This window comes from Desmodus rotundus, chromosome 10 (genome assembly GCF_022682495.2).
Source record: "Desmodus rotundus isolate HL8 chromosome 10, HLdesRot8A.1, whole genome shotgun sequence".
NCBI classification, from domain to species: Eukaryota; Metazoa; Chordata; class Mammalia; order Chiroptera; family Phyllostomidae; genus Desmodus; species Desmodus rotundus.
In genome coordinates, this window is record NC_071396.1 from 38,845,271 (window position 1) to 38,976,109 (window position 130,839).

The 130,839-nt window shown below is 46.2% G+C and overlaps 2 protein-coding genes and 1 non-coding gene across 5 annotated transcripts; all 3 read right to left on the reverse strand.

Moving 5' to 3' along the window:
- Positions 1–34,222: 34,222 nt before the first annotated feature.
- Positions 34,223–76,156, reverse strand: MAML1 (mastermind like transcriptional coactivator 1). Its single transcript, XM_053912719.2, has 5 exons — positions 75,548–76,156; positions 42,810–44,231; positions 40,578–40,817; positions 39,155–39,251; positions 34,223–37,624 (listed from the first exon to the last, which is right to left on the reverse strand). Exons 1-5 carry the CDS (start codon positions 75,860–75,862, stop codon positions 36,645–36,647), a joined length of 3,054 nt encoding a protein of 1,017 aa, XP_053768694.1. The 5' UTR covers positions 75,863–76,156; the 3' UTR covers positions 34,223–36,644.
- A 2,267-nt stretch (positions 76,157–78,423) lies between these two features.
- On the reverse strand, positions 78,424–110,713 carry CANX (calnexin). Of its 3 annotated transcripts, none has more exons than XM_024551218.3 (15): positions 110,563–110,713; positions 95,990–96,166; positions 95,627–95,700; positions 95,128–95,186; positions 94,528–94,669; positions 93,438–93,519; positions 92,083–92,275; positions 90,207–90,396; positions 87,347–87,460; positions 86,888–87,044; positions 84,876–85,091; positions 84,082–84,201; positions 83,118–83,244; positions 82,861–82,940; positions 78,424–80,740 (listed from the first exon to the last, which is right to left on the reverse strand). In XM_024551218.3, the coding sequence occupies exons 2-15, from the start codon at positions 96,161–96,163 to the stop codon at positions 80,687–80,689; spliced, it is 1,782 nt and encodes a 593-aa protein (XP_024406986.1). In that variant the 5' UTR covers positions 96,164–96,166; positions 110,563–110,713; the 3' UTR covers positions 78,424–80,686. The 3 variants fall into 3 exon arrangements, with proteins under 3 accessions (XP_024406986.1, XP_045044203.1, XP_045044202.1); XM_045188268.3 differs by having other exon boundaries at positions 110,509–110,688; XM_045188267.3 differs by lacking the exon at positions 110,563–110,713 and adding an exon at positions 97,630–97,653.
- Positions 88,661–88,779, reverse strand: LOC112296422 (small nucleolar RNA SNORA17). Its single transcript, XR_002973887.2, has one exon. It is a non-coding gene; the product is annotated as a small nucleolar RNA SNORA17 (small nucleolar RNA).
- Positions 110,714–130,839: the final 20,126 nt, after the last annotated feature.

The window sequence follows — 130,839 nt, forward strand, 5'->3', positions numbered from 1 at the left end:
GGGTTGCAACAGTGGGAGAAACTCCCAGCCTCACAGGAGAGTTTGTTGGAGAGACCCATAGGGTCCTAGAATGTACACAAACCCACCCACCTGGGAATCAGCACCAGAAGGACCCAGTTTGCTTGTGGGTAGTGGAGGAAGTTACTGAAAGCCATCAGAGAGCAGAGCAAGCGGCACTGTTCCCTCTAGGCCCCCTCCCCCATGTACAGCACCACAACGCAATGAACTGGGTTGCCCCACCCTGGTGAATACCTAAGGCTCTGCCCCTTACTATGTATGTAACAGGCACCCTGAGACCAAGAAAAAAAATGGCCCAAAGAACTAATAAAAGCTCCAGAAAAACATACAACTCAACAACAAAGAGATAGCCAACCTATCAGATGCACAGTTCCAAAACTGCTAATCAGGATGCTCACAGAATTGGTTGAATATGGTCACAAAATAGAGGAAACAGTGAAGGCTATGCAAAGTAAATTAAAGGAAAATGCACAGGGAACCAACAGTGACGGGAAGGAAACAGGAACTCAAATCAACAGTTTGGAGCAGAAGGAAGAAATAAAGATTCAACCAGAACAGAATGAAGAAACAAGAATTCAGAACAATGAGGAGAGGCTTAGGAACCTACAGGACAACTTTAAATGCTCAAACATCTGAACCATAATGGGGCCAGAAGGAGAAGAGGAAGAGCAAGAAATTGAAAAATTATTTGAACAAATAATGAAGGAGAACTTTCCCAATCTGGCAAAGGAAATAGACTTCCAGGAAGTCCAGGAAGCTCAGAGAGTCCCAAAGAAGCTGGATCCAAGGAGGAACACACTACGGGACATCATAATTACATCACCCATGATTAAAGATGAGGAGAAAATCTTAAAAGCAGCTGATTTCTCAAAAGAAACCTTACAGGCAAGAAGGGGCTGGAAGGAAGTATTCCAAGTCATGAAAGGCAAGAACCTACATCCAAGATTGTTCTATCCAGAAAAGCTTCATTTAGAATGGAAGGGCAGATAAAGTGCTTCCCATACAAGGTCAAGTTCACGGAGTTCATCATCACCAAGCCCTTATTATATGAAATGTTAAAGGGACTTATATAAGAAAAAGATAAAAAACTATGAACAGTAAAACAACAACAAACTCACAACAATCAACAACCAAACATTAAAAAAAAAATAAGCAAACAACTAGAACAGGAACAGAATCATAGAAATGGAAATCACATGGAGAATTATCAGCAGGGAGTGGGAGGGGGAGAGAGGGGGAAAAGGTAGAAGAAATAAGAAGTATAAATGGTAGGTAGAAAATAGACAGGGGGAGGTTAAGAACAGTATGGGAAATGGAGAAGCCAAAGAACTTATATGTATGACCCATGGACTAGAACTGAGGAGCAGGGGGTAAGGAGGGGGGGAGGGGGGTGCAGGGTAGAGGGGAATAAAGGGGGGAAATTGGAATAAAGGGGGCAATAGCATAATCAATAAAATATTTTAAAAGGAAATTAAAAAAATAAAATCATTGGACTAGAAAAATCACCTTTGGCAATCTCCAAAATAATTAATCCAGGCAAGGACACCATCACTGAATGCTTAAACTACTGTTAGGAAGTTTGAGAAATAACAGGATATTTCCATGGTCTTCAAATAACTCTCTGCAAGACACTTGCCAATAATAAAAGGAAGGAAAAATGGTATCTTCCTGGAGGAGAAAGCTGGCAGATACCTGGGGGTTTTTTTCATATTTTGAATTTTTTTTATTGCTGTTCAACTACAGTTGTCCCCATTTCCCCCCACACCACCCATCCCCAACTCCCACCCTGGAACCTACCCCCCTTCGGCTTTGTCCATGTGCCTTTCATACATAGTCCTTGCTGACCCTTCCCCTTTTCCCCCTGTTATCCCCTCCCCACTCCCCTCTGGGTATTGTCAGTTTGTTCTTTATCTCCATGTCTTTGGTTATATTTTGCTTGCTTGTTTGTTTTGTTGATTAGTTTAAACTTATAAGTGAGATCATCTGGCATTTGTCTTTCACCACCTGGCATATTTCAATTAGCATAATGCTCTCCAGTTCCATCCATGCTGTTGTGAGGGGTAGGAGCTCCTTTCTTTCTGCTGCGTAGTATTCCATCAGTTTTTGGTCCACTCATTTACTCATGGGCACTAGATGGCTTCCAAAACTTGGCTATTGTAAATTGTGCTGCTATGAACATTGGGGTACATAGTTTCTCTTGGATTGGTGTTTCAGGATTCTTAGGGTATAATCCCAGCAGTGGAATTGCTGGCTCAAAAGGCAGTTCCATTTTTAGTTTTCTAAGGAAATTCCATACTGTTTTCCACAGTGGCTGCACCAGTCTGCATTCCCACCAACAGTGCACTAGGGTTCCCTTTTCTCCTCATCCTCTCCAACACTTGTTTGTTGATTTGTTTATGATGGCCACTCTGACCAGTGTGAAGTGGTATGTCATTGTGGTTGTAATTTGCATCTCTCTGCTGGCTAGTGATGCTGAGCATCTTGTCATATGTCTCTGGGCCCTCTGTATGTCCTCCTTGGTGAAGGGTCTGTTCAGGTCCTTTGCCCTTTTTTTAATTGGGTTGTTTGTCTTCCTGGTCTGGAGCCACTGGAGTTCTTTATATATTTTGGAGATCTACCCATGTCTGAGGTATCATTTGCAAATATATTTTCCTATATGGTTGGTTCCCTTTTCATTTTGCTGATGTTTTCTTTAGCTCTGCTGAAACTTTTTATTTTGATGAAGTCCCATTTGTTTACCCTTTCTTTTCTGTCCCTTGCTCTAGGGGACATATTGGTGAAAATATTGCTGTGTGGAATATCTGAGATTCCCCTGCCTATATTCTCCTCTGGGACTTCTATGATGTCATGACTTATATTTAAGTCTTTTATTTATCTTGAGTTTATTTTTGTATATGGTGTAAGTTGGTGGTCGAGTTTCATTTTTTTGCATGTAGCTGTCCAGATCTTCCAACACCATTTCTTGAAGAGATTATTTTTACTCCATTTTATGCTTCTGCCCCCTTTGTTGAATATTAATTGACCATAGAGACTTGGATTCATTTCTGGGCTCTCTATTCTGTTCCATTGACCTATGTGTCTGCTCTTATGCCAGTAGCAGACTGTTTTGATTACCATGGCTTTGTATTATAGTTTTATATCAGGAATTTGATCCCTCCTACTTTGTTCTTCTTTCTCAAAATTGTTGAGGTTTTCAGGGTCATTTGTGGTTCCATATAAATTTTTGAAATGTAAGCCCTAGCTAGTGTGGGTCAGTGGATTGAGTGCCAGCCTGTGAACCAAAGGGTCGCAAGTTCGATTCCCATTCAGGGCACATGCCTGGGTTGTGGGCCAGGTCCCTGGTAGGAGGCTTGCAAGAAGCAACCACACATTGATGTTTCTTTCCCTATCTTTCTCTCTCCCTTCCCCTTTCTCTAACAATAAATAAAATCTTTTTTAAAAAAAAGAAAAAAATTTTTTGAAATGTTCTACATCTGTGAATTATGTAATTGGTATTTAAATAGGGATTGTGTTGAATCTATAAATTGCTTTGGATAGTATGAACATTTTGATGATGTTAATTATTCCAATCCATGAACACGGTATATGTTTCTATTTATTTGTGTTCCTTAATTTCTTTCCTCAGTGTTCTGTAGTTTCTTTTACCTCCTTGGTTAGGTTTATTCCTAGATTCTTTATTTTCTTATTGCTATAGCAGATGAGGTTTTTTATTGATTTCTGTTTCTGATATTTTGTTGTTGGTGTCCGAAAATGCCTTTGATTTATAAATATTGGCTTTGTATCCTGATGTTTTGCCAAATCCACTTATTAGGTTGAACAGGTTCTTGGTGGAGTCTATAGGGTTTTCTATGTACATTATCATGTCATCTGCAAACAATGACAGTTTTGCTTCCTGCTTTCCAATTTGGATGCCTTTTATTTCTTTTTCTTGTCTGATTGCTATGCCTAGGACTTCCAATACTATGTTGAATAGGAGTAGTGAGAGAGAGCATCCTTGTCTTGTTCCTGATCTTAGTGGGAAAGCTTTTAGTTTTTTCCCATTATGTATGATGTTGGCTGTAGGATTCTTGTATATGGCCTTTATTATGTTGAGGAATGTTCCCTCTACTCCCACTTTGCAGAGTGTTTTCATCATAAATGGGTGCTGTACCTTATCAAATGCTTTTTCTGCATTTATTGATAAGATCATGTGGTTTTTGTCTTTCGGTTTGTTTTTGTGATTTATTATGTTTATTGATTTGTAAATATTGTACCATCCTTGCATCCCTGGGATGAATACCACTTGATCATGGTGTATGATCTATTTAATGTATTGCTGGACACAGTTTGCTAATATTTTGTTGAAGATTTTAGCATCTATATTCATCAGCAATATTGGCCTGTAGTTTTCTTTCTTTCTTGTGTCTATTTTTGGTTTGGGGATGAGGATGATGCTGGCTTTATAAAGAGTTTGGGAGTCTTCCCACTTGTTGGATTTTTTGGAATAGTCTGTGAAGGATAGGGGTGAGCTCTTACTGAAACATTTTGTAAAATGCTCCTGTGAAACCGTCCAGTCCAGGGTTTTTCTGTGCTGGGAATTTTTTGATTACTGCTTCAATGTCACCAGCTGTTATCAATCTGTTCAGGCTTTCTGCTTCTTCTTTATTCAGTTTTGGAAGATTATATTTTTCTATAAATTTGTCCATTTCTCCCAGGTTTTCAAATTTCTTGGCATATAGTTGTTCGTAGTAATTTCTTACACTCCTTTGTGTTTCTGTGGTATCAGTTGTAATCTCTCCTATTTCATTTCTAATTCTGTTCATTGGGTCCTCTCTCTTTTTTTCTTGATGAGTCTGCTTAAAGGCTTGTCAATTTTGTTTATCTTTTCAAAGAGCCAGCTCTGGTTATCGATCCTTTGAATTGTTCTTTTAGTCTCAATGTTGTTTAATTCTGCTCTGATCTTGGTTATTTCCTTCCTTTACAAGCTCTGGGCTTTGTTGTTCCTCCAGTCCTTGTAGGCATAGAGTTAGGTTGTTTATTTGAAATGTTTCTATCTGTTTTATGTAGGCCTGTATCACTATGAACTCCCCTCTCAGGACTGCCTTCTCTGTGTCCCATAAGTTTTGGATTGTTGTGTGTTGATATTTATTTGTTTCCAGAATTTTTTAAAATTTCTTCCCTCATCTCATTATTAACCCATTTATTGTTTAATAGCATGCTATTCACTCTTCATGAATTTGAGTGTTTGAGTTTTTCCCTTGAGGTTGGTTTCTAGTTTCAAGCCCTTGTGGTCTGAGAAAATGCTTGATATGATTTCAATTTTCTTGAATTTGTTGAGGCTTGTTTTGTGTCCTATCATGTGGCCTATCTTTAAAAATACCCCATGTGTATTTGAAAAGAATGTGTATTTTGCTTCTTTTGGATGAAAGTTTCTGTATATATTATTTAAGTCCATTTGATCTAGGGGATTGTTTGGTGAACTATTACAGAAATTTTGTTTGGAAGATACATCCATTTTTGGCAGTGGGGTGTTAAAATCCCCTACTATAAGTGCATTGCTCTTTATCTCTTTCTTGAAGTCCTCCAAGATTTTTCTTTCTTTTTTTTCCACCCTTGTCCCCTTAAGCCTTCGTCCCTCTGTCTGGCTCACCCCACATGTCAGGTTCCCAGGCTGGCCACAGTACTGACCTCCCCCACACCCACCACCCATGGCAAGAGGCGCTTAGGGCTTCTCAGATCCATCCCCCTCAACCCCCACCTCAGCCAATTCCCAGAAAAACCCTGGGTTTCCACTCCACCTGAGCCTGTCCCGCCTTCCCTGCTCTCACCCTACTGCTCCAAGACTTGGGCTGGCAGCTGAGCAACCACCTGCATCTCTCTGTCTGTGTGGACTGGTCATTTCAAAGGGTGATGCAGAGAGAGCCTGGGAGGCAGCCAGGGCTCCTGAAGTTTCACAGTTCTTGAGCCCTAACTCTCCCAGCAGACCCCTGACAAGCTCCTTCACTGACAGCGGCCTGTCTCCACACTGGCTGCAGCAAGTCATGACAGGATCTGCCCTGGTTATTATTGATGGGGTCTTATCCATTGCCATTTTACTTCCTTCATACTTGTGTCCCTCTCTCTCTTGCTCTTTTTCTTCCTCTTCTTAAAGCAGTCCTTTTAGCATATATTGCAGTGCTGGTTTGGCAGAGGTGTATTCTTTGACTCTATTTGGTCTGGCAAAGTCCTTATTTCACTGTCCATTTTAATTGAGAGCCTTGCTGGGTAGAGAGTCTTGCTTGGTTGCAGGCCTTTGCTTTTCATCACTTGGGATATTTCTTGCCATTCCCTTCTGGCTTGTGGTGTTTCTGTTGAGAAATCTGCTAGCTTTATCAGAGCTCCCTTGTACATTACTTCCTGTTTCTCCCTTGCTGCCTTTAGGATTCTCTCTTGTCTTTGAATTTTGCCTTTTTAATTATGATGTGTCTTGGCGTGGGCTTCTTTGGGTTCCTCTTCATTGGGACTCTCTGTGCTTCCTGGACTTGTGTGACTTTTTTCTCATCAAATTAGGGAAGTTTTCCGTCATTACTTTTTCAAGCTGGTTTTTGTATCTCTTGCTCCTCTTCTTCTCCTTCTGGTATCCCTATTATATGGATATTATTACATTTCATGTTGTCCTGCAGTTCCCTTAACTCCTGTTCATTCTTTTTTAGTCTTTTTTTCCTTTTCTTGCTCTATCTGGGAGGTTTTTTCTACCTTGTCTTCCAGTTCGCTGATCCGATCCTCTGCTTCATCAAGCCTAGTTCTACTGTGTTCTTCAGTTCAGAAATTGTATTCTTCATTTCCTCTTGGCCCTTGTTGAGTTTCTATTTCCTTTTTTATGCTGATATAGCTTGCAGTGAGTTCATTGTAGTTTCCCTCTACTTTCTGGTAATTCTCTGTGAGCTCATTGAGCTTCCTTGTAACCATTGCTTTGAACTCAATATCTGATAGTTGACTTGCCTCTATTTCATTTAGCACTCTTTCTGAGCATTCCTCCTTTCCTTTTGATTAGGGAGTTGTTTCCTTGTCATACAAGTATTTGTGAGACTCTTCTTGTTTGCTTCTGCTTCTTAAATTGATCTGTTCTGACTCCCTGAGTTTGTGGTGTGAACTTCTGTGGTAGGAGACTGTGAGATTCAGTGGTGCAGTCTCCTCGATCTCCTGAACTTGATGCTCTTAGGACACTCTTTATGCCGGGTATGTTGGCTCTCTGGATGTAACTGAGTTTTGATTATTGTTGGGTCAGTCTTTGGTGGGTCCTTCCCTCAAGCTGGTTGACTGAGGGTCACTCTGCCCTCAACGTCTTATATGCTGTTGTGCAGGTACTGCCAAAACAAAACCACAAAACCCAGGAAACAAACCCACATCTGCAAAAATAACTCTGCCCCCTTGCAATCCCACTATCAACAGCAAATGAACCAGTATTAATAAGGACATAAAGAGATTAAGAATAGTATAAGAAAGGAGAGAAATAAACTATAGTATAAAATCTAGAGACTTAATATGCACATATTTGACGGACAAGAAATGAACGTTAAAAAGCTATGCAGGAAAGAAAATATCACAAATCATGGAGAAGACCACATTGGATTTCGTCTTGGTAGCCTCTAGTATTTGCCACTGTTTTTTCTTTCTGGATCTGCCTCTGGTGATGTCAGATGTTGACCCCGTCTGACTTAGGCAGCCTGCTCTGAAACTACTAGGGATCTGCTGTCTGTGGCTGACTCCTTCTGTTGTTAATCTAGTCACTCTGCACTCAGCAGTCAGGCTTCAGCACCACAGAGCTGGGGCAGAGTCCCTCCTGGGGTCAGGGCCATTGTTTCCCCTCAGGCTACTGCCACTCGGAATGGAGTGGTCTGCCTGAGCAAGATGGCTGCTGCTGTATGGGGGATGACTCAGCACCAGGATCCCAGTGACCACCCTCTCAGCTCTCTCCCCAAAGCCTCTGTCCCCAGTCCCTTCTCAGGCGTGTCCAGCCCACCCCTCCCTGCCCCTGCTGGAGCCCAGGGTAAGTGGCTGCAAGTGAAAATGTATGCACTGGCCCTTTAAACAGCTGTTTGCATCTCCAGCTGTCCATCTCTGGCAGAGAGCAACCCTGCCACTTTTCACCACTGGTTGTTATCTGTGTATTTTGGGGGCTCTGGTGCTCTTGGCTGGGGAAAGCAGCTCAGAGTTTAGACCCCACACTTCTCAGGGAGATCCAACTGGTTGTTTAATTGTCCCTCTGGCACTGCCACCTGTGGGCGCCCAGCCAGCTTTCTTGAGTCTCCACCACACTCCTTACCAGTCAGTTAGTGCTGACGATGCTTCTTCTGTCTGTCCGAAGTTGTAAGTCTTCCCTCTCACTATTGTTCAGTTTGTTCTGGGTGATTTCTCCACAACTTAGTTGTGATTCCAGATTGCTCCTGTTGTTAGTGTGGCTTCCACACACTCCTCCACCATCGTGCACCTCTCCTCATGCCCCTTAATTAAGTGATCAAAGCTGGTCCTGAGTGTATTTTGCAATAAAAGACACCAATGGGACAATTGAAGACTGAAAAGGCCAATTTGATCATAGTATTGATCAATATTAATTTTTATCATTGTACTGAGGTGAGGTTAGAGAATGTCCCTGATTTTAGGAAATACACACAGAATGAAGAATGGAGGGGTAAGGGGGCATAATGGCTACAACTTATTCTCCAATGTTTCAGGGGGAAAAAGAGGCAGAGAAAGAGAGGACAGAGCAGATGTGGCCAAGGCGACAAAAGCAGTGGACAGGGAAGAGGAGGGTGCACAGGGGTTCCCCACGCTGTTTGTCCAGCTTTCCTGCAGTCATCACGTCAGCATAACAATTTTTAAGGTTTGAAAAACCATTTGGGGCTTTTTGTTTTGTTTGTTTTTCTTCGGTTGGCTTTTGTTTGACATTTAAACACATTGTATTCTGACACATGATGGGTTCATTGTTCAGGAACACCAGCCTCTAATGCTCTGCTTTCATCCCCCATCAAGTAGGGCTTGGGGAGACCCCCCCCAACAACCTGAGGTCTTTCTTTAGCAGGTCCCTTTGGCACAATGTCCCCCGATCTAGCTGCTTTCCATTTCGTTGAAGCAGGAAATTTAATGTAAATCCTGACTCTGGTGTTGTCATGGAAACCTGCTTTAATACATTACAGGGAGGAGAATGGAGAAGGGAGGACTACAGGTTTCATTTGTGAATAACAGTGCAAAAATCCAACGTCCAGAATTTACAACACAATCAGGCGGAGGATTAAAAGAACACTACACGACCGCCAGGATCAAGTGGAACTCAGACCAGGAGTGCAAAAATGGCTCTGTCCTAGGAAGTGTAGTCACCAGGGCACAGGCGCGAGGACAGTGGCTCGTGCTGGGCAGGTCCCCGCTACTACCCATGGATTGGGTGAGTTCTGTGGCCATTCAGAAATGAAGCCATAAGACTCTACATTGTGGGGTTTTTGTCTTATAATTTCAGAATAGGGAATATTTCTTGAATCAAGACACAAATCCCAAATCTAAAAATAAAACCTTCGGCTATGTAAACATTAAGATTACATGAAAAGAAGAAATCATGCATGAAGCTGAAAGTCATTTTTAAAGTGAGAAAAATATGCGACTCAAATGACAGATAAAGGCATACATTCCATTATAATGCATAATATGTAATACATAACATTAATTTTTCCAGTGAGAAAAATAATCAAACTCTTGTTTTCCAAAAATTTTAAAGGCGGTGCCTATAAATAGGCAGCTCTCAGAAACAGACCACTGAAAACAGAAAAAGAAAAGAAATACAACGGTATTTAAACATAGAAAAGACCATTTAGCCTTCCCGTGTCACTGAGTTTGTCAACACTCAGAAAAACAGGCAACATAATACAGAGGTTTGTGAGAAAACAGACACTCTCAAAATCACTGGTATGAACAGTTCCAACTCCAGTGGTAATTTGGCGATGACTTTCAACTCCTAAATTGCGCTGACCCCCTTCCCCACTGGTCTCACTTCTGGCAATTATTCAAAAGAATATCCAGCTTAGCCAGACCACTGAGGCTCGGTTGGCTGGGCACCATCCTGCAACGTGGAAGGTCGCTGGTTGGACTGCCGTCCGGGCGCAGGCCTAGGCTGCGGTTTCAGTCAGGGTGTGCACGAGAGGCACCGATCGATGTTTCAGCAACACCTGCACATTCTCCTGAAAAACTACCTAATCAGCTCAAACAGTTTAAATTTTCCTTGTTATTTCTCTCTTTTCTTTCTTCTCTGATACCACTCACATATGATTTGCATCACATTCTTATATTGATGTGAAATATTCTCTAATATTCTTCATGAGTCTTATTTTTCCCCTTTTTGAAACTTTGAGGCCATAGAGCCAGGATGTGAAATTGGCACAAGAAAATGGGCATTTGAACTAGTGAAAACAGTAGGATCGCGGTTACCCGGGCGCAGGGGAAGGCATAGAGCTGCGGAGATGTTGTTGGTCGCACCTTCCAACTGGTAGGTAAGTTCTGGAGACCTAATGCGCAGCGCTGTGATTATAGTCAGTGATACTAAGTTACCTCTTCCAAGCTGCTCAGAGACCACACCTTACCTGTTCTCAACACACACACACACACACACACACACAGAAATGATAAACACGTTACACGATAGAGGTGTGTGCATCAGACCCACACACTGTACATCTTAAACATACAGTGTTTTGTCCCTTACATCACAATATTTTTAAAGATTTTATTTATTCATTTTTAGCAAGAGGGGAAGGCGGGGGGAGAAAGAGAGGGAGAGAAACATCCATGTGTGGCTGCCTCTTAAGTGCCCCCTACTGGGGACCTGGCCCACAACCCAGGCACGTGCCCTGACTGGGAGTCGAATGAGCGAGCCTTTGGCTTGTGGGCCGGCACTCAATCCACTGAGCCACACCAGCCAGGGCTTATCACACTATTTTTAAAAGGAATAAAAAAAGCAAATAGACCTCTTATACTTCAGAGGTCTATGTCCGTCCAGCCACACAGGGATGTATCACGACGCCGCCAGGGGCTCTGTAATTCCTGAAATCTCCCTTTCTGACCCTGATTCAAATACTCTGGGTTATTGGTTTTGTTTGGCTGTTTGTATCGTGGTGAAATACACAGACAGAGAATTTACCACTCTGCCCATTCTGAAGTGTAGGATTCAGTGGCACCGAGCGCACGGCGTTGTGCAGCTATTGCCACGGTCTAGTTCCAAAATTTTTCATCGCTCCACATGGAAACTCCGTCTTCATGAAGCAGTCGCTCTCATTCCCTCTCCACTCAGCCCCTGGCAACTGCTGATGTCCTGTCTGTCTCTCTGGATTTGCCGATTCCAGATGTTCCCTGTAAGTGGAATCCTACAGTATGTGACCCTTTGTGGCTGGCTACTTTCCCTCCATAGCATAATATTTTCACGTTGCAGCCGTGTTTTGTAAGTGCATTGGTACCTCACTCTTTCTCAGGGCTGAATGACGTTCCAGCGTCCACTGGGTCGCGGGTCCTCAGAGCCGCCCCTCACCCCCAGGCTGTGCCCGGCCCGAGTGGTCCCAGGCCTGCGGTGTGGTCCAGGTGCAGCCCTGGGCAGCTGGGTGATGGGCTGCTCCTGGCTCCTGACGCTGCCGAGGCGCCGTTAAAACTGAGGTTTCATCCCAGTAAGTCTCAGAGAGTTTGAATGGCAACGAAACTCGTGGAGTGCAATGCTTTGATGATGGGGAAGCTTCCATTTAGAAGTGTTATTTGTACCTGAATAGGACAAAACATGTTAAGGACATATCACCGACTTGGGGGAAGACGAAACTCCTGCCTGCTTTCCTCCCGCACAAGCCCAGCGCAGTTTTCGAGAAAGGTGCAAGATGTGAGGAAACCATGTAAAAATATTCCTACTTCTCAAAAGCATCTGTTCTCATAGTTGCAATGTACAGGACCCTTTCCCACTGGCTGAGAGCGACAGACACTTGAATCTAGGTAGAAAAGTATTATGTAAAAATTTATAATTAAAGAAACGTTTCTAACATTTAAAAAATGGGAAAATACTCAGTAATATACCATGACCTTCTAAGAAAATCAGTTAAATCTACGTGTACTAAGATGAGGAAATCTCCGTGGTGTATCTTATTATACAAAATTAATAATAAATGAAGAGCAATGTAAATAGAACACTACCGTTTCTGTTTTAAAAGAGGTGGACCAGCACAAATTCATATACACTCACTCACAGATGTTTCCACATTTACAAAATATCTCCCAAAGAATAAACAGGAAGCTGGCAATCCCTCTTGTCTGTCTGGATTGTTTAACCCTGCGTGTAAATTTTCTTTTTAAAAATCAGCATCAGACACCATCACCTCTCAGAATAACAACAGCACATGTACAAAGTGAAATAAAGTAAAACACAGCGGAAATATTTTAACAGCAATGCTCTGACTCATTTTTAAAAAACTACAGTACTTTAGAGGGTAGCATAACATAGGGCTTCAATAAATAAATAGACCTTATTTCTGGGTAAAAAACCAGATATTATATAGGGAGGCCATTCTCTCCTCTACCCCCAAAATAATTTACAAATCCAATTCAAATCAAAATCTATGTCTAAAAGAATGTAGGAAAATTATTCTGAAATTCATGTGCAGGAAGGCCCCTCAGGCTCCAACCTGCGAACGCCTGGGCCCAGCCACCCCGCATCAGTGGGCTGTTCTGTGCACCCGGGGTGTTGAGAGGCGTCCCTGGCCTCAATGCCAGCAGACAACCACAAATGTCTCAAGACATCACCAAGAGGGACCTGAGAGGCAAAAGCCTGGCTGGGAACCACTGCTCCAAAAAGAACAGTTAAATCAGCATTTAGAAAAATTCTGGAAAAGAAACGTAATTGGGAAGAAAATAACATTCTCAGGTATAAAACATTTAAATCTTATAAAGTTAAAATAAATGTAAATAGGTACCAGGATAGGCAGTTGAATCAATATGTGTGAATGAGTCAACTAGAAATATACCCTAGTTTTTAGTAATTTATGTTTTAAGTATATGGATATTTTGTTGAATTTATTGGAGTGACACTTGTTAATAATTCTATAGGTTTCAGGTATGCAATTCTATAATATTGTATTGTGCGTTCACACCCAGAGACAAGTCTCCTTCCCTCACCATTTTTCCTCCCTTAACCCCCTTCTGCCTCCCCCACCCCCCCACTCTCTCTCTCTGGTAATCACCGTACTGTTGTCTGTGTCTATGAGTTGTGTTCGGTGGTTTTTTTTTGCTTAATCCCTTCACCTTCTTCACCCAGCACAACCACCCTCTGCCCTGACAGCTGTCAGTCTATTCTCTGTATCTGTGAGTCTGTTTCTATAATGTCTTAGGTTTTGTTCATTAGATTCCACACACCAGTGAAATATTACAGTAAAATCTTTCCGTGACTGGCTAGTTTCACTTGCATAATAATCTCCAGGTCCGTCCACGCTGTCACAAAAAGTAAGAATTTCTTCTTTTTCATAGCCACGTAGTATTTCATTGTGTGAATGTACCACTGCTTTTTTCTTTTTTAAGATTTTATTTATTTATTTTTAGAGAGAGGGGAAGGGAGGGAGAAAGATATAGACAAGAAGAAATGACAATGTGAGAGAGAAACATCGATTAGCTGCCTTTCCTGTGGACCCCGACCAGAGATCAAACACGCAACCCAGGCATGTGCCCTGACCAGGAATTGAACCAGCAACCATTTGCTCCTCAGGGCAGGGCCCAACCAGCTGAGCCGCACTGGTCAGAATTACACCACTGCTTTTTACCCACTCATCGCTCAGGCTGCTTCCACATCTTGTCTATTACAAATAATGCTGCAGTGAACGTAGGAATACATATATTATTTCAAATCACTGTTTAGGGTTTCTTTGGATATATTCCCAAGAGTGGAATCACTGGGTCAGAAGGCAGATCCATTTTTAATTTTTTGAGGTAACTCCATACTGCTTTCCACAGTGGCTGCACCAGTCTGCATTCCCACCAACAGTGCACTAGGGTTCCCCTTTCTCCACATCCTCGCCAGCACTTGCTGTTTGTTGATTGATTGATGACGGCCATTCTAACAGATGCGAGGTGATGTCTCATTGTTTAATTTTCATTTCTCCGATGATTAGTGACATTGAGCATCTTTTCATATGTCTACTGTACATCTGTATGTCCCCTTTAGAGAAATGTCTATTCAGGTTTTAATTTGATTGTTTTTGGTGGTGAGTTTTATAAGTTCATTTTGGATATTAACCCTTTATCAGATGTATCATTGGCAAATATGTTCACCCATTCAGTGGGCTGTCTTTTCATTTTCTTTTAAGGTTTTATTTAGTTATTTTTAGAGAGGGGAAGGGAGGGAGAAAGAAAGGGAGAGAAACATCGATGTGCAAGAGATACCTCGGTTGGTTGCCTCTTGCCTCTCACACACCTCCCAACCGGGGGCCTGGCCCACAACCCAGGCATGTGCCCTGACTGGGAACTGAACCAGTGACCTTTCAGTTCACAGGCCAGCACTCAATCCACTGAGCCACACCAGCCACGGCTGTCTTTTCATTTTCAAAGTGAGTTGATTTCCTTTGCTGTGCTAAAAATTTTAGTTTGATGTAGTCCCATTTATTTATTTTTTTTCTTTTGTTTCCCTTGCTTAAGGAGATGCATCAGGAAAATGTTGCTACCACAACTGTACTGGGTTTTAATGCCTATGTTTTCTTCTAGGATTTTTATGGTTTCGAATCTATAATAACATTTAAATCTGTAATCCATTGTGAGTTAATTTTGTGTAAGGTGTAAGAAGGTGGTCTAATTTCATTTTTTGCACGTCTGTCCAATTTTCCAAACACCATTTATTGAACAGACTATCTTTACCCCATTTTACATTCTTGCCTGCTTTATCACATATTAATTGATCATATACGTATGGGTTTATTTCAGGGGTCTCTATTCTATTCCATTGATCTATGTGTCTGTTTTGATGCCAGCACCAGGCTGTTTTGGTGACAACGGCCTTGCAGCATAGATTGATGTAAGGTCGCATGATTCCTCCGACTGTGTTCTCCACTCTCAAGATCGTCATTGCTATTTGGGGTCTTTTGTGTTTCCATATCAACTCAGGGAATATTTGTTCTTGGGCTGTGAAACACGCCATTGGTATCTTGCTAGAAATTGTGTTAGAGCTATAGGTCGCTTTGGGTAGTGTGGACATTTTAATGCTGTTAATTCTTCCTATCCATGAACACGGTATTGCTTCCACTTATTTATATCTTCTTCCATTTCTTTCTTCAGTGTCTCATAATTTTCCAAGCATGGGCCTTTTACATTCTTGGTTAAATTTATTCCTAGTTATTTCATTTTTAGTTCAATTGTAAATGGGATTGTTATCTTAATTTCCTTTCAAATAGTTTATTATTGGTGTATAAAAATTCAACTGATTTCTAGATATTAATTTTGTATACTGCTACTTTGCTAAATACATTTATCAGTTCTAGCAAGGGTTTTTTTGTGGAATTTTTAGGATTCTCTATATACAGTATCATGTCATCTGTAAATAATGACAGTTTTATTTCTTCCTTTCCAATTTGGATGCCTTTTATTTCTTCTTCCTGTCTGGTTGCTGAGGCAGGACTATGTTGAAGAAGAGAGAGGAAAGTGGACGTCCCTGTCTTGTTCTCACTCTTTAGGGAAACGCTTATAACTCAGTAGGGAAACTCCCTACTAAGTATGATGTTGGCTGTGACCTTCATTACATTGGGGTATGTTCCTTCTATTTCCACTTCATGAGAGATTGGGTGCTGGGTTTTATCAAATGATATTTCTTCACCTATTGATAAGATCATGTGTTTTTTTCCAGTTTGATTATGTAGTGTATCACATTTATTGATTTGAGGATATTGTACCAAAATTGCATCTCTGGTATAAATCCCGTTTATCATGGTGTAGGATCTTTTCAATGTATTGCTGGATCTGGTTTGCTAATATTTTGCTGAAAACCTTAGCATCTGCATTCATCAGGGCTGTTGGCCTATAATATTTTTTCTTTGCAGTGTCTTTATTTGGTTTTGAAGTTAGTATAATGCTGGCCTCATAAAATAATCCTGGGGGTCTTCTCTCCTCTTGAATTTTTTGGAATAGTTTGAGAAGCATAGGTGTTAGTTTTTTGAATGTTTGGTAAAATTCACCTGTGAAGCCATCCAGCCCAGGCTTTTTCTTTGTTGGGAGTTTTTTTTTTTATTACTGCTTCAGTTTCACTAGGTGTACCCTGTCTATTCAGATTCTCTGGTTCTTCCTGATTCGGTTTTGGCAGGTGGTATATGTCGAAATGTATCCGTGTCATCCAGACTGTCCAATTTGTTCGCATATAGTTGCCATTTGTAACATTTTCTTACAACTCTCTGTATTTCTTTGGTGTCCGTTGTTACTTCTCCACTTTCATTTCTGTTTTTATTTATTTGGGTCTCCTATCTTTTTTTCTCGTACTTTTTTTTTCTAGATTATCTTTCATTCATTTCTGCTCTGGTCTTTTTTATGTCCTTTTTTCAACTCACTATGGTCTTTGTTTGTTGTTCTTTTTCTACTCCCTTTTTTAAGTGTAAATTTAGACCATTTATTTGAGACTTTTCTTGTTCCCTGAGGCAGGCTGTACTGCTATGAATTACCCTCATAGGATTGCTTTCCTTGTGTCCCTTAGATTTTGGGTTGTTGTGTTCTCATTTTTATTTGTTTCAAGGTATTTTTCATTTCTTCCTTCATCTCATTGTTCACCCGTTCATTGTTTGTACCATGTTATTTAGCCTCCATGTCTTCGTGTGTTTTTCAGGGTTTTTTTTCCTTGTAATTGATTTCCAGTCTCATAACATTGTGGCCAGAGAAGATGCTTGATATGATTTCAGTCTTCTTCAATTTATCGAGATTTGTTTTGTGTCCCAGCATGTGGTCTGTCCTGGCAAACATCCCAGGTGCACTTTGGGGTGAAACGCTGTGAAGACAGCAGTTAAACCCATTTGACCTAGTGTGTCATTTAAGGCCTCTGTCTCCTAATTGGTTTTCTTTCTGGAAGGTCTGTCCATTGATGTCAATTGGCGTTAAAATCCCCTACTGTCTGTATTACCTTCAATCTCTCCCTTTATGTCCATAAAGACCTGTCTTACATATTCGGGTGCCCCTGTGTTGGGTGCAGAAATGTTTACGAGGGTTAATCCTCTTGTTGGATTGCTCCTCTATCATTGTGTAGTGTCCTTCTTTGTCTTTTATGATAGGTTTTGTTTTAAAGTCCATTTTTTCAGATATAAGTATTGCTACCTCAGCTCTTTTTTTCATTTACATTTGCATGAAATATCTTTTTCTATCTCTTTACTTTTAGTCCGTGCGTACCTTCTGTTCTGAGGTGGGTCTCTTGCAGGCAGCATACACGTGGGTCTTGTTTTCTTATCAGTTTAGCTACTTTATATGTCTTTTGATTGGAGTATTTAAGCCATTTACATTTAAAGCAATTATTGATAGGTGTGTGTTTATTGACATTTTATTCTATTAACTATGTTCCTTTATTTCTTTTCCTCCTTCTCCTTCTTCCTCTTCCTCTTCCTCTTCTTCTTCTTCAAGAAGACCTTATAGCAATTCTTGTTAAAAAAAAAAAGAAAAAAGAAAGAAAAGCTAAGGTCCTTTAGTTTTTTTCTCGTCTGGAAGCTCTTTATATGTCCTTCAATTCTAAATGATAGCCTAAATTCTAACGTAGTCTCAGTTCTAGGTCCTCGGTTTTCATCACTTTGAATAGTCCCTGCTGTCAGAAACACACGAGAGATGGGGGTGGGAGGAGCTGGGTGATCTGATCCAAATGCCCTTATTTGGAGCTGCACTACAAGCGAGCTGAGCCCGAGCAGACTGCAGCAGCTGAGGGAGGCAAGAATGGGGATTTTAAAAGAAAAAGCACATGGTCGCAGGGGAACAAAATAGGGGTTAGTTTCTTGTTCTTCTGGACTGTTGCCCCTCAGAGTTTCAGGGTGTGAGTCAGGTCCATGGGTTAGGTAAAGGGCCGAGCTGCTCCCAGGTGCAGGAAGGTCAGTCTGAGCGCTGGCCATTGTGGCTGGTGCCAGGTGTCTATTATACAAGGTGGGAGTTTTGATGAAGCTGCGAGCTATCAAGCGAGTCGGGACAACTGAGCCAGGAGCAGTCGGGTGGGTCAGAAACCTGGCCTGACCCTTTCACATGCGAATACCTCTGGCCTGAATGTTTCTGTTGAAAAATCAATGACAGTCTTATGGGAGCTCTTTTGTAGGTAACTGGCTTTCTCTTGCTGCTTTTTAGATTTTCTCTTTGCCTGTGACTAACTCTACACAACCTGTTTGGAGTTACAAGGTGATCTACAGTTTGTGGCTGCCTCTGCTGGGCCTAGGAGTACATAGGGAGGACCAAGCGGCACACCAAGGGTGGCTTTTACCTGCACCATGCCCTGGGGCAGATCAGCAAAAGTCCCAATGCACCCTCAGGTCCGCCTCTGCTGCCTCTGCTGTCTCTGCCTGCCAGCTGCCTGTAACACTCAGTCACTGGCTGTAGTCGAGCTGTCTAAGGTAGGTTCTCAGTGGGTCACCAGGGAGGGCCGGGAGGTGTTCACCAGACTCCAACAGGTTCAAACGTGGTGCCAGTGCTGCATCTGAGGCCACTCAGCCAATGTCCCAGGGTACACCAAGTCTAGCTGCCACCTGCTGGGTGCTTGCACACCTTTGTGGTGGGGCCGGGTCTCAGGGAGTCATCAGGGTGAGACCTGCAGAACTTATCACACCCAAACAGACCAAGATTTGGCCCTGTGATGGGAGGTCTCCCAGCCGGCTGGGCAAGAAAAAAAATGACTCCGTACTAGAGCCACACAACTCAGTCTGTCCCAGAGTCTGTCTGAGCTCAGCAGGGGGCAGTCCAGAGGACAGGGCTAGTAACCTCCCACGAGTAGGAGGTGTCAGTCAGGCTTGGGGAAGGTGGGAACAGTGACCCCCCACCCCAGAGCCATATAACTCCAGCTGTCCCAGATCCTGCCCAGACCTCAGCAGGGCGGAGCCACCAGGAGTTGGGAAGGTGGAGCCAGTGTATCCCCCATGCAGGGGATGCACTGTCATTCAAGTTCACAAGAAAGTGGGGGGAGTGTCCCCATCCCTAAGCCACACAGGTTAGTCACTGACATCCCCTGAGTCTGCCCAGACATCCACACCCTGGCCCAGGCGGCTGACTCCTCAGCAGGGGTGGATTACAGGGAGCCCAGAGAATGAGGCTACTGCATCCCCCAGGCTGATGCTGCATGGAGGGGAGTGCCCCACCCAAGAAAGATGGCATCTGTGGTGCGGGGGAGGGCTCAGCCCAGGGATCCTGGTGGCTGCCCCTTCACCTCCCTCCACAGAGCCACAGACCTCCATCTCTCCTCAGGAGACTCTACTCCACTCCACCAGAGTCCAGGGTAAGTGGCTGCAAATCAAATTTTGTGCATTGGCCCTTTAAGAAGGTCTGTCTCCAGCAGATTCCCATCTCTCCCTTGTGGAAAGAATCCCCAATGATTTTCACAGCCAGGTATTTGGTGGGCACCTCTTCCCAGCTCTGGTGCTCTGGCTTGGGAAGCCCCGCCTGGAGTTGAGACCCCATGCTTCTCAGGGGGAACCTTTGCGGCTGAAATATCCCTCCGGAATCTCCGCTGCCACCCCTGAGAGGGGACCCAGCCCTCTTCTCATCTCCGCCCGTCCCGCCTGTCCTGATGTGGCTTCTTCCGTAGATCCCTGGTTACAAGACTTCTCGTCAGCCAGTCTCCAGTTGGTCTTTCAGGTGGTTGCTCTGTATTTTCATTGTAATTCCAGTTTGGTCCTGGGAGGCGGTGAGTATAACATCCACCTGCTCCACCACCCTCTTGGATCTAGTAATTCATTTTTTAAAAGTACCTTCCAGTAATTTAGAATGAGAAAATTTTTTCTCTAACACTATCATTCAACAAAAAGGGGTGAGATAATTGCCTGATAATTTGGGAGGGAAATCCAGAGTCTTTAATAAATAGATTTAAAAACTAGATCTCAAAGAATATTTAACCATAACTTGTTAAAAATGTTTGCTGAGTTGAAAATTAATAATTGTTCTATTCTTCCAGAACAACCTAGGAGGAGATCGAATGGAGTAAGAACCAATCTTTCGAGACAGCACTTGTCGTCATGTCACCAAAGAAATAGTTACAGTGTCACGAGTTCACTGCATGAAAAGAAAAGTATCTGCATATCCAGAAAGGAAGAACCCAGATAGAAACACAAGCCAGAGAACGGGAAAATACATTCAACAAGCACGATAAAGAAATTCGCATCTATGTTACATGAGGTGTGTCTGTGAGCTGATAAGAAGGGAGAACGTGACCACCACGTGGTGTGAAGGGACTGTGTCCAAGAGAAAAAAATTGCCAAGGGGCCAAGTGTTCAGTTTCACTCTCGACCCAAGACATTATGGGTGGGCGCCATAATTTACCTGATGTGTTTGTCAGTTTTTTTAAAAAGGAAACAAAAACACAGAGAGATTACCATATGATCCAGCCATTCCACTGTTAGGTATATACTTTCCCCCCCAAAACTGAAGGCAGGTGTTTTTATACCCCTGCTCACAGCAGCCGAAAAGTAGAAACAGCTTGCATGTCCACGGGCAGGTGATGCACAGACACGGTGTGGCCCGTCTACACCCTGAAATATCATTCAACTTCTAAAAGAAAGGAAATTCTGACACCTGCTATGATATAAATGGACCCTGAAGATACTATGCTTGGTGAAATAGGCCAGACGCAAAAGGGCAAGTATTGTATTATCCCACTTCTTTCAAGTATCTGCAATAGTCAGATTCATGGGGAGAGTGCATATTAGAAGATACAAAGTTACCAGGGGCTGGAGGGGGGGTAATGGGAAGCTTTTTAACTGTAGAGGATTTCGGTTCAGAATAAAAAAGAATTCTGGGAATCTGCTAAGAAAGTAGAACAGGAGCATCTCACCACACACGCGCGCACACACACACACAATGTGTGAGTTAGTGGGTGCGTTAACTACCCTGATTGCGGTTATGCCACAAAGTAGATGTAGGTCAAATCACCACTTCAAACACACACTGCAATTTCACTCGTCAATTACACTTCAATAAACACAAAGAGAAGTTCCAGAGAGGGAGGGTGGTGATGGTCGCACAATGTCGCGATTGTATTTAATGCTGCTAAACGTACTTAAAAACGGTTTAAATGGCAGGTCACACACACACGTACACACACACACGCATCCCCATTATTTTTTAAAAAGTAACAAACAGTGGAGGAGGAAACTTCAACACACATGACTCAGGGACGGAAGCTGGTCTGAAAGGCTACGTACTCTATGATTCCAACTGTATGCCATTCGGAAAAAGGCAAAACTATGAAAGTGAAGGATTGGTGGTTTCCCAGGATGGGGGGGTGGGGGCTCCATAGGCGGAGCACAGGGGGCTCTCATGGTTGTGAGTCTGTTCTGTGTGATACAGCAATGGTAAACTCACATCTTTACACATTTGTCAAAACTCCAAGAAGACACAACACCAAGAGAGAACCCTCCTGTAAACAATGGGCTTCAGTTAATGATGTTGATGATGTTGGTTCGTCAGTTGTAACATACTAACACAAGACGTTAGTAATAAAGGAAATCGAGGGGAAAGAGAAAAGAAGGTATATGGGAACTCTGTATTTTCCGCTCAACTTTTCAGTAAACCTGAAACTGCCTTAAAGAAACAATTTTAGGCCCTGGCCAGTGTGACTCAGTGGATTGAGCGCCGGCCTGCAAACCAAAGGGTCGCTGGTTTGATTCCCAGTCAGGGCACGCGCCTGTGTCCTGGGCCAGGTCTGTAGTTGAGGGGGTGCATGAGAGGCAACTACACACTGATGTTTCTCTCTGTTTTTCCTTCCCTTTCCTTCTCTCTAAAAATAAATAAATAAATAATCTTTTTAAGAAATCATTTTAGGACTTTTTAAATTTTAAAGTAATTTTTAAAAACAAGAAATAGAAGAATGTCTTGGACCCCTTAGCAAGCACATCATCGGGATGCCATGAAAACACACTGGGAGGGGCAGGGACCCCTGTGCTCTTTCCCAAGTGTTTCCGAGAGTCGGGCCCCAGCCGGCTCTGACCTTGAAGTACATGCCCCCTCATACTAGTTGCCTGACCCAGACATTCCCCACTGACTCCGAGACCTACTCCCAACTCCTGGCTGCCTTGTAGCCTCTCTAACGTAAGGTTACTCTGTCTTCTCCGGTCCCCAGTCCCAAGGTCGCCATTCCGATCGTTCATTTAACAAATATTTACTGAACATTTCCTCGGAGCCAGGTTGGGTGTGTCCATTTTCTATTGCTACTGTAACAAATTAACTTAAAACAACACATTTCTTATATTCCGTTCAGTTCAGGAGATCCAAAGTTAAAAATTGTCTTGCTAAGTGAAAATCAAGGTGTTGGCAGGGCTACATTCCTTCTGGACGCTCCAGGGAAAAAAAATCCCTCGCCAGCCCTTTCCAGCTTCTGGAGAGGAATGCAACACCTGCCTTCCTTCGCCTGTGGGTCCTTCCTCTGTCTCCACAGCTGGCAGCACCAGGCTGAGTCCTCCTCCCAGTGCCGTCCCTCTGCTTCCCTCTTTCTCCTGCCTCTTCCACATTTGAGGAGCTTGTGCAGGCACCAAACTCATCCAGATAATCCCAGGTAATCTCCCCATCTCAAGGTCAGCCGACTGGCAACCTGAACTCCCCTTCCCTCTGTAACCTAACGTGAGGGGCAATTATTCCACCCACCGCACTGGTGCATGTGACCTTAAGTAAAGCAAAGAAGATCTCCACCCCGTTTGGCAGACGCAGTGGAGAAAACAAGCACTAAACGCGGACAGGGGAGAGAAGCAGTAATAAAGTCATAATTGCAGATAGCAGCAAGAGCTGTAAGCAAAATGAAAAGCAGAATGCGGTAAGACATTACAAATATTACCCACTAGATGGCCGAGGAAGAGCCCTGCGGCATGCCACAGGGGACCGCCTAGTGGTGCGGCCACCTGCCGGGGAGGAGGCAACCCAGGTGTCCTCTTGTCCCTGCTTTCACATTAATGCCACCACCACCACCAGTTTGGAAAAAGAAAACACCAAGACTCATAAAAGTATATCACCTCTGAAAGTTCCTAACCACCGGGGCACCTGCGCTTCCTCCTGTGGGCTCAATCCCTGTAAGTCTCTGGGCCGCAGAAGGCCTGAAAAAGGCTCCAGCTGGCTGAGACACATCAGACACTGCCACCTGGCTTTTGTGCGGGATCTCTCGGCCGCAGGTACATTGTTTCCCCAATTCCTCTGCAGTTGTCTCTTGGTTCCTCCCCAGGCCGGGTTCGTGACCCCTCCCAATTCTCCTCACCTCCCACATGATCCCAGGTCCACCTCACATACCCCCAGCTGGCGACCTCCTCTGCACTCCTGAAAGGAAAAGAAGTCACAGGGCCCAGGGCCCTGCCCTCGCAGCAACCTGTACCAAACCTCCATCCATACCCATCCACCTCGCCTTCCTTCCTCCCCCGGGGTTCTTTGTTCCCGTCTGGGGCCAGCCCTTCCCAGACAACAGTCCCACCCCGCCCTCATGGCATCATGGGCTCATTTTAACTCAGTTATCTCACTAACGGCCCAATCTCCAAATACCGCCGCACTCTGAGGTACTAAGGGTTAGGGCTACAACATATGAATCTGGGGGGGGGGGGGACACAGTTCAGCTGTAACACATCTCTGTGAAAAGGGGGAGTCCATTCTCTTTCCTCTTAAAAGCAACAGAAGCAGCTGCTTGCCCATTCGCTTTGCCTTACCCGCGGATGTCCCTGTGCCTTTGCCATTCAAACGTCCAGGCTGCAGAGAGTCTGATGGAGTGAGGGTGAGATTTTAAATAGGTAGTCAGAGAAGCCACCTCCGATGAGGGGACATTAAAGCAGAGGCCTGAAGGAGTCGAGGATGAAATCACGTGGGCACCTGGGAGAAGACTGGCCCCAGGACTGTACCCGGCGTGCTGACAGAACAGCAAAGAAGTCCACGGGCTGGACCTTGAAAACTGGAGCATCACAATCAGCACCAGTAATAAAACAATAATTTCCCACCATCCCCACCAGGTTGTCAACAGCCAGTGAAACCCCTAGAACTCAGCATCAGCCTCACCCTTTGCCAAGGAAACCTGAGCTTGAAGCCCAAGGGGTGGGTCCGTCTGAAACCTCCACCCACGTGCTCAGACCAGACCAGAAGGCCAGTTTTGAAGTCACATGCTCCGCCTGCCCGTCAGGCGAGGCCAAAGCAGTCAGGAAATGATAAGCTGGCTCCCTTCTGAGCAGTTCCCACACCCGGCGTGCCCTGACCAGAAAGCCCCTTCTCTCTCCTTGGCTGAGAAGTGTGAATGTGCTCCACGGCGGAGAAAAAATACATAGATAAAATGATCGTAAGAGGGGAGTTTGTTACACTAGTGCACGGTTTCTGTTGACATTAAGGGCTGGGTGATTTTTTACACAGAGGCCATCCTCTGCGGTGGAGGGTGTTATTCACAGACGCCAGCAGCACCACCCCAGAGTGGCAGCCAACAGTGTCCCCAGATATCGCCGATGTCCCTGGGAAGCCCCACGTTAGAACAACGCTGGCTGCTGTAGCAGATAAACCCCACTGTTTCAATTCTCTTGTGCTCACTTATGTGACCGCCTCTTCCTAGACCTCGGTTTCTACATTTGTAAAGCGGAGGGAGGTTCCCAGCTGATGAATGAGGATGCAAGGATGCCACAGAACAAAGGCCCGTTTTAGTAAATAAAGTTTTATTGGCACACAGCTATGTCCATTCGTTCAGGTATCGCCTGTGGCCACTTTTCCAATACAACAGCAGAGCTGAGTAGTTGATCCGTAAAAGCCTAAAAGTGTACTCTTCGGCCCTTTACAAAAAAGGGCGCCAAATCTTGCTGTGGAATATTACACCATCCTTCAGCGCAGCATGCTAAGTCCTGCTTTCCAAGTAACAACATGGAAAGAGAAATGTGATGTAGTACTAGAAAGGAAGTTGCAGAAAGGTACTCATGGTCCAGTACCATTTGGGGAAGATTTATGGCTGTTATTTATTTGTTTATTTATTTAGAGTATACCAGGTCTGTCCAGAAGGTATCCAGCCACGTAAAATGAAAAAGAGACATGTGCTGAAGAAGAGACAAGAGGCACGGTACATAGAATGCAGCGGCCTTGGGCCTCACGCGGGTCTCCCATCGCCGGCAGCTGCCGGTGCCTCCGGTCAAGCTACAAAAGAGGCCCCGGGTGCTCACCCAGAACTGCGAAAGCACACGTCCGCACAGAGATTTGCACATCCGTGTTCAGAGCTCTGTTTATAGTCACCCCCAACTGGAGGGACACGCAGGGAACAAATTGTAGCCACCTGCAGGACGGGTGTCCCTTCACAGGAAAAGGAAACCGAACAAGGTGTGGACACAAGAGACCTCCCGGCCCAATCTTACCGTCATCAGGCTGAGTGACCACTACATGCTCAGACCAAAAAGAAAAAAAAAAATTCATATACAGCTAGATTCCATTTATACAGAACCCTGGGAAGTGCAAATTAGTCTGTAGTGACGGAAAACACGCCGGTGGTGTACCTTTTTTTCCACCATGGGTGGTGGGAGGAGAGAGATGGGAGGGAAGGAAAGTTGCAGGAGTAAGAGGCAGCGGGAAACTTGGGTTAGGGTTACGGTTAGGCTGCTGTCTTACTTTATCTTGTGATAAAGTTCCACAGGTGTACAAAGGTGTCAGAACTAATCCAACTTTTACTGTAAAAATGTGCAGTTTATTCTATACTGGGGATGCCTCCACAAGCCACTAACAATACGAGCAACAGAGTCCCATGTGGTCTAAAGTAATTCTACGCCTCAGCTTCCCAACCTGCACCACCCAGCTTCCGCTGCTGCCCCCTACCGTCCATTCTCAGCACTGCTGCCCAGGGGCTTTGCTTTATTCTAAATACGTTAGACTCCGTGCGATGCCTCTCCCGGACTCCCTGTGGCCCCCGGGAGGTGGCCCTGCTGCTGACCTCCCACCACGTTCTCTCCGGGTCCCTATGTCCCAGCCAAATCTAGTCTTTCAGCACCAGCCGTCAGCTCCAGAAAAAAGCTCTGTTCACTAAATCGTATTTTATAAGTCATTATGTTGTATAGTAAAGATACTGATTCTATTATAAATACAATAAATAAATATATTATTACGAATGCCATTCATTTGTCCATTCAAGTGCACCATATCAGGGGTCATTTCTAGAATACAGCTGGTCTTTCATCCCTCTGTGGCTGCTGTCTCAACCAGACAGAGCTTCTCCATCTAGGAAACTCGTATTCATCCATCAAAACCCAGCTTCCAGTTTACTTCCCCTGACTCTCCTCCCTCCTGCATTTCATGAAAGAAACACCTTCCTCCACTGTACTTCTACGACCACTACTGTGGAAATACAAGAACTTCGGAAGCATTCAAGTCAAGAAGTGGGGGAGAAAGGAAGCAAACTGCGGAAGGAGCTCGTCGTGGGTGACAGAGTAGCTCCTTGTGCATTAGAGCAGAAAAGAAAGGGACTCCGACACTGAACGGCCACATCTCTAGCCAGTTTGTTAAGAAACAAAGAAAGGAAGCACATGTGATTATCCAAAACCAGAAATAAAAAAAGTCTATAAACACAGGTAAAGATAGGGGTTTTTAAATAAGAAAAATAAGATATGCAACTCTGTGCTGAATTTTTTGATAATCTAGGTGAAACTGAGCTTTCTATAAATATATACTTTACCAATATTAACTCAAGAAAGAACAGAACACCTGAATGGATAAATAAACAATGACAGAAAAAACCAAGGACATTATCCAAAATAACCTCTCCCGAAAAGGTCAATCCCAAATGGTTATGCCATCGTTCAGCTTTCTGAAGTTCAAGTAACAGGTGAAGATTTTCAAAAGAGATGGAAAATGTCCCAATCAGTCTATAAATATTGCAACCCTGATATGAAACCTGACAACCTAGAAACAAAGTTTAAGACCAAGTTCAAAAAATAGAGAAAAAGAAATAAATAAAACCTGAATTCACAGACTTTTGTCAATAATTCTGAAAATCAAAAAGTTCCGCAAGCTGAATTTTTGGGGTAAGTTTGGCACCAAAACTAAGTTGATAACTAATTGATCCAAAGTGATGTGAGCCTCTTTACAGTATTTATGACAAAGAGTGTGAATATTCAAGCATTTTTGCTGCTAAAACAAAGTGTTCTACCACAGCCACTGCGTGGTGATTGACAGGGAAACATGGCTACCATGTAACAGCTGAGGAAAGAGTCCGTCGCCAGCGTGAGAATGCCGGCGTCCTGTGGGTGAGCAGGCGGATGCTCTGACAGTCCCAGCAGCACAAGGCAAAACGAAAAGGCAAAGAGGTGTCCAGAGCAAAGGAGGTTAAATCATCTTTATTTGCGGATGATACTTTATTTAACCTAGAAAGATCTAACTGAAAAACTATGACGGTTCATAGGGATTTGGGACAGTAATGGGATGCGAGATGAATGCACAAATATTAGTAATTTTGCTACAGACCAACAATTACCAGAAAATATACCCAAGGAAGTGACTCACTTTATAATATCAACCCAAACTATGTATAACATAAAGATAAAATGGATAATAACTATAATAACTTAATATGAGTGAAATCATAAAATTGGTAAGGGGTATATAAAAATGAAACATAAATATTCCTGGATGGGAAGAATATTATGAAGATATCACCATATTACAGATAACAAAAAAGGTAGATTTAGAGAAAAGAAGAGAAAATCCTTAAACAGACTCAAATATAGATAGTTATTTGGTATTTATAAGTGAGGACCCTCAAATCTAAATGCAAAAAAGCTACTTATTCAATAAATGGATCTGGGACAACTGAGGAACCATTTGGAAAAACATTAAGTTTTGACCTTCACTTCAACTCTCAAAACCAAGTAAATTTCAGATGGGTAAAAAGTTAAAAGTAAAAAAACTCCAATAGCACACCACTGGAGGAAAATAAAGATGAATATTTACCAAAAGTCTCAATAATTTTTTATTTTTTTAAAGATTTTGTTTTTATTTATCTTTAGAGAGAGGGGAAGAGAGAGAGAGAAACATCAACGTGTGGTTGCCTCTTGTACACCCCCTACTGGGGACTTGGCCCACAGCCCAGGTGTGTGCCCTGACTTGGCATTGAACCCACGACCCTTTGGTGCACAGGCCAGCACCCAAACCACTGGGCCACACCAGCCAGGGATTCTTTAAAAGACTGATAAATTCTACTACATAAAAATTTTAAACATGTGGGGCCAAAACACTTTTTCTTCATTTTTTCTTCAATAGTTGACATATTCGATAACCAAAACACATTTTTTAAAAGTTAAACAAGAAAAGAAAAACTAAAAAAGAATATTTGAAACATTTGTCAAGAATACTTTATATATAAGAAATCTTAGGAATCAATAAGAAAAAGATGAGACACACCCACATGACCAAGAGACATGAAGAATGCACAGCTTTGTTGGCATCAAAACTCTGCACAGAGTTAGACCAGACTTCCGGCCAAGATGGAGGTGCAGGTAGACACACAGTGCCTCCTCGCACAACCAAAAGAAGGACAACAACACATTTAAAAACAAAAAATGGGGTGGGGTGGAGGGATGGGGAGAGAAAAGGCATACAACTGTAATTGAATAACAATAAAAATTAAAATTAAAAAAAACCCCAGAACTTCCAGAAAATCAAACTGCATGAAAATCTGACAACCAAGGAGATAAAGAAGAAACACTCACCCAGACGGCAGGAGGGGTGGAGATGGGCAGCCAGGTGGAGAGGACTCACAGCAAGGTGGTGGCTGGTAGAGAAGGTGGTCACAGACTCAGGTGCGGATAAACCAGGGGGAACAACTGAGGAGCAAGACAGACCCACAACCCAGGGCTCCAGTGTGGGGAAATAAAGCCTCAAACCTCTGACTGAAAACACCTGTGGGGGTTGAGGCAGCGGGAGAAACTCCCAGACTCACAGGGGAGTCCGTTGGAGAGATCCACAGGGTCCTAGGCCCACTTAGCTTGTGGGTCGCGGGGGAATGTGACTGAAAACCCGCGGAGAGTGGAGTAAGCACCATTGTTCCCTCTCAGACCCTCCCCCAGTATAGCGTCACAGCGCAGTGACGTGTTGCCCCGCCCCAGTGAACACCTGAGACTCCGCCCCTTACTACGTAACAGGTGTGCTGAGACAAAAAAAATGGCCCAAATGAAAGAAAGAACAGATCAAAGCTCCAGAAAAAATACAACTAAGCGACAAAGAGCTAGCCAACCTATCAGATGCACAGTTGAAAACACTGTTTATCAGGAAGCTCACAGAATTGGTTGATTTTGGTTGCAAATTAGATGAAAAAATGAAGGCTACACTAAGTGAAACAAAGGAAAATGTACAGGGAACCAATAGTGATGGGAAGGACACTGGAAATCAAATCAACACTGTGGACTAGAAGGAAGAAAGAAAGATCCAACCAGAAAAGAATGAAGAAACAAGAATTCGGAAAAATGAGGAGAGACTTAGGAACCTCCAGGACAACTTTAAACATTTCAACATCTGAATCATAGGGGTGCCAGAAGGAGAAGAGGAAGAGCAAGAAATTGAAAGCTTATTTGAACAAGTAATGAATGAGAACTTCCCCAATCTGGCAAAGGAAATAGACTTCCAGGAAGTCCAGGAAGCTCAGACAGTCCCAAAGAATTTGGACCCAAGGAAGCACACTCCAAGGCACACCATAATTACAGTAGCCAAGATTGAAGATGAGGAGAGAATCTTAAAACCAGCCAGAGAAAAGGGGACAGTTACCTACAGAGGAGTTCCCTTTGGACTATCATCTTATTTCTCAAAAAAGACCTTACAGACAAGAAGGGGCTGGCAAGAAGTATTCCAAGTCATGAAAGGCAAGGATCTACATCCAAGATGACTCTATCCAGCAAAGCTATCATTTAGTATGGAAGGGCAGATAAAGTGCTTCCCAGATAAGGTCAAGTTCAAGGAGTTCATCGTCACCAAGCCCTTGTTACATGAAATGTTGAAGGGACTTACCTAAGAAAAAGAAGATCAAAAATATGAACAGTAAAATGACAACAAACTCACAACTATCAACAACAAAACCTAAAAAAACAAGGACAAAAACAAAAATGAACTAAGCAAACAACTAAAAGAAGAGATTCACAGAAATGGAGATCACATGGTAGGTTATCAGCGGGGAGGAGGGGAGAGAGGGGTAAAAGGTACAGGGAATAAGAAGCATAAATGGTAGATACAAAACAGACAGGGGGAGGATAAGATTAGTGTGGGAAATGGAGAAGCCAAAGAACTTAATACATACGACCCATGGACATGAACTAAGGTGGGGGAATGATGATGGGAGGGGGTGTGCAGGGTGGAAGGGAATAAAGGGGAGAAAAATGGTACAACTGTAATAGCATAATCAATAAAATATATTTTTCCAATACTGTGCGTGTTAAAATTGAGCGCAATATTAACGTGTCAGCTTGGCATAAAATAATAGTCGTCCCCCCTCCCTTATCTGTGGTGTCACTTTCCAAAGTTTTAGTTACCAGTGGTCAACTGTGGTCCACAAACATTTAAGGAAAAGTCCAGAAATAAACAAATCATAAATTTTAAATAGCACACCATTCTGATCAGCGTGCTGAAATCTCTCGCCACCCCACTCAGTCCCTTCTGAGACGTGACTCACCCCTTCACCCAGCGTCTCCACGGTGGACACGCTCCCTGCTCAGTGGTCACTTAAGAGCCTGTCTGGGTCAGCCGATCAGCTGTCAGGGTATCTCAGTGGTTGTGCTCAAGTGACCCTTATTTTACTGCATGAGAACAGTGAAGCCAGAGAGAACCTGCAAGTGCTTCCCTGAAATGTACATGTAAAAAGATACATAGTACCACATATGTGGGGCTCAGTGCTATGCTGGGCTTCCAGCAGTGCCTGGGGGGCTGGGAGGGACTGCTGAGGAAAAGGGCGGTCTGCTCCACCCAGTGCTGGTGAGGAGGTGGGGGCGCACACCCGCCTTTTCTGAGCTCAGACACCTCACCTAGAAAATGAAAATCCCTCCCAGGGAGGGAGTGTAGATTCAGGGGCACCTGACAGGCCATGTGTGCTTAGCAGCACATGTCAGTGTCATGATCACTGCCACGTTCAAGTTCAGTCTCCCCAGGGCAGACTCACTGGTCTATACCTTGCTCCTGCAGCGGGCACGCTGTAGGCTCTCAACAAGTGTTTGCTGGATAAATGAACCTGTGAAGGAATGGGGTGGCAAGCCTGAGGATTCCTCCCTCTCTCCTTCTCTGGAGACTCTTTCAAATGCTTAATAATATTAATACAGAACGTGTGGGGCCACATGCACCAGACAACACTTTCAGCACTTCAGCAGGTTTGCTCGGACCTAAGAATCATTGTCATACCCATTTGTTAGGCCAGAAAAAGGAGGCCGAGAGGTGACAAAGGAGTCGTCCACATGGGGATAGGCAGTCAAGTTTGGGTTCAGTGAGAAGATTCCAGACAGGCCCCTGATCACAAAGTGTCCCTTCCAGCTGGGGACAGAGACAGAGAACTAGCCCAGTCACAATGCATAAGCTCAAAATGTGTCACAAATGTGACAGCTCTGGCTGGTGTGGCTCAGGGGATTGAGTGCCGGTCTGCGAACCAAAGGGTCACGGGTTCGATTCCCAGTCAGGGCACATGCCTGGGTTGCAGGCCAGGTCCCCAGTTGGGAGCCCACAAGAGGCAACCACAAAACGATGTTTCTCTCCCTCTTACTCCCTCCCTTCCCCTCTGTCTAAAAATAAAATAAAATCTTTAAAAATAAAAAGAGACAGGTCAAGGGATTTAGGGGATTTTACTAGCCAAATTTCTTTTCTGTTGGCTTGCAATATGAGAAGCCCAAGAAAATCATCATTCCAAGTTGCTATGTTCCAAACCTTCACAAATGCTTAACATAAGTGTATTGTATCTCCCCGAGCGAAGTACTCGACCAAGCCCCTGTGGCCAGAGGCCGCCACGCTTGCTTTCTGCAGCCAGAGTGCCACTCCGCCTCGCAAAACCCGCCTCGCAGCCATGCAAGCGTGGCTTCTCAGAATTGCAATTGCTGGGGTGGGACAGATGGCATGGACTTTTTAAGTTTAACTTTATTGATTATGCTATTACAGTTGTCCCATTTTTTCTCCTCTTTATCCCCCTCCACCCTGCAAACCCCCTCCCACCCCCATTCCCTCCCTCAGTTCATGTCCGTGGGTCATACAGATAAGCTCTTTGGCTTCTCCATTAACTCCCCCCATTGATTTTCTACCTACCATTTTTGTTTATTCCCTGTACTTCCCCCCCATTCTCCTACCTTCCCCCACCCCCTCCCCACTGATAACCCTCCATGTGATCTCCGTTTCTGTGATTCTGTTCCTGTTCCAGTTGTTTGCTTAGTTTGTGTTTTTTAGGTTCAGTTGTTGATAGTTGTGTTTGTTGTCATTTTACTGTTCATAGTTTTGATCTTCTTTTTCTTAGATAAATCCCTTGAACATTTCATGTAATAAGGGCTTGGTGATGATGAACTCCTTTAACTTGACTTTATCTGGGAAGCACTTTATCTGCCCTTCCATTCTAAATGATAGCTTTGCTGGATAATCTAGATTATAGGTCCTTGTCTTTCACGATGTTGAATACTCCTTTCCAGCCCCTTCTTGCCAGTAAGGTCTCTTTTGAGAAATCCGCTGACAGTCTTACGGGAACTCCTTTGTAGGCAACTGTCTCCTTGTCGCTTGCTGCTTTTAAGATTCTCTCCTTACCTTTAATCTTGGGTAACGTAATTATGATGTGCCTTGGTGTGTTCCTCCTTGGGTCCAGCTTCTTTGGGACTCTCGGAGCCTCCTGGACTTCCTGGAAGTCTATTTGCTTTGCCAGTCTGGGAAAGTTCTCCTTCATTATTTCCGTATCTTGTTGTTCCTCTTCAGGCTGAGACGGGCTGAACTCTAGGCCTCTTGCGCCAGCCAGCCAGCCAGGCTGTGAATGCCACGGGGAAGCACTTTAAAGAAATTTGAAGTGCTACTCCATTGACCAGAGAGAGTAAGAAAGTGAAACACTTATTGTTCATATGGAGAAACTTTTAGTCATCTTCAAATAATGTTTACTGATTTTACAGAGCGAGGAAAAGCGGGGGGAGGGTGAGTGACAGGGAGAAATACGGATTTGTTGTTTCACGTACTTATACATTCATGGTTGACTCCTGTCTGTGCCCTGACGGGGGAGGGAACCCGCAACCTTGGTGTATCGGGAAGACGCTCCAACCAACTGATCTACCCAGCCCGGGCAGCTTTAGGGCTCTGGACAGAAGTTCAAACCAGCCACCACGTCCCCCTAAGCCCAAGCCCAAGCCCAACCCAGAGAAAAGCCCTGACTCTTCAGTTCTGTGAAGACTGGGAGGTAAGGACGCTGAAGGAGGGTTGGAAGCAGCAGGGTTTGAGAGGGTGACTCCAGTGCTTTTGGAAAAAAGTTCTACTCTGAGTAAGTTGCTATCAAACAGCATCGCAGGCTACGGAGACGCTGTTCACGAGAGGAAGAGGCACTCCGTGCGGCAGACTTCACCGTTGTCCCATTTTAAGGACTTGCCACCTTGATCCACCAGCATCGAGGCAAAGCCACCACCAGCAAGAACATGCTGAAGCTCAGACGAGTAACACTTTTTAGCAATCTAGTAGTTAAAATTTCCTTGTGCAGTGAACTGAGGCATGCACATAGTTTTGGACATGATGTGACGGTGTTCTGTGAGACTACAGCGTACACGTAACTTCTGCGCACACCGGGAGACCAAAAGCGCCTCGCTGTATGAAGGCACCGCGCTGTGAACCTGCGGTACCTAGAGGGTGGGGCTGCGAAACATTGACCTTCTCTGGTCCAACTTCCCTCACATTGGACCTGGGGACATGCCCAAGCCCCAGAGAGGGAGCCTGATGGCCCTGAGTGGTATCAGCTCCATTCTCCTGTCACCCCCAGTGACAAACCTCAGAGGAACATCAGCGACCAGACCAAGCAGCCACAGCCCATGCCCGCCCCACGCACGCCCCGCAGCCCGGCCTTGTGAAGTCAATCCATGGGCAGCCTCTGTCCTAGCAAATACTTTTATTGTTCACAACGACGACACAGGAAAGCCAGGGTTTCTTTTTGGTGTATACCAGAGTTAAGGGAAGAAGAATAAGGGGATTAATAGGGCTTTTATGTGCTTTGATGACAATAAAAAGTTAACAATACCAACTGTTTGCCATAAAACTTATCATAGCTCCCCAAAACACATATATAAAGGGTAATAGTTTTAAAATCTATAAAAGTAAAAAATATACAGTCAGAAGCTCTATCGCTTATTCCATCTTTAATATAAAACTGTAAACATTTATTTACACGAAGCAAATGTGTATAACAAAAGTCCCAGCACCCTTTTGAGTCACGGCTCCTGGCAGATGGGGGCAGGGGGCGGTTACACGGAAGTGGTGCCCCTTCCTCCCAGACTACCCAAACACCAGGTTCATAAATAAAGCCACGGGCAGCTCCCTGGGGGGCCCCAAGCATCACATTTTATTGCTCTGACACTACAGCAGGCAAGGAGCCTGTTGTGTGTCTAGGTGGCCCAGGACTAGGGGGACTAAGGCAGGGGCAGCCTCCATAGGAGGGAGGCAGAGTGCCCTGGGGACAGAGGTGAGCAACAGCCAGAGAGAGACCAGAGAGGAACGAGGGCCCATCACTAGCGGTCTGCCCGCCCTTTTTTGGTAGAAAACCTGCTGAAGTCACCCTCCTCCCCTCCACACTGCGGAGCGCACTCAGAGAGTGGTATCACAGGCTCGATGCCTTACTCCCTGTTTAGAGAGCTAAATCCAGCATCCGGAAAGGCAGGGAAGGTGGGTCAGGGGAAATGGCTCTAAGAGAAGAGGGGTGAGGGCTGAGCCCCCACGAAGGCACTGCAGGTGCAGAGCATCACCAACGTCCAGCCCTCCATCCCTGCGCCCCAGCCGCTCAGGCTGCTCGCGGGAATCCTTTCCTCGGCTCGGTTCTTTCCATGGGACACTCTGTGAATTCACTGTGGCTGTCTCCTGAGACCGCGCTCACCAGGGACCCTTTCCCCCCTACTCTGTGGGAGAGGGGCTCACCCTGTGCTCACCAGTCCGCTTTCCTTTGCAGCGAACGCTCGGTGTATCTTCCTCTTCCACAAACAGCCCACAGGTAAATACTTTGTTTTGTGGACTCCTGCAGTCGAGTCCATTAATTCATAGACCTTAAAATAGAAGTCCACTTGGATCTTTAAAAAGGACGTATTAGTGTTATAAAGCCATTCTCTTTAAAAAGTGCAAGTCATCTGACACGGGAGGGGCAGCAGGAAAAACAAAGTAGAACTCCTCCCTCTGGCCTGGGTTCGGGGGCTCCTTCTCCTTCCCCAAAGCTTTCCTTTCGGGGAGGGGTCCCTCCTCCCTACAATGGAGGTCTCCCTAAGGAATTGTAATGATTCTTTCCCCCCGCCAATCTAGTAAATCATTGTCTCAAAGAGGTTTTCCAGTTGGGCTGCAGAGAGAAAAATGGGGGGGCAGAAAAAAGGGGATTGGAAGGGAAGATGGGGTGAAGAAATGACCTCTGTGCACAACCATCTGATGCTCACCTTCTCACACACTGAATACACACAGTCAGACAACCAACTGCAGAGGGTGGGGACTGACAACAAAAGGGGACCCAGGAATCCCAAATACTCCATTTCAGCATTTAGCTTGGGGGCAGCCTGGGGTCCTGCTACCAGCATGGGGAGGAGGGCTTCTTCCACCAGGGTCCTCAGAAACGCCCACCTGGAGGAAGAGCATTCTGGAGGGAGGGCAGCGGGGCAGACCGCACCGTCACCAGCTCTGCTGCCTCACGGTGCCTTTCTCCCACGTGCATCGCCACAGCCTGCACTGATGGAAAGGCTCTTCCAGTGATGCTCCCCTTCTCCTTAAGGCTGACGGAGCCCGAATACAAGAGGCCCTTAAAGGAAGCCCTAGGTTTCCAATGCCACGTAATCGGCTCAAACCACCACCTATCCTGCTTTAAAACCTTTTAAAAATGTTATCTTTTCTATGCTACAAATTGCAAATAGTTCTGCTATATGGAGTCTCAACACAAACTTCCCCCACAACGAGGCGAGCGGAGGAATCTTGGACGAAGCCAACACGATGGCACAGGCTTTCAGAGGCCTGCCACTGCCACTGCGGGGCCACTGCTTTATCTGGTGGCTTTTGGTCATTTGGACAGAAAACCATCTGTGGAACCCTGTCCTGCTGTCCCCACACCAGGTGATGCCAGCAGATGGTCTGGGGCCAGCCCAGCAGACTACAACGCTGGGGTGGAGCAGGAGGCTCTGCAGATTCCAGCCAGGTGGGACCTCTGCCCCGGGCTCTGCTCTACCCACCCAGCACCCGCGCTGTGGGCTTTTGGTCCAAATAGTTGCTTGTTGTTGAATATGAGAACAAACATACAGGATGTAAGAACACTGAAAACACCAGAAATCCTGCCACTACTGAGGCCCCAAAAGGTCATCCAGATCGTTCATCCACTCCTCCGAAGTCCTGTTCTTCAGCAAGGAGTCGATCAGGTCGGCATCCCCTGCCATGCTGGCCAGCCCACTGCCCCCTGGCTGCCCACTGTAGGCAAAGGACAGCTCCTGGCCTGAAGTCCGCACAGGGTAGGCCTGGGCACAGTGCAGCCCTGCCCGGCCACCCATGGGTGGGGCAGGGCTCTGGCTGAAGGCTCCCAGTTCAGGCCCACCAGGGCTCAGGCCCGGCAAGCCCTGTTGCGGGGCTCCCTGGGGAGGCGCCGGGGCGGGGGCGCTGGTCCTCTGCTGTGCACTCACAGGAGGCAACATGGGCCCGGCTGAAGCCGCCGAGCTCATGGGGGCCATGGGCCTACTGGGCACCGCCTGGGGGAACTGTGGGCTGGACATCTTCAGGCGGGCCTGCTGCATGTGGAAGCTGGAGGCTGCAGTGAAAGGGCTGACGGTGGTGCTCCCAGGGGCCTGGCTGCTCAGGTTCGGCATTCCCTGGTGTTGCCAGGAGGGATTCTGGCCTCCCATGGCTGCTGACACCCTTGGGACCTGTGGCTTAGCTAAACCAGAGTTCAGGGTCCCCTTATTGTGCTGTTGGGAGAGGCCAGAGCTCCCCAGAGAGTTCTGTCCATAGGCAGCTGAGACTGAGGTGTTCTGGCCCATGCTGGTCTGCCGAGGAATGTGGGCATGTCCATTGGTGGCCTGTGATGGGGGCTGGGTGACTATCTGGGTGATGCTGGCGGCCATGCCATAGAGGCTGCCCTGTGGCATGCTCTGGGAGCCAGTGAACTGAACCACGCTACGGTCCTGCTGGCCTGAGTTTGAGGAGAGAGAGGAAACGGCAGTGTGTCCGGGACCCATTGGCATCATATTCCCGGCCTGAGGGAATCCTCGAGGACAGCTGGAGTTAGATGGACCCAAGGTGCTCATTCCAGGCACGGCAGCGGAAGACCCTAGAAGACAGAGAAGATTCTGTCAATCACGCTGGGATTTCTTGGCTACCTCTGTGGAGACTCCTCCCACAGCCAAGGCGCAAATGCCATCCTATGGGCATGAACAGCAGAATCAGAACACCAGGCACCTCACAGCCAGTGAGACATCAAAGAAGAGAGTCCTGGGGCCCAGGGGCATCTGAGATTAAGACAGAGTCAGAGGGATGGGCAAAGCCCGAGGAGAGGGTAGCCAGTGGCCTTGGCTTGTTCGCCTTCCGAGGCCCACCTATCTCTGCCCTGTGCAGGCCCAACACGGGGCACTGGGCTCCACGGAGCCCACTCAGGGCCCACCTCTGGGAGGCATGGCTGCCATGTGCTATGGCACAGGCTGGGCAGCAGGCTGCGGGAGCACAGGGGACGGAGGCTTGGTGCCTGGGAGGGCTCCGGGAAGCTTCAGGGAAAGCTGACGAACCCACTGGGATTTGAAAGGGAAGAAGCCGAGCACCTGCTCTGTGCAGGGAAGACACTGAGGAATGGGACCGAGAGGCTCCGCTCAGGGAAGCCGCGGTCGGGGGCTCTGCCTGAAGCGATGGCTACGGCGAGAAAGCACTGACTGAGGTGAGTTTCCGCGGCAAGACAGCCACTGTCCAGGGGCCTCAGCTGTGCACTCTGTCCCTCCTCTCACGCGCCCCACTGGCATCTAACTAATGACTGGGCGGAGGGAAACACAGAGCCTCTCTCACTCCCACAGAGAGCCCACAGCAATGACAGATATCACGAAGGCAGCAAAGACGGCTGAGACCCAGGCTTCTGAGATGCCCACCGAGTTTGGCTCCTCGGTCCTGGTCAGCATGTGCATAGACTCCACCTGGTCTCCTCCAGAATGTACAGCTGTGGTCAGTTTCTCCCGGACACTCTACAGTGAGAGTCACTGCCCAAGGAAAGGACAGGCTCCGAAGACCCTCCAAGAAGAGACCACATTTTCCTGCACCTGCCCATCGGTATCTCTCGGCATTTCTGGAGTGACAGTTTGAGTAATGGCAGCCAGATTCCCTCGCATGTCTGACACGTGACATCTGAGACCCCTCAGAGTGCCTCCTGCCCTTTCCTGGCCAACTGTCCATGGCTGATGCAGCCCCCTGTGACATTTGAAAGTGAGCAGACAGGAAGAAAAACAAAGAAGCAAAAGCCACACAAGTGCATTAAGTCTCTCCTTATCTGGAAACTGGGAGAGGTCACTTTGCTGAAGCAAAGAACTTTCTTAAGAATTACAGAAGCCATTTCCTGCTCACAAGACCGTACAGCCAGGGACCTGGCCAAAGTACTTAGCTAAAGAGGTCTGCCTCTCCCACCCTCTTCTCCTGACCCAGTGCATGACTAGGACGCAGGCCCCTCAGGCAGACTGAGGTTTCTACAAGGAAGAAGACCCACGGAGTGCCAGGCTGAAGCAGACGGCAGGCACAGAGCACGTGCGGAGCAGCCTGCCTGCTGGGTGCAAGGCCCGCCGCCCCCCGCGCCCCCCACCCCGCCCCCATGGCAGACGCCACTCACCTGGGAACTGTCCGACCTGCTGTGGGAAGGTGTTCTGTGTCGGGTCTTGGTACTGGGGTGGTGGGCGGGTCAGATGGCGCTGAAACTGTTGCTTCTCCTAAACATGCCAAGAACAGAGCAAAAAAAGGCCCACGTAAAACAAACAGTGTTAGAGCTGAGGAAAGAAAACTGTCCAAGCTTGTTACTCACAGATGGACTCCCGTGGACATAATGCCCATAGTCTCTTTTTGGGGATTTTCAATAAATACTATGAAGCAGAAGGATGAGTTGGAGCTAAGGAGCAGCAGTTAAAAAGAGAAAAGCGGCACATCAGCTTTAGGAAATGGAGGGCAGGTCAGGAAGGTGCAAACCAAAGCCACAGCGGCGTGCCGCATGGAACGCACTAGGACGGCTGGGAGAAGGAAGCCAGGCGGGCCTTCACACACTGCTGCGGGCACGTAAAACGCTGCAGCTGGTCTGTAAAACAGCCCAGCAGTTCTTCATAAGGTTAAACATAGGAGTTACCATTTCACCCAGCAATTCCAACCCTAGATATACCTTCAGAGAATTAAAAAGCTATGTCCACAAAAAGTTCAGGAAACAGCCTACCTATCAACAGATTAGTGGACAATTAAAATATGACGTGTTCATACGACAGAACATTATCAGCCATAAAAAGGGGGCAGTACTGCTACATGCTACAACATGGTCGAACCTTTAATCCACAAGAAACGTGCACTGAAAGTGGACGGGCGGGTGCCTAGGCCTGGGAAGATGGGGGAAGTAACTCCTCCTGGGTCCAGGGCTCCCTTTTAGGCGTCACTTTAAATGGGTGAAACAACTCAAATGCCACGTGCAAAGCTGTCATTTAAAACCAGCAGAACTGAGGCAGTAAGGCGGGTTTTAAAGTCATCCTCGATCGACCCGAACTGCTGGATGGCTAGTTCTTCTCTCATGTCTTAAGGATGTAACTTAAAACCTGAGAACTCTTGTAAACTCGGCCCCTGCACACTGTACCTGCTGACCAAGTGGGTGAACAGCAGCACCTGGTGGGGCTTGTTGGCCCTGACCCTCCACACCGCAGGCCCCATGGCCAGCCTGTCCAGACTCTGCATCTGCAACCACGCTGGGCCCCGTGTGCACCGACGCACAGGGGGCTTGGACACGGAGAAACGTCCCTAACAAGTACGGTTTCGGCCACAGATTCTGCCTTCGTTAATCCCCGCTAAGTTACGTAAAGCTGCTTCCCACACAGGCCACCACCGTGAGAAATGTCACACTCCCAGAGAGGGATTTAAAGCGGCAGAGCACTCTAATACCCACAATGAGCGCAATGAGTGCAGTCACCTTGCGCCCTATGGAGCACGTGGCCCTGCAGGGACCTGGAGGCACATGGTGTGGGGGGCGGGGGGGGGGGGCGGCATGCTCCCACCTTTCTCTTTACCTGCTCTGCCAGAAGGTGCTGCTGCCTTTGCAAGAACTGCTGTTGCTGCAAATGCTTTTGCTGCTGCTCCCTCTGTTTCTGCTGATCCAAAAGCAACTGATGCTGCTTCATGACAGCTGCCTGCTGCTGGCCGCTGAGATAGGGGGCACTGCTGTGAGTGCTGGCCACGGACACGGTGGGCGGCTGGGTCCCCATGCTGGATGCCTGGGCTGGCACAGGGACATTGGGAGGGTTCGGCTCCTGTCAACACAGATAAGGGGTCTGGAGTCAGGTGGGACTGGAGAAGTCTGTAAACCCGTAAGCCCTGACCAGAGCACACGAGCTCCACCTAGTGAGAGCCTGGCTCCCTGCAGAGGACTCCAGTGCAGCCACCATCCAGGGCCAGGCGGGGACACCAAGGGAATGAGCACTTGTCCATCCAGGTGCAGCAATGAACAGCCACAAGCAGCACACTAGCTCTGCTTCCTGCGACTTGCCAGTGGCAAGGGTGTGATTTTACACTTAAGTTCACATATTTGCACCCAACAGCTTCTGTAGGCAACTGTAGCTTATATAACCTTGCTCACTGGAATCACCCAGGGGGCTCTGGGTGGTGGAGACACACCACATTCGAGTGGGCAAGCCTTGGGCCCCTGGTGGCGGGTCCCTGAACCTCCTGCAATCGCTGTGTGCACAGCATCTTCCTGGGGAGACTGCTTGGCTTCTGTCAGATGCTCGTGCCCACATTTTCTATTAATACACGGACCAAAGTGAGAGTCACGTCAAAGGTTACCACGGTGCTATTCCAACACCATTACGTACATTTAAAGGGAAAGCGGGAAAATTTAACTCCAAACAGGAAAAAGGCAAAAGTTCGACTTCTTGAGCTCCTTTCCAGTCCTTATTCATTAGTGTATTTATTTACAAGAGTCTAATCTTAGAGTAGATGGGTCCCGATGTCATCCCTCACCCCAGTCAGCAGCAGCTCATGGGCTACAGAGCACATTGTGAGGTGCAAAGTGCTACTGAGACGGCCGTCGTCACTGGGCCACTCTTACGTTGGCGTTCAGTGGCCGTGCAGCAGTTTCATGGCTGACATAAGCAGAAGTCTCAACATTTACACACGCAGGCTCGCTCCCGCTGCGAGATGCTTCAACTGCTTCCAGTCTGGGGCTGTGAGCTACAACCATGCAATGAATTATCTTGTGCATACCCTTCTCTTTTGAGGGCATTATTTCTTGCAGGGGTATAAGGTGTCAATGCTTATGAATATTTTTACGGCTTATGAAAAACACTTAATGCCAACATTACTTTCCAAAAACACTGTGCCCATTTATACACTCTCCTCACTACGAGTGTGTCACCTTCTTCATGCTGTTACCAGCTATAAATACACAAGGGTATTCACTGAAGGCTCACTTACAGTAGTAAAGAGCAGGAGGCAAGTTTCGGGGGATCAAAAAAGAAAAAAATCCAGGACACACCATGGAGTGAGCAAAGCGAGTGTGCTGCACCCCTCCTCTGAGGAAGCTGGAGACACTCTGCTGCCGCCCAAGGCCCAGCCATCGGAGATCACCCAGGGAGGAGGCATCTTACAACGCAGTTGAGCAAAGCAGTGATGTAAATCACGACAGTGACAGCACCGGCCCGTGAGCCACGTGGCCCTGCCAGGCCTATCCCTTATGACTGAAGAACCACAATGCTCAGATGCGTTGGAAGCAGCACTCACCTAAAAGGTTATAAGCTTACTAAAGCTTACTAGAACTTAAGGGATATTTTTTAATGATTTCTGAGAGGAAGAGGGGGCGAGGAAGAGAGAGACATTGATTTGTTGTTCCACTTGCTTGTGCATTCACTGGTCAATTCTTCTACGTGCCCTGACCAAAGATGGAACCCACAAACTTGGCGTATTGGAAAGATGCTGAAATCAACTGAGCTACCCGGCCAGTGCCTAAAACTGAGAGAGATCTGAAAGGTGGTTTAAAAAAAAAAAAAGCAAAACTTTTAAAAAGTACAGTAAATCTGATCTTTACCTGCAAAATCCAGCCACAAATTACTTAAGTTGTGTGGCATGAACAAGATACAAGAAGTACAGGTGAATCCTCATAAGTGTGTATAAGTTAAAACCAAAGGAATTTTACCCTATTTTTGTCTAAGACTCAACCCAGGTTTGCTCCATCAATTTTCTCTCCCAAGGAATCAAAGAACAACCACAGCTGCTCCCTCCCTTTGCTTCCCAACCACGTGGCTCACCTGGCCAGGTGGAACCAGCGACGGGAAGGGCATGTTTCCTGGCTTTGGTTTCATCAGGAACAAGGAATTCTGCTCGTTGCTCAGGTGAGGCAGCTGCTGCGGAAGGTAAGTCATCAGGGCTGTCTTGCTCTGGCCAGCCCCAGGGCCACTCTGCCCACAGTCTGCTTTGTAATGAGAAAGGGGCTTGGTGTTGCCATAGTCCAGCACAGACCCTTGGTTAGTCACGGTGTTCTGGCTCAAGTTACTTGGCGGTGCCTGGTGACTCAGCAGGTTTACATGGCTGGGCTGGAGGTAGGGGCCTCCAGGATGAGGGGAGCTCTTATTCACACTGGGCATCATGAGTAGTTTGGAGTTGGTGAAGTCTTGCTTGTAGCCGGGAGGGCTAGCAGGCTTCTCCATGGTATAAGGAACATTTAAGGGGCTGTGGGACGGGCCTGTCTGTTGCCAGGTGGACATCTGGCCTGGAGCTGGTGCTTGAGCAGCCTGCTGTGAATTCTGGAGCATCTGCTGGCGCTTCTGCTTGGCAGCGATCTGCTGGAGCTGGTGGGCAGAGGACAGCTTTGAGGCCCCTCCCGGGCCCTGGCTTGGCAACACCACACTGGAGATGGCTCTTTGTGCATTCTGGGCCTGGGCAGATGCCGGCATCAGATTGGGACTGGGGCTGTCTGCCCCGGGCTGACCAGAGGTGTGGAACAGAGGCTGAGAGCCTCCTAGGCTGGGTGAATCTGTGCTCACAGGCCCAGATGAAGGCCCCATTCTGTAGGATGAAGGTCCTACAGAATCAGCCCTCACTTGTGGAGAGCTTGACTGTTCTTGTTCCAAGGCTGCTGGAGAGAATTCTGTCTTAATATTAATGTCCTGTGCCAAGGGAGGCTGTGTGGCAGAACCAGAAGACTCTGGGTCCTTCTTCTCCTCGAAGTCCTCAGTAAACAGATCCTTCATGTCTTCATCGGGCACTGACCTGTTCAGCTCCTCGATGAGCTCCTTCCACTCCTGCTCGTTAAGGTTGAGGTCAGGCATGAGGTTGCTTTGGGATATGGAGCCTCCGGCCCCTGCGATCATGCAAGGCAGGTCATCGACAGGCTCCTGCTTCAGCTCTTTACTCAGGCTCAGAGGAAATGACTCGCTGGGGTTGCTGCCTCCATTCAGGTGGAGGCTTGAGTCTGCCAGACACTTCTTGCTCATGGAGTCCAGCCCCAGGGCATGCTTCCCGCTGGCTTGCAGGGCCTCTGCACCAGGCTCATCAGGCTGACTGAGGGGGGAGGCTGGAGGCAGGCCATTGGAAGAGACACCTACTCCCATGGGGACCTCCCGGCGGGTCTTCTTATGCCCAGAAAAGAGGTCTCCATAGCCGTTTTGCTGGTCACCATTCTGTGGGGAGGTGGTACTATCAAGACTCCTCTTCACGGTGTCATGGAGATGCTGAAAAACACGGAGAAGAGTGACTTGTGTGCACAGCATCTCGTAAGAGGCCCCTTGGCTTCTCGTGGTGACTTAAACCAGGGGCCTGCGACCCTGCGGTGCTCTCCTGACAATTCTGCCTCCTTAGTCCACACCCCCCACTCTGGGAACACTCCCACTTCCCCTCCAGAGTGGCCTCTCCGCCCCCCAACCCCCGCAGGTCCTGTGGCCTTGCCTGAGTCAGGACCACAGGCTCAGCCGTGGGAAAGCAACCCAGTTACAGTCGACGGGTCAGTCCTGGACTTTTGTAGGACACAAGCCTGTTCTGTCATTCAGTTAAGGGTGTGCCCAAGAGCAAAGCCAAGGAGAAGCAGACAGACAACACATACACATTCTGAGGCATCTTGTGAGTCCTGGATCTAGTTGTCAGAGACCAGCTACTCCTCTGCCCCCACCCACCTTTTTACCTTGTCGAGTTTCAGCCAGTTTAACTAGGGTTGCTGCAGCTTTCAGCTGAAAGAGCCCTGGCAATACAGGTTCTTTCTCTCCCGCTTTTGTCCCACTCTCCTGCCAACTGTGAGCATCTTCTAATCACCTGCGCGCTGTCACCAACCTTCCCTAACCCCTCTTCCCATCTGGACCATCGGTCCACACCGTGAGAGCTGTCTGCAGTGATACGCTTGCTTCCCCTTGTCAACCAGATTTGTTCAACAGCCCTTACGTAGAGTGTGCTCTGTGCCAGGGACAAGTGCTGTGGACTATTAACACGAATAGGGTGCTCCCCTCTCTTCATGGGCTCCCAGTTGCCTAGGATATGTGACACACAGGGACATGGCTACAGAGTAAGACAAATGGCTTGTGCAAGCAGTCAGCACCCTGAGAATGCAGGGGCAGGAGTTTCAGGAAGTGGGGTGAGGAGGAGAGAAGGTAATGTCTTCCTACTGTTTCCCCAGCCTCGTTTTCAACCTTCAGGACAGGAGTCCCCCAATAACAGAGATGCCCACACTCAGCTTCTGACCCTGGCTGCTCCTTTCCCGTGTTTACTCTTGTAATGTGTCAGCAGTTAAGACAGGCGTGACAGAGCAAGGATGATGGGCCAGGTACAGAAGGTCACCAAGGTGGAAAACCCCAGGTACCTAGCAGGAGGCAGAACTGGAAAACCCAGGACCTGGCCCCTAGGGTGACCTTTTCCCCTGGCATGTCTCTGGTCATGCTGGCAGTAGGACACCCTCAGTGGAGGAACAAGGAACAGATGAGTGGCCTCATGTGACTCCCACGCGGGCCCTGGCACAACCACTCCCTTAAGCACTAACCCTTAGGGATAACTTCTAAGCCTCAGCTGTGGTCCAGCTCCTGGCTGACATCAGACACAGTGAGGCCATGGCAGACATCAGGACCAGCTGCATTGACCCAGGACCCCCTGCCCTGGCACTGACCGGTCAGTGGGGACCACAATCCTGAAAGGACACACCTGGACACTGATGACTATTCCACTGACATCCTCTCCTGCCCCCCCCAACCCCCACTCTCAGAAGCCCTTAGGATTAAGGAGGACACAGTATTTCTTTAAATCAGTATCTGGGAACCTAAGTTAGCTCAGAAAAACTTAGGAATGTTTGATAAATGAAACTGCAGGGAAGAGGTGTAAGAAACACACAACCCTAGGACCCAACTCAAGAACATTCATTTTACTTTGTTTTTGTAGGTTCCTCTGCTCTCTGCTGCCACCTGGGGGCGAGAGGGGAAAAGAAACCATGCTCCTAAAATGAGCCCTTCATATAAGAGACAGGAAAGTCATACCCACGTAATCTGTCAGAAGGAAATCAAAATGAGTTGCTAGTTTTTCTTGGATTTTTATTCTTTCTACTATATTCTTGTTGGAAAATCATTTGTCCCTCAGTGTCAGGCCTGGGCTGTCTATAAACTTGCTCAGTTGTCCATTTTCCTATGGAGGAAGACAGACACCTAAAAGGTCAAGGGACTGGATGAGTCAGCTGATTGTCCCCGATTAGAAACAGAATCCTTCTATGCCCTAACACTTACAAAAGTTACCACTCCCTCTTTCAATATCCACATGTGAACAGATGCAGACAAGTTCCAAAGTAACAACTTATTTCTGTAATACCAATTGTGTAGCCAAAGGAAACGTCAAACCGGAATGGCGTAGGGGGTAGGGGCAGTGTGCCACGTGGTGGTCGCGGCAGATTTTTAAGGCTTGGGCACTTGCAGGAGTGCCTGATATGCGCAGCACTGTAGAAAGGAGCGACGTGAGTAAACCAAAACCTAGTCTCCAGGAATTCACAAGAGATGGGAACCTGGCCTAAACAGGTAACGTAAGAACACACCCAAGCTGCCCTGTATAAATGCACAAGCTTGCTGTCAGCATAATGTGCTTCTGGGCACTAGGCTCAGAGGCTCCTGTCTTAACTGCCAAGTGGCCCCGCGGCGCACAGGGTTCCAGGAGGGTTGAGTTCTGGGGTCACACGACCTGGTGCTTGCTTCCTTCACGAGGGGTTTTGCTGAGGAACACTGCATGCAGGCCTGCTGCTAAGCTGGAGGCCCCCCATGCTCACCCACTCAAGTCTTGCACCAATGCACCCTGTAGGCCTGACTCCCACCCTAGCCTGTGCCATCCACCACCTTCTCTTCTAGAAGAGGGGCCCCAGAATGTCAATGCTGCTCCCAGTCAAGCCAGAGTTACCACACTGTCTGGACACCACATCAGCATCCTGACACCCTGCTTGACCCGCTAGGCTTACGTGACAGCCCCTCCACATCCTCCCCCTTCCACTATCTACCACTGAAATTCTGGTGAGCTTTGTGGCCAAACTCCCCCAAATGACAACACTTACACTCTCCCACTCTGAGTTAACAAACAGAGGCAGCTGGTTACCACAGGGGCTCTCTCATCCATGCTCCGTGCCTGTGGTCAGCAACCTGGGGCACCAGCCAGTGCTTCCTGCCCCTTCACCCTTGGTATTCATTCCCCTCCTCCCCCTTCTTCTGTCACCCTCCTGTCAGCCCAACATGTCCCCCTACCCCCAGAGCCAGCAGGTCGGTCCGCCAGAAGGTGGCTTCCACCCTCGGGAACCGACTGGATGCTGAATGTGGGAGTAAAAGAAAGGGAGGGCTCCGGAGGACTGCTTTCTCTGAGGCCAGCAATGATCTTCATGCTGCTAAACGCAGTCCGCATTTTCAGTCCTTCCTTCCCTCTCTCCGTTCACCGTCTGCCACTTGATAACTCGCCGTGTCTTTAAAGCCCTCATCTTTCTTCCCCACATTCTCTTTCTCTTCCACTTTCCTGGTTGCTTCTTCTCAGTCCCCTTTAAGGTAGGTCTCCAATCCAAATAAGGATCAGAGTCCTCTCCTCTCTGCCCTCTGCACGCACTCCCCGTGACCTCATCCAGTCTAACTCCTGCGCCTGAACAGAACACCCAGAATAACCCCGCTGCCCGCCCCCCCACGGGCCCTCCCCCACAGGCCCTCCCCGTTGTGCTCGGTGCTTGAGTCACGCCAGCCTTCCTTCCTTCCTTCAGGTCCTTGAAGGTGCTAGGCTCATTCTGCCTCGAGGCCTTTCCACTTACTCTTCTCTTTGCCCAGAACACTCTTCCCCCTTATCTTCCCAGGGTGGCTCGACTCTTCAAAGTCGTTCTCCCATTACCTACTCCTCCCCTACAGTCACTCTCTACCCTATCTTCTTGTTAATTCCCCCCCGCTGGAGGCACTCATTTGAATATGTACAGCTTCCCCCATTACCATGAAAAGCAGGGACCCCAGTGCCTAGAACAGTGCCCAGCACTCTGGAAATGTTTGTGAATGAATGTGCTGTCTTTAACCTACCCATGTCTGAGAGCTCCAGACTCCTGCCTGTCCAACTAGGGGCTCTACTAGGGGCACAGATACTGAGACTAGATCCATCCAAACCTGAGGCAATGCCTCCCCAGCTCTGTTTGCCTGTCCTCTGCTCCTGCCTCAGAGAACACGCTGTCTAACCACCCAGGCACACACACCAGAAAACAGGGAGCCACTTTCGCCCTCCTCCTCCTCCAGCCCCTGCACCCAGCCAGCACCCTATTCCGACTGAGTGCACCTCCTCGGCATTTCTTGAATCCACAAGCTTTTCTCCTTTCACTAGCACCAACCGTCTGGCCTGAATGATTCTAACTGTGTCTAAAGCCAGCCTCGTCACAGCCCCGCCCTCGTCTATGTTCTGCCCTGTGGTCAGGGTGCCCCTGCAGAAGGGCAGATCTGACCCCGTCACTCTTTTCCCAACCACTCCTCCAGGGCACATCGCCAATGTCCTTCTGGCCTGGCAGGAGCGTGACTCCCCACCAACTCTCCAACCACGCCCATGCTGCACACCACGGAGTGGCTCACTGGGCCCCTCCCAAGTACAGGCTGGAGTACATAAAATCCTAACTTTTGAAGGTGGCAGTGGTTAAGTATGGGCAATTTCAGCCGAATATCACGCTGGCTCTTCCTTCCCCCGGAGCTCTCCTGGCACCCTGCACACACACGCGGGCTCCCCAGGAACCCAGTGCTGGGAAGGCCCTCAGTAACGTGCATCCACTCTTGCGTAACATTCAAGGTTTCAATGATTTGAGAAAAATCCTGGAAACCCAAGTCAAAGAGCAACTTTGATTAAGGCACAGATTTGAGCCAGTGTGACAGGGACAAGCCATGACTTCCCAGTGTGCCTTGCAGAGCAACCTGGCACCTGTACTTCCTGCTCCCTGTCGTGTTTCACAATCGTGGTCCACCCTCACAGGCCCTGAGGGACGGGTGCCGCTGCTCCTGTCGCACAGCAGATGGGAGGAAGGCAGGGCTCCAAGAGGCCGCCCAAGCACCGAGCACTCAAGAGGCCCTGGGAGGGACCTGCCGCTGATGCCCACAGCCCTGCCCTCCCCTGGACAGATGGAGGTGAGGCTCCGACGACTCCCACTTCCACCTGGGAGGCTGGAAGAGGAGTCTGGCATGAGACATAAGCTGCAGGGAGTAAGTGAGAGTTTTAAACTCTTAAGAAAAAAATCACCTCCCCTAGGTCAAGCACAAAGAGCCCCCATAAAGGTGACCATATCAGGAAAACGGACTACACTGTGAGAAAACCCCCATAACAACGCCGCATGCCACAAATGTTTCTTTGTAAGATATTTAAAGAAAAAGATACCTTTGCCCTCACCGGTGTGGCTCAGTTGGTTGGGTATTGTCCCACAAACCAAAAGGTTATACCAGTTCGATTCCCAGTCAGGGCACGTGCCTGGGTTGAAGGTTTGGGCATGTGAGGGGCAACTGATCAACACTTCTCAGATCGACGTTTCTCTCCCTCTTCCTCCCTCCCTCCCTCCCCGTCTCTGTAAATAAAAAAAATCTTTATTAAAAAAGAAAAGAAAGAGATAAAGAGTCCCAATTTTAAGACATTATTTACCTTAACAGTCTGGCGTCTCGTGGATTTAGGAGCACAGAGGCACTTCAGAGATCTGTAAGCACCACGCCCTGCCAGTGACTCGCCTCAGGGACACAGGGACACAATGAAAACCGCAGATTCTGCGAACTGCATTTTCTAGAAAACTTCAGTTCGGTGTCTAGACACCTTATCATTACCTCTTAAAACGTTCTGATTTTAAAGAATTACAGATCCACGGGAAGCTGCAAAGCGAGTGCAGAGACCTGGTCCCCTCACCCCCACCTGGGAAGACCGTAGGTGTCACAGCAGCATGTGACGTCACCTTTCTGGATAGAAGGCCTGGTTGTGTGTTTTACACAATGTAGTCTCTTCCTGTGTGACTGTAAAGCAGAAGGGAAAAACTTACGTTTTATACTGATGAACAAAACTGTTAAACAGATTGCTTCTTTGCTATAGAAAAACCAATTGGGAATCCACGCGAGGTTCGAGAGGTTGTGGACACAGAGGGACACAAAGGAGGCTACCAATAATCCCGAGGCGGCGGCCTGGGACACACCCTGCCCAGGATCTGCTCTCTGGGCCTGCAAGACGCGATCCTGGGCCAGACGATCCAAAGCTCCACTGAGTTTTCAGTGCTGTAACACCGTCCTGCTCACATGGATGACTGCCCTACACAGGGAGACGCCGTCAGGGGTTCACACAGTACTCATCACCCAGGCCCTACTATGTGCCCGACACTGCCCTGCGGAGACGGTGCACAACACAACAGTGAATTACGCTGTGCTCGGGGTTTTGACTGTGCTCTACGCTGGGGAGTAGGCACTGGGGGTAAAAAGATCAATGAGACAATTCTGCTCCCAGGATGTGATGAAGTGGGATGTGACGAAGAAGCTATGAAGGCAGAATATGATTGGAAGCAAGAGAAGACATGCACCAGGACCGGGCACTGAAGGAGCAGAGAAGTCATTCGGAAGGGGGAGGACATTCCAGATGGAGAGGCAAAGGCAAGGGCACACAAAAGAGACCTGAGTGGGAGTGGACGGAGGGAGGCCAGCAGAAAAAAAGATGAATGTTTCTGAAGAGCAAAGGGCACCACAGGGGGTGTGGACAGAGACCAAGGATGGGAGAGGGCTGTGATTTAATGGAAAATTTCAAAAAAACACACAAAACTAGAGAGAACAGTATACTGAACCCTCATGACTATCATCCAATTTATTTTTTTTTAATTAAAAACAATTTTTTAAGCTTACTGACTTTGGTGAGGGGGAGGAGAGAGAGAGAGCGTGCACCATCTGCCTGCTGCCCCCCTTGTTTACGCACCCATTCATCGGTCCCTCTTGCACGCGCCCTGGCCTGGGGTTGGACCTGCAACCTTGGTTTACTGGACGAGGCTCTGACCAACTGAGCCACCTGGCCAGGGCCTGCCCATTATTCAATTTGAACAACCATTAGTATTTCACCATTTTGTCTCGTTTCCACCTTCTAAGCCCCCTGACCCCAAAACTGTATTATTTAAAAATCAAATCCTAGCCCTGGCCAGCATGGCTCAGTTGGTTGAAGCGTATTCCCATACACCACAAGACTGTGGGTTCGATTCCGGATCAGGGCACAAACCTGGGTTGCAGGTTTGATCCCTAGTCCAAGCATGTACAGGAGGCAACCAATCAAGGTTTCTCTCACACTGATGTTTCCCTCTCTCCCTTCCTCTCTCTAAAAGCAATGAAAAAATGTCCTTGGGTGAGGATATAAATACATACATATGTACATACATACAAATCCTATGCATATCATTTCATCTGCAAATATTTTAGTAAGCCGGCAGAGAGGGGAGCAAGCGGTACTGTTTCCTCTCAGACCCTCCCCCACATACAGCGCCACAACACAGTGACATGGGTTGCCCCGCCCTGATGAACACCTAAGGCTCCAGCCCTTACTATGTAAGAGACACACTGAGACAAAAATACACAGTGGCCCAAATGAAAGAACTGCTCAAAGGTCCAGAAAAAATACAACTAAGCAACAAAGAGCTAGCCAACCTATCAGATACACAGTTCAAAACACTGCTAATCAGGATGCTCACAGAATTGGCTGAATATGGTCGCAAATTAGAGGAAAAAGTGAAGGCTATGCTAAGTAAAATAAAGGAAAATGTACAGGGAACCAACACTGACGGGGAAGGAAACAGGAACTCAAATCAATGGTTTGGACCAGAAGGAAGAAATAAACATTCAACCAGAACAGAATGAAGAAACAAGAATTCAAAACAATGAGGAGAGGCTTAGGAACCTCCAGGACATCTTTGTTCCAACATCCGAAAAATAGGAGTGCCAGAAGGAGAAGAGGAAGAGCAAGAAATGGGAAACTTACTTGAACAAATAATGAAGAACTTCCCCAATCCGTCAAAGGAAATAGACTTCCAGGAAGTCCAGGAAGCTCCGAGAGTCCCAAAGAAGCTGGACCCAAGGAGGAACATACCAAGGCACATCATAATTACATTACCCAAGATTAAAGATAAGAAGAGAATCTTAAAAGCGGCAAGCGACAAGGAGACAGTTGCCTACAAAGGAGTTCCCATAAGACTGTCAGCGGACTTCTCAAAAGAGACCTTGCAGGCCAGAAGGGGCTGGAAAGAAGTATTCCAAGTCATGAAAAGGCAAGGACCTACATCCAAGATGACTCTATCCAGCAAAGCTTTCATTTAGAATGGGAGGGCAGATAAAGTGCTTCCCAGATAAGGTCAAGTTAAAGTTCATCATCACCAAGCACTTATTATATGAAACATTAAAGGGATTTATCTAAGAAAAAGAAGATAAAAAAATATGAACAGTAAAATGACAACAAACTCACAGCTATTAACAACCAAACCTAAAACAAAACAAAAACAAAAACAAACTAAGCAAATAACTGGAACAGGAACAGATTCACAGAAATGGGGATCACATGGAGGGGTATCACATTACCCGGGTTTGCTGGTCACTCCGACTAGTTTTTGCCTTCCAGGTTCGGCTTTTGTAGCAGACTGCAATGTACTGAGAGAAGCCAATTACTAATCACAAGGAGAAAACTGACCACGAGGAGGAGTGCCCATGTGGGAGTACGTGCCCGTGGGCAGAGAGGGGCCCTGGATGCCGTGTGAGGGAGCTTCACTGTCGCAAGGCTCTGTGAAACGTGGGCTCCTGGTGGGAGTCGGAGGCGTCCACTGTGTGTGCAGGTTTATGTGCCCACAGATCTGCCCCAGGCAAACCCAAGTACAGTCTGGAGCCTGCAGATATGTGAAAACTGAGGAGTCACTTTAATCTTTTCCAAAATAAAATCAGGAAAAACATGCTACACTTAGGAAAATAGAAGTTGGAAATCTGAAGTGATCTTGGCCTTTCGCCAGATGTCTTCATGTGCAGACAACTGACCAGGGGTCAGGAGTAAACACAACTGGTTGAGTAGGTAAGGTTAGCTTTGGGGTTTTCTGTCCCCAGCCATGATGGCTCTACCACTGAGACTTTGTCCCCAGCGCAAATTAACTGTCACTTCAGTAACACTCCTCTCAGGGACACGTGAATTCTGGGGGCGTATTTCTAAATGAAAGACTTAAGTCTCTTTAAGATTCAAAGGAATGGTGACACTGCAAGCTTCTTAACAGGTAGGATGGGAGATGTTTCAAAGCAAAATAAAGCTAAACACGAACCTTCACTGTGTCACTTGATAACACAACTCCCTCCTCCACTCCCTGGCCCCATTTTAGGTGAGAAAAAAGCAAGTAAGGGACCAAAGACTTGGAGTTAAAAATCATGGTAAGAGCCCTGGCTGGGAGGCCAAGTTGGCCAGAGTGCTGTCCCGCACACCAGAAGGTCATGGGTTTGATTCCTGGTCAGGGCACGGGCCTAGACTGTGGACTCAATGCCTGGTTAGGGTGTGGACGGGAGGCAACTGCTCAATGTTTCTGTCTCTGCCCCCTCCCCCCTCCCTCCTGCTCTAAGATCCATAAACATATCCTCGGGTAAGGATTATTTTAAAAATCACAATTATTGTATCCAGGATCTTAGGAGTTTTTTCCCTTTTACTAGCCCCCAAAGTGCTGGCTATTACAGAAGACGTCCTGCTTTGTCTCAATCGATTGTTTTGCAATGCACAACGGGACAGGAGGGGGAGGAACGAGGGGTCAGGTCTTCGCTCACTCCCGAGCTCTGGTCAACAGGTTAGCATCACTCCACTCCTCCTTCACACAGTGATGGAAGTCCTGCAGCCAATCTGGATGTGTGTGTGTGTGTGTGCAGCAGCTAAATTACATAGAGAGAGCGCGCACACATGCGCAAAGCCTACACAAATGGGATGGGGCTAATGCTCAGCAAACATTCATTACGAGAGGACAAGACTTTCCCTTCCCCAAGCTACAGAGAAACGGATGCAGAGCATGAGAGTCACAGAACACGCTCAGGTACACTGGCTAAGCATATATTTTCCCTTAAAGTCTTTCTTCTTTCTGATCCCCCAGACTTCTGTTGCCTTTTTTGGGTTTTTTTTTTGAGAGAGAGAGAAATGGAAGGGCTCTGAGATAGAGGAATCAGGTAGAAAAAGGCAAGAGAAGTAAAATTTCCAGGTACACGGTGGGTACCTAGGAAGAAATACCTGTTGAAGGAACGACAGAGAGGGAGAGGAGAAGAGGTCATGAACTCCACTGTACGTTCCTTGAGGCAGAAACCAAGGGATACTTTTCTTTCCCCAAATCCAAGTACTGTGTACAGGGTTTGTGCACTTAGAACACAAGCGCTCTGGTTAACTGCTAAGTAAAAGAAGAACAAGCGGGGAAGGGAAGGGCCTGAGGGGCTTGAACTATGACTTGGCCTTGGGTCCCTCCAGGGGAGCATGACCCCAGTGCTTGGTCCCCTCCAAAGGAGTGTGCACTGGAGACAGCTGTATTCTGAACCTCAGTCTAAAAATAAAAGCCTGCCCTTCTTATTCCTCAAAAAAAAAAAAAAAAAAAAAAGTGTGTGTGGGAGACACTGATGTCAGCCAGAGAGGGTCAAAGGGAAAGGGCACTTAAAGAGCAGCAGAAAACCACCTGTGGGTCAGCCCAGCTCCCCACGAAAGCCTCTGCGACCGCCGTTCCCTGAGTTCAGCCAGCCGTCCACACGTGGGCAGGAAGAGCGCGTGCACTACCACTACTGAAGCCTACAGCCAGCCCCTTCCCGGTCAGGGCACACTCAGACTCCGCTGAGAGGCTCTGCACAGGAGGGCGCCTTCCCTCCCACAGCAGGCCCTCACCTGGCTCCCTGAGCCCAGCCCCCCCAGCCTTTCCAAGTCCTAGTTCATTCCCTCACCACCTCTTCCTCCACTTTGCACTCACCTCCTCCTTCCCTTGTTCTCTCCTCTGCTCAGCACCGACAAGTGCTCAGCACCTCCCACCTTTTTTCACCTCCCTCCTCCTCTACCTGACGTTCTGCACAGTGTTAACAGCACAGTCAGAGGGGGTCTGAATCCTGGTTCTGTGCTCACGGATCGATTACTAACCATCTTGAGAAGCTCTGGTTCCTCATCTAAAAAAGCGGGGGCGGGGGAGTAGAGCCACTTCCTGGGTGGCTGGGAGGCACCTCTAAAACATTCTTGCTGGTAGGGAATCCTCTCCCTTCGCCTCGGAGCTTCATCAAAGACGGGCCTCTACGGCGTCGCACTTACCAGGGTGACTTCCTGGTTCTTAAGTCCAAGGGACACATATCAAACTCTATCTACTGAGTTGGCCAAAAAGTCCATTTAGTTTTTTTCTGTAAAACAAACAACGCACTTTTCAGTTTCACCAATAACTTGATTGATTTGGATATTTTGAGCATGTTGGCTGTCTCCCACTATTGGCTTCTAGTGGGGAGAGAGGCCAGGGCTGTTGCTGAATATCTCCCAACTCATCGGACAGCCCCGAAGCAAAGACTTATTTGGCCAAAATGTCAATAGTGCCAAGAAACTTCGCAAACTGCTTTTGACATGTTTGATCAGTGACAACACCTTCTCCATACACTGCACAATTTTCTGTGTGTTTCAGTTGCTTTTACCTTTCTTGAAATAATAAAGCATAATATGCCAAAAATGTTGCTTATTCTCTTCCATTGTCAGTATTAAAATGGCTGCACAAGAAAATAACCAATTTTGATAATTTTTTTTAAAATGCACGCCAAGGCCCTGGCTGGTGTGGCTCAGTGGATTGAATGCCAGCCTGTGAACCAAAGGGTCACTGGTTGGATTCCCAGTCGGGGCACATGCCTGGGTTGCAGGCCGGGTCCCCAGTGAGGAGTGCATGAGAGGCAGCCACACACTGATGTTTCTCTCCCTCACTTGCTTTCTTCCTCCCTTCCCCTCTCTCTAAAAATAAATAAACAAAATAAAATGGATGCTGGTATGACAGCTGTCACAATACACTCCAACAAAATTGTTTCAAATGAAGTTAAAGACAACTCAGCACCACTAGAGCCACTGTACGGAAGCTAAATGGATTTTTGGCCAGCCCAGTGTTGGCCCTTCCGAGGCGCTGGGCTCCAATGACCACCCCTCCCTGCTCTGAACAGTGTCTCCTTCCTCGAGGCCAACTCCACTGCCCTCTGGACCTGCTGCCCCTTCTCATGCCTGCGCCTTCCCCCTGCTCACTGCTGTCCATACTCAGGCCGGAGACACAGCCTGACGACCAGCACCGAGCAGGCCCCGGAACGAACTCGCACTGTGTGAGCACTTGGCAGACGGTCTTCTTTGTGCCCAGCCCGTTCTCCTGGGTCCTAGACTCGAGTACAGGACTGTGAGCTGGGGCTCTCCACGTGGCTGCCAAACAGGGTGGCCTCCGACCTGGGCTCTTTGCCGCCTTCCTTTCTCTCACGCTCTCTGACTGGGTGCACGGCTCAACCCTCGTCCTCTCAGGCGACTGGACACTGAGTTCTGCTGACTCTGCCTTCTACCTCCCCCTCCAAGCCACGTCCTGTTCAACTCCTCCTCATTTACTTATTTACTTTTACCAAGATGACTGAGACAACTTCATGCTGATCTGCTTCTTTCCTCTGTTCTAACCCACCAGTTAGGGTGTCATCAGTGTGACCTCTGTGAAACACGTGTCTGAACCATTTACGGTCCCTTCTTACTCCTCCGTCACTTAGTGGTGAAGTTCGACTTCCTCAACCGGGCACACAGGGGCCTGTTTGATCTGATCCCAACCAACTTCTCTGCTTAATACCCTCGTACTCCCTTAAGGCCCCGAACTTAAGCTGAACTCCTTTCAGACCCGCAAATATACCTCTAGCCTGGCACCTTGTACTAGTCCTTCAAGATTCAGCTCAAACATCAACTCCTCTGTCACATTCCCCCTGAGCACTTAACCCACACCTAGTCAGGCTTCTTCCTGCACCCCAAGTGCTCTAACAAAGCGTGGCATGTAGCACTCACGCCTCACACTCATGGTGAAGCACTGGAGTCACACCCTAAACACTCCGGACCTGTTCCTCTGCATTCCCCCTCCACAGAGGACAACTGCCTCACCGTTTTCACCCCCAGTGCCAGGGCCTATGCTCAGCTGGCTGCAGGCACCCAGAGACCAGTTCCAGAATGAACCCTCCCACCTTCCTCATCGCTCCCTTCCCAGCCACCCTGAAGTGCTCCAGCCTCGCGGATACCTGTCCCTCAGTTTCACAGGCTCGCTCCGTGCAGGGCGAGGGAGGCAGGCCTCGTTCACTTCCTCTCCAGGACTGCCCACCCGGTTAGTGCTGCGCTACTGTCCCCGATTTCAAGATCAACACACCGAGGCTGCAAGAAGCTAAACAACTTGGAAAAGTGAGCATGAACCAGGATTTGAACACAGGTCTATTTCTCTCAAAGTCATTTCTCAAAGCCCAACTTTTGGGACTCCTTCAAAAGTGCCACCTTGTCACCTCAAAATTTCCTAGTGTATTTACTTTTCTTTCTCTCCTCTTGGACAGGGAAGCATCTGTCTTTGTCTCTGCAAAGATTAATTCCCTTCAGCTTCACCTTCCTACTCCCTGTGGACCTGCCTCATCTAAGACTTCAAATCCTTCCCCTCCCTACCTCAAAAATAACTGATCCATTTTGTCCCAGAGCAGTGGTTCTTAAAGTATGGCCCCAGACCAGGAGTACCAGCATCACCCAGGAACCTACTAGAAATGCACATTCTCAGGCAGTACCACAGCCCACTGAGTCAGGAACTTGCAGTGGGCCCAGGAAACAGTTTTAACAAGTAGTCACACTGAAAATAAACAAGTGAAGCCACTTTTAATAATATATTTTACTTAACCTGACATTATCATTTCAAATGTAACTGATATTAAAAATAGAGGTATTTTATGCACATTCTTTCCTGGTACTAAGTTTTCAAAGTCCAACGTGTAGTTAACACCTTTGAGACATTTCCATTTGCATCAGGCACAGTTCAAGTGCTCACAGCCCCTGCAGGTGGTGGCTACTACACTGGGCCACACAGCTCTAGAACCTGCCTCGGACTCAAGTTTCCAGGACAGCGCCCTGCACGGCCGCCTGGCGCTGTCAGCAGGCTCCTCCTCAGAGCCTGACCTCTTGCGTCAGAGACACTGAGCAGCAGAGTGCCAGGCAGGCCCCTCTGCGCTGGGCCTTCCTCCCCTGCAGTACTCGGCCCAGCTCCTCCCTTCTCTCTCCCTCGTCCTCCCCACACTCTCTTCCAGTGTGTTCAAGAAGACTTCGCCGTGAGCCCACTGAGCCCGCCTGCCCCTGTCGGGCCCTGGGTCATAGCAGGGAATAAAACAAACCCCTCGCTCCCCCAGAGCCCACATTTTAGTTGGGTTTTGCCCCTGAGAACATGAGTAGTTTGCAGACTTATGAGTTTAAACACAGTGCTCAGGAAAGGCTTCACGGAGAGAAAACAGTGTGAGCCACGGACGTGAGAGTATGCTGTGCCAGCGCCTGGGGCACAGCGTCTGGGCAGAGGGGAGAGCAGTGCAGAGGCAAGTGGGACTGTGCCTGGGGGTGGGGGAGGCTGGGGAGCACGAAGAGACGGTGCCAGAGGGGTGGGAGTGCTCACGTGCACAGGACCTGGGGGCCCTGGGGGATGGCGATGGGGAATCTCTGATGGGGTCAGCACGGAGGAACAAGAGCACTCTGGCACCTGGTGAGAGCAGGCTGCGGGAGAGCGAGGGCGGGCAGGGAGACGGCCAGGAGGCAATGACCCAGGTGGGAGAGAACGATGCCTGAGGCCAGAGGAGCAGTGGCACTGGGGGTACAAAAGGCAGCCCGTTCTGGGTGTGCGCTGGAGTCGGGGCTGCCAAGATCTGCTGATGGGGTCTGGCCCAAGGGTGTCGAGAGAAGAACGTCCCTGGCAGGCTGCTGTGTGGGTAGAGGGCAGTGGGTGATGGCAGGTGGCCGCAGAGAGGCCACGTGGAAGGGCTGTGTGTGGGCTAAGGACGGAAGTGGGCAGAGAGATGCAGTGCCCACTTGAATTCCCAATTCCCAAAGGGGAGTCTGCCACTGGCTCTCTGTGCCACTCTCTGGTGAGCCACCCTCTGGTGCGCCACAGGTAACAGCACGGCGTCCCCACCTGTCTCTGGCAGCTCCTAGGGCAGGGTCACATGCTCCCTCACCCCTATCTCCTCAGCACCACAGTGAGACTTGACTCATGACCACTGCTCAGTAAATGGGCACCTCAACAGCCTGCCTTTCGGTGGGGACTGGCCAGTGTGCCAGACAAGAACACGCCACGGTTGACCACGTCTCCCGGCAAAGGCTCACGCCTAACTAATTAACAGAGGTAATCAAGATATCAAAACCAACAACAAAATAAGCATTTAAAAAGAAATCTCCTAAACCAGTAAGAGTTCCCATTTGTTAGGCACCTATTCTGTGCTAGGCAGAGCAAGTCTGCAAAGCAGGTGCAATCGTCATCTCACTGGGAGGGAAACTGAAGCTTGGTGAGAGCCCAGAGAAGAGTAGTTACTAGCTGAGAAGCAATGTTGGGGAGAGGGAGGGAGGGAGGGGGAGAGAGGGGGGGAGAGAGGGAGGGAGGGAGAGAGAGAGAGAGAGAGAGAGAAGTGAACACAGGAGAGACAGATGCTCACATCATAACAACCCTTGAAGAAGAGTAGAGGACGGGGTGGGGCATGAGCTGCAAACACCCACCTGCAGTCTCATGGCCCCCAGGGGTGACCAGCCACCTGCCACACGGAAGGCTGATACAGTACACAGAAATATGTACATTCTTAACTCTCCACTTAATAATTTATACAGGCTGCATGCATGTGCTCAAACTGTACTACGAAACCCAACTTCTGATACAGATTCCAAGTTTTCTCTAATAAAAACATTTAGGATGGAAGTGTAAACATTTTATACTCTCTCGACATGAAATGGACGATTTGCAAGGGAAACCGCCAATGGATCGGTGCGACACCAGCCGTGCACCTCAGGCAAAGCCCCAAAAGACTGCGGCTCAAGACCTCTGCAGACTTGGAACTAAGGTGGCTCCACATCTTGTGTCTCCCATAAAAAGTCACCAACAAGGCCCTGGCTGGTGTAGCTCAGCAGACTGAGTGCCAGCCTAAGAACCAAAGGGTTGGCAGCTGGATTCCCAGTCAGGGCACAGGCCTGAGTTGTGAACCAGGTCCCCAGTAGGGGGCGTGTGAGAGGCAACCACACACTGATGTTTCTCTCCCTCACTTCTCCCTCCCTTCCCCTCTCTCTAAATATAAATAAGTAAAATTTAAAAAGAAAAAGCCCAACGAGGCCCATGTGGCTAAATGTAATTTCCCAGCAACACCTATCCTACAGGGACACCCCTGATCCAGCTCAGGAAGTGGAATTTCAAAAACCAGAAACTCTCGACTCATCCCTAACTCCTCCTACTCCCCAAACTCCCTATCAATCACCAAATCCTGTTCATTTTACCCTCTCATAGCTCTGGAATCTGGCCTTCTCCTCTGTTCCCACACTGCCACTTTCTAGCTCCTCCTAATCACTTCTTGCTGAGCCCAATAAAATAGCATTTTAACTGGTCCCTCTGCTGCCAATCCCCTCTACCACCTGTGCTCACCCTCAACCCACCCCCGCACCGTCGCAGAGATTACCGAAGGCACAAATGTGCACGTTTCACCGGTATTTAAATCCTTCAGCTGGCTCTCCAGAGTACCCAAAAAGAATCAGGCGCGGGCTCCTCGCCATGGTGTGTGCAAAGATTGTGTGTGCATCAACCCCGCTGGGACCTGGGAGGGGGGTGTGAGGGTGCTTCTGGATGAAATGCACATTAGGATTGGCAGACTGGTGTGAGTGGGCCTCATCTAGTCAGAGGGGGCCTGAACAGAACAAAAGACTGGTAAGAGGAATAAACCCCTCCTGCCGCAGTCTCTTCCTGCCCTCAGAACCAAACTGAAACGTCAGCTGTGCTTGGGTCTCCACGGCTCCAATCCATCAGTGTCTCTCTACACAGCCGTCTTCTAATGGTTTTGTTTCTTTGGAGAACCCTGACCAATACAGCATGCAAGGCTTTCCTGATTTAACATGTGTACGTCTCTAGGCTCAATCCACACCTTTCAAATTATAATTTTCCTTTGCAATTAAAATTTTTTTGTTGTACTGACTGGTGTGGCTCAGTGGGTTGGGCATCGTCCTGCGAGCCGAAAGGACACCAATTTGCTCCCAGTCAGGGCACACGAGCAGAAAGTGATGGATGGTGTTTCTCTCCTCCTTCCTCCCCTCCTACCCCCTCCCTCTCTCTATAAATGAATACATAAAATCTTGAGACTTTCTGTTGTGAGGCCTCATGTACATATGCATGCACGTGTAAGAGCGCAAATAGTAGTGACACAATGAATGCCGTGCACGGCTGCTCAAGAGGAGAAACGACACCGCCAGCACTCAGAGCTCTGCTGCTCAGCGTGGGCCTGGGGCCAGAACTGGCATCACCGGGAGGTTACAAGTGCCAGCTGCAGCCTCCCCTGCCTCTGCTTTAGAACCTGCACTTCAACAAGCTCTCCAGGAGACTCGCACACACTCACGCCAAGAGGCTCTCCTTAGAAGCCCCTGCACCCACTCTCTTCACTCCACCTCACGTAACTCATGTCATGATTTTGTGTTGTTTTTCTTTATTTTCTTTGGTGTTTTTCTTTATTTGTGTCTCAGGGACAACAAAGAAAAACAACTAACCGTCATGGAATCTGTCCCACACAAGAATCTGCCAGTCTTGAAGGCAGAAGGCAGCCCTGTGCCCCCCATATGGAGGCTCCAGGGGGTGGTGAGTGGAACAGTCTGGGGGCGTGGTCTCACCTCCACTTCTCTGGGAGGTGACGAGGTCGCAAGGTCACTGGTGAGTCCTGGGAAACAGGGCTCTCCCCCTCGGGCACCTGGGGCACCTGGCGGGACTGGGGTGTGGACCAGGTGCTGGACGTGCAGTGGTGGGGTGGTCAGAGGACGGGGGCTGTTCTGTGTTCCCCACTCCTGAGCCCGTGAGGCCCACGCCCCGCTCTCAGGGAGGCTGAGGACCACTGTGAGCGTCCTCACGAGGATCCAGGCCAGGTTCTCCGGGACATCTGTCCTCGGGCTAAGAAGATGGCCCGATGGGAGTGGGGGTCTTGGTGACAGTGTCTTTGGGGTGACAGTGCAGGGCTGTCATCCTGGGATCCCCATGCACCATCTGCCAAGGGATCCTTTGTCATCTAACGTGGCGTCTCCTGCTTCTTGTCTCTCATGTCTTATTCTTTCTTGATTCGTTCTTTCGATTTTGGTGGGGTACTTCTTGCAATAGCTCCCTGAGAAAGGGTGTGTGGCAGTTAAGATTTTTTAAATCTTTAATCTCAAAAACTGTAACTCATTCTTGTATACTCTACCTAGGTATAGAATTACAAATTTGTAATCATTTTCCACCACCTTCTTATTACTTCCTGTGTTGCTTCTGTGAAGTCCAAAGAAACTCTGATTCTTGATACGTGACCTAGTACACTCCCTACCCTGGAAGCCTGCAAAATCTTTTAAACCCAATGTCCAGGAATCGTATGACCAGCGTGGCACAACGTGCCCTTTTAATCTGGCAAGCTCATGCCCTTCGGTTCTCAAATTACTTTTTTAGTCATTTTCTCCATGTTTTCTCTCTTCCTGTAATCTCTATCATTCAGATGTTGGATCTCCTACACTGGTCCTCTAATTTTCTTTTCTATTTTTCATCTGTTTTGTATTTTTTTTCTTTACTTTTTGGGAAAACTACTTTTAGTGTTGGGAAAACTGTCAATGGTTATATTTCATATGTAGAGTTCACACATACATTTTGTATTTTAAAAATATTTCCAAGAATTTGCTTTCTGAATTTAAAAAAAGTGTTTGTTTCATATATACAACATATCCTCTTATCTCTATCATTAACACCTAACTGGCTGAAGCAAGTCCTAAGTCCAAGCCCCAAATCAGGGGAGGGACAAGTGTATACTCTGCCTGCTCTGAAGCTGCGGCAAGGGTGTGGTTTGCAATATGGCCTAGAGAGGGCAGAACTGAGAGCTAACATTTAACCTAACCCCACACAACTAAGGGATATAACATTCCCATCAATAATACAGATTCATTTTAGCAGTGATAAAAGTCAGGGGAGAGGTCAAACAGGAAAGAGGCAAGGAGATGTATGGTTTAAAGATGCTCCATGTAGCCCTGGCTGGTGTGGCTCAGGGGATTGAGTGCCAGCCTGTGAACCAAACGGTCAATTCCCAGTCAGGGCACGTGCCTGGGCTGTGGGCCAGGTTCCCAGTGGGGGGCATATGAGAGGCAACCACACTTTGATCTCTCTCTCTTTCTCCCTCCCGTCCCCTCTCTCTAAATAAAATCTTAAAAAAACAAAAGTGCTCCATGTAATCCTGATATATATATATATACACATATATATATATGCGTGTGTGTGTATATGTGTGTGTGTGTGTATGTATATGCCCTTCTGCCACAGACAGTGTCTTTGAGTGAAAATAATACGTTAACCAGCAGTTTGTTTCTAAAAAACTTCTAATTGTTATAAAGGTCTCCATGCAAGATCTCATCTACAGAAGCTAAACGTCACAGCTGAAAGATAAAAAGCTTTGGTGCTGGACTCTGATTTGAGTTCTGGCCTCACCACTGCGATGTCAACTGTGGCAAGTTAACCTGTGAGTCTTAGTCTCCTTACATGTAAAATCAGACATAATCATATCTGTTACATAATAGGACTGTGAGGACTAAATGACACTTTATTTAAAGAGTATGGTCCTTTAAAAATGTTCTTTCCACCTGACCAGCTAGCTTACTCGTGTCAAAGCAGAACTGGTAAGATGCCATGGTCCCCAGACAGGCACATCACATACAGCAGGCCCCCCGCACCCATGGGGATACATTTCAAAACCCCCAGTGGAGGTCTGAAACCAGGGATAGTGCCAAGCCCTACACATACTGTTTTTTTGCCCTACAAACACGTATCTATGTATTAAGTTATAAATTAGGCACAGTACGTGATTGACAATAATGAAGTACAGCAAGTACAACAATACACTGTAAAGCTATAGGAATGTAGCCTCTAAGTGTCTCACTGTCCTACACACACTCTTCTTGCGATGACGCGAGGTGGTGCGACGCCTACATGATAAGCTGAAGTGAGCTGGAGGGAGGCAACTGTCTGTATTCTGAGGATGTATCAGGAGGATCCTCTGCTGTGGGTGATTCTGGGTCATCAAGCCACGGCAATGTCAATGGCTGAATTTCAATTTAAAACTTACAAACTGTTTATTTCTGGAATTTTCCACTTAATGTTTTCAGACCACAGTTGACTGTGGGTAACTGAAACCATGGAAAGCACACCACAGTAACAAACGTGGGGAAAGAGGAAAGTGCTATGCAAGGAGCAGAGGCAGCTGAAGACAGAATCCCAAGACAGCTGCCCCATCACACAGGAGATCACCTCCAGCCAGCTCCGGGATTCCTTAACGGAAAGGTCCTGACCTCAGCAGCCAATTGGCAACACTCAGAGACTTTGCTTTCCCACAAGGGAAGAGATGGTTTGTGGTCTCCTGGCTTTAGAGGAACCACCCCACCCTATTTTTCCTCCCCCGAACCTCAACTCTCAGAGCCTACACTGTGCTAGGCTGGGTTACCTGCTTAGAGGTAAAATTTTTCCGCTTAGTTTACAATCTTTGGTCTCTCAGAAATTTTCTCCCTTCACACCTTTTAAAGATGAGAAAGTTGGTGCATAGAAAATAAGTGTCATACCTAAAGTCATACAATTACTTTAGGCCAAAATTGTCACTGTGTTTAGGTTTTTTGACGCCTGGCCCATAATTAGCTTTATCCCGTCTGCATGAGAATATTGAGCTAACTTCCTCCTGCTCGCTACCAGCACCCTCCTTCCCTGAGACACAGGGCCCGCTGTCCTTCTGCTTTTGTTCAGGTGAACACACTATCCTTAACTATAATACAACAACAAAGTACTATGTAGCAACAGAGATGCACACGTATAAATGTTTTCCTTGTCTTATATGTGTACTTAGGCAGACAATCACAAAATCTAACACCTCTTTCTTTGACTTTAAAACGACTCTAGTCTGTCTAATTTCATTGCCTTTATTAAGAAACCCTTAGGGTAGCTGCATGGGTGAGAAAACAAGACCCATACATGTGATGCCCACAAGAGACTCACTTCAGATCAGATGACACACACAAACTAAATGTAAAGGAATAAAAAAGGTATTTCATGCAAATACAAATTTCTTTTTTTAAAACCTGGGGTAGCAATACTTGTATCAGACGAAATAGACATTAAAACAAAGGCTGTAACAAGAGACAAAGAAGGACCCAGCGATTCCACTTCTGGATATTTATCCAAAGAAACCCAAAACACTAATCTGAAAGACACAGGCATCCCTATATTCACTGCAGCATTATTTACAATGGCCGAGATATGGAAGTGGCCCATACATCTGTCTACAGACAATGGATGGAGAAGATGTGCTACACACACACACAATGGAAAGTTAGTTACTCAGCTATAAAAAAGAAATCTTGCCATTTGTGACAACATGGGTGGACTTCGGTCCCAGACGACATTATGCTATGTAAAATAAGTCAGACAGAGGAAGACAAATACCACATGATTTCACTTATATTTGGAATCTAAAACAGTAAGATAAACAAAACAGAAACAAACTCATACATACAGAGAACAAACTGTTAGTTGCCAGATGGAAGAGGGGATGGAGAATGGGTGAAAAGATGGACAAAATGGTCACTACAAAATAGTCGCAGGGACGTGAAGTGCTGCATAGGGAAAAAAGGCAGTAATATTGTAGTAACTATGTGTGGGGCCAGGTGGGCACTGGACTTGTTGGGGTGACCAACTCATAGGTTACATGTTGCATACCCGAAACGAATATAATATTGTGTATCAACTGTAACTGAAAACTTTTTTTTAGATCTTAAAAAAAGAAACTCTTATCATTGCTAGAAAATTTTCAGAGTATGTGGTTTGTAAAATTATAGTTTTTATCTTTTTTAAATTTTTTAAATTTTAAAAAACTGTGACCAAACCCCATAATCATAAAAATTTACCACCCTAACCTTACTTATATGTACAGTACGACAGTGCAAACTATATACACACCATTGTGCAACAAATTTCCAGGACTTTTTCATCTTGCAAAACTGAAGCTTGTCCTGGAGGGTGTGGCTCAGTGGATTTCGTGCCAGCCTGTGAGCCAAAGGGTCATCGATTCAATTCCCAGTGGGGCACATACCTGGGTTACGGGCCAGATCCCAAGTTGGGGACGTACAAGAGGCAAGTGATCGATGTTTCTCTTCCTCTCTTTCTCCCTCCCTTCCCCTCTCTCTAAAAAATAAATAAAATCTTAAAAAAACAGAACTGAAGCTCTATACCCATTAAACAATTTTCCCTTTCCCCTGCCCTCCAGTCCTGACAGCTAGCATTCCTCTTGGTTCCTCTTGGTTTCTAAGAGTGTGACAGTTTTAGATATCTCCTGTAAGTGGAATCATTCAGTACTTGTCTCTGTGCAACTGGCTTACTTTACTTAGCATACTGTTCTCAAGGTTTTATCCATGCTTTAACATATAACAAGATGCCTTCCTTTTTAAGGGTGAATAATATTCCACTGTGTGTGAATATTATTCCTTTATCCATTCATTCATCTGTTTATGGAAACTCAGGATTGTGTCCACCTCTTGGTGATGTGAACAAGGCTGCAATGAACACAGGGGTACAACTCTGGGCCTACTGTCTTACCTCTACCAAAACCACTTTAGAAATGATCCTGACCTAAAAACAGACAGCTTCGGATTCCCAGCAGAGCTCCTTCCACGGTATCACTAACACTCACTCAACATATGCTTGCTGACTGCCAGAGCCGTGGCAGGTAAGGTGTGAGACTTTCAGTCTTGCTCTCAGGTTGCGCACAGGCTAAGGGAAGGCGGCAAGCCCACCACTGAAAGCTCAGCGTGGCTGTTCTGATAGTTCAAGCACCTAGCCCAGCACGAGGATGGGCTCCGGGAAGGGGTCCCGGGGAAGACAAGGACACACGGGCTGAGCTCTGAATGGGGGGAGGAGTCAGACATTGTGAGACTGGGGAAGGACGTGCATGTGAAGACACTAACAGAGATCAGGCCATTTTCAAAGCGCCACATTCGAAGTACTTTGGGGACCTATCGCACGTGGGCTTCGCTCGCATGGTGCCATGTGCCACCCCGTGACAAGCTCCTCCAAATGTCCACCCTGGACGAGTCTCTGCCGCTGCTCTGCCGGGCAGAAGTTCCCCACTGCCTTTAAAGGCCTTGAGCACTCAGGGTGCCTACCTAGGCTTGGCCTGAGAGTTACAATGCTTTGAATCCAGATAGACCAGAGTGGGCAGCGGGAGTTGTGATATTTTTCAACTAAAAACGTCTCTTTTTGCCCTGACCACTGCGGCTCAGTTAGTTGTCGCCCCACAAAGTGAAAGGTCATCAGTTCCATTCCCGGTCAGGGCACAGACCTGGTTTGTGGGATCAGTCCCCATGGAGGGTGTGCAAGAGGAACCAATCAATGGTCCCCTCTCACGTGATGTTTCTCCCTCTCTTCCCCTCTCTCTAAAGAGAAATAATTAAATCTTCAAAAATAATAAATAAGTAAGTACAAAGCTCTCCTTCCACCCTCCACTAATGAAACAAGGACCACTCCATGAGAGAGCAGAGAGGACATGGGAAAGGGGCAGGAAGGCGATGTGCCCTGCCTGCCAGGCATGGACGTCCAGGACAAGGCTCCGTCCTCTTGAGCACCTTCCCTCAGAGCTCGGAAGTGCGGTGGCCGTCGTGGGCGTGGGCGTTACCACGCACAGGTGTCATGCGTAGGTATCACACACAGGTAAAAGATGAGGTTCAAACTTCTCCTGACAGAAAGCGGAGTCTGACTTGGCTGATTAATCCGGCAATGATGAAGACAAGACCGGGTTTGCCAGTTAGGTGACAGAGCAGACACTGTCCACATTACACATGCTATAGTGTCAGCTCCAAGGTTTAGATGAACACAGACAGAAGTACTTCATCAGAAACTATTGCACTGGCAAATACACATGGAAATAAACAGTATTTTGATTTCCCCAGACAATTTTGGGTATATTAGGTTAAACAACGTACTGCTGTATGAAAGAATAGGTATAATCAATTGATTTAAAAAATTAAATTAAAAAAGATCAATTCATAAGATTTGATAAACACTTTGTATCATATTTCTTAATGACTGAGAAAAGTGAATGAGTAATGACTAGATTAATCCTTGTGTAAGTCACATGGTTTCTAATTCTTTGTTTTTGATAGAATTAAAAGTTGTCAGCTAATTAGTAAATTAATTTTTGATGATATGACACTGCAATTTTTGGAATACAACTCAAGTTTCAAAAAATTAAATAACATGGCTATAAATGCCTTCCTTTCCTTTATATTTATGTAAACAATAATTTATGGGGCTTAAATTTATTTTAAAAAAATAGAATTGAGAACTATTATTTCCTCAAGAAGTAATACTCATCCTTGCTTAGGTGAACAAAATGAGGAAGGGGAAGCTTCATTCATCTCATCAAGGAAGGAAGTTCTTTCTTTGTTTTTGTTTTTTTTTTTAATCCTCATTTGAAGACATGCTCATTGATTTTAAACAGAGGGAAGGGAGGGAAAGACAGAAGGAGTGAAATATCAATGTGAGAAACACTGATCAGCTGCCTCTCGGTATGCTGGGAACCAACTCACAGCCAGCCATGTGCCCTGACCAGAATCCAGCTTGTGACCTTTTGGTTTACAAGACCACGCTCCAACCAACTGAGCCACACCAGCCAGGGCGGAAGGCACTTCTAATTAACTTGTCCTTTTTTGCTTAATAATTGTTTTTTTTAAGATTTTATTTATTTATTTTTAGAGAGAAGGGAAGGAAGGAGAAAGAGGGGGAGTGAAAGATCAATGTGAGGTTGCCTCTCATGCACCCCCTCACTGGGGCCCTGGCCTGCAACCCAGGCATGTGCCCTGACTGGGAATCAAACCATCAATGCTTTGGTTCGCAGGTCTGCACTCAATCCACTGAGCCACACCAGTCAGGGCCGCTTAATAATTTATAAAAACTTATAATGCACTTGTTTTGTTGTGTACTACTATAACTCAACTTATGGAAATAAAAACCATTCACAACACACAAAACCTTATAAATGCTTGCGGGAGGCAACCGATTGATGTTTCCCTCTCACACAGGTTTTTCTCTCTTAAAAAAAATTTTTTAAAGTTTGCATAGAGCTTTATGGTCAAAGTAATTTGAAGTTTTTAATTTCACCTTTTATACCTTTTTTGCTTAGAAAAAATATGCTAGAATTCAGTATGTTAGAATAAAACTGTGTGGGGCACGTGTAAAAGAAATGCTTCCAGGAGAAAAAGGAATGATTTTAAAGTTCTGTTAAAGAAGAGCACTCTCTAAATGACTGATGAAAGGGTATCGTTACAGTATTCAGATTTCACTGGCTAGATTTTAAAAAGTGATGTAACTTTTATTTTTAAATGTTAATATTTATAATTCTTTGAAAGTTACATCCCTTGTAACTATAAACAGCATTTTCCTTGTTTTATTTTCTCTTTTAAAATAGTTGATTCATATTAAATTAAATATATGTAGCATTTTATAAGGCTCTGTTACATACACTTCTTATTTCATATATTTCACTTAATAAATTCAGTTATGGTGGTTTGGTATACAACTGAGCAACACAACACATTATAATTTTTAATAAGCTTGAAAACTTAGGATGATAAGCTTTGGATGTCAACATAAAAATGTGTGAGGGGTTCACAATGCTTCAAGATTATTTAGTCCAAACACCCAAAGTCAAATATATGGCTTTTCACGATTTGACTCCCACCTTTCCAGCTTTATCATCTAGCCTCTGGCACTTTAAGCCCTAAATTCCAAGAACTACTCATTGTCACAATTTTGTGCTTTTGCTTTGTTTCCCAAAGGGATCAGAGTCCTATTATATGCCCCTTGCTAAGAGCTCAGGTCTCCATGCATATTAGCATATTAAAGGTTTGGAAATGTCCTAAATAAAGGAAACTGTTTAAGTTTGTTTATTCCAGTGCCTCTTAAATTTGTTCAACTCCAGAACTCTTAATATAGCCTCTAAAATTAGAGCTCCCTGGAACACCCTTTGGGAAAAGCATGTGTCAAAATATTAAGACCCACTTTAAAAGCCAAATCTTTTTTTTAAAGATTTTATTTATTTATTTTTAGAGAGAAGGCAAGGGAGGGAGAGAGGGAGAGAAACATCAATGTGAGGTTGCCTCTCGAGTGCCCCCTACTGGGGACCTGACCTGCAACCCAGGCCTGTGCTCTGACTGGGAATCAGCCAGCAACCCTTTGGTTTGCAGGCCAGGACTCATTCCACACCAGCCAGGGCTAAAAGCCAAACTCCACCCAAAGGGGCGTCCCCCATCCAATATTCCCACAGGCTTTGAAGCCCTCAACATGGCTCTGCAATGACCCAGTTTCTACCTACTTCCCATTAGGCTGCTGACACAGTTCCTATACCACCCTAACTCCTGATTTCCCGCAAGAGCTCCATGGTGGTGGTTGAACATGTGACCACCTGAAAGCTGGAAGTTCAGGACAGGACTAGGCTAGGGGTGTCAAACTCGTCACCGGGGGCCACATCAGCCTCGTGGTTGCCTTCAAAGGGCTGAAATAATTTTAGGACTGTATAGATGTAACTCCTCCTTAACAGTTAAGGAGTTGAAATTACATTCAGCCCTTTGAAGGCAACGCTGAGGCTGATGTGGCCCCCAGTGACGAGTCAGACACCCCTGGACTAGGCAATTCCCAGATCTCTACCTTGGATGACTAGGTTAGGGAAAACACTCCAAAGGAAGATAAGATTGGCAGCAAAAAGGGAGAGCCTCTTTTGGACATGTGGGAAATCAAAGTGGGAATGTCCAGGAGACAGCTGGAAGTGTGGACCTGAACCTTGGAAAAGAGCTCTGGAGAATCTTGTTATTACAGATGACAGCTGAGACCACGAAGGGAGTCACTGACATTGCCCAGGAAAAGAAGCCTGAGTGAAAAAAGTATGTATGAGGGAGTATGTAGTTGCTGGGGAACATTAATTGGGAATTCCTCTCAACTCTCTCCCTCTCTCCCCCTCCATCCGGCAGGTCCTGACAAGCTCGGGCACCTCTGCCCTCAGGAGCTGTCCAGAGCCCGTCTACCACCAGCCCCGTCAAGCACCAGAACCACCTTTTAAAACTAAATCATATCATGTCACGTTTCTGCTTACAGCCTGCTACTTTGCTCCCCACTGCACTTGACCTGATCCTCCCATACCCACCTCTCATACAGGCTGCCCACTGGCCACACTGACCTCCCTGCGGTCCTTCATGCCTTGGAGACTCTGCTGGTGGGTCCAAATGGAATGTTCTCTGCGTCAGCTGACTGACAGCCTCCTGTTATTCAGGCCCAAATTAAGACAAAGCATCTTATCTAAAGCTGCTACTGTAAATCACTCAGTATCACACTACTCTTTTCATTTTTCTTAGCATTTATTACAATTAAAAATTAAGTGTTAAAATTATTGACTTCCTTCCCTATGTGAACAGTTTTAATTTGTCCTGTTCACTGCTGTATTTCTAGTGCCTAAAATATGCTCTGGCCCACAGTAGGCACTCAAATATTTGTTGCATGATTTATAACGGAAAGCAGGAAGGAGACTGAGAAAAAACAGAACGCTGGAAGGAAAATCAGAAGAGGGTGGAAGCTAAGAGTCTTAAGAAGGAGGAAGTCAAGAAGAATGATGACTAAGAAGCCACTAAATTTGGCAACTCCATCTTTGGTGTCCTTTTAAGAGGCGACTTCAGAAAAGTAGAAGAGGTAGAAGGCAAATCACAATGGGCTCACGAGTAAGTGGGAAGTTCAATGGAAAGGGCGAAGGGAAGGAAGAAGATGGAACACTATTCTGAGGGTGAGAAAGACAAAAGAAAGAACAGCTGCTTGTGTTTTGAGCTGAAGGGAGGGATGTAGTGGGAAGGGGAATACTGCAGACAGACAAGGGCGTGCGAGGACCAGGCCCAGATGTTATGGGAAGAGGTGAGTTCCTAGAGCCACATCATCATCTTTTCTCTGAAACTGTCCCACATGGCTACAGTACCATGTCTGTTTTATGTTCAGAAATATCTACTCCCTGGAAATAATTTATTTGCATAATTCTTACATAATTTTAGTCTATAAAATCATTATTAAAAATCTGCACATCTTTCCTAACTCTCAGAAGGTACAGGCATCCATTGGGGTGTGGAGTGTTTGTGGGGAGACAGCCATAGGTGTGCAGTGTCCTCTCAGGTGGTTCAGAGAACAAACATTTTAGAGAGGGGGAGGAGAAGGAGGGAGGGGGAGGGGAGGGGAGGAGGAGGGGGTTGTGGGAGGGGAGAGGGAGAGGGAGATGGTGAGAGGGAAGGCCAGAAGGAGAAGAGAAAGGGGGGAGGGAGGGAAGGGGAAGAGGAGAGAGGGCAGGGAGGAGAGAAAGGGGAGGAGGGAGAGAGGAAGTTGGAGGGGGAAGGAAGGGGAAGAGAGGGAGCCAGGGAGAACAAAGGTGGGGGGAGACAGAGGGGGAAGGAGAGGGAGGGAAACAGTGAGAAGTACAGAGAAGAGAGGAGGCTAGCACACAAGCAGGTGGAACGCAAATGGGGCCTACTGGGGACAGTGGGTAGAATGGAAGTGAAGGACATGTAGATGTTCTCTGTAACATCTGTGAAGGTTTGCTGTTTTAAATCATGTCCAAATAAAAAATTTGCACACCTAAGTTAAGGGGGGAAGGCAATTTCCAGAAAACTGAAAATCTGGCATGCAACTGTCAAATTTCTACGCAGACTAGCTCAACTGCCGAAGGAGCAGGCAGCAAAAGAGTAACAATGGTGGATAAAGGGACAAGGCATAAACCCTTAGAGTGTTCTACTAAATGAAAGTGTTCGAGCTCTTGTAAAAGCCTCTTTTCACTACAAAATGAGCATTCCTGTAAAGTGGGTAGACAAGTCTAGAACCCAGCATTCCTAACAAAAGAAGTCCACCCTCACCGTTCCGCTGTGGGAGAGCGCGCGCAGCAGGACGAGCACCTGCTGAGGTGGTCCCCCCACACCTAGGTGGTGCGGAGGCCTGCTTCTGACCCACCATTAACAGAGTAAGCAGACAACTGGGAAAGACTTTGCTGTGCGAAGAAAACACCTAAAGGTGAACTCTCTTAGTAAATTGTACTTCTTTTCAGCTGTATAAATGGTTTGTGGATGGCAACAGGAGCTATGAAACAGCTACCTAAAAGTACTTCAGTGTAACTGGAAAAGAAGTAAGAAGTAACACTCCTTATGTAAGGAATATTAATCAGATTAAATACATTTTTCACTTGTCAAAAATAACAACAAGAAGCACGTTCTCCTCTCTCCAAGCCCAAATCCTACCCCAGTCTGGATTCTCGCCCTGGGAAGGGGCCGCTAAAACGGAAACCACTGTCGCTGCCTCAGGGACACTGACCCTCCCACGGCTGCCATCCTGCCCACCCCCTTCCGAGCCCCCGAGCTCGGCTAGACCTGCTTGTGCGCTGACACGAGAGGGGCCTCTCTCTAGAGGGGAGAAGGACCCTTCCACTCTGCAGTGTAAACTCATGAAATCCATGGCTCACGGTCGACCGGGATGGCTCCGACCCAGCGCGGCACACCGACCAGGCCCTGACACCCAGACAGCGAGCTGACATGCTGGACTCGGGTTCTAACACACTGGGAATCAATCTGTCTTCAAACAACACGCCAGGTTTCTCTGCAGTCCAGTAATTCAGGACTAAAAATACCACGTAGCATCTAAACCCTCACTCTCTTTAAACAAACTGAATCGTCACTAATATACTTTCTAGAGGGTGTCTGAGGCAACTACCTGCATGTAAACTAAGATTTTCAGGAGCTTTCATTAATTACTTAAAGTGGAATGAGCCCCACTCCCCTTCAAGTCTTTGCTTAAAACAAGAGTTGTTAGTAAAGGCATCATGAAATTAAGCCATTTTGCTTTTTGAGGTTGGAACAGAGGAGGATAATTTCTAGATATTAACAAGTGTAAGATGCAACACTCAACCTGCGCTGGAGCCTAAGTCGTGTAAGGAATGTCGAGTCCAACCCCGACCTGCCTCCCAGGGTTTCCAGTCCAGTTGGAAAGATGGGGCCAAAGTAGTGGGCGCTCCTGTGCTAAAAATAAACAGCACATGCAAGTGTCCCAAATGTTCCGACCAAGCTGGTTCTGACTGCTGTGGGCCAGTGCAGCCAGCAACTCGCATCAAGGAGAGGAGGACGAGCTAGATCTGCAGAAGGGCAGGACTCTCGGAGGCTGGAGGAGGGTCCTCTCCTTTCGTGAAAATATTTTCACTTCCACAATCATTTCTTTTGAACCTTGTAAGAATCGGAGAGGGTAAGAGGCTAAACATATCTGCAGTTTCCAGATGAGAAAAGTGAGGACGAGAAGACCTGGCCAGTCAATAAGTAATAACCAAGGAAATGTCCAAAGACTGATGTGGGAGAGAATGTGGAAAATAATCCCACCAAACCAGAACCTGCGGGGGACACAGCACTGAGAGACGGGAACAGGGACCGCGTGCCTACAGGCCAGTTAGGGGCGGGCGCTGCCACAGCCCAGGTGAGAGGTACGAAAGACACGAGTGCAAAGTGCCCAGAACAAATGAGACTGGTAACAGCTGCTGTAAACTTTCAATCACCGCCGCCGCCACCAAACCCTTTGTTCTCTCCCTTTTATCAACCACTTTCAGGAAAGAAAACCTCTAACGAACGAATCCCCCAAATACCCACCGAGATCCCAAAGGGCGCAATCATTCACCAACAAACTCTCTAATGTCATTAGAAACTTTAAATAGGCTCACAAATGAAAACCGGATTTGTCTACAACATTGCTGGAGTCACAAGGCCACCAATTTCAGAGCTGCCTATGCAATTCAAAGGTTTCCGAAGACTTTGGATGTCTCCATTCGGAACAGTGGGATTTCATCACACGGAGGCCGACCGACTGCCATTCGCGAGCCGCGAGCCAGCGAACAGCGAGCGCCCCGCAAACGTCTGCGGAGCGAGCGAGGGAACTGTCACAGGCTTCGGAAGGCCCGCGTGTTTAAGGAAAGTTCTCAGCACTTCGGAATCAAGGCTGGGAGGAAGACCTTTCGGCTGCTCGCTGTTCACTAGCCTCCCCAGCCGGAGCCATGACGTACGGTCTTTACCGTCCCGTTTCCCTACACTAACGCCGCCGTGCCACTGGCCGCAGGTGACAACCGCCCAGTCCCTGCCAGGCTCGCCCGCCCGCCCGCCCGGAGCCAGGCCCGGGGAGCTACAGGCACCGGCGCTCTCGCAGCGGCGCGGGCGGCGGCAGGGGCAGCGTCTCCGCGCCCCGCGCCCTACTCACCGCGACGGGGCGGCCGTGCTCCGGGCCGTCGGCGGCGTCGAGGCGCGGGGCCGGGGCCGGCGGCGGGGCGGCGGCCGGGGCGGGCGGCTGCCGGTGCTTGCCGGCGCGCTTGGCCTTGGCCTGGATACAGCGCTGGTGCAGGGCGAAGGTGTGCTGGCGCTCGAGCTCCAGGCGCTCGGGCGACACGGCCTCGTAGCGGGCCTCGCAGGTACTGTGGTGGCGCCGGCACAGCTCGATGCGCCTACGGAGGCGCTCCATGACCGCACTGTGCCGCGGCAGCGCGAACTCCGCCATGGGGCAGGTGGGCAGCACCATGGGCCGCGGGCGGCACGGGCCGGGCCCGGGGCGAGCCTCTCGGGCCGGCTGGAACTGCGGGCTCCGCTCCCTGCCGGGGGCCGGCCGCCTCACGGCCGCGCCATGGCCCCGCGAGCTGCGGAGCGGGCTTGCGCGCGGCGGCGGGCCTTCCTGCGGCCCCGCTCGGCCCGACCCCGGCCGGCGCTCGCCGCCCACCTCAGACCTCGGCCTGGCCCCGCCGCCCCGGGCCCATTGTTTTCCGCGCCGCCGTCGCCGCCATCTTAAAATTGTTTTCAGGGCTCTCGGAAGAGGGCGGGACCCCCGGCAGGCGACCCCGGCGTCACGGCTGAGGAGCAGGGGACTGCGACCAATCAGAATACAAACAGAGGGCCGCCCGAGGGGCGGGGGCGAGCGCGCCGGAGGCGTCGCGGGGCTGCGGTGCGGGGTTTAAAAGGAACTCTGAAGTAAGGGGCGGGCCTCCCGGCCTGGCACCCCGCCGAAGGTGACGGACGGGACCGCCCTGGTCACCGCCCCCCGCGGGCAGACCCTTCCGGGTCCGCCGGGGAACGCTGGGCAGTAGGCGCGGTGCGACCAGCTAGACCCGGGCGTTCCCCGGCCCCGCTGCGCTGCACCATTTTCATCTCCGCCGGCATTTCCGATGTCGGCTCAGATAAACGCACAAGTAGCCACGCTCTTTCAAAGTCAGCTGTTTTTCTTCGACCTCTTTCCTTACATCCAGCCTCTCCATTGGTTAGAATTGCACGAGTGCACTGGAAAAAGATTCCTCCCCGCACCATTCTGAGTCATTGGGGCTGTCAACTTCCACTTTTATATAAAAATTTGAACAAGTTTCAAAAGTTCAGTTACTACTTAGGAAAAAATAAAAGCCCCCGCACGCGTGACGCAGAGGACCTGGGGAGAGTCAGCTGTTAGTGGGGACGGGGACAGCAGAGGATGACGCTTGGGTCAAACCCGGGGAGCGTGGCCTGAAAGCCTCCTATTTAAAAGGTGGTCTTGTTAGGTAAAACGCAGCCACTCAATCCAACCTAAGGCAATTACGCTCTAGTGCTATAACTAGCAGTCAAATACAGCGCGATGAGTTAACAATGAAACTAGTTAGTCTGTGTTGGGCCAAGAGACCTACCTTCATTGCTAAAGTTAAATTAGGGGGTGCCAGAAGGCTGCATGTTGCTAGGCACCATCAATGTAGCTCAAACAGATGTTATAGTAACTTTTTACTGGGACCCACAATGTTTTATTTTTAAATTAAAAAGAGGCCTTATTCAAATACTGTTTTTTACACAAATGTAGTAAAAATTTACAAGTGGCCTACCAAGGCAAAGTGCTTAGAGCTCACAAATGGCATAATGTGGTCCTGCTTTTATGAGTCTTTTCAACATATAAATTTTACACCAGAATTAAACACTTACTTTCTGATAGGAAAAAGAATTGTAATAGAAACACCATATTTTGTCTGTTTCTCTTCAGGAAGCAAGCTGAAAGTCTTAAATGGTGCATTAAAAAAAAAGTTTCGGCTTAACTTTCAAAAACCTCCCTGAAATTTTAACATGTAAACATGAAGTCTGATTCTGAACAAAAATTTAAATACTTTCTAATAAAAATTTAAAAGTTCAATGATTACCATAAATCTTAAAGTTATCTACAAATTACCCCTCTCTTTCTGAACTGTTATCCCTCTGATTCAACAAAAAGTACTGGATCCCAACACCCCCAAATCTTGCAGCACTGGACCAAATCCACGTGGTGAGAGAGCACAGCTGGCCTTCAGCATCAGAGGGGTCCCCATTGTCAAATTCAACCAATCAGCAAGGATGGAAAGTATTTGGAAAAAGTTCCATTGTTGCTGACATGTGCTGTGTAGATAGGCCCGCAGTTTTCAACCAGTGTGCTGCAAGAATTTTTAAAACATACAGTATGTGACTATCTAGTCAGGGGCACTGGCCTCTTTTAGTTTAGACTGTCCAAAAAAAAAAAAAAAAAAAGGCAACAGCCAGACACACAATAGTTGTCGGATGTGAATGAATCAAAATTATACCTAGTTTTTTTTTGTCAGATTGGCATACAGTTTTGGGATGCTGCAGAAATTTAGTAATGATTTTGTGTGCCATGAGATAAAAAACGCTGGAAATCTCTGAGCTGGGCCCGTGATGGTCTGGCTGCAGCTGTACTGAACACGTACAGAGTTTTTTGTTGTCGTTATTTCCTAATAACGGGTACTAATAAGTACAGTTTAACTATTTAAATAGCATTTACATTGTATTAGGTGTAAGTAATGCAGAGATGAAAGTATATGACAGAATGTGTGTAGGTTATATGTGGATATTATGCACTATTTTCTATGAGGGATCTGAACATGCTCGGATTTTGGTATCTTTGGAGATCCTGCAACCAGTAATTCCTGTGGATTTCAAGGGACAACTGTAATCATTCCACTGTTCATAGTAGTTTCTGCGTATCAGCAAACTCTCATGTAATGGCCCATTATAGAAAATTAACCCACTGTGAAACTGAAGAACACACAAATTAAAGGTTACTATGAAGAAGTTCAGTCAAAAAGCAGATGCTTAACACAGGGCTTTAATGTAATACCATTTAGTAACGTGACAATTTGAGAGAAGTGGAAAGTATTTGTGGACAAGAGAAACTGAGGAACACATCTGATGAGTGGGCATGTTACAACAGCAGAAGACAACCAGCACGTGAAACCAATGCAAGTGCCTTTTAAAAAGCTGAGAATTACAGCCAGCCGGTCATTCACTCATGTATCAGACATTAAATCAAGAGGTTGCAACTTGAACAAAAAGTGAAAAATAGAACCAAAAAAGACTTGTTTTGTTTTGGACAAACTTTGCTAAATAACCCTGGAAAAGCAAAGGAACACTACTGATTTACACTTGTCATTCCACAGCTCAGCCGGAAGAAACTGAGGCCTGACAAGCAATGGAGAGTGAAGGCCAGATTTCTGGCAATGCAATGATCCCACACATTTGCTTCAAGGAGAAACCTGCAGACATATTTTCACGTCTTGCTAAGTAACTGTTTATTCGCACTCAATACATTTTGGGAAAGTCTGCTACATAGCTAAGGTCACTGTGACCACAGAACAACAGATGAAAAGAATAAAGCATTGAACAGCAAGAAAAATGCATCCCACCCTCCTAAGAATTTAAGCAAACCAGCAAAAAAAATGAAGATAAACAAAATAAACAGATACAGCCTTCATCTTTTACAAATATACTTCCTCCCCAATATCTACCCAATATAAACACTTTGGAGCGTTTATATATTCAGTGCAAGGAACAGTGTCATCGGTACATCTGAAATATCTCTGAAGAAAGCATAAAGCTGAAAGAACATCTAACTCTGAATACAATTCCGTGTGGTGTAATAATGAGAACACTCCACTGTGCTGGGGGAGAGGCTCTGGTAGCACCCATCTGCATTCTGTCTGAAAAAACAAACCTACTATCACTTTTTAAAAAATTCTACAAGCCACATACTAAAAAAAATTCATTTTTAACAGGGCTGCTTTATCATGAATTAAAGACGCAACTGTTACATGAACTTCAAATGAAAACGTAAAAGGTTTAGCAGCTACAAAAGTCAGGTAACTCATGCTCAGTGCCACTCCTCCCATCAATACTTTTAGTCTGTGTTCAATTACAGTCAATTCTGAATTGGCTCACCTCTGGATTAGACTTCTACAGTCTTTACAGAGAGTAAAAGAAAGGGATAAAAAATAAAAGATAGTATTCTATCCTGTACTTTGACCCTGGAAAGGTGTGGGTCTGCTTAAAAAAGCACACGTAATCACAATAAAGCTTAGCACTATGCAGAGCTTATCATCATTTCCAGCGAAGAGCAGCAAGCTGCGCCGTGAAGAAAATGCTGAGCAGAGGAGAATGCTAGGGGCCTGGGGAAACAGGGAGGGGAAACAGTGTCAACACAGGGGGGGCTGGGATGAAAACACCTGCCTCTACCCTCAAGCTCACGTGTCCGCTGGTAGCGGTCCTTACAATCACCTGCTCAAGAGGGCTGCGGCCCAGACACTACTGGTGTGTGGGGACCAAGGCCGGGACGCCACCTTATGCCAGCTCCTCCACTAACTGCAAAGGTGTCTGGGAACTAAGCTGTTCCAAAGGCATAAGAACACTCTTTATGGTCAACCAACATCAAGTGAGAAGTTTTTTTCATGTGCATTTTTAATACAATTTAAACAGAACCTTTATATAAATTTGGGCTTCCATCAATCCCTCTCCTCAATTTCCTTAGGAGGAATTGAGCAATGGAAGCAAGTAACACAAGATTATTATAACCACGAACAACTGCACATTAAACATGATCATCACTTTTAAGGGACAGAGACACTTGAATGTTTTGTAATACCAACTTAAAGCAAAATTGGTTGTACAAACTGCAGTTCATCCCTCCAGCATTTCTACGAGTTGGTGTCATTTCTGCATGGACATATTAATATATTAAATTAAGCCAAGATTTTAAAGATTGGCAAAGTTCTATCACTCTATTTAAAAAAAAAGATGTTTAACAACAAAAAAATACAAGTTAGTTGCTTCATGTTACATTTCACGACCATTATGTTAAATGTTTTCTTTCTACATAAACAGGGTCCTTTTTGTCACAACTGCCATTGTTTACTGCTGGGTGTTTGACATGACACGGGCTAGTGTTCGACGGAAACTGCGGAAGGTGACATCTGGAGGGTTTCTGAGTTCCCACGGAAGGTGTGCCAGGCCCTCTCCTGGGACCCCACTTGCAGGAGAAGGGGAGGGAGAGGCAATCACAGATCAAGTTCTTAAGATAATTTCACTCCCTTCGCGGCTTTCTGTTTCTTGGTGATCTGTTCAAAATTTCATCCTCCTATTGGTTGAAAAAACAAGAAATTCATTATAATTAGCATATTAAGGAAAGTAAAAGTTCACCAAGTTTTTAAGATCTACCAGGCTGAGGATAACCCATCTCAGGGAAAAACGAGAGAAGAGAAATGATGAAAAGAAAATGAGTCAAAAACTGTCCCACTGGAGGTGGTGGGATTACGTGTGTTTTCGTACACCGTATTTTACATGTACGACGCGCTCCCGTGTATAATGTACACCCGTGTTTTTGGCCCAAACTTGCAGAAAAAAATCTTTTAGTTTTTTTATTCAATTTTTTTATTTATATATAAAACTGATTATCATATTCCAGGGTATTATTTTGCATACACATATCATTATTGCTTTCTAGAATTACACTTTTAACACATAAGCATAACTAAAGAATTAAAAACATTTATAGATATGGAATTAGTACTACCCATGTTTAACGCGCATCCTTCTTTTTCCCTGAAAAATTTGGGCAAAAAAGTGTGCATTATACAAGGCAAAATATGGTAGTTTTTTTGTTTTCTTTCTGAAAAATGCACTTCTCTCAATCTAACCCATAAACAATTTCTTTTAAAAGGACCACACACCATACTTTCACATGTCATCTTGCTTAATTAAATAATCTACTGGCTTATGGATGTCAGTCTCGCTTGGAGGCTGAGAGAGCTGCGTCTCACGGGGACCGAAGACTATTGCACCCCAGTCCCCATGTGACACTCAGGACAGCAAGCCCGGCTCTCTCCCTGTTCTCCTCGGGGACTTCGGACTCTGAGAGGGAGCCCGGGGAGCACAAAGTGTGTGCGACTGGTCCCTACCTGCAAGAACTCTACATTTTAGTTGAGAAAGAATATATCCATCGAAAATATACGCAGCACTGGCCTTTATCAATAGGAGGGCAAAGCAGTGGGAGCTGGAAATGGACACTCGGTAGAGGACTCCAGAAAGAAACAGTAAAAGAGAGAAGAGCTTGGAAAGGGGCCCTTGGTAGGAAGGGCGTGGGCTATTCTCTTTCCCTCATACTTCATGTCCAATCCACCGGCAAACCCAGGGCAGAAGCTCCCATCCTTCTTTCCTATCACCCTCCTCAGGACCACCTGAGCTTTCCTGGGTTATCACATCAGCCTCCTGACCAGTCTCCTGGATTCTCACTGGTCTGCACAAAATGCAGCAGCGGAAGTAATCAGAACAGGTCACTACTTTGCCCCAAAGCCTGCAATGTCACAAGCTGCCCATGTCACTAGGAGGAAAAGGGCAAGCCCATAAATAGCCTATGCAACCCCACCTAATCCGGAGCCTCCCCCCACCCCGCTTTCCTCCATTTGGTCGCTCTATTGGCCTTTCAGACCAGCACTTTAGGCCCCTGAACTGGCTGTTCTCTGCCAGAATGATCTTCCCATGGATGTCTCCATGGCAAAGTCCATCATCTCTTTCAAGGCTCAGCTCAAATGTCACTTCTCCAATGCAACCTACCTTCTGTAACACTGCAACCCGCCCCACGGCCAGCACTTCTGATACGCTTTCCTATCCTTTTATTTTTCATGGCCTGTTGCTTCCTAACATCCATCCATTTACTTCCTTATACTGTCTACTGCTTGTTGTCTGTTTCTTCCCACTAGAAATTAAGTTCCCCGAGGGCAGGTTATATCTTTGCCGTGTTCACTGACAATGCCTGGCATATAATGGGCACCCAACAAATGTTTACTGAATAAATAAATGAATCCATGAGCAACAGGGACAAAAATTTTAGAACACAGTGATTTGTGTAAGAAATACTTTTTAAGGGCACAGTGAAGAGAGGTGGATGAAGAGAGAGAAGTGTAAATTAATAACGAGCAGCTGCCATCTTAGAAAGCATTTCATTAGTTTCCCCACAACCTTCTGCTTATTCCCAAAACCACGTTCATCACAGAAAAAAGCCTCTGAGATTCTGATGTAATCTGAAGTTATAACACGCTGACCTGTAATTCTATGAATTTTACTTTTATAAAATTGGCTTTAACGGAATTTTTATAGCCACAGCCACTGAAAATCACCCTATGAAAATATTCCCCCTGCCTAAATGTACTTTTCAACTTAAGTGCTTAAAATACAAAACGCACTCCCCCTTTCTGTTACCTCTGCCTTCGATTTCCTCTCTTCGTCCTCTTGACTGACAGCGCCACCGTCCTCTTCAGCATCACTTTTTTGCTTCTCTTCTGAGACAGAAGTCAAATTAAAACTCAACAAACGTTACACTTGTATTGGGTAATTAAATAATGAGCGTTCGAATACACCTCGAGAGTCTAAAACAATCTTTACAGTAACTTGCTTATAAGGATTTGAACATCTTACAGTCTTGGCTAAAAGCAGACATTTTGGAATCTACTTCTTACCAAGTTTCTCTTCACCCTCCTCCTCCTCATCTCCCTTGTCCTTTTCTTCTTCCTTCTCTTCTTCTTCCTCCTTCACATCTGGCTGAGGAGCATCAGTCTTCTTGTACTCCACAGGGCCGGACTGCTTCTGAAATATTCCCCCACATGCAACCGTTTCGTCCCACGTCACACAATGCACCCCCACACACTGAGTGCCTACAGGGGAAGTTCTGCACCAGGCTGTACCCTGGGGGGGGACGGCGGGGCGGGCACACAGAATGAGTAAGACCTACTCCTGCCCCGAGAGCCTTCTCTTGGGTGAAAGTGCGGAGGAAGAACGGCACAACCAAAGGCGTCAGGCAGAACTGAGGCCCACTGGCAGACAGTGGCGGGGACAAGGCTGTAAGGGCGCTCTGGGGGTCATGTTACAGAACATGGTGACTGCAAGCTGAAGCATAATCCTTACTTAGCGTAAGTAGAGAGCCTGAACAAAGTTTTCTTCTCTCTCTGATTGCATGTAACAAAGGCTGAACTAGAAAAACCAAAATAAGGTTGTACTGCCCCACATGCATTTGTGGTGGGGCAGGGTAGGGATGCTGGGGAGAACAGTAACGAGAAATCAAAAACTGAACTATAAAGTGTATGCACACAAACATGTATGCCGGGATAAGCTCGTTTAGGCACAGACGGCCAGGTTTACATCTACGTTTTCTGTTGTTCTTTCCCTCCCTGTCCCAGAAAGCCGCTGCCAAACATTAAGGAGAGTGGCTTACACACTACTAGAAACAAAGGGGCTGCAAACGCTACTTCCACATGGGCCCAATACAGAGCCCCTGAGAGGAGCAAGTGAGGGTTCGGAGGTCAACACCAAATGTGGCCCAGTCACTACTGAGCTGCTACAAAGAAGACCTCAGGTACTAGATATTATTTTGTAACATCATTAGAGTTCTAAAAGTGACTCAAAACAACAAACCAGTCCCCATACCTTTCCAGAGCAGCAGAAGAGGATGACGAGAAACACAGGCAGCGCTACGGTCAGAACGTAGACCACCCAGAGCCACGGGCGCTCCTCAGCTGCCTCCAGCATCTGCCCCACTACACCCGGCTGAAAACAAGACACGACTGATTTCACGTTCTGGCTTTGACAGCAAATACAGGTAGCACCGTTCCACGACGCAGTGACCGTATGGTGCTACTCAGGATCTGCCTTTTCCAAAGGGTTCAAGCCAAACATTCACGTAGAGAGAAAATAAAGGAAATGGAAGAAAATCTCCAATTTTCCTGTTCTCCATATCAACAGGGCAATTCCCCTTTCACAGGTCTGAAAGCTGGCTTATGAATCACCAGCACAAAAGACTTAATTTCAAGGATCAGTGAAAGAAAAATTTCTTGATCTCAATGTCTGGCTCTCCAATTCGCAGCTCGGCCATATGGCCAACTGTTTGAAAATTGTGCATATTGGGTAAACCAAGATTCAATATTTAAGAGTGCATTAAAATACACCCCAAATGGCAAATTTTGTTACATATTTTCAACACAATAACAATTTTTAAAAACCCTACACATAACACAGATTCTAAAGCCACTATTCAACTAATGCAATCAAGTCCAAAACCCTAGTATTGTCTTTATCGGGCATAAATAAGATCACTTTTTATGCCAATATTCCCAGGTAGGGGAAAAGCCAAACCGTAGACAACAGGTTCTCACAGAAGCAGCGATCAGTAACCGGTAACCGTGAATAACAAACAAGTGCGTAACAAACAAGCCAGCACAAACCTCAGCCGCCCCGTCAGCAGCTTTCTTCAGACCCCAGCCGTCATTGGCCCAATCGTCGACTACTCTTCGATCGCTGCAAATGATGAAGTTGTCAAAAAAAATGTCCGAGGTCATGGACCACAGTTCCAAACCAATAGCACTAAAAGGTGTCATTTTGAAAGGTTCCAAATCTTCAAAGAAATCTGGATTTGGTATTTTCTGGGGTTTCCAGATTCCCTAGAGAAAAATATTTTTAAAAAATGATTTCAGATAAAGATCAACATAAATTTATGCTGAACCTAAGTAAGAATTAAAATGAATTCTGCGTGATGATGAATTTAAGTGACTTTGTAAACTTAACTGAATAACAGGAAGCAAACAATAAATGCTACTGATGTTTTACACACTGCCTCGAAGATGTCTGACCTTCAACCGCTTTTAATTTCTAATATCCATGACCTTGATTCAAACCAACATCTCACGGTGCCTGGCACATTCTATAGGCCTCCGCTCTTACCAACTAGTTTGTTAGCAGGAGTGGGAGCCTATATGGTACCAACATCTTTAGTTGTGACTTTTTTTTTTTTTAAAGATTTTATTTATTTTCAGAGAGAGGGGAAGGGAGGGAGAGAAACATCAATGTGTCACTGCCTCTCAACTCGCCCCCTATAGGGGGACCTGGCCCACAACTTAGGCATGTGCCCTGACTGGGAATCAAACCTGTGACCCTTTGGTTCACAGGCTAGCACTCAATCCACTGAGCCACACCAGCCAGGGCAAAAATCATTTACATTTTAAATCACCACTAAAGAGCGCTGGCTAGTGTGGCTCAGTGGATTGAGTCCCATGCAGGTCCCATGCCTGCACTGGGGACCAGGTCCCCAGGTGGGGGTGTGCAAGAGCCAACATCTCTCACACACTGATGTTTCTCTCCCTCTCGCTCCCTCTTTCTAAAAATAAATAAATGAAAGCTTAAACAAATAAAATAAAAATAAAGTGTAAAAGAACTCCAACCAGGAACTTCACTTCTAAGTGACTACCTACAGAAACAGTTACTACGCACACTCAGACACGCGCAAGAATGATTACTGCGTCAAGGGTTCAAAAAACAAAAAAACAGCAATTCACCTGAAAGGCTATCAGCCCAAAAGCTAAACTACAGTTTTTAAAGGATAATTTTTAACTAATCTCATTGTTTACACAATCAAAAATACATTTAAAAACAGAAAAGTAGCCCTGGCTGGTGTGTGGCTCAGTGGATTGAGTGCTGGCCTGCAAACCAAAGGGTCACCAGTTCATTACCAGTCAGGGCACATGCCTGGGTTTCAGGCCAGGTCTCCAGTAGGGGGCGCAAAAGAAACAATCTCACACTGATGTTTCTCTCCCTCTCTTTCTCCCTCCCTTCCCCTCTCTCAAAATAAACAAATAAAATCTTAAAAAAAGAAAGACAGGAAAGTACACACACAGTCACAGTGTATGCACAGACACCGACCCACATCTCACCCCAAGTGTGACAAAACGGAATTAACTATTATAAATAATTTGACTGGGATGAAAACGGAAGCAGGACCAGGATCGAGTGATTACAGATCCATGATAAACGTGCAGCTTTAACAGCATCACTACCTGTGTTCTTACTGTCTCTTCAGAGCCTCACGGTCTTTTCCCGGTTGATACAAGGTGACTTGTGGCTGGGAGCCAGCTCCCACCCCAGTCCTGTCTCCACCCTGCCTTACAGATGGCCGGCCTGTGTCCTGTGGCGGCAGCACCACTGCCACGTGAGGGTAGGGCACCAAACTCAGGTTTTCCACTTGTGTTGTTTTTAAACAAAAGTCACAAAGCAGTTATGAAAGCTCTTCTGTCCAGTTTTTAGGTTTTTCTTTTCCACACTGAACACATAAGCTGTCTCGGTTTATGACATTTACTTTGTAATTCAATAGCTTGAAAACAGTGATCAGCCTGGCAGCCTCACTATAGATACCACCTCTATCTGAACACAACCAGATCAATGAGGCGCATCAGGAGGCACACACCTGGTAGTTAGGGTTGTCAATCATGGGCGGCTTCCATTTGCCTTTATAATTCGGATTGTCAATCATAGGTCGCTGCCAGACACCGCAGCCAGGGGCTGACTCACACTTAGGGTTTGCAATCTGAGGAGCCTCCCATTCTCCATCCATGTCTTCATCCCTGTGGAAAAACAAATTACGAATGGGTTCTGTGACAAAGGACTAGGAACTGCCACCCCAGGGCTCCCCTGACACTCTGAAGGAATGCTTTCACAATGTCATACTACAGAGCACTGTGTCGTTTCTGCATTTCTAGTCACCAGTTTCTCATGATAGGTACATTAAAAAAGAGGACACACAAAAATAATTAAATCTGTTGAGCCCTACACTCCAAGTTTAGAGGCCTGGCTGTCTTTAAGTTAAGTACAAGCTTTTACTTCAATAAAAAAGCAAGCAATTTAACAAGTTAACTAGAGCTCTTACCAATCCTCTGGCTTTTCTGCATCTGGATCAGCTACATATTCAGGCTCATCATCTAACCAGCCTTCAGGCTTTGTGGCTTCTTCATCAGCGATCTTAGCAGGGGCATCTTCATCCCTTAAACGCCAAAGAAAAAGGCAGTGATGACAACAGTGATAGAGAATCACCATGTAGACCCATTTTGTGAATCCGAAACAGGGCAACCTAAAAATATTTAGTTCTTAATCTCAACACTTGAAATTCTTCCTAGAAGGATTTGCAAATCATGTATCCGTATGGAAACACGAACCCAGAACACAGGAAGAACTGGTGCGGACTGGTGCGGCCCAGGGGTTGAGCTCCAGACTGTGTACCAAGAAGTCTCACTGGTTTGACTCCTGGGAGGGCACATGCCTGGGCTGGGGGCCGGGTCCACAGCTGGGGGCATGAGAGAGGCAATCAATCCATGTTTCTTTGCCTTTCTCTCTCCCTTTCCCTCGCTCTAAAAGATAGAAATAAAAATCTTTAAAAAACAAAACAAATCCACAAAACCTCTTATGACTTAGTAATAAAAAGACAACCCAATTAAAAAATCTGTAAAGAATTTGAACAGATATGCAAATGGCCAATAAGCACATAAAAAGATGTTCATCATCATTAGCCATCAGGAAAATGCAAACTAAAACAGCAGTAAGATACCACTTCACAAGGACTAGGATGGCTAATAAAAAAAGAATGACAGAAACAAGTGTTGATGCGAGAATGTGGGGAAAACGAAACTCTCATACACTGCCGGTGGGAAAGCAAAATGGTGCAGCGCTTTGGAAAACAGTTTGGCAATTCCTCAAAAAGTTAAACATGGGGTTACCATACAGCCTGGCAATTCCACTCCTAAGTATATATCCCAGAGAAATCAAAATGTGTATCCATCCACAAACCTATACCAGAATGTTCATAGAATCATCGGTCGTAATCACAGCCAAGAAGGGGAAACAACCTAAATGTCAATCAGCTAAGGGATGGAGAAATAAAGCTGGCATGAGCCACACAATGGAACATTATTCAGCCACAAGAAGAAATGAAGACACAGCGTCGGCACGGAGGAACCGTGACAGCATTAGTACACGAAAGAAGCCAGGCACAAAGGTCACATTTGTTCCATGTCCAGACTGGGCAAAGCCACAGAGACAGAAAGTCGGGAATGCAGAAATAGGGACTAACTGCTTAATGCAAAGGGCTTTTGAAGGTGATGAAAATCTGCTGGCGTTAGACAGTGGTGTTGGCTGTACAACACTGGGGAGTATACGAAACCACTAAAATGTACTTTTTTTTTGGCCAAGTGTCAGACTGTCAATCATCTAGATGTTCACTGAGCGCACACAAGCCTCTCTTCCCTCTGCCACCCCATGACACAAATGTGACGGGGCAGCCACATCCGCCACACCTCTAGGGGCTGTTAGACTATACAATTTAAAAGGATAGACTTTAGTATGTTAATTGTAACTCAGTTACTGCGGAAACAAAAGTTTGTCAAGAAGTACCTTTCCAAGTTTCACACAGTTGCTGGAAGATGGTGCCACTTCAGCTGTTAAGCAGAGACATCATATATCCTTGGCCATGTGCTTATTTTTGAACTACGCTTGTTTCAAATTAATTGTGTGAGAGACTAAACTCTCATTACATTCAGCCGACCCTCTTAATTAAACAGGACACTCACACTCCCGTCCACAGAACAAAACAGCTGGTTAGGGAATACGCTACTGAAGAAGGCTGAGTCCAAATCTAATGTCCAGCAAACACACAAATACACTGGGCATTTACACTAGTGCATCACAAGAGTCCAGGAACCCATACCTTAATTTAAGGGAGGAAAATCACCAACTACGGTTTCATTGCTAAACCTAAGGGGATAGATACTTTTACGAATGGAAGATCAGTTGTATTATTTCTCCTTGTTCACTTCCTGATACTTCTAAAAGCCAGTTTTGCTTCTCGTCACGTTCCAGTGTGCACCCACAGGAAAGGCCACACACACTCGACTCCCTTCGCTGAGTGCTGCTTCGACCAGGACAGCCACTTCCCGTCGTCACCACTCAGTCAGCCCCACCCCACTGTCAAGTCCCACTGACACTGGCACAGCTCCAGGAAACCGCCCCTGGGTTGGGCACACCCGGTGCTCTGGTCACCATGTAACGCCTGCCATTAATTAGGCCACTCACCACACACACGCCAACTTCACCTACCTGCCGAACTGGAGCTGTGTGGGCAGCTCCCGTCCTTGTGGGTAACTAAGTATCCCACTGCCCAAAACGGAAGAGAGATCTCTTGCGTTTTATTTAAATAGGATAAAGGTTATTTTTCAAATTAAAATTTAAAATCTCAGGACTCAGCCCTGGCTGGTGTGGCTCAGTGGATTGAGTGCCAGCCTGCGAACCAAAGGGTCGCTGGTTCGATTCCCAGCCAAGGCACAGGCCTGGGTTGCGGGTCAGGTCCCCAGCAGGAAGTGCACGGGAGGCAGCCACACACTGATGTTTCCCTCCCTCTCTTTCTCCCTCCGTCCCCCTCTCTCTAAAAATAAATAAATAAAATCTTTTTTAAAATTTCTCAGGACTCGAGCTTTCAATGTGAATTCACAGAAGCATGTGAAAGGCCAGGCCAAGAGGCCTGAGGTGTTGCCATCACCCGACTGTGTCAGCACAGGCGAGCTCACCGACGCGAGCAGCCTCTGACCTGTGGAGGGTGGGAGGCCATCCAGATGGTCTGCAGGGCCCCCTCTCAGCTGCAGAAGTTCACATTTTTCCTGCCATGTGAACTGCACCACAGACTATTAAAGTTACCACATCCAGACTAACATTCGTTTGTTCAACTGCACTGAAAGACTCACCAGTCATCTGGTTTGACAGCATCGGGATCTGGTATTTTTGGTCTTTCATCCCAGTCCTCAGGCTTCCGGTCATCTGGGTCCTCGATTTCACGTGAAGGGTTTACAGGAGGAGTCATGTCATTGAGCAAATTTCCACTGTTCACAAGAGACTGGTCCACTAGTATTTCAAAACTGTTATCTGGGTTCAAGACTGAAAAAAGTAAAGGAAATTTTAAAAAGTTAATTAACCACTCATTCCAAGCTCTCTGTATAACACAAAAGACCACATTTTAACAGACAGCAGAAGCATGAGGTAATGACCTCAGGCAACAAAGTCAGAACACAGTCTTGGAGCCCTGGGCAAGTCACTCTTAGTTTCCTTATCTGTAAGTCCTAAAGCTAGTTCCTCAGAATGTCAGGAATTAAAACAGAGATGGATGAAATTTAAAACAAAAGACTTCATTTACGAATATTTTGTAAAGTTTCTAAAACGTAGAACTATTGCAACACCATGGTCTGACACAAATGGTTACACGCCAGTGCGGGCACAGCAGCTCATTTACTATAACCACTCCCAGTCAGGGTACATGTCCTCCTTTTTTTGGGTTGGTATTACTATCTATGTCACCAAAATTTGAAACTATACCAACCTTTTATTTATTAAACCATATGTCCACTCATGGTGGTACTTTTGGAGTCCAATGGAGAATTTAAAAAAAACAATTTTAAATCCATAAAGCTATCTTAAGTGTGATTATGCTAAAGCCTGGGCCCCACACCCATACATGTCCAGCGGGCAGCTGCCTGAGGCACCACACATCCAGAAGACTATGGAAGACGGTGGAACGCTAGGCCACTGTTCTTGATAAACAGTTAAGTTAGCAGCATTGCCAAGGACACCTACACTCATGGAAAGACTCCCGCACTTTTGTGAAGTTAAAGAGCAAGTGCACTACAAGATATTTAACTTTCAACAGAACATTACATGCATCTGTGCTTATTTTGCACATATGTGTTTATTCACAAATGATCAAATACGTATCATGTTATTTCAGATAATTTTTAATGTCTTCGTGTTTATTTCTATCTTCTGAATTTCTATACTGAATATGTGTTACTTTTGCTATAAAGAAAACAGATTACTGTATTCTTTAAGAGGCATGTAGCCCTGGCCAGGTGGCTCAGTTGGTTAAGAGCGTTGTCTTGCACACCATGAGAAAAGGCTGCAGGCTCGGTCCCTGGTCAGGGCACATACCTAGGTTGCGGGTTCAATTCTCAGGCAGGGCACATACAGAAGGCAGCAGCTGATCAATGTTTCTCTCTCACATCAATGTTTTCCTCTCTTTCTCCCTCACCCCCTTCCTCTCTAAAATCAATAAACTTATCCTCCAGTGAAGATTTAAAAAAAAAGAAAAAAAGGCATGTGTATATGTAATCTCAATCAGCAGGAAAGCTTTAGTAAAATAAAAATCCCATTTCAGTGTCCAATGACTAAATTAAATCGTCCAAGTGTTGGAACATCCAAGCAAACTTCAACCAAAAGATAATTTAAAAAACACTATGTGTGTATCTCTACTATATATTCTATTACTTAACATTGTTCAACAAGAAAACAAAGGGTGGAAATGAAGGCCTCAGTCAAGAAGCTCTTTATGGGAAAAAAGCTCATGCTCACAATTGCCCAAACCCCATTCTCAATTCAACTACGAAAGAGAAGCTTCTTTTTGTGCCGAGATACTAACTCCCTTTCACCACTGAGATGTCAGGTCACCAGGGACTCCGATTTGCAGGCTCAGGTCTTCTCTGTGTGTAATCTTTACATTAAGTGAGTGACAAATCTATAGTGCCACAAGACCCCCCAAATTAGTGGTTTTTCTTAATTAATGGTTTTTCTTACTTAATGTATAGAGATGTGTTTTCTTATCCGTAAAGTAGGTCTTCAGATCTGCATCTGGCCTCTTCGCATGCTTTTCCTCGTATACACCTGTTTTGGGGTTTTTATGGCGGAAGATGAAGTGCAATTTATAGTCCTCTCCACATTTATCTGGACCAAACATTATTGTGTAAGGAGTCTTGTCATGGAACTGGTCCTTCAGAAACAAAAATGAGTTACATTAAGTAAATTAAAAACCAACTTTTCAAAAGTGTGGTATTTCGTCTCATAAAACCCCAAATAAATTATCATCACATTAAAAGACAAACTGAGCCAGGGCTGGCGTGGCTCCATGGACTAAGCGCCGGTTTGGATTCCCGGCAGGGCACACACCTGGGTTGTAAGCCAGGTCCCCAGTTTAGGGCATGCAAGAGGCAACTGATCAATGTATCGATCTCTCGGACATCGATGTTTGTCTCCCTCTCTTTCTCCCTTCCTCTCTCTAAAAATAAATAAATAAAATCTTAAAAAAAAAAAAAAAAAAGGAAAGCTGATTCTGTGGAAGTAGGGATGAACCTAGAGGGTATCATGCTAAGTGAAATTAAGTTGAACAGACAAAGACGTCTCATATCCCTTCACTTACATGTGGGCGCTAAAGAACGAAAAGGAACTGCACAGAAACAGACTGGTGGATACAGAGAACAAACTGAGGGTTGCCAGATGGGAGGGGGTTGGGGAGCTGGGTGAAAAAGATGAAGGGATTAAGAAGTGCAAATCGGCACGTGGCAGAACAGTCACAGAGATGTAAAGTGCGGCACAGGGAATGTAATAATTATGTTTGGTGTCAGGTTGGTACTAGACTCATTGGGGAATTCACTTCATGTTACATACATGTCTAACCACTATGCTGCACACCTGAAACTAGTAAAATATTGAATGTCAACTGTAATTGAAATTGTTTAAAGAGCAAAGCTGATTAGGTTATGAGGTTCGTATAGATAGCAGTGAAAAGGAATGAACAGAAATTATCGGGAAATTTTACATGAGATCATGGAAATGCTTAAAAAAAACAAAGGAATGCATATATCTAGGCAGTTACTGCTTCTTTCACAAAACAAACGAGCTTGCTAAAACTAAAAATTACACTGAACAGAAACCAGGAATAGACAAAAGTGTTTTGAAAGTCACATTTCAAATAAAAAGCACAGAAGTGTCAAAATCACTATATTCCCAATCCCCCCAAAATGATTCAACAGCAGAAGAGGCCTTTTTATTTTTACAGATCTTACAAGATTTTCTTTCCCTTCCTCTGAGATTCCTAGGAGATAATTACGGGTGGCCACATAAAATAACCCCACTGTCAAAGGGAAGTTACCTACCAAGTTGAGTTCCGGGGCCTTGGAAAGCAGTTTCACATAGGCACCGCCACACTCTATTCCATTTTGGAAATTAACCTCATACCTAATTTCAGAGAGAAAAGCAGAAACCATATGGCACTCTAAAAGATCGAATGTCTTATTTATTACCCCTTTCCTTATCTTGTTCTCACGTTTTAGCATAGGTTGTGTGCTTATCCTTAGGAAAGATTCCATCTTGTAATTGCTTTTAAATGACTTCCAAATCCCCCCAAAATAAATAAGTAAAATAAAATCAAAGCTTAATGCAGATTCCCAGTAAGTACTGGGTTGGCCAAAAAGTTCATTTAGTTTTTCTCATACGACGGCTCTAATAGGGCTTAGTTGTCTTTAACTTCATTCAAATAATTTTGTTAGATTATTGTGACAGCTGTCATATCAGCATGCGTTAAAAAAAACTGATCAAAATTGGTGAATTTTTAAACAGCCATTTTAATATTGAAGATGGAAGAAGATATGCAACATTTTCAGCATATCATGCTTACTATTTCAAGAAAGGTGAAAACACAACTGAAACGCACAAAAAAGGTGTGTGAGGTGTGCGGAGATGGTGCGGTGACTGATCGAACCTGTGAAAAGCCGTCTGCGACATTTCTTGGCACTATTGACATTCTGGTCAAATAAGTCTTTGCTGCGGCGCTGTCCGATGCGTTGGAAGATGTTCAGCAGCAGCCCTGGCCTCTCCCCACTGGAAGCCAATAGTGGGAGACAGCCGACAGGCTCAAAATATCCAAATCAATTAAGTTATTGGTGAAAATGAAAAATGGGACTTTTTTACAGGGAAGAAAATACAGACTCTTTGGGCAACCCAATACTTTTTGCAAAATCCAGAAGTTCATTTGCTATCAGGAGAAAGAATAGCCAGTTTCCTTCAAAATAATTTATTAGGAAGGAAAATAACATTAGATTACAGGATGCTTAGATACACTCAAAAATCCCTATTGTAATACACAGTAATTCTCCTAATTGTTTTAATGTACAGTAACAGTTTCATAATATGTCTTCTGAGGTCACCCTTCCTAGAAAGTTTCTATCAAAGAAACGCTTCACTTACTGAACAATGAGAGGCTTGGTGTCAAACTGGAAGGGCCTGTTCAGTTTAGCGGAGATGGCATGATGCTTGGCCCGAGACATCAGTACAAGTCCTTTGTCGCCTGGAAGCTTAGTTTCCTTCATTTCATCTACTTCCCATTTTCCTACAAGACACACAAAGGCCCACACTCAACGTCACCTTCAGAGGTCCTTCCAGGGTAGCACACAACTCCGAGGAGCACAAGTCTCTCGTGCTGCCGTATTTCAACCTGCTCCACACTCTGGAGCCGGCGTATTCATACCTCCCCCCACACGCATCTGACAAATACTAGGGTACGGTTGTTCAAAACCCGGAGCATATTCACCTTCCCAAAGCTTTAAAAGGACCTTCCACTTCCAACACACAACACAATAGGTGATAAATTACCTTTCCATTTCATGGTGTAAAACAAACAGGTCTAACCCTATAAAATATAATTGAACACAGGAAGACAGCAAAACTTCTGAGGAAAAAAATCTTTAAATGCACACACACTCCCTTTAGACCAGCCTTAGAAAATGCCACGGAAACAACACTGCAAACCTCCGCCTGCTGTTCTAGTTAAACCAAAGCCACACTCACCGTCGTATTTGGCAATTTCATCATCGGTGTCATCTTTCTTGGCTTTGGATAAAACCCACCTGTAATTAAGACAAACCCCCAAATTAAGGACCAAATGATAGTTGACCTGTGAAAAAAATCAATGTCAATACTAATAAAAGCAGACCTATCCAGCTCTTCCTTGCCTACTTAACCACTCTACTTTCAAATGTCACATAAGCAGTGATAATATCAATATTCGGTTCACAAGCCTGTAAGAAAAAGTACCAAACCCATGAAATGATCCCACTGTTTTTAAGACTCAAGAGAAAAAATTTTCCTCAATAACAAAATACAGGGTGGAAGAGAGTGAATGGAAGTGAGGACCACAGGTTCTAAAAGACTTTTCCTAAATGGGTGTGAACACTGGGTATATAAAATAATCATCACCATTTCGCTACACAAGATGCTACGCTGAAAGGAATCCACTGTTCCCCTGTGTACATGTTTGCCTCTGAGTTTCCCCATAAGAAGCACTTACCCTGACAGAGTTCCTCTGTCAAAGGAATCAGCAAAATATACTTCCCCTGTTGGAACTGGAGCTTTGTAGGTGACCTGTGTCAAACATAAAAATGAACTAAGAACTGGAATTTTCAACAACATTCCTTTTTAAGTAGATTTATTCTCTTGGTTTGCTTTCAATTCCCACAAAATTTTCCTTGCTGACCCTTGAATCCAATCCATATTTTGTAATTTATCTTTAGCAAGATGTAACAAAGGCTGCCAGAGACATCAATACGTATTTCAGCAGATTAGCTTTCCCTTTGAAAAGTATCCAAATTCACCTTCATCTTTTGACTACCTTAAGAAGTAAAACAAGTAAGATTCAAAGACCACTTCAGACCTTTGGAGATGGAGGTGTGCTGGTCTCTGGCTTCGGTTTTGAGTCTTCCACCTCTTCAATGACATCATCGAGATCATCTTCAATGTCAACCACGTCCTCCTCATGGCCCTCGTGAGCCCCAGCGACAGCAGCCCCAAGGACCAGGAGCACACAAAACAACCACTTCTCTTCCATGATCTACATATGAAAAGAATGAGGTATGTTTCATGCATCACCTCCTTTAAAATATTTCACAGACCACCAACTGCTCTCATCTGAACTAAGGCTTTCAAATCAGAACTGAAAGGAGCTGTACTGCATTTCATTTTACAGATAAAGAAAGCCCAGAGAATCAAGGGTTTTTTCCAAAATAAGTTTAAAAGATTCAACTTCAAGAAAATTTCAAGGCATACAACTGTAATTGAATAACAATAAAAAAAAATAATAATAAAAATAAAATAAAAAAACAAAAAAATTAAAAAAAAGAGAAAATTTCAAAATAAAACTCAACTATAAACAATTGTCCTAAAAAACAAAAAACAAAAAAAAATCAATTGTCCTGGCGTGGATGGGGTGGCTCAATGGATTGAGCGCGGGCTGTGAACCAAAGGGTGGCTGGTTTGATTCTCAGTCAAGGCACATGCCTGGGTTGCAGGCCAGGTTCCCAGTTGGGGGCGTGTGAGAGGCAACCACACATTGATGTTTCTCTCCCTCTCTTTCTCCCTCCCTTCCCCTCTCTCAAAATAAATAAAATAAACCTTGAAAAAAAGATTTAAGAAAACATTTTTTAAAAAATCAGTTGTCATTGTATCATGTTGAGTATCACATTGGCTACACACAGCTAGAATGTTCAAATACAATTTCAAATCAACCTCGTGCATTTGTGAAAAGCTCAACAAATGAGAAAAGCCCCTTTTGTGTACTGATTAAAACATTACAACGAAATGATAACAGAGCAACTAGCTAGCTTCACATTAATTACTTAATATAGCCCTGGCTGGCATGGCTCAGTTGGTTGGAGCATCAGCCCATGAATCCAAAGGGCAAGGGTTAGGTCCCCATCAGGGCATATACCTAGGTTCCGGGTTTGGTCACCGCCCAAGCAACTGATCGGTGTTCCTCTTACACATCGATGTTTCTCTTTCTCCACTCTCTCTCCCCCTTCCCCCCTCTCTAAAAAAATCAGTGAGCATGTCCTCAGGTGAGGACAAAAAAAAAATTACTTAACACATACACTGCTGCTGTGGTTTAAATATCATCAAGTGTAAATAGTTTTAGTGTTTTAAGACTCAACAAAAAAATAACTAAAAAAAAAATTAATCCAAGGCCCGTCACTTTTATCTCTTTATTTTCTAAGCACTTAAGTGCGTCGTGTGTTGTTTTAGACAGCAAGTGGGTCCTCCTCCCAAAGACCACAGACCCAAAGGTTAGAAACTGAGCCCCACGGCGCGTGTGGAAGGCTGTTCCTCTCATTTCCGTGTCTCTCTCCCCCACTTTCCTCTCTCGACATATCCTCAGCTGAGGATTTAAAAACAAAAACAAAAAAACTGAGCCACATGGATGCGAAAAGGGACTGTCAGAATGCTGCACAGAGTTTCAATTCTGCAAGACAGACTGAATTCTAGCAGGAGATGGAGGTGATGGGCGCACCGTGCGCGTACCTGACGCCACTGAACTGCACACCTGGTCCCGGCCAAGACTGCACGTCTCACATGCGTGCACCACGGTAAAAAAGAAAACTGAGCTTGCTTTTTCTGTTCACAGTGGAGACCTTTATTCCTCAGGCAAAATCCAAAACAAACAAAAACAAAGAAAGAAACTAAAGTAAGGGGCTCCCTCATAAGCTTCAATGGCCCCAGCTCACAACCGTGGCAGCATCTGACCAATTAAGTGTCTGGAAAACAATGTCAACACAGTTATTCTAGTGCCGAATTTGATGCCGCATTCCTTATTAACTCTAACCCTCTGAGTGAGTGAAGCAGAACTACACTTTTGTGCATCATTTGGTGGTGTTTCTTTTATTTAACGTGTCTCGGAATTGGGTTCACAAAATGAAAAAAGGGCAAGGCCCTGGCTGGTGTGGCTCAGTGGACTGAGCGCCAGCCAGCAAGCTGAAAGGCTGCAGGTTCGATTCCCCAGTCAGGGAAAATGCCTGGGTTGCAGGCCAGGTCCTCAGTTGGGGGTGAGCGAGATGCAACCTATGAATGTATCTAATGCAGGCTGATGTTTCTCTCCCTTTCTTCTTTAAAATAAAAATCTTTTAAAAAAAGAAAAAAGACTAAGTCCACTGGATGCCTAAACACTTAGCATTTAGGCAGCACAGAAAATTAGTGTGTAAATGAAGTTGTCCATAACCTTTCCTAGTAGTGGTATTGGCTTTTAAGATTTTTAAAAATTTATTTCTTTTTAGAGAAGGGAAGGGAGGGAGAAAGGGACAGAAATATCGATGAGAGGGAAACGTCAATTGACTGCCTCTGCCATGTGCCCTGACCAGGAATCGAACCAGCGGTCTTTCACTTTGCAGGACTACACCCAACCAAATTAGTTTTTAGAAGAAATTTTCAATGTCAACATCCTGCTATGGTTTCTTTTATACTTAAAAAATACCAGTAATCTTTAATTCACTGGAAAGACCTCTAATCCCTGCTGTCAGAGTAATGTACATGCACAGCAATATGGCTTTTTATTTACAACTGCAAGAGGCTCTCTAAACCACACGGACTGATTCAGCACGTCATCCGAACTGGCTCCGTGCAACTCCCAGGCTCCCTCGCATAGAAACAGCACGGAATCCCCTTGGTGGGATTCCCATGGACAAGCCACAAAACTAAATTAGTCAAAAACAGTTTAAACAATGTATCATTACAACTTTTTAAAAGTAAAACAGAAGGCGTTAAGACCGGTACTAACTGAATAAACAACAAAACGAACGGAGAAATTAGGACTAAGTATTGAAGCTGGAACACTGTTGCTCAAAGAAAATCTCCTCAGGGAGATGATGTAGTAGGCTAACTACGTAATAAAGGTAGGACTGATATTTTTCTTCAACAATTTTTAATTATTTTTAGTCATGTTTCCCTAAAATTCATGTATTGGAGTCCTAACTCCCGATGTGACTCTATCTGCAGGCAGGACCTTCAGGGAAATAACGAAGGCTAAGAAAGACCACAAAGGGGGATGTTGACCCGGGAGGACTGGCGCCCACCTACGAGCCATGCTCCTGCAGAAGCAAGACCACTTCTTCTGTGAGGACGCAGAGAGATGATGGCCACTCTCTGCTGGTCCGGGAGAAAGTTTTCAACAGAAAACCACCCTGCGGACACCTTCACCTTGGACTTCCAGCCTCCAGAACTGAGAAAACAAACCTCTGGTGTTTAAATCTCCACTGTTAAATCTGGTACTCTGTTACTGCAACCCGAGCAGACTAGTTCATTCGTCCTCCGGCTTTTTAGTACAATGTGGTAGTGCAGTGCTTCACAAACAGGAACCGGTCTGCTGGGCCTCACCCCAGGGAGGTTAGGGCTGGGGCCCCATGCCCGAATTCCAGCTTCGTAAGGGGTTCCAGGCTGCTGCCTCAGGAGCCACACTTTGAGAACTGTGTGTAGGACTTATGAATAAAACATTTGTGCTTTGTTTTCCAGCTTATAAAGCATTTTCACATACGTTTTTCATGTAAGCCTTGATTTTACATGTTAAAACCTAGTGAAGCCCTGGCTAGTGTGGCTCAGTGGATTGAGTGCTGGCCTACAAGTCAAAGGGTCATCGGTTTGATTCCCAGACAGGGCACATGCCTGAGTTGCAGGCCAGGTTCCCAGTAGGGGCATGCTAGAGGCCACACACACTAATGTTTCTCTCTTACTCTCCCTCTAAAAAGAAATAAGTAAAATCTTTAAAAAAAAAAAAAAAAAAAAGGAACTTAGTGAAATTAAAATACCCTACTCCTTATAACTCACAGCTGAGATCAAAGAATCCAAATCCTGTGTTACTATTACGTTAGACTGAATGTCACTAGTAGGTAGCTTAATAATGAGGAGGTGTGACAGAGGCGAAAGACAGGAAGCGCACAAACCACTGGAATAGGGGGTTCAGGTAGGGTTTAGTGACAGAAGGTACAACTGTATACCACCTCGCCCAGCTTTGCAGACCAGGAAACCTTAGAGAAAAAAGGCATCCACGTGAGGGAGCCAGAATGGCCTCATTTAAAGGAAACCAGTTTTCAGCCCTGACTGGTGTGGCTCAGTGGATTGAGCACTGGCCTTTGAGCCAAAGAGTCGCCGGTTTGATTCCCAGTCAGGGCACATGCCTGGGTTGCAGGCCAGGTCCCCAGTTGGTGGCACATGAGAGGCAACCACACATTGATATTTCTCTCCCTCTCCCTCTCTTCCCCTCTCTGAAAGTTAATAAATAAAACCTTTTTTAAAAATAGGCAAAGGATCTGAACAGAGACCTCACCAAAGAAGATATTCAGATGGCAAATAAGCATGTGAAAAGATGTTCAACCTAATTTGCCATTACATAACTGCAAATTAAAACGAGATACCACCATACACCTGTTAAAATAGCTAAACTTTAAAAAAAAAAATGGCAAGGATGTGAAGCAAGAGAAACTCTCATTTCATTGCCAGTGAAAATGCAAAACAGTACAGCCACTTGGGAAGGCAGTTTGGCAATTTCTTTCCTACAAAGCCAAACCTAGTCTTACCATATGACTCAGCAATCAGGCTCTTAGGTATTTACCTAACTGGTCTGAAAGCTTACAGATGCAAAAAAACTTGTGTGCAAATGTTTATAGCAGCTTTATCTATAATTACCCAAAACTTGAAGAATAAACCCAAACATTCTTCAATAGGCCAATGAATAAACAAACTAGAACACCCACACAATGGAATACTGTTCAGCAATGAAAAGAAATGTGCTATCAAGCCACAAAACGACTTAGATAAATCTTAAATGCATATGGCTAAGTGGAAGAAGCAAATCTGGTAAGGCAACAACATGCCGCATAATTCCAATTGCATGACATTCTGAAACAGGTGAGTTTTACACACAGTAAGAAGATCAGTGGTTGCCAGAGGTCTGCGGGGAGGGGGATTGACTAGGTGAGCCTAGTGACGCTATACTGCACACATGACACTGTGCATTTGTCAAAACCCGCACGACTGCGCAGCACGAAACGTCGTCTTAATGTGTGAAAAATTTAAGAAATCATCTAGGAGGCTGAGTATACAACGGCAGCACGCAGGATGTACGAACAATCTAATGTACGATAGATGTACGAAACTACTTCATCCCAGAGGGTGGAGGGAAAAGACACTGAGCAAAGTCACTCCGGAAGTGACTGCAGCCTGGGAAACTAGACCTCTCTACAGCACTTTTCTAGCGGGCGTGCAGATGCACAACCCTGCGCCTCCCTGCATGCACACTGGAGCTGCACGAGGAGGCAAAGGGGCGATGGGTGGTGGGAGCCTCTGTCAGGCTGGGCGAGGAATTCACAGATAAGCCAGGACGGAGGCCAGAATAATCCACAGGGTAACCAGTAGGGGCTGGAAGCACCAGTACGATCTCATGTTTAGCTTAATAAGCAGAGGTTACACACAGAAATACTTAGAGTTACGTGTAAATACACCACTTACTCTACACATGTATGTTCCCCAGATCTGTCGGCTGAGAAGGCCTAAAGAAACCACACCCCAGGAACAACAAATACCCCTAGTACAATCACGGTTTCTACTGTCATCTCCGAGACGAAATGGCTCCGTGAAGAAACGACTGGTTCCAGCGTTTGAGCAGAAGGTACACTAGAGGAGCAGGGCGCATTCCGTAGTGCCAGAAAGGAAAGAAGTGTTCAAAAAGAAAACAGAAGCAAAGCGCCCACAGGGCTGGGGCTATTCGCACGGGCACAACACAGAGCTCCCAGCTCCCGGGGCCAGAGCTGCGCAGGGGCAGCAGAGTAAGTGCCCTGAGACCACACCCAAAGCATCCAGTCAGCGCCCAAGAGTCCATACTGATAAAACCAGACTGAGTACGTAAATACACAGGAGAGGAGAGACAAACTTCCCGTGCAGAAACATCCCGAGTTACTGGTGTGGGTAACTCCCCTCTCCCTACGTGTGGGCTGCACCTAGTGACTTCCTTCCCAAGAGGCAGGACATATGGGGAGGGGGAAACTGATTAACTTCACCCTAGAGAAACCTGGCAACACACCTCAGCCAGGTGATCAGGATCAGCAACAACAGCAATAGGTCATGTTGGTGGGTAGGTGCCCTTGACACCATATGTGATAACAGCACTTTAACCTCTGCGGTCTTCCTCCCCCAAAACCCGTATCCCCCTTCTAATCACGAGAAAAACATCAGCAAGTCCCCATAGAGGGACATTCTACAAAATAACTGACCAGCAGCCCTCAAAAATGTCAAGGTCATCAAAAACAAGGAAAGCCTAAAAACATGTCATAGCCAAGAGGATCCAGAGGAGACGTGACGACTGACGGTCACGTGGGTCCTGGAAAAGGACCGTGGGCAACAGTGAAGGAAATCTGAATTAAATATGGACTTTAGTTAGTAATCCCGTACCAGTACTGGTTCATTAACTGTAATAAATGTCCTACACTAAGTTATTAATAGGGGAACTGGGTATGGATTATATGGGAATCGTCTGTACCATCTTCCTAATTTTTCTGTATATTTAAAACTGTTCTAAAAACTAGTTTAATAAAAAAAAATCCTGGGGCTGAAATATCGAAAGCTAGTCTTAATTTTCATGTTTGAAAAGAAGCTAAGGTCCAGAAACTGACCTGAAAAAAATTAGTTATTGGCCAAATCAGGATCAGAAGTCAAGGTTCCTATTTCCCACCACAAAGCACCCTACTTGGTAATTCTACACTGCTTTTGTCTTAAAGACACAAAATGATTTTCCACATATTTTAATGTTTAGGAGGATTTCGTAAGTCTTCATTTGTCTTCACATTTACAGAATCATAAGCAGAGAGCATACTTAGCTATTGTCACACCGCTTCTAAAATTATCAGTAAGAAATATATACGAGTAGCTCAAGAATAAGGCAATAATGCTTTTAAAACACAAACCTCCCAACTTCCCCCAAACCACAGAGCAGGTGGTCTCTAAATTAGGAATTGGAGGAATAAAAGCGAATAAAGAGACAACCTTTAGCCCCGTGGTGTGGCTCAGTGGATTGAATGCCAGCCTGTGAACAGAGAGGTCGCTGGTTCAATTCCTGGTCAGAGCACATGCCTGGTTGCGGCCATCCCCCGTTGGGGGTGTGAAAGAGCCAACCAGTCAATACTTTTCTCCCTCTCTTTCTCCCTCCCTCCCCTCTCTCTAAAAATAAATAAAATCTTTAAAAAGGAAAAAAAAGGAATGACCTTTAGACTGAACAGCACTTTCCCGTAGTAAGACACATTTGCCACAGTCCATGCTCACTAAAATAAATTAGCTTCTCTATAGACAAAGTTTCTTGTATCCCTGAATGCAATAGAACTTTCCCTCAGATTTTATGTTCTGTTTGAAAGCAGAAAATGAAGCACTTCATTTCTGGTTTCCTTTTAGGAGCCATTTTCTCTCTTTCTCTCATAATTTTTAAGATTGCAATGTTACTACCTGAAGCTCTACAGCAGAGCCCCTTTGAGCTAGGAGGCAAATGCTGGGCGGATGTGTAACTCATAACTGGGCAACTCGGTGCTGTATCACGGGCCCATTTCCTTGCTGTCCTGGCCAAAGCACGCCCTGCTGGACTACAGGCAGGGACCTCCAGGAGAGCCGCAATACCAGTCAAAACCAAGTGCGCAACAGAGTCACACAGATGTTGAATTATAATCTTGTGTATCTGAAAATTATGTAATGCTATTAACCCATGTTACCTAAATAAACTTAACTTTAAAAAACGAATTACATTTGAATAAAACATGGACATGAGTTAATAATGTTTCAATACTGGTTCATTAATTGTAGGAAATGGATCATAAAGTGAGATGTTAACACTGAGGAAACTGAATATTATGGCAGTATATGGGGATTCTGTGTACTATCTTCGTAATTTTTCTGTAAATTAGAACTCTTCTAAAATAAAAAAGCTCTTTAATGTATTAAAAAAAACAAACTACAAACAGGAAAATCCGTGAGTCTACTGAGGCGGACAACTATTCTCAAAAATACCCTAGAGTTACATGCAAATGTGAGCTTTGTTTGACTTTGTCTTATATCCCTTCTGTAAGCAAAGACTGCGTCAATAAACCAATACCACGGGGGCGAGCCCTATCCGGCTCAAGTTCTAACTGCTCCTGATCTAGAAGCTGACCCAAAGACAAAACTTAACCATACCTAGGTTTCAGAGACATGAACAGTCTGCATGTCCTTCAGATATTCATCCATAATTCTTTCAACTGGGCTTCTGATAAAACCTGGGTGGCAGAGTTCAAGACTTTTCTGGAGTAAAAGGAGAAAATCCATCTGAGGCCCCATAGCGTTTGCTGACAGTTCAATTGAGTGTCACGAGTGCCAACCAGAAATCAATCATTTTCCTAAAAATGGGTCTCTAACATCCAGAAGCTTAATCTATATAATGTATACATGAAGTCTGGGAGGAAATTTTCTTACAGATTAAAGGTGACCTTGATGACTGTATTTATTTGCCCGTGTTTTCAAACTTCATGCATATACTGTTTTATCAGTTTATAAATCAAGGTTTCTTTTTGGGAGGGATTATGGTTAATATCAAAATAAACTCATTATAACCTACTTTTTAGCAATCTAACTTACAAAAAAATACACATAAGTTAGGTAGTACTATTTAAAACTCCTGCTAGTATTTTCCTTCTATAAAAAAACAATGCCAAAAAAGTAAAAATTTAAAAAATGAATTATTGACATAGATAAAACCACACAGAACTATGTACACACAGTGGCATGTGATACTGGTAAAACCTGAGTAAGGTCCATAGATTGTACCAACATCAGCTTCCTGCTTTTGCTATTGTACCATAGTTACATAAGATGCCACCTTTTGGGGGAAGCTGGGTGATGGTCACAGAGACCTCTCCGGACTATTTTCGCAACTTCTTGCGGGTCTGAAATTACTTCCAAATCAACAGCTTTTTAAATATGTGTGTGTGTGTACACACACACACACACACACACACAATTGTACTGTTGAAGGTGGTTTTTTAAACTTAATCAAAGTTGTCTAGAAACTAGCTTTAAACTGACCTGGTCTTCTAAAAAGCACACTACAAAAGACTCAGAAAGGTGAATGGATTAGAAATTTGAACTTGAGGCAAAGTCTTTCTCCTTTCCTTCCAGTTAATTAGGGCTTTGTTTTTAGTAATCAAATATAATTATCTACCTATATCCAAGTCAGAGAACCTCTACCCTCTGAGATCCCATGGAAAAATATACAGAAAACCAAGAAACAGGAGCCAAATATGCACGCATTTGTAATATACACTTATAATATAAATGCTTTCTGGCTTGCTTCCCAGTTTCCCAAGGACAGAGCAAAAGCCCAGCTCTCAGAATCTCAGGGTTCGGAGGATTCTTCAAGGGCATCTAATATACTCACTTTTAATATTTCAATCCACCCTTAACTCTTAAGAGAGTGAACTTATCCTGAATTCTAGAGATGGACATTTCCGATTTTGAAACTGAAGATTCAGAAAGTTAACTCCTCACACATGGGCAGTGCATGTGGCGGTATAACCTGTCCCCTGGAGAAACTGGGTTTCAGACCCTCCTGCGCTTCTCTGGCCTTATTGAACCAGCTTATGAGCTTCTAGGGCATCTTCTACTCCGTGTTACAGATGTGAGTCATAGTACTACCAACTCAAAGGCTTGCTGGGAAAACATAAAAAGGCGACACAAAGTCCATCAGAGTCCAGTCCTTTGTAGGTATACTCAAATGGTTTGTTCTTTGATACACCAAATACAGCCAGTTAATACATTTTCAATTTTCATACTGAACCGAAAGGCCTAATATGCCTGCCACTCCTCCAACATACTTTTCAACAAAGCTGAACGATGTGACATAACAAGAAAAACTCGCTTTCCTCCCATTATATTAATATTTCTTAACACTTCCTTGCAATGCTGCATATACAATATTAACATTCGGATATGGAAATGTCTATGTTTATGATTTCTTTCCCTGCTATCACTAATTATTTAATGAAGTCTCCAAATTTCACTTTTCATTAATGATAATTCTATTCTCAGCATACATTCTTTTAAAAATCCGTATTACTTTACTACACACATTTAATTATTGCATGAGACTTTGAACACAAAATATTCTAGTTAACAGAAACAAACACATTCTGCATCAAATTTTAGCAAATTCAGACAACTATTTAGATCAACTTTAGGAATGGGCAAACAGTAAACAAATATTAAATTTGCCACCTTTCAAAGGAAGAAACTTTATCCTCTGTAAGGGTCCCTTATTGAAGGGACCTATTAAAGAAAAACAAGAATTCTATTAAAGAAAGATCTTTAGCCCTGGCTGGTGTGGCTCAGTGGATTGAGCGCTGGCCTGTGAACCAAGAGGTCGCTGGTTCGATTCCCTACCCACCTGGGTTGCGGGCCAGGTCATACAAAAGGCAACCAATCAATGTTTCTTTCTCTCTCTCTCCCCCCCTTCTTCCCTCTAAAAATAAATAACAAATAAAATGTATTTTTTAAAACTTTTAAAAAGAAAAATGTTTAAAACAAATGGAGACTCAAATTATTGGAACTTATTAAATTTAAGTATTTATATTTTATCTTTTCAAGTCAAGTCTACTTTTGTGTCTATTTTCCTAAAACACTGGTCTGTAGTTTTCTTGTGGTTTTTGCCTGGCTTGGCTATCAGGGTAATGCTGGCCTCCCAGAATGAGTTGGGAAGTGTTGTCCCCTCTTCTGTTTTAGAAAGCACTTGTGAAGAATTGGTGTTTTCTTCCCTAAGTTTTTGGCAGAATTACCAGTGAAGCCATTTGGTTCTGGGCTTTTCTTTGCGGGACTTTGTTTCTCAAAATAAATTAGTGAATTTCAACTCTAATTCCTTTAATCCACAAGAAATTAAAAAGAGGATCACAAATCCCCCGTAAGGGGTTTCTTTGTCCCTTAATCAGACTGAGGAAGTTCCTTTCTATCCCTGGTCTGTTGAGTGTTTCTACCATGAAAGGGTGCTGCACTTTGTCAAATTCTGTCTATCGAGACGCTCGTGTGGTTTTTGGCCTGTATTAATGTGATATATAACATTTTATTGTTGTATGCTGAACCAACCTTGCATTCATGGGAAAAAATCCCAGTATGTCCTGGTGAGTAAATGATGTTTGTATGTCTGCTTGTTTTCCTAAGAGATACTGTTCTGTGGTTTCCATTTCTCAAACACTTTTTTACTTAAAAAAACATGGCCCATCTCACGGTCTGTGTACTGCCCCTGCACAGGGACCCACCACTCTTCTCTGTGTTGTTCCAGCCCGTGCACACTCTGCTAAAGTGGGTGCGCACAACGCTGTCTGTCTGGCTTCGGCGTCAGGGTTCCACGAAACGAGCTGAGAAGCGTTCTCTCCTCTTCCATTTGTTTGGAAGAGTTTGTGAAGAACTGATTGTGAAGAACTGTTAATTTTCCCACGAAGTATTTTGTAGAATTAATCAGTGAAGCCATTTGGTTCTAGGCCTTTCTTTATGGGACTCAGCCTCTTAAAAGCAATTAGTAAAGTCCTACTCTAATTTCTTTAGTCTATGAGAAATTAGAAAGAGGAACAGAAGAAATTACCTTGCTAATGTTATTGGTTGTTTTTTAAAAAAGGTGATTTTTAAAGATTTTTAGAGAGTGGAAGGGAAGGAGAAAGAAAGAGAAACATCGACCGGTTGCCTCTTGAACATGCATGCGCCTGGGAGACCGAACCCACAACCGGGCGTGTGCCCTGACCAGGAATCAAACCAGCGACCTTTTGCGCTGTGGGACCATGCCCAACCGAGCCACACCAGTCAGGGCTTAAAAAAGGAGATGTTTAAAAGGCAGTGTGCAGTAGTAACAGCTGAGGCAGTCTTTCGTTTAGGCTATCCGTTCATCATTCCATTTAAACTTTAAATCCCACTGGGTTTAGATATCGTTAGGTTGTCTGATTTAATCCCCACCAGAACCCTAGGATGCTCTATCATTCCTATCTGACACGGTAGGAATTTAAGACTAAGAGAAGTGACACAAACTGTCCAAGGTCACAGACACACACAGTACTGTTTATGAGCAGGAACTCAGAAGTCATAATCCCTCGTCCACTATTTAATAACTTGGCATACTGGGTGAATCACTCAGGTCGCTGAGCGCTGCCCTGAGACCCAACAGAGGTCTCTGGTTCGATGCCCAGTTGGGGCACATGCCTGGGTTGCAGGCCAGGTCCCCAGTTGGGGGCAAGCGAAAGGCAACATATCCCTGCATGTATCTCTCACGCATTGATGTTTCTCTCCCTCTTTCTCCTTCCCTTCCCCTCTCTCTAAAAGTAAATTAAAATTTTTTAAATAAATAAATAATCTCCAAATATATTTTTCACAGGTCACAGTTAAGCTTAGTTTAAAAGTACATGTGGTGCCATTACAAAGCATTCCACCAGCGCTTCCCTGACAAAGTTCTCCGTAAACTCCACAGGTCACAACTCCATTCACAGCTCTATTACTCCCCAATTGTTGTTTTGAGCCACCAATTTTATTCGCACAGTTCACTGCACTATTAAAGTAGTTTGCCATCCTATTTGTGCCTTCCTACAGCCCCCCGGGGAAGGTACACAGGAGAGACTTCTCATTTCCATTCTAAAGACCCAGAAAGCAAAGTGGTTCTGCCCGTGCTGGGCCTGCGCTGCTGCTTCCCAAACGTCCCTTCAGCCCCTGAAACTATCTGCAGGGCAAAGCGAACTCTAACTAAAAGGATGCAATAGCCTGATTGCCAAAACTGCAGCAACTGGCTTCTGTCAAAACGTTCGCCCGTCCAGGTCCTTGCAAGATAGTGTGTAAGTGGAAGCTGCTAAGTTAAGATAGTATGGTGGGAAGGCATGCCGACACCCATTTTCAGACGGGCCAGCAAATCTGCCTGTGGTAGGGCCCGTGCACTGCCTTCCGAGGGTCACCCTGGACTCGTGCTGATCCAGCGTGCTCCCCCAGAGCTCTTCACCTCCGCTCTAGTGACACCACAGCACATGGACAACAAGGCAGGGATGCTGCTCCCGGTCCTCACACACGGCTGGAAGAAAGTCTACGATACAGAGCGACTTTGAAGATCATTACAACTCTCCTTTAAAATTTAAAAAAAAAACAAAAAACAAAAAACCCTCGTTCAAAAATCAAGCCAATACTCCATTCCTTACGCAGATGTAAAGGGACTGAACTGTGGCTAACCCCTGTCCTCCCCGCCCGTTAGTACTCAGCTCAGTGAACTTCCCTCAACCAGCGTCCACTCGCGTCCTGCGCCGCGTTCCCCCCGCTGCCAGGAACGGGACTCAACGAACCCCGGGCGGGCGCCAGTCCGTGCGGTGCACCACCGGCCTGCAGACTCCAATTTACTGCCATCATTTCTCATCGTGCAGTTAACGTGCATCAGGCTTCACCGTCCTATTTTACACACGCCTCCATCTAATTCCAGCAACTCCATCAGGTATTATACCCGTTACTTGGGGAGCACCGGGGCACAAAGGGTAAGCAAATCGCCCAAGTTCACAGTTCACACAGCAACAAATGGCGGATGAAGGACCTGAACTACGGCCTTAATCTTAACCAAACTTAACCTTAATGCCAAAAGTGCCTAGCCCTCAATTATAGTCCCAACCTGATCATAAAACCCATCGCATGACCTTGGACCAGTCGCTTCACAGCTCTGGGCCAGTTCCTCACTGTGTAACGACCCGCCCACGAGAGCTCCAGCGCTTTCCTGCTTTCCGCGTCCGGTGAATTTCCGACTGGATTAGTCCCCACCTCAGAACAGGTGAAAACGTTAAGACTTAAGTTTTTCAATCACCGCGTATTCTAGTACATTCTACATACTCTTCAGGGTGCTAGGTTTCCGTCAGTCCTCGCTTTGCAGCTCTATTTTCAAAAGCCGAACCCGTAATATTAATCCTAAATATTCTCTCGATCCGATATCACCTTTCCGCACTACTAGGGTTATCGACTAGGCCGGATTCCACTCCAGACCTTTACCCGGTTTACTCCAGTCCACCTCTCGGCTGCCCAAGCAGCCAGCAAAAGGCCTAAGAAACCTCGAGAAGCAAAGCCACAGGCAGAAATTGGCTTTCCCTGAGGTCATGAGAGCGAGGCTCTAGGGCACCTGCCACGCCTCCCGACCCCAGCGGCGCGGCCTGGGCTTGGATTCCCAACCGAGACAGTCCAGGCTCGGGCCTAGCCCCTCACGACCTGCGCGTGGGCCAGAGCCTGAGCGCTCGAAACCCAGCCCTCCCCCTCGGCCCCGGACCCGTCTGACTCCTCGGCCGCGGCGCCATGCACCCAGGCCCCTGGGGTCCTCACAGGCCCGAAGAGAAACGCAGGCCTCCCCCGTCTCACCTCGAACCTCCCGGGGACCGCCGGCGACGCCCGCGCCTCCCCCCGACCGCACACCTGGCGCCGCGCTGCAGGGGAGACAGCGGCGGAGGAGGCCCGACCGTCACGTGCTGCAGAACGAAGAGGCCTAAGCTACCGCTGCTGCCGCGCGAACGAACAGGCGCCGCCGCAAGGAGTCCGGCCCTACCTCCGCCCCTTGCTCCTGAGTAGCTCCGGCCAGCGCAAAATCCCGCCCCCCGCGGAAGTCCCGGAATGCGGTTGGTCAATGTGGTCATCTCTCTAATCACCTTCCCATACGCCCCCTAGGGCTATTCTTCGTGGAGTGTGGGGATTGGCTGGGAGTGAGGCAGGAAGTACCCGTTGGTTGGGCGGGAGGGGCGGGGGCGGGCCACAGTGGATGGGGAACCGCAGGCGCGCGCGCGCGCGCGCCCTGGGGCGGGGCTGGGCCGGCCCTGCAGACGTTTCCGCGCTCATTGACGTGGTGCCTTGATGGGCGGGCTGCCGGGCGTTTCATTCCGACCCGTGTTGTGTCGAGCTCTTGGATTTTGAACCCTGGCTCCAGGCCCTGCATCCTGTCCCCTTCGTTGAGAAGGCAAATGGCTACCGGTAGAAAGGATGGGAGGTCTGGCGTGCCATCGGGTAGGGCCAGTTCCCCTGGCTGCGAGTGCGAGTCCCCGACGGGGCGCTGGCGGAACCGGTACGGGCTCCGTCCGCCGAGCCTGGAGTCGCCTGCGCAGCCCTGTTCCTGCAGAGTCGCTGCTCTGGGCCTAGGAGCCTGCGGCTGCGACTTTACCCAATATAAACTAGAGTCCAAAATACTGTAATTCAATGTTTTTTCAACTTTCAATTTGTAATGTATCCAGAAGTAAGATTACGCGTAAGGTCACAGAAACACGCTAACGACAGGATTGAAAGAAAAGGATGATGCCATGGAAAAAGATTGGAAACATACCACTACTTTAAACCCACTTTTAGCCCATCTTCAGTTTTCAATGTGTCGAGAAGCTCAGAAAATGGAAGTAGCTAAGGTTTTCTTAGACCTTTATAGGTCCTGCTCTGTATTGCGTTTGCTTGTATACCCAAAGGCTGACTCCTGGGGTGGAAAAACTAGAATCAGTAGATGGATCGCCTATCTGAGGGTCAGCTTTATTACCCTCTGCCACCTGGAAGGGGGAAAATGGAGGCAGAGTTTGGTGTTTGCATGAGTTCTGTATTCAACTCTCAGCCCCACAATTTGTGTAAGGGAATTTTGTTTTCTGCTTACCTGGGGAAGTGGATATTTAACGTACAGTAAGACTCTGGGTGGCACATGTTCCAAACAATGTGCTTAAAATGTAGTTTACAGCCCTGTTGGCGTGGCTCAGCGGATTGGGTGGCATTCCCCAAGCAGAGGGGTCGCCAGTTTGGTTCCCTGGATTGCAGGCTGGGTCCTGCACATCCATGTTTCTCTCCCTCTCTCCCCCTCTCTCTAAAAATAAATAAATAAAACCTTTTTTAAAAAATGTAGTTACATGCCCTGGCTGGTGTAGCTCAGTGGATTGAGTGCCACCCTGCGAACCAAAGGGTTGTCAATTTGATGCCCAGTCAGGGCACATGGGTGGGTGGGTTGTGAAGCAGGTCCCCAGTAGAGACCACGTGAGAGGCAACCAGACATTGATGTCTCTCTCCCTTTATTTCTCCTTCCCTCCCCCTCTCTCTAAAAATAAATGAATAAAAATCTTTAATAAAAAAAAAACCCTGGCTGGTGTGGCTTGGTGGATTGAGTGCCGGCCTGTCAACCAAATCCCAGTGGGGGCACATGCCTGGGCTGTGGGTCAGGTCCCAAGTTGGGGGTGGGCAAGAGGCAACCTATTGATGTGTCTCTTGCGCATAGATGTTTCTCTCCCTCTCTTTCTCCCTCCCTTCCCCTGTCTCTAAAAATAAAATAAAATCTTTTTTAAAATGTAGTTACAGGAACTGCCTATGTGAGCAAAAGAGCTATTCCAGCAAAAAAGTAATATGGAGTAGTACTTGACTGAATGTAATGGAGTTTTGAATTGAGAGTTTTGAATTGCTGTCACCTAAAATGGACAGGGAAAGAGGCAAAACTTGAGCGTGACGGGATGTGCAGCGTTTCTACAGATGGAGAGTTGAAGGGAGGCTCTTTAGATGATGGAACAGCATATGCACAGGCAGAAGATGAGTATGCGTGTGTTTGGGGACACCACGTGTGGGGGTGTTTGGGCTGGTTGGGCTGAAGAAGGGTGTTCAGGAAAGTGACAGCAGGCCAGCTCCAGAGCTGGGTTATGGGCAGGCCTTGAAGACCCAGCCAAGGAGCTTGTAGGTGATAGTTGAGATTTTAGATTTGAGTCATGATTTAGATGTCTATGAAACATTATTTTAATATTATTCCAGAGGGTCTGAAAGACAGAATAACAGTTGCAAGGCCCGTTTGGAAGCCACTTTTTGCAGATCATTAAAGGGCAGGACTAGGAATGCCAGACATATGGAAACAAAACTATTGAATGTCAATGCTGAAAAATGGTCAGGTGGACTCAGGCTAAGGAAAGAGTAACCAAAGCCAACACTGAGCGTGTGAGCCTGGGTGGCTAGGGCTGAATTGTAGAGCACCCCAACATAGGGAATTCTAGTTAGGCTGATCCTGGGAATCCTGGGTCTGGGCCCAAGACAGAGCAGGCCTGGAGAACCTGCCAAAGATCCTGCTAGGGATTTTCCAACTAAAGCATAACGTCCTTCAAAGGAGGAAGCCAAGGACAAACCCAAGGACAAGAATAAGATATCCTTTTTCTTTCTTTTTCTTTACAATTCGAAAGCAGTCCCTGTTTATTAAGTGACCAAATTACAGAAATAATCATGGTAGACACGTCAGTTCACCCTCCTAATAAGCCTGTCGATCCAATCCCTCTTGGGAGAGAATCGGCAGGCAAAAGAAATCTGAAGGTTTTCCAACAGTGTGGATCTCATGAACGAATCAGACCCTCTGTGCAGGTGATGCCATGCTGACCACGAGGAGGAATAATCTAAGTGCCATCTGTCAGGGCAATTCACGTCTTGTTGACGTCGCCCTATCCACCCTTGTAGAGACCCATTCATTTCTGACCGGGTTGGGGTACCCCTGCAGTATATGGTTCCACAATTCTCGGTGTGTTAACTGAAGCTTCGTTGAACTTACAACATTGAAGAGCCAGCGAAGACATAGAAGCTGCAACATCTTCCAGACCTTCTTGGCTCACACTGTTGATACCTGTGATCCTGACGAGGAGTGCCCCTTAGGGTCCTGCGTGGAAGATGCCCACATTTCTTGTCATCCTCACTACCCGAATCCCAGTTCTGTCCATCTGCCTATATTCCTGTGACAGCGCTTAGCTTTTTATAGACAAGCCTTCTCCTTGCCTCTTGAAAAATTTTTTGATTCCCCCTCTCTCTGAAAGTAAATAACACCTTTTATTATTTTTTTATTTTTAGACAGAGGGGAAGGGAGGGAGAAAGAGAGAGAAACATCAATGTGTGATTGCGTTTCTCGCACCCCTTACTGGGGACCTGGCCCACGATCCAAGCATGTGCCCTGACTGGAAATTGAACCAGTGACCCTTTGGTTCGCAGGCCACTGCTCAATCCACTGAGCCACACCAGACAGGGCGTCTCCTAGTTCTTAACCCTTCTGTACCAGCTAGGTAGGCTACACTACCATCAGAGAGAACTGGTTAAATACAATAGGGGTCATCCATGTAATGGTTCTGCCCCTTTGGAAAGCATGCTGTAACCACCTGTTTGTGCTGTTTTAAAACAATTGCCAACATTTAGAGTTCTGTGAAAAAAGTATGTTTCCTTTCATATTGCAAGGGGAGATACATTACCATAAATAGAAACTCGGACAAACAAGTTTCATGGAAAGATGCATGAGAAATTGTCGAGAGTGGTTGATGCTGAAGAAGGGGCTGAGACTTTGGAAATAGAAAGAAGTTATTGGGTTGTTTTTTTTTTAACATGTGCATTTTATTTTTTCAATAAAGAATCAATTAAGTTTCTTCTTTTGTGTTTATTTTTCAAAAAAGATAGTATATTTAAAACCCAATGTAAACAAAATTGACCAATTTGTCTTTTCTATGTAGCTGATGCTTTAAAAATTTTTTTTAAATTTACTGATTTTATAGAGAGAGGAAGGGAGAAACAGTGACTTGTGGTTGCACTTGTTTACGCACTCACTGGTTGATTCTCATAAGTGCCTCAACTTTGGTGTCTTTGGACGATGCTCTAACCAACTGAGGTGCCCGGCCTCCAGTCGCTTCTTGTAAGTTAACTTGCCTCCACCCACCCGCAGAGCTGTCCTGACTCGTGCTCATCCCCACCCTCCTTTGCTGGGAGAGAGTGTGCACAGCCAGAGGGAGCCCCCTCTATTCCCAGCCAGTCCTTTCTTATTGGCTGGGTCAGTAATGGTCGTTTCTCTGTACCCACACTAATCTGGCCTTGTCAAATCAAACTGATAGGCAAAAGGGGGGAAAATATGTAATTATGTTTCTTTTATTACAATTTTTTTAAAGAATTTAAAAATTCATTTTAAGAGAGAAGGGAAGGGAAAAAGAGAGGGAGAGAAACATCTATGTGCAAGAGAGACATCGATTGGCTGCCTCTTGCCCGCCCCAAACTGGGGACCTGGCCCAGAACCCAGACATCTACCCTGACTGGGAATCAAACTGGTGACCTTTCAATTCACAGGCCAGCACTCAAGCCACTGAGCCATACCAGCCAGGGCTTGTTATTTTTGACATTTGTAAACCATATATATTTCTTCCTTTGTGAACTACGCATGACATTTGTCCATTGTTCTATTACGGGTTTTGTCTTTTTCACATTGTTTGCAGGAAAACTGTATGCATGAGGATTATCTACTATAATTATTTTTTCCCCGTCTAAGAACTTTTCATTTGGGGCCATTTTTGGTTGTAAGGAACAGAAACACACTGAAACAAGCTCAAGGAAAGCCCAAAGGGCTATCAAAGAACCCGGGGAGAGAAAGGGGAACACTGCCCAGCCTTGTGCCGTCTGGAGCTGGGAGCTGGCATGGAGACGGCTCTTCCTGGCTTTCAGAGCCACCTGGCCTCGTGCGTGGGCTCCATCCCCCCCCATCAGGTACCTACACTCACTACAAGGTGGAGCGTGCCTGCCAGCGCCACGCCTGACTGGAAGCCTCCATGGTGCACAGGACTACTGTGTCCCCAAACCCCTTCGGCCGGGGAACCGCCTCCCAACTACTGGAAGGCAGTTGACAGCCTATCTGCTGTCTTCTGGTTGAGGTCCCCCACAGCGCCCCATCCTCTGGCTCTCGTCGGGTCTCCTGTCAGTCACAGGACCTCCCCGTGCCCGTCCTGGACTCAGATGTCCTGTAGCCTCCACCCCACAGTCTAGAAGTTCCTCTCTTGTACGGTTCCAGGGTTGTGGTAACGCACACCACATAACCATGTGATTACTACACAATGAAGACATGGAACATTTTCATTACCCCGGAAGTGTCCTCTGAAGTTCTGTCTTTCCCTCCGACACCACTTCTACCAAGTCAATTAAATCCAGACACTAATGTTAACCTAAAACTAAAAAGCCAAAATGAGTGGCAACAAGCATTTATTTAGGATGAAAGAGCTGTAATTCGGAAAGCACAGCTTCAGGCAGAAACCCAACTAGTCCCCTGATTACAGGGTGAAGGCAAGGGGATTTTAAGAAAAGAGGAAGGAATAATTACATGAAAAGAAGAAAGAATTCCTGTAGGTGCTGACAAGCTGAGCTCTGGGCTCTACCTGACGGGTTACTGGTCATCTTCAGAAAGGGCGACCATACCCATCAGTCCTTGTAGTCGGGACGTCTTCTGCTTTTATACAGAAGGGTTCGTAAGACATTGTTGGTTTGGCCCAGTCCAAACAGCCCCAAACAGCTCCTTGCTTTCAAGGAGCAAGATGTGTGAGGAATGGAGGTGGTTCCAACTCCACTCCAATATGGCTCCAGGTGTCATTTTCACACTGACTACCCGGAGGTAGTGTCAGATTCCAAAGGTTCAAGGACTCAGCCCCGTAGGACTGCCCCCACTTCAGATGCCAGCTGCAAATGGGGTGCCCAGGCTCCCCACATGCTGGCATTTAGGGACCCACGGATGATCAGCTCATGTTTGCATAAACACAGGTGAGATTATTAGGGTTCATTATGGCTAATGAAAGACACTCCTTTCACTTCAGAAATTCCAAGGGTTTGTCCTGTGCCAGGAACCAAGGACAAAGACCCAATGTATCTTATTACACCAGTTCCCTCATGCCCTCCCCACCAGCGGCCTCAGGCAAAAACTGATCTGCTTTCTGTTACTGTAGAAAAGATTGATCTTCTTCTAGAGCTTCATATACATGGAATCATATAGTATGGTTAAAGAGAAAACAAAACCAAAGGCCCAAAATGGCGCCACTCACGCTATCAGCCCATGATACCCAACTTAGACTTACTACCTGATCTAACTGCAGTTTCCACCTCTCCCGGAAACATCATTTCAGTCACCACAATGGAATTTTCTGGTCAAGAACCAGTGATCTGCCACACAGACCTTCCCCACCAGCCCTATGGGACAAAGAGGCACGCTGTGTGATAAAAACCCTTCCCTTCTCTTCCCCCAAAGAAAAGGTGTCTTGGCCCCAAAATAATCCTTTCATTTTTTTTAATTTTAATAACTTCCTCACCCCACCCTCCTTCCTATAAAATCCTTCCATGTCGTACAACTCCTTGAAGTGCCCTGCTGGGCGTGAGATGCGATGTTCTGGAGAAAGGCAGTTTTGCAGTGTGTTTTATACACTTGAATCAAAGAGGAGGGTAAGGAGAGTTACATGAAATCCACTGGCGGTAAGTTAAGGGGGGGAGGAAGTAGGGGGCATCTATGGGATTGGATAAAAAGAAAGGAGAGACACTTTCTTCTTTTATTTTTTTAATTTTTAATTATTGGTTTTAGAGAAAGAGGGAGAGAAAGAGAAAGAAGTATTACATGTATCCTTTGGTTGATTCTTGTGTGTGCGCTGACGGGAATCAAACCCACAAAACCTTGGGGTACCAGGCCAGACTCTAACTAACTGAGCTACCTGAGCTACCTGGCCAGGGCACACAGCTCTTTTACACAGGTGGGTGCACAGTTAACACTTGCTACCCAGCGACAGTTAACAGGTACAGCACAAAGAGGTGGGGGGGGGCACGGATAATCAGCAGTGAAGAGCTCCATGGTCTCTGGTGTCGGTGGGAGGTTGTGCCCCGAGGGCTGGAGAGGAGATTACTCTGACTTTCTAAACTGTGTTACCTTAGATGCAAAAAGACAATAGCTTTTATTTATTTATTTTTAGGGAGAGGGCAAGGGAGGGAGATAAACACCTCTGTGCAAGCCCAGGCAGTGCCCTGACCAGGAATCAAACCAGTGACCTTTCAGGTCACAGGTCAAAGCCCAACCTACTGAGCCCCACGGGTCAGGGCGAGCACCTTGCCTCTCCACCCAGCGCTGCTGGTGGTTCACACTGCATGTCCCAGGTCAAAGCCCAACCTACTGAGCCCCACGGGTCAGGGCGAGCACCTTGCCTCTCCACCCAGCGCTGCTGGTGGTTCACACTGCATGTCCCAGGTCAAAGCCCAACCTACTGAGCCCCACGGGTCAGGGCGAGCACCTTGCCTCTCCACCCAGCGCTGCTGGTGGTTCACACTGCATGTCCCAGGACCTGCTCCTTTCCTGGTTGGCTCAATAAAACCTTTCTTTCAGAAAAGCTTTCAGCCCTGAAAGCTTCTGTGTAACACCTCACATTGCTTTTCCTAAACATTGAAATATGATTTACATACCATAAAGTTTGCCTGCTGTAAGTAAAAGATTCAATGGTTTTTAGTGCATTTTTAGAATTGGGCAACCATTACGGCAATCCAATTTTAGAATATCTCCGACACCAGCAAGTCCCTGTGGTCCGTCTGCAGTCAGCTCTCAGCACCCCAGGTAACCACTGCTCTCTGCTTTCTCCCTCTACTGACCCCCCTTTTCCAGGTGTCCCATTCAAACGGAATCACACCATCGGGTCTGTGTACCTGATCTGCCTTGCTCAGAACGTTTTTGCGGTTCATCCATGCTGAGCGCCAGCCAGAACTCACTCCTTTCTATTGCTGGATAATACTCCCATCGCACAGGCAGACCGGACTCTGTGCCTGCTGGACAGGGGGTGGGCACTTAGACGGCGCCCAGCTTTCAGCTCTAACAGTCAGACGCGGTGAACATTTGTGAACAAGTCTTTATATGGACACGTTTCCATTTCTTTTGGGCAACACACAGAAGTAGAATTACTGACTTGTATGGTAAATTTACGTTAAATTTTAAAGAAAATGCCAAATTATTTCCCGAAGTGGTGGCTCTACCTTACATTCTCACAGTGGACAGTGTCATTTTCACCAGGGTCACCACCACTCGCTATTATTGTCTGCCTGTCTGATTAGAGCCACTCTCATGGGTGTGGGGGGGCAGCTTGGACGCCACCTCGGTCTGTCCCAAACCACTGAGCTCCCTCTGGCAGCGACACCGTTGACTTCTGTGGCTGCCCCAGGCAAAAAAGCCAAAGACTTTCACTGCTCTTACCCAGAGTTCAGCAGTTTTTCAAGGATAAGTGCTTTTCTTTTTTTAAAGGTTATATTTATTGATTTTTAGATAGGGAGTAAGAGAGGTAAGGAAACATCAATGTGCGGTGGGCTCTGGGCGCCCTCAGCTGGGGACCTGGCCCAGAACCCAGGCATGTGCCCTGACTGGGAATCGAACCAGCGACACTTTGGTTTGTAGGCCTGCATTCAATCCACCAATACAGTCAACGCGAGGAAGCCTGGAGCTCCCGCTGCTGTGAGGGTTTTTATGGAGGCTTGATCAGTCTTCAACTCTGTTCTAGACCCTCTCCCTTCTCCAGAGAAAATGGGGCGGGACTGAAAGTTCCAAGCTTCTAATCATGGCTCGATCTTTCTGGTGAGCAGCCCCTGTTCAGGAGCCAACCTAGAGTCACCTCGTGAGAACAAAAGCATTTCTATGACCCAGGAAATTCTAAGGAATTCAGCAATTCCGGTTGGCAACAGGGGTCAAAGACAAAATATTAGAAAAGATACTGCTAGCGCTCTCTTCTCTCTTAGGAAATTCCAAAGGTTTCAGGAGCTCTGTGCCAGGGACCCAGGGCAGAGCCCCACCTGCATATTGTGTATTATCTCACAGCACCGACGGAGGAGAGGAAGACCTCCCACTTGGAGCAGAGCGCTGAGGGCCCGCTGCTGAGTGCGAAGGGAGAGCTAGTGTTGGCACCTGCAATGGTGACGATGGGACAGGCAGGAGTCCCGGATGGATGCTAAAGCTCAGGGCACGTGATGCGCACCAGGATGCTGACGAGGCCTTACTGCGTCTGCCTACAGCGGACAGCGAAGGCTCCTTTGCCATACGTAAATGCAGTTCCTGTCCCAAGATGGGATCCAGTACTGGAAGGGCAAACCCGCTATAAAGGACGTTGTTAGTAAAATTCAAGTACGGATGGTCATTTTAAGTACTGTATGCATGTAAATGGGTAAGGTTGACAACCACTGTGCACTGTGTTTAAATGGGAGAATATACACTGAGGTATTTAGGGGCGACATTTGTAAATGGTTCAGAAATGACCAAGGGAACGCGCTACAGTGCTGCCTGCAGGGGAATCTTCATGAGAGGTACACGTGTTCCTTGTACAACTTAAAGTTTACAACTCAAAAAAAAAAAAAAGACAGGCTCTCACAGTTTAAGACAAGTGTTCAGGTCAATGCTGAGAAGCATTTAAGACAGTTGCCCGGCAGAGGTGTCCCACCTTTTGGCCACACAGGAAGAGGAGGAGTTGTCGTGGGCCACACACTAAACACACAAACACTAACAAACACTGATGAACGAAAAAAAGGTGGAAAACGTAAACTTACGATTTGGTGTTGGACCACTTTCATAGCCATCCTGGGCCGCATGCGGCCCCTGGGCTGCGGGTCGGACACCTCTGGACTCACTTTAGAGCTTATTCTGGAAGTTAAAAGGCCAGAAAATGATTCTGATTTCTGGAGAAAGCCTGAGACTTTAACAGGCACATGTGTAAAAAAGAATTATTTGGGATAAACTACACATGAGCTAATCACAACATTAACTCACCACACATTAATTTATTTACAGCTCTCATACAAACATGAAATCATAATAAATTTATTAATTACCGTAAAACAGAAATATTCAAATTAACATTTAAATAGGGCAACACAAAATGTTTTTTGCTGAAAACAAATGCTCTTTCACCTGTGTGCTGGGCCCAATGCCCCAAGGCCAATGTTTCCAAGTTCAGCTGACACGCACTAATGCTGGGCAGGGACTGGACATGCATTTTCTATCCCCTAGTCTCTCTTTTTTTTTTTTAGTGGAAGGATTTTTACTTATCTAGAGGAGGAAGGGTGGGAGAAAGAGAGGGAGAGAAACATCCATGTGTAGTTGCCTCTTGCACGCCCCTATGGAGGACCTGGCCCACAACCCAGGCATGTGCCCTGACTGGGAATTGAACCAGTGACCCCTTGGTTTGCAGGCTGGCACTCAATCCACTAAGCCACACCAGCTAGGGCTAAAGCTTTTTTAAAAAAAGAAAAAAAATGGCATTGGTGCAAGAACAGACGGATGGAAGAGAACGGGGAGCCCAGGAAGAGTCGCAGTCCCATGAAGAACAGACATGACACTAACCAGGGTGGAGGCCGCTCTCTTCTATGAATGGCGCTGGGTTAACGTCACAGCTGTATGGGAAAAAAATGGACGCTTACCTCACACTATAAACAACAATTAACTCAAAATGGAACAAGAGACCTAAATGTAACAGAAAGCTAAAACACCATAATACGTCCAGGAGAAACAGAGGAGAAATTGTTAGCAATTCTAGGTTTGGCAGTGAGTTCTTAAATATGACCCAGAAAGCATAAACTACAAAATTACCAAAATTAAAAACTTTGACTTTAAAAGGTAAGCCATAGGGAGCATTTGAGATCTCACCCCCTGACTACGTTGTGAGTTTGGCTCAAATAAATTCATAAAAATTCTCTACAGGTTTGGAAGTTTCTTGTGTCAACAATTACTTGGCATAGTGTGGCAGGATTACAAAGAAGCCCACCTAGGACCACCCTGTGGACCCGGCCCGCTGCTGCTGGGCACCACGGGGGCCCGCTGTGCCCCACTCCCTCCCCGCTTTGCATCGCGTGAAAGCGGATGAGTCTTCTCCAGAAATTCCCAGCCTTTGCTGTAAGCAGCAGGCCGTGACTTTAGTTGAGCTGTTCTGAAAAAACCCTCAAGGTGGTTAAGGTTGGGACAACCCAGGGAAGGGAAAAAACGCACAGCTGCTTTAGTTTCAGTCTTTCAGCTGGATTGCTTACCGAGAGCCCGGCGACATCTTTGTTGGGCAAATGACAGACTCTTTGGCTGCAAAAGAGAAAGGACACTTGCTTCCCCAACCTGAATGGCCAGTGGGGTGATGACAGGTGTTCAGGTCTCCCAATCCAGAGTGGCGGGGATGAGGGCCAGCAGTGGTCCGTCGGGGCAGTAATGCACTGATCCCAGAGAGCCTGGTGGGGCTCCAGGGCAGAGGGGCCGGGGGCCCTGGAACAGGTTCGCCCTAAGAGAAGGGCCCAAAGAGAGGCCTGTGCCTGGGATTCCGGGGGCACCTGGCGCTCGGGTAAAGTCTGCTCAGACGCTACACACCTCACAGTGACCGCGGGAAACCGTGCCTCCCAGGCCAGCGAGGCCACGATGGTCGGCCTCCCTCCCGTTAGTATTCATGGGGCTGAGAGGAGGGTCCTTTGATCCTTCAGAGTTAACTTCTCAATGCACAGTTAGAAAAATCTGGTATAAAATTAGGCAGAATGAGTGGGAAAAAAACTATCAGAGACTGTCTCAGAACTTACAAAGGCCTTCTCCCCTAAACTGAAACGAAACTATGTAAAAGCATGTAGATGAATGGGATCAACTGATGAAGTGGTTTCAGTGCCCACCCATTTCTCGGAGGCACTGGTGACGGCTGTCCTGTTTTCAGAGGGCGAGGGTCATGTGGGAACTGACTTGTCAAGGGCAGATGTAAAAGGCCTCCAGAATAAAATGTGGATACAATTATTCTGTGTCTGTCTGTGTGAGTCCATATACGCATGTTGTAAATGTGAAATAATTTACTACCTATGGATAGTATTATCAAAATCAATTTAAAGGCAAGAGCTTATAAAAATAGGGGATTCTAAAACTCTCAGACCCTGGCTGGGTAGCTCAGCTGGTTAGAACACTGTCCCAATATGCCAAGGCTGCAGGTTCGAACCTCAGTCAGGGCACATATAAGATTAACCAATGAATACATGAGTAAGTGGAACAACAAATTGATGTTTCTGTCTCTTTCTCCGTCCTTAAAATCAATAAATAAAGATTTAAAAAAGGAAACTGCACATGGTAGTAAAAAATAAATAAAAGTAAAATTCTTAGAAATACAGAAACTAACCAAATACTTTTCAAGTTCAAGTGATCTGAGATTAATCCATAGTAAGTAAAAGCTAAGTAAAAGGGGGAAAAAGCTAACTTGAGTCTGTTGGTTTAAGTTAAACAGACATGTCTTTATTTTACCTGGGTTTACATAACTGACTGTTAAGTTTGTGAAAAATGTTTCTAGAGGTTATAAGATGTTCAAGCGAAAGAATGCTAATTGATGATTTCTTAGTTTTCACTAGACATTGGGGCTTTAAGGGTTAAATCTCAATATATGTAAGAAAATGTCTAGAGCACATTATGTGGGTAAACAATGGTTGTAAGTGAAACTCGTAGTGGGGGACTTCCAGTCAAGATGGCGGCTTAGGCAGACATGGCTCGCCTCTTCCCAAAACCACATCAGAATTACAACTAAAATATTCAACAACTATCGCTCAGAACCGTCAGAAATTGAGTTTGAATGGAAATCTGACAACTACAGAATCAAAGAAACCACATCCACCCCGACTGGTAGGAGGGGAACAGATGCAGAACGGGCTGGTCGCTCACCCAAGTGAGGTGGGTAGAAATTCGAGAAGGGTATCTCGGGAGCAAGGAGTTGCAGACTCACGACTCACGCCAGGACCCCCAGCCCAGGATTCCAGTGCCAGGAAGGTAAGTCTCCCCAACTTCTGGCTGCAAAAACCAGCGGGGATTGAGTCAGTGGAAGAAACTTCTGGAGCCCCAAGCAGTTCCTCCTAAAGAACCCACACACGGACTCACCTAAACAGACTCACTCCCTCTGAACTCCGGCACCAGGGTAGCAGTCTGAAAGGCACCAGTGGCATTCAGGGAGGAACCAGAGTGTCTGGCATCAAGGCAAGCAGAGGCCATTGTCCCTTTTATAAGCCCTCCACCAACAGAGCTGGCAAGCTGCTGCCATAGTGAGACTCCAACAACCTGGCTAACACTGTGTGACCCGCCTTGGAGATACCCAGAGGCTGTCCCGCCCACCTTACTGGTTCACCCAAGCTGCTTTTCCATATGAATGGCTGGTCTTGGCTCATGCCGCATAACCTCCTAACTCCTCTCAAACAAGCAGCGGCTGGCCTCTGTGAACCCCAGGCCCGTGAGCCCCAGGTACAGCACTAGCAGCAGCCCGTCTAGTTTCACCTGGGAACCTCCAAGCCCAGCACAAATAGCAGCCATCTGAGTGCTTAATAGCTCAGGCAGGGTGACCCTGGGCAAAACACAGGTAGGGGCTGATCCTGACCTGCACCACCGGGGGGAACCCCAGGGCCAGCACACCCAGTGGGCAGCTACAGACCATGTCAGAGCACCACCACCTTGCCCCTGCACAGCCGATCATCCATGGATGGTGGAGGTGGGTGGTCAGTGGTCACAGCCAGTCCTAGCAGCAGACTGGCCTGGGTAAATCCCTCCCACTGACCTGCCAACAGCAACGAAGGAGGGAGTACTCGGCCCACACAAAGGGTGCACCTTGAGCACCCAGCTTGGGTGATAGGGAAGCTGTGCCACTGAACCCCACAGGAAAGGCCACACTACCAAGACATGGAGTCAAAGCAGCTACACCTAATACATAGAAACAAACACAGGGAGCTGCCAAAACGAGGAGACAAAGAAACATGGCCCAAATGAAAGATCAAAACTCCAGAAAAAGAGTTAAACAAAATGGAGATAAGCAACCTGTCAACATGCAGAGTTCAAAACACTGGATACAAGGATGCTCAAGGAACCTAGTGAGGACCTCAACAGCATAAAAAAGATCCAGTCAGAAACGAAGGATACATTAATTGAAATAAAGAACAATTTATGAGGAAATAACAGTAGAGTGGATGAAGCCAAGAATCAAATCAATGATTTGGAAAATAAGGAAGCAAAAATGACTAATCAGAACAAGAAAAAAGAATCCCAAAAAATGAGGACAGTATGAGCAGCCTGTGGGACAACTTCAAGAGGTCCAACATTCACATCACAGGGGTGCCGGAGAAGAGAAAGAGCAAGAAATTGGAAATCTTCCCTAGCTGGTGTAATTCGGTGGATTGAGCACTGGCCTGTGAACCAAAGGGTCACCAGTTCGATTCCCAGTCAGGGAACATGCCTGGGTTGTGGGCCAGGTCCCCACTAGGGGGCATGCAAGAGGCAACCGCACACTGATATTTCTCTCCCTCTCTCCCTTCCTTCCCTTCTCTCTAAAAATAAATAAATAAAATATTTTTTAAAAATTAAAAAAATAAAAGCAATTGGAAACCTATTTGAAAAAATAATGAAAGAAAACTTCCCTAATTTGGCAAAGGAAATAAACACACAAGTCCAGGAAGCACAGAGTCCCAAATGGGATGGATGCAAAGAGGCCCACTCCAAGACAGATTATAATTAAAATGGCAAAGGTTAAAGATAAAGAGAGAATCTTAAAAGCAGCAAGAGACAGGCAGATAGTTACCTACAGGGGAGTTCCCATAAGATGACAGCTGATTTGTCAAAAGAAACTTTGCAGGCTAGAAGAGATTGGCAAGAAGTATTCAAAATCATGAAAAGCAGGGACCTATAGCCAAGATTGCTTTATCCAGCAAAGCTATCATTTAGAATTGAAGGGTAGAGAGTTTCTCAGATAAGAAAAAAATAAAGGAGTTCATCATCACCAAACCATTATTATATGAAATATTAAAGAGACTTATTTAAGAAAAAGAAGATCAAAACTATGAACAATAAAATAGCAAAAATAGGCAGTTACAGAATAGCCATGGGGACGTAAATTACCGTTCAGGAAATGGAGTAGCCCAAGAACTTACATGCATGACCCACGGACGTGAACAATGGTGGGGAGATTGCCTGAGGGAGTGGAGGGTGCTGAGTGGAGATGGGGCAAAAGGTTAAAAGTCAGGACAACTTTAGTAGCATAATCAATAGAATATAGTTTTAAAAAAAGAAATTAATAATGGGGCTGTGGGAAACCCAAGATGGACATTTGGTTCCTTCCTGTTCCCTGGCTCCCCATTTTTTGGTTTTTACATTCCTTCATGCATCACAGTGAATTTAATCTAGACTTTGATGAAGGAATTTATGAGGGAACGTTATTGAAAGGTGACATCATACACCACTGCCAAGGTTTGATAGTCACTTCGAGAAAATGCCAACTTGATAATCACTTCCTTTCACGGGGAGCCCCCAGGAAATAAAGATTTTAAAGATTATTGACTGCCATTGTTTACTGGAAAGGACATCAAATAAAAGACACTCTCCAACCTCATTGGAAGGGACCTTATCAGGCAACTAACCACGAAGGGACATCTACTCCTGTGTGGTCATCAGAGACTCCTCCGGGCTGAGAAGCTGCTGACATCAGAGGTAGACGGCTCTCCCACGGCATCCACAAGGCCTGTGTACCGGCTGATTGATAATGAACTCAGAGTCCATTTTGTTTGTCTTTAGCTGTCTGCTAATGATATTAGTCACAATAATAGTTATACTTGTCCTTTGTGTTTTTCTATATAGTCCAACTATTATGAATACTGAACATAATTCTATAATACAAATTCTTTGGAAAAAATTTGACCTTAACATAGATCGCCTGATAGCAGCATCGCCCCATCCCCAACGGCCGCCAAGATGATGTGGATCATCCTGGGAGCAAGCCTTCCTAGTGCTGTGAGACCCCACTATCCGACCGAAAGGTTAGTCATTAAAGAATCCCTCACACTGATTCATGACTAAAAGGAGGAACTGTGGAAGAAAAAGGGGGTTCTAGGAAAAGTAGCCTCATAGGGTGATCTGGTCGTAAATTCCTAACTGGGCGGGTCTTGATGGGTAGTCATGCCCCAGCAAGGGCTTATCTTTGCTTTTTGCTTTAGGCCAGCCCTGTTCATTGTTTACGTACATCTAGGTTAACACATTTTTCAAAAACAGATTTTATTTATTTATTTTTCGAGAGAGAGGAAGGAGAAAGAGAGGGAGAGAAACATCAGTCAATGTATGAGAGTCACATTGATCAGTTGCCTCTCGTACACCCCCAACTGGGGACCTGGCCCACAACCCAGGTGTGTGCCCTGACTGGGAATCAAACCGAAAACCTGTTGGTTTTCAGGCCAGCACTCCATCCACTGAGCCACACCAGCCAGGGACAGGCTAACACACCTTTGGAAACAGGTCTTTCCAGACACTTCCTTCTAAAGGTGACCACCCTCCAGACAGCACAGAATCTTGTTAACTACCCTGCAATTCAATCCCCACCTTACTGTCTCCCACCTCCCTATAATCTTCCTTACTTTCCCTCCTTAATTTCAAATGTATAAAAAGCTGAAAAACTGTCATTTTCTGGAGTATTTAAGATCCTGCTCCTTGGCATATGTCCTAAGTTAGGCTCAAATAAATGCTCATAAAAATTCAAAACAGGGAGAACCAAGATGGCGGCGCAGGTAGACACACTGCGCCTCCTCGCACAACCAGAACTGACAGAAAATCGAACGGCAAGGGGGTCCGACACCAAGGAAATACAAAATAAACATTCATCCAGACCGGGGTGGAGAGGACTCACGTTGCTGTGGCGGGACTGAGACTGGAGGAGTGTGGGACAAATGGCGCAGGCAGTCCGAGCACTAGCAGACCCTGCAACCCTACATTTGCACAGATAAACTGAGAGGGCCAGGCTCAGAGTGGCGGAGAATGGGGCAGGCAGAGCAGTGGGTAGCACCCCGGAGCCCCATATTCGCGCACAGATAAACCAGGATGAACGGCGGGGAGCGAAGCAGACTGCACAACCCAGGGCTCCAGCTCCGGGAAATGAAGCCTCAAACCTCTGATTGAAAGCGCCCGTGGGGGTTGGGGCAGCAGCAGGAGAGACTCCCAGCCTCACGGGAGAGGTTGTTGGAGAGACCCACAGGGACCTAGAGTGTGCACAGGCCCACCCACTCGGGAACCAGCACCAGAGGGGCCCAGTTTGACTGTGGGTATCGGAGTGAGATTGAAATCAAGAGGAGAGTGAAGCAGGCGCCAGTGCTCCCTCTGGGCCCCTCCCCCACGTACAGCGTCACAGCGCAGCGACCAGCGTTACCCCGCCCCGGGAACACCTAAGGCTCCGCTCCTTAAAGTAACAGAAGCGCCAAGACAAAAAAAAAAAAAAAAAAGAAAAAAAAGGCCCAAATGACAGAACACTTCAAAGCTCCAGAAAAAATACATCTAAGCGACGAAGAGATAGCCAACCTATCGATGCACAGTTCAAAACACTGGTTATCAAGATGCTCACAGAATTGGTTGAATCTGTTCGAAAACCAGATGAAAAAATAAAGCCTATGCTAAGAGAAACAAAGGAAAATGTACAGGGAACCAATAGTGATGCGAAGGAAACTGGGACTCAAATCAACGGTGTGGACAGAAGGAAGAAAGAAACATCTAACCAGAAAAGAATGAAGAAACAAGAATTCAAAAAAATGAGGAGAGGCTTAGGAACCTCCAGGACATCTTGAAACGTTCCAACATCCGAATTATAGGGGTGCCAGAAGGAGAAGAGGAAGAACAAAAAATTGAAAACTTATTTGAACAAATAATGAAGGAGAACTTCCCTCATCTGGCAAAGGAAATACACTTCCAGGAAGTCCAGGAAGCTCAGAGAGTCCCAAAGAAGCTGGACCCAAGGAGGAACACACCAAGGCACATCATAATTACATTACCCAAGATTAAACGCAAGGACCTACATCCAAGATTACTGTACCCAGCAAAGCTATCATTTAGAATGGAAGGGAAGATAAAGTGCTTCTCAGATAAGGTCAAGTTAAAGGAGTTCATCATCACCAAGCCCTTATTATAGGAAATGTTAAAGGGAGTTACCTAAGAAAAAGAAGATCAAAAATAGGAACAGTAAAAATGACAGCAAACTCACAGTTATTAACGACCACACCTAAAACAAAAACAAGAGCAAACTAGGCAAACAACTAGGACAGGAACAGAACCATAGAGATGGAGATCACATGGAGGGGTGTCAATAGGGGAATGGGAGGGGGAGAGGGGGGAAAGGTACAGAGAATAAGTAGCATAGATGATAGGTGGAAAATAGACAGGGGGAGGGTAAGAATAGTGTAGGAAATGTAGAAGCCAAAGAACTTATAAGTATGACCCATGGACATGAACTATAGGGGGGAATGTGGGAGGGAGGGGGTGGGCAGGATGGAGTGGAGTGAGGGGGAAATGGGACAACTGTAATAGCATAATCAATAAATATATTTAAAAAAAGAAAAAAATTCAAAACAACAACAACAAAAAGAAAGAATGGGAGGGAGGGAAGGAAGGAAGAAAGGGAGAAAGAAAAAGAGAAAGGCAAGCCACAGACTGGGAGAAAATATTTGCAAAATATGGCTGACAAATACATGACATTAAAGAATTCTTTCTACTCAGTAAGACAAACAATCCAGGAAAATAAAATAGGCAAAACTGGAACAGTATCACCACAGATGTGACAAATAGCACACGAAAATATTACAGAACAGACCCGGGGGGGTGGGGAAACGATATACTATTACCAAGTGGAAACCCCCTAGTGCTCCAGGGGTTCCCCCCCACCCCCGGACTAGGTTCGCCTTGCCTGCTGCCAGGGAAGGACGTCTCTCAATGCCAGAGATTGGTGAAAAGGAAAGGAATTATTCATTTAAAAAGTAATACAGACTTGGAGTAGTGACTTAATGTCTTCATTAAAATACTAAAGTCCTTTAGAATACCCACAGACGCACACAGTCCTTCCCTCTCCCTCTGCCTAGTCCAGGGTACCGTATCTCAGGAACAGAACTAGAAGTCCGCGGCTCAGGCAGCCCCTCAGTTCCAGCACCATCGGCTGTGTTGCTGCCGTGACCTCCAGTTAATCCAAAACCATGTGGCACCTTCCCATGTCCCACCAGCAAGAGTCCTTTCTCCCCTTTTCTTCCCGGCAAGGTCTCTCCTTCCTAAAGCAAAAGGGAGCCACGTGGCAAAAGGGAGCACCCCAAAGCCATGTGGTCCCAACCACCCAGCATGGCTGCTGCGCCTGGGTTTAAATCCCAGCACCAGTCTTCCTCTGCAGCCCCATTTCCGACTCTTCCCACAATCAGTCACACCTGCCAGCACTCCTGAATTTTTTTTTTTCAGCCTTTCTTGGCTGCCATCGTAAGTCCGGGCAGGTGTGGCCCCGTGGCATGGAGCCAATCATCTCCGAGCTCTCACGCGGGGCTGTAACCATGGGAAGTTGCCTCCCGCTTACATATTGAGTCAGTCACTCCCATCCCCCTGGCTCAAAGTATGGCCATAGCTATTTAACATATCCATGAAACCAGTTGAAAAATATAGATATATTAAATGACCACGCCTGAGGTTATTTGCAAAACTGTTGCTATGTAAAACAACTCTCAATGGCCCTGCTCCATGCGTCCCATCCCCCAGTTCAGACCTGTGGGGGCGAGGAAATCCCTTTTTTAAAAAAAATATTTCCTGGACACACTGATTTCTGGACCCCATTACAAATACTTCTTTGGGGGGCCCCCTGGTGGCACCCTCTTACAAAAAGACACCCAACATTCTTAGCTGTGAGAAATGAAATTAAAGATCACAGTTTAGACACACCCACTAGAATGACTAAAATTAAAAAGATTTACCATACAAATGTTGTCAAGCACGTGGAGGAACAGAAACTCTTTCAATGATGGTGGGGACGTGGTACAAGCGTCTGGAAAAAGTGCGGTAACTTCACAAAGAGCTACGCATACGCCCACCATATGACCCAGGCATTCTACTCCTGAGCACTCCTTCAGGAGAAATGCGAGCGAATGGACACCCAAAGACTTGCACACAGG

Bases quoted from the DNA above. Each gene is read 5' to 3' on its own strand.
- MAML1 (XM_053912719.2), bottom strand. From the start codon at position 75,862: ATGGTGCTGCCCACCTGCCCCATGGCGGAGTTCGCGCTGCCGCGGCAC. The intron at 44,232-75,547 runs GTGAGTAGGGCG...CGTGTTTTTCAG, and splicing joins AGCACGGCCGCCCCGTCGCG to CATCTCCATGACACCGTGAA. The intron at 37,625-39,154 runs GTGAGTGGCGTC...TCTGTCTTCTAG, and splicing joins GCAGGTCGGACAGTTCCCAG to GGTCTTCCGCTGCCGTGCCT.
- CANX (XM_024551218.3), bottom strand. From the start codon at position 96,163: ATGGAAGAGAAGTGGTTGTTTTGTGTGCTCCTGGTCCTTGGGGCTGCT. The intron at 93,520-94,527 runs GTAAGTGAAGCG...CTCTGAAATTAG, and splicing joins ACCAAGCCTCTCATTGTTCA to GTATGAGGTTAATTTCCAAA. The intron at 82,941-83,117 runs GTAAGAAGTAGA...CTTCTGTCTCAG, and splicing joins GGAGGGTGAAGAGAAACTTG to AAGAGAAGCAAAAAAGTGAT.